Here is a 144,179-nt window from a genome sequence, read left to right as displayed (position 1 = left end):
GAACTAGAGGGCAACTAGAACTAGGTGAGAGGGGAAAGATATAAAAGAGACCTAAGATGCAACTTTTTCATGCAGAGAGTGGTACGTGTATGGAATGAGCTGCCAGAGGATGTGGTGGAGGCTGGTACAATTGCAACAGTTAAGAGGCATTTGGATGGGTATATGAATAGGAAAGGTTTGGAGGGATATGGGCAGGGTGCTGGCAGGCGGGACTAGATTGTGTTGGGATATCTGGTCGGCATGGACAGGTTGGAGTGAAGGGTCTGTTTCCATGCTGTACATCTCTATGACTCTATGACTCTATAATTTAACCAATTAAATTAGATGAAGAAATCAACAATGATGAAGACACAAAACAGAAGCCTTCTGTGAAGATGAAAGATGCAGACCAAAGAACATAGGTATTGAACATACAAGAACTAAAGTAGCCCTGTGTATTGTCCATGACTTTGAGATAGGGCTGAGCAGTCAATAAGAACATCTCTTACCCTTAGCAACATAGGACCAGGAATTGTTCTTGGGCAGGAGCTGTGGGATTAAGCCCCACTTCCAAGACTTGACCCCAGGGATTGAGGATGATTGCCCATTGCAGTACTGAAGGTGTGCTGTTTAGATCAGATTGATTAGATTCCCTACAGTGAGTTTTGAGAAGATTTGTAGCTCAGGTTGAGGTTTTGGACGTAGGTTTGCTCACTGAGCTGGAAGGTTCATTTCCAGACGTTTCGTTACCTTACTAGGTAACATCTTCAGTGGACTTCATGCGAAGCAATCCTGAAAATTCCTGCTTTCTATTTATATGTTTGGGTTTCTTTGGGTTGGTGATGTCATTTCCTGTGGTGATGTTATTTCCTGTTCCCTACAGTGTGGAAACAGGCCCATCGGCCCCACAAGTCCACACCGACCTCTGAAGAGTAACCCACCCAGACCCATTCCCCTCTAACTAATAGGCAATTTAGCATGGCCAATTCACCTGACCTGCACATCTTTGGACTGTGGGAGGAAACCAGAGCACCCAGAGGAAACCCACGCAGACACTGGGAGAATGTGCAAACTCCACACAGAGAATCGCCCAAGCTGGAATCAAACCTGGGTCCCTGGTGCTATGAGGCAGCAGTGCTTACCACTGAGCCACCGTGCTGCCCATTCTATCAGAGCTACTACTGTAAGAATAAACGGTAGACTTAATCTTGCCTTTGCAGATTGACATGCAAGATTTCATGGCACTATGCAAAGAAGACGTGTGAAGTTCTGTCCAGAGTCCTGGCGTAAAGCAGGTTATCTGGTCATTGTCATATTGCTGCTTGTGGAAGCTTGCTGTGTCAAAGTTAACTGCCTCAAAATGCCACAGTGATTTACCTTCAAAGGTACCTCATTGGATGTGATGTTTGAATGTCCTGAGGATGTAGAAAGTTCCAAGTCAATGTGACTTTTTAAAAATTTCTGATATTTATATCAACTCCTTTAAGAGTCTTTACTCCACACCCTTTGCACAGAACCTGGCCAAATCTTTCTGAAAATCTACATAAAACAATAACCATGGAAACAGCCCTATTCATGAGGGATATTGAAACCTTCAGTTATATTTATCGGCATGTTTTTTTCCCATCAATAAACCATACTGGCATATTTTAATCAGCCCACCATTGTCCAAATGCTCAATTACTATCATTAGTCCCAGTGAGTTCCCTACTAGTGAAGTTTAACCAATATATCTGAAGTTTCTCCTTCCCTGCTTTTTTAAATGAGCAATTTGCAATTCTTGAATCTGGAGAGATTTGGAAAATTCTGACTAATGCATTTGCAATTTCAAATATCTATTTCTTTTAATATCCTTCGGGGAGGGGAAGAAGGCAATTAACTAGCTCTGGAGGTTTATCTATGTTAAACTCCTTTAATTTATGAATAACTTGAGTGAAATTGTTGTGTTCCTCCTCCTGGTAGATTGTACCATTGAACTTTCCTCTTCTGTGATATAAAGCATTCATTTAGCAAAGTTAGTGTTTCATTATTGGTCATTATCGTCTTGCCTGGACCCACATTCTACTTTATAACAATTTTCCCCTTTGAAGGCATATTCCAGTTTCCAGCGTCTCTCCACCTTATCATTTTGTTGCTTTTTGTATTTCCCCCAGTCTTGAACTTGAATTTGAATGATTTATTGTCACTTGCATTTTACAGTGAACAAACAGCAAAGTACAGTGAAAAGCTTCAACCGTTGCCACAATCTGACACTATTTTGAATAGTTTAAGAATAAAAAGCTACCACTGAAAGAGAGACGAAAGCGGGGATTGCAGATGCTGCAGATCAGAGTCAAGATTAGAGTGCTGCTGGTCAGGCAGCATCCTGATGAAGGGCTTTTGCCCAAAACATCAATTTTCCTGCTCCTCGGAAGCTGCCTGACCTGTTGTGCTTTTCCAGCACCACTCTAACTTTATCACTGAAAGAGAGTCTATCTTCCCTTCGCTGGCTCCACCATGAATCCTGAGCCAGTTCACCAGTGATATCTGTCCCTTCACTTTCCTTCACCACCTCGCTGCCTGCGCTGGATCTACCAACTCTTTAGACACCATCTCTTCTCTGCTGGGCCCACCTCATTGAATCCCATGCTGGGCATGCACTCATCCCTCAAGCAGGAATCCCTGACTCTGCTGCTCCTGCTCCCTCACCAATAACCAAGACTCACTGCTTTAGCTGCCCCAACTCCTTGGATACTGAAGGAGTATGCACTTCTATTCAGCAAGAACTGGACAGCATCCAAGCTCAGCCCAATAAGTGGAAACAACATTCATGCCACACAAATCCAAGGAAATGACCTTTTCCAATAAGAGAGAATCTGAAAGTCACATTGGCTTCTCTCACTGAATAGGGTTAAGGTTGAGAGTGTTTAACCTAAGGATCACCCTCTGTAGAGTGAAGATGTGAAGACAGCGACCTCAGCCATACAGAAATTGAACCCACACTACAGTGTCAATTTCAAATCAATCTACTTCGCAAGCCAGCCAACCAGCCAACTGCATACAATGGCATTCACTATATTCTGTGAGTTACCATTTAACCAAAAACTCAACTGGACCAACCACATAAATACTAAGGCTAGTCAGAGGCTAACAATTCTGTGGTGAGTATCCCACTCTTTCTCATCAAAGTCTGTCTGCCATCTTCAATGTACAAGTCAGGAATATATAACCTCTACTTACCTGTTTGAGTGCAGCACCAATAACACTCAAGAAGCTTAATATTATCCAGGACAAAGCAACCCATTTGTCAAGCACTCACTCACCAGCATCATTATCAACATTCATTTTCTTCACCAAAATATAACAATGAACTGCATATGCTGGAAATCTGAAACAAAAACAGAAATTGCTGAAGATTTCTGGCAGCATCTGTAGAGAGAAAGCAGATTTAACATTTCCAGTCTAGTGACCCTTCTTCAGAAGGATGCACTGCAGAAATTCACCTTGGTGAATAGTTTCAATAGAACTAACCAAACTTGTGCTTCTTGCATCTTGTCAGGAGCCCCTCAAGGCCACACACAATCCTAACTTGAAATTAAATCAATATTCCTTCACTGTGGCCAGGTCAAAGCCCCGAAACTCCCTCCCTCACGGCACTGTGTGAATGCCCCTGCACATCAAAGACTACAGCAGCTCAAGAGTTCATTCTCAACTTCTCCAAGGCAATTGGAAATCTACACAGTAAAATCTGCATAGCCAGCGATGCATACAACCTACGAATGACTGAGAAAAACATCAGAATTACAAAGAAATGTGGTAATATTGATTTTCCACCAGTTGGCAGCTTATTCATTAACAGTTCCACTCCAGTCAGTTTATTTCTTATCCATTCATAATTACCTCAATTAATTGTAAACCATGTTTCTGTTGAACCCAGTAGCAAACAATATCACTTGATAGTTGTATTTGGACCGTGTTCCCTTAACTGTGGTTTGTTACTCATCACAGCTTGTTTTGCCTGATGCCTCGTTAATTCTTACAGTGTTTGAGGCAATATTGGTTTGTATTTTTAGCACTCATTAGGTAATACCGAGACAAGAGGGTTCAGTTCTGTAAGCCTGTAACAAGGATGAGCATTTGCATATAAATGAATGACATTATCTAGTATTTCCAATCAATTTATTTACCTTCCTGCATGATTGAAATACTGAAAATAACAAAGATCATCACTGTTGCTGTTTGACAGAATGTGGCAGAATACATTACATTCATACAGAGACTCCTTTTCAAAAAAAAAGATAGACAGGCTGGTATTTAAATACAGATCTGGATAATTACCTTGAAGAGCAGACACTGCTGTTATGTAAGCAAATGATACTGTCATTTTTGTACACACCAATATGCTACAAATAGTGATGAGATGGAAAATACGTTGAAGGAGAAACGTTTGGCCAGAAATTAAGGGGAAGCAGGTTCCACTGTAACCTGTGGCTGGAATTGAGGTTTTCTGCCAATCACCCTGCCCTCACTAGAGCAAGGCAAGGGGCAATTTCATGCTGCAATCTCATCAGTCTAACTTGAGAGAACAGAACTCAAAGGCGGGTGGTTGGTGAGTGGGAGATGTATGTCAAACAGAAGGAAGCTTTCACCGGAGAGGCATTTAACTCAGTGTCCAGGGAAATCGTGGCATTAGAGGTGGCCTTCACAACTGGGGAGGAATTGAGTTGAGAGACAGGGAAGACCTTATCTTTACAAGAGAAGCAAGCGAAAATAAAAGTCAATAAGGCGTATGTATTTGGGGATAACCCCTGCCTCTTCTTGACTAGTTGTTGACTGAAAGTCTCGCTGGCCCTCCATCCTACAGCTGTACGGCTAAAATAGCCATTGGGCCATGATTCCATGATATTTGGTTGAGTTTTTGAGAAGGAGTTTTTTAAGGCAAAAGGCAGGGGGTTGACTTTTACTTAAGAAGTTCTTCCAAGAGGTTAAAATCCGCGCTGGGTCTTTGGAACTACTCTGGCGAAGTTAAAAATCCCACAACACCAGGTTATAGATCAACAGGTTTAACTGGAAGCACACTCGCATTCAGAGCGTCATTCCTTCATCAGGTGAAGGAAGCGAAGGTTGGGTGCTGGCCGTGGTGCTGAATTCGGCAGTTTATGGATTTTACACGCGATCCCGGAGCATTGCGGACATTATAAGGAAGAAAATGTGGTACTCAACTTGCCCCGCCAAACTGGCTCCCGCAGCTAGCACAAGGAATATGGAAAATGTGGGATTTTGGACCTAGGGCTGGAGGGAAGTGATTATAAACGCAACATATTGAAAACTAAAAAGTTGGCGACTTACTAGAATCATAGAATCCCTACAGTGTGGAAACAGGCCATTTAGCTCAACAAGTCCACACTGACCCTCCTAAGAGTAACCCACCCCAGACCCACTTCTCTATGCTATTACTCTACATTTGCCCCTGATTAATGCACCTAAACAGTCCAAACACTATGGAGAATCTACGATGGGCAATACACCTGACCTGCACATCTTTGGATTGTGAGAGGAAACCAGAGCACCCAGAGGAAACTCACCCAGACACATGGAGAATGTGCAAGCTCCACATAGACAGCGACCCAGGGCTGGAATTGAACCCAGGTCCCTGGTGCTGTGGGGCAGCAGTGCTAACCACTGAGCCATCATGCAGGATCCATATATCAACAATTACTTGGAACATACAGCATTCACAGTCTGATTACATCAAAAAATAGCACAGCAATTACAGTGTTTGAATGGTGTTAGATAGGGAAAGGGGGAAGTGCAATGAGACTTGAATACCAGTGGCTGAAAGCAAGCATGTGGGGGCAAATGGCAGTGAAGAAAGTAAATGGCATTTTGACCTAGAATTGACCAAAACAAAACATAGAAAATAAGAGCAGGAGCAGGCTATTTGGCCCATCCAATTTGCTGTGTCAAATATTATGATCACAGTTGATTATTCCCACTCAATCGTCTGCTTCTACTTTTCCCCATATCCTCTGATGTCTTCAGCCCCCGTTGCTATATCTAACTACTTCTTGAAGTCACACAATGTCTTGGCCTCGATTGTGTTTTGAAGTACTGCTCTCCATAACTTCACTACTCTCTGGCTGAAAAGATTTCTCCTCATCTCAGTCCTAAATGGTTCACTTTGTATCATTAGAATGTGATGCCCGCTTCTGAATATCCCCCACCTTCAGGAACATCCTTCCTGTATCTACTCTGCCTTGTCCTGACTGAATTTTATTGGTTGCCATTAGATCCTGCCACTCCCCTGATATTCTTTTGAACTCGAGCAAATGTAACTTGAACTGATCAACCTCTCTTCATACATCAGTCCTGCCATCCCAGGAACCAGTCTGGCAAATCTTCACTGCACTCCCTCCATAACCAGAACATCTTTCTTCAGATAAGGAGACCAAAACTGCACGCATATTCCAGGGATGATCACAACAAAGCCCTGCATAATTGCAGTAAGATATCCCTGCTGCTGTCCTCAAACATAGCTCTTAAAAAGAAGAAAGAAAATTACAGAATGGGAATTCTGTTTAAGAGCAAGAGGTTCCACTTTTAAGATAGAGATGAGGAGAATATTTTACTATCACAGGGTCGTTAAAGCATGGAAGTTTCTTCTCAGCAACAGTCAAGGCTGGATCATTGAGTTTATTTGGGGATACGTTGGAAGGATTTTCAATTGACAAGCGAATCAAAGCTTATGGATGAGGTAGACAGGAAATTGAGATGAGGCCACATCCAAATCAGGCATGATCTTATTGAATAGCAGCACAGGCTTGAAGGGACTTAATGGACTGTACTGCTCCTAGGTCCTACCTCCTGCTCTTATGTTGCAATATCACCTCATGAACTCTGGACAATCCAAGGCCCTTTACAGCCAGTAAAGACGTTTCACGTTAAAATCAATGCAATAAATGGATCCCAGAGAGACATGTCATTCCAGCTTTTTTCAGATAGATTCTGCCAAAACATTTAACACTTTTGAGAAGTAGCCAATGTTGCAACATCATAAATAATGACCTCTGTTAATGGGTCCTGACAATTACTTAGCATGTGCACCAGATGGTGCTCTTTGAGAAATCCATTGATACCTATACATTGGCTGCTGCAGAACTGGAATTAATCTTATTATGTCGAATAGTTGCTCAGGTTTATGAACCGTAGCACAAGAGGAGTGGAGGGAGAGGCGAAAAGGAATTTTCAGGTTCATTTTATGACGATCTAATCCAAATCTCACAGTATGCAGCATTGAGCTCAGTCCAGTCTTTTTCACATTTGGGTAAACTTGAATTTTGTGAAGAAGATGGTTGTAATTCAATCAGCCAGGAGAAGAGGTGAGGAAATTAGAACTCTAATTATACTGCTTTTATACATCTCTTTGATGTTAAGCACATATGTACAGTGAACAAGCATTATCCCAACAACTCCGCCATCATTACTCAGGAGGATACTTTGAATTAAGCTCTACAGGCATGGCCATATTGTGTGGAGATGCAGTAGTCATGCTGAATCAGCAGAGACCAGACTGATTAAATCACAAAGTAACATTCCTCATTCCAATTTGGACATCTGTGTTCATAGCATTTCACACAAAAGAGAAAATGTGGACCAAAAGCAAAATTTGTTAGAAGATGTAGTGACCCTTCCTCAGATCCGAGGAAATCTGATTTTTCCTGTCAGGTACATTGCATTTAACGAACAATCAAAGGCAGCTTACAGGAAATTTACTTTCTTTCCAACTTTGTTCCAGAATTGGAAAGTATGAGCAGAGTGATATTGATTCCATATCTCTAATTATGCTGTTTGTCATGACTTGGTCAGTTTGCAAGATGTTGGAAGTCAAACTCACAAAGTGCTGGACTAGAGTTACCTGCAGACTGGATTGGAGAGGATGTAGAAGGAGAAATCACTTTTATGGCTCAAAGTCAGTGGATGGATCTGAACTTGAAAGTCTCCTTTTACCTGAGGGGTTCCTCAAGGCATGAGGGAAACCTGATATGCATTTAAATGAAGACTGTTAAAGACTTGCCATGATCTTTTTAAAAAATCAACAATTGAGCCATCACTTCATTGCAAATCCATCACCAGCCTTTCCTCCTATTTCTGGTAAATCCAAAAAATGGGTGACCTCAATGTAGAGTGAGTTCCTGTCTCAAATTTTTAACATTTTAATCTCTGTGAAACAATCCAAATCCAGGTTTTAGAGGTTAAACACATCACTCATTGAGTTTAATTAGCAAGTTAGATATTAGCTCCAAATCTTAAGGTTGCTGTCCTATTTTCATAATTATTAGATGTTTATATTTGCTTTAGTTTGGAAAAGTAATCACTTATGTTAGGAATCATCTTTCCTTTTTTTCCCTTCAATGTTGTTTTGATAAGTACCCTTACTTTATAATTGCAAATATATGGAAAGGACTTCCGAATACTCCCTGAAGCACTGAACTTTAGGTGAGGAGGATGGAGAACCTGACACTTTTCTGGCCATCCTGCCTTATCCTGTATTGTTATAGCAAAGGGAACTTAGCACAATTGGGTCCTTCCAAAATGGGACCGACACCCAGCGGAAAAAAAGGCTTAATTTCAAATTCCTTCCTCATCTCAAATCATTCTAATCCACAAAGGACTTTGAGATTTATTTCTTTGCACTCACTATAATTTCAATTCATGAGCAATGCCACAGAAGAAGTGATAGAGAGAAACAAGTTTCAAGTCATCAACCCTGGCTGAAATAACACATAGCCTGTCCTTACACAGGCATGATTTGGAGATGCCGGTATTGGACTGGGGTGTATGAAGTTAAAAATCGTACAACACCAGGTTGTAGTCCAGCAGGTTTGATTGGAAGCACTAGCTTTCGGAGTGACGCTCCTTCATCTGGTGGTTGTCCTGCTGGACTATAACCTGGTGTTGTGTGATTTTAACCTTACACAGGCTTTTGTCTCCTTTTTCCTCATACCATTGTCCCATCTTCTCAGAATGCTTAATCAAACACACAAATTAGAATAAATCCGTGTCCAAAGTATTCTAAGTGAGCCCTTACTAACAAGCACAAATGATCATGTAGAAGTACACGAGAAAACTTAATTGTAACATCAGAATAATTCTGAATCGAAATCACCATTATTCTTGAAACTGACAAAATAAATCACGTCAGATTATAACAGAATAACGTAAACCTCCACAGTGTGTTGGCTGAAATTACCTGGTATATAATCATTGTGGGCGGAGAGAGACTTGTGCATCAATCTGCCACAAATTCACCTGCACCTCCACAAACATCATTTACTGCATCCGCTGCACCTGATGTGGCCTCCTCTATATTGGGGAGGCAGGCCGCCTACTTGGGGAACACCTGTGGGACACCCGGACTAACCAACCCAACCACCTCGTGGCTCAACACTTCAACTCCCCTTCCCACTCCACCAAGAACATGCAGGTCCTTGGACTCCTCCATCGCCAGACCATAGCAACATGACGGCTGGAGGAAGATCGCCTCATCTTCTGCCTAGGAACCCTCCAACCACAAGGGATGAAATCAGATTTCTCCAGTTTCCTCATTTCCCCTCCCCATACTTTGTCCTAGTGCCAACCCTCGAACTCAGCACCACCTTCCTAACTTGCAATCTTCTTCCTGATCTCTCCACCCCCACCCCCACTCCGGCCTATCACCCTCACCTTGACCTCCTTCCACCTATCGCATTTCCAACACCCCTCCCCCAAGTCCCTCCTCCCTACCGTTTATCTTAGCCTGCTTGGCACACTTTCCTCATTCCTGAAGAAGGGCTCATGCCCGAAACGTCGATTCTCCTGCTCCTTGGATGCTGCCTGACCTGCTGCGCTTTTCCAGCAACACATTTTCAGCATCAATGCTGGGACCAAGCTCAGATGTTTGTATGAATCAGATCTCTGCTTCCAGCTGACCCCAAACTGTATAGGAGAGAGACGTCTGTGCCAGTAGAAGCTGCTCTTATATAAAACGGTCCTGATTGTCCAGACGTTTTCATTTCAGCTGAGGCTATTGTGCCTGAGCAGAGATCCAGACTAAATGGAGTAGCAGGAATTGTGGGCCATCTGCCCCAGTTAAAGGGTTGTGCTTCCTTAAAGGTGAATGAGCATATATCAGCTGTAAAGTCATTTGTATCTACTAATGATCCTCACATACAAATATATAGAATTGAGGCAGAGGCTTGTAGATGGAGAGGAAAGGGAAGTGCCTAGCAGCGATTAAAGGATTACAATACACGATGGCAATCAATGTTTGAACTGTCCACAAGATGCATAGAGTAGTTGAATGCTGCTTCCTTGCTGGATTCCGTTATGTGATATCTTTTTGTTCCTTTGTTCTCAAATTTCAGTAAGTTGTATTGAGCTGGTTTACCACCTGCTATCAGGAATGGTGTCTGGAGTCGTCTAATGTGTCAGCACTATCTATATATTTGTATGTGATTACACTTCAACAGCAGTTAAATGAGTGCTATCATTGTGCATTAATGGTTAACGGAGTGAAAGTTGAAGGTGGTTGATGAAATGCCAATTAAGCAAGTTGCTTTACCCTCAATGATGTTGAAGCTCTTGAGCGTTACTAGAGTTGTACTCATCCAGGCAAGTGGAGAGTATTCCATCACATGCCTGACTTGTACCTTGTAGCTGATGTTTAAAAGAAAATGATTAATCATTGTCACATATACCTAGGTACAGTGAAAAGTTTTGTTTTCTGTGTAGAACAGGCAGATCACACCATACAAAGTGCATTAGGGTGCTTGAACAGAGAGGAATACAATGTTACAGCTGCAGAGAAGGTGCACAAAAAGCAAGAACAACATTACATTTGAAATTTGAAAGGTCCATTCAGAAATCGATTAACAGCAGGGCAGAAGCTGTTCTTGAATCTGTTGGTATGTGTGTTTAAACTTTCATATCTTCTGCCTAATGTAAGAGATCGGAAGAGATTACAATAGGGTGGGAGGGGTCTTTGATGATGTAGGCTGCCTTTACAAGGCAGCAGGAAGTATAGACGGAGTCAATAAATGGAAGGCTGGTTTGTGTGATGGGCTAGGCTGTGTAGTTTATTTAACAGTCCTGCGCAGAGCAGTTGCTGTACTAAGTTGCAATTCATTCAGAGTTCCATGGGGTATCTATAAAAGTTAGCAAGAATCCTTGCAGATATGTTGAACTTTCTTAGCCCTACTGAGGAAGTAGAGGTTTGGTTGTGCCTTCTTGACCATTGCATCAATGTAGGTGATCCAGGACAGATTGTTGGTGATCATCATCCTAGGACCATCATCTTGACCATCTCCACCTCAGCTCCATTGACGGAGACAGGAGCATGCCCTCCACCTTATGTCCTGAAGTCAATGATGGATGGATGATGGACAGACTCCTTATCTGGGGTGACCTACAGCTGATCCAGACCCCTAGCAATGTGTTTGACTCTTACTGCCACCTGAGCAATTAGAGATGGGGAATAAATACTGGTCCATCCCATAAACAAATGAAAAAAAGGTGAGTTACTCATTACAAAATTCTCAGCCTCTGACCTGCTGTTGGAGGCATAATATTAATATGGCTGGTCCAGTCAGCGTTTGGTCAATGGTAGTCCCCCTTGAGATATCTCACAGTGCATAAATGTAAATCTTTACATTGTGCAGAAAACAAAATTGATCTTTCTGTCATAAGGTTTCACTTGGTAATAGAGACTGTACACAAGTCCAGGTTCCATCTTGTTCTGGCACCATCATGACATCACAGTAAATACACGTCCTTAATTATCTCACATACATCTTCTTAAACATCTGGCACACCAACCTCTCTCCTCCAGGGGTGGTTAAATAGACATGTACATACTCAATGAAGATTAACCACTTGACACATTAGACACCATTCCTGATAGCAGGTGGTAAACCAGCTCAATAATACTTTCAGAATCTTGAGAACAAATGAACAAAAAGATATCACACAACGGAATACAGCAAGGAAGCAGCATTCAACTACTCTATGCATCTTGTGGACAGTTCAAACATTGATTGCCATCATGTGCCTTCAAACAGCATTGCAGTTCTGGAATCCATGTTATAAGAGGGATGTAATGGAGAGGGTGCAGAGCAGATTTACCAGGATGTTTCCTGGGTTGGAGAGTTTTAGTTACGAAGAGAGATTGGACAGACAGAGGCCGTTTTCCTGAGAGCAGAGGAGATTATGAGGGGACATGATTGAGATGTATAAAATTATGAGGAGATAGACAGACAGGAGGGAACGTTTCCCCTTGATGGAGGGATCAATGACTTGGGGCGGGGGGGTGGTGGTTGTGGGGTGGGGGAGGGGGTGTAGATTTAAGACAAGGGACAGAAGGTTGAGAGGAGATGTGAGGAAAACGTTTTCACCCAGAGGGTGGTGGGAATGTGGAATTCACTGCCTATGAGAGTGGGTGAGGGGGAAACCCTCATCAAATTTCAGAAGTATTTAGATGTGCATTTGTGATGCATATAAGGCTATGAACCAAGTGCTGGAAAATGGGATTAGAATGGCTAGTGATTTTTTTTCTTGATTGACACAGACACAATGAATCAATGGGCCTTTTCCTGTGCAGTCGATCTTTTGGAGTGTTTGACTCTATAATTCATTTATTGTATTTCCTACACATCCTTAAGATGCAATTTAGAATTGACAGCATTGGTCCAAGCACATTGTTCACAGGACTAATGCCAAAAATCAATCTTGTCACTTTGTACAAAGACACTCAATGACACCAGGTTAGCATGCATACTAATCGTAAGCTTATCACAGTCTAACTCCTAACCTTATAAGATGATTTTTATTTCTGCTCAGTGAACCAGGTGCCACCATAAGGGCTGCAGAGTGGTGTCCCTCACCAAGTCTGTTACGATGTGCCTACCACATCCATTTTGGTCTACAGATAACTTTAAATGGTGAATCGTGTATCTGTGATTTTGCCTCAAGTGCAAGTAGAGCATTCCTGGGCAGAAACCTCTGGAAATCTTTCATGTCTTCCAATGCTCAGAAGAAAACATAAATGTGAAAAGAATGCCCAATCTACTCACAGGATTCTCTTGGCCTTTTTGTGACATGTTCAAAAAAATCAGGTTTTAGTATTTCAATGCACCACTCTCCATAATCCTTTCACATGAATACACAAAAATATTAATAATGAAGCGTCTTCATAGCAATGGCAATGTGCTCAATATACTGCCTCTTCCCTGCGATGCTTAAGTAGTTGCTTTATATTTCCAGCATTTCTTTTAATACATCAAATCTGTTGTGTATTCCAGTCTGCTAGAGTACTGGAATACAATCTAATTAATACAATCCATACTATAACATGACAATGCACGATCAGATAGAAAGTAATATGAAGGCAGGCTGACATGGTCACATTCAATGTTCAACTTTACTTCAGGTTAAAATATTTCGCTTTTGAAGAGTTTGCTTATTTCTGACAAGCAGGAAGACAGCACATAGGAGGCCGTAATCAAAGTGAAAGGAATCCTTGATATCAGCAAGGAACACGTGTGAAAGGGTCATGCTGAGAGGCTAAAGCTTTTGACAGCAATAGCTCCGAGGCTGGGAAATGACGTAGCAGCACCAACCTATGCTTATAGAGTGCCTTTAATAATACCTCCCAGGGCATTTCAAAGGGACATATTAAACAAAGTACATAAGGAGCTCTGTGCCTGGCTGATCAAAAGCTCGATCAGAACAGGAAGCATCGTAAATGAAGGAAAAGAGGCAATTGGGTTGGGATAGACTTGCCACGCAGAGTTCTCAGTAGCTGAGTGCTCAGCCATTGATGGTGAAGCAATTAACATTGAGAATGTACAAGAGATTAGAGGAGGAATTTAATGTTCGTGTTGGGGGTGGGGGGGGGGCGCAATCAGCCAGCTGGAAAACCACTTTCAATAGCACCATAGCTATTTCCATGTTTTAGTCCGAATTGATTGCTTACTGTCCCACTATCAGGCTTCCCAGCACCTGTAAAGAGAATCTCCCCTCCTCCCCCCCACAATTGAAATGGCTAGCAAACAACTTGGTTCAGGGAGCAATCAGTGATCAGCTATAAATGTGGGCCTTGCAAGTAATACTTACATCTCATGAAAGAATAAAGCAAAATTAAAATCACTCACGTAAACATTTCCAACCTTCTTTTAGCTACCAACCAGATGGGAGGTAGTAGCCGAGTGGTATTATTTTTCGGCTACTAATCCAGCGATTCAGGTTCAAATCCTGCTACGGCAGAGAGCCTAATAATGACCGGGCAACCATTGTTGGTTGTTCAAAAAACCCATCTGATTCACTAATGCCCTACAGGAAGGAAATAGAGTCATAGAGGTGTACAGCATGCCGACCAGATATCCCAACACAATCTAGTCCCACCTGCCAGCACCTGGCCCATAACCCTCCAAACCCTTCCTATTCATATACCCATCCAAATGCCTCTTAAATGTTGCAATTGTACCAGCCTCCACCACATCCTCTGGCAGCTCATTCCATACATGTACCACCCTCTGTGTGAAAAAGTTGCCCCTTAGGTCCCTTTTATATCTCTCCCCTTTCACCCTAAACCTATGCCCTCTAGTTCTGGACTCCCCGACCCCAGGGAAAAGACTTTGTCTATTTATCCTATCCATGCCACTCATAATTTTGTAAACCTCTATAAGGTCACCCCTCAGCCTCCAACACTCCAGGGAAAACAGCCCCAGCCTGTTCAGCCTCTTCCTGTAGCTCAGATCCTCCAACCCTGGCAACATCCTTGTAAATCTTTTCTGAACCCTTTCATGTTTAACAACATCTCTCCTCTAGGAAGAAGACCAGAATTGCACACAATATTCCAGCAGTGGCCTAACCAATGTCCTGTACAGCCGCAATATGACCTCCCAACTCCTGTACTCAATACTCTGACCAATAAAGGAAATCTATCCTATCTACCTGCGACTCCACTTTCAAGGAGCTATGAACCTGCACTCCAAGGTTTCTTTGTTCAGCACTACTCCCTAGGACCTTACCATTAAGTGTATAAATCCTGCTAAGATTTGCTTTCCCAAAATGCAGCACCTCGCATTATCTGAATTAAACTCCATCTGCCACTTCTCAGCCCATTGGCCCATCTGGTCCAGATCCTGTTGTAATCTGAGGTAACCCTCTTCGCTGTCCACTACACCTCCAATTTTGCTGTCATCTGCAAACTTACTAACTGTACCTCTTATGCTCACATCCAAATCATTTATGTAAATGACAAAAAGTAGAGGACCCAGCACCGATCCTTGTGGCACTCCACTGGTCACAGACCTCCAGTCTGAAAAACAACCCTCCACCACCACCTTCTGTCTTCTACCATCCTTACCTACTCTGGCCTATTTGTGACTCCAGATCCACAGCAATATGGCTAACTTTTAACTTCCCTCTGGACAATAAAGGATAAGCAAGCCATGCTGGCCTAGAAATGAAGCCTATGTCCCGTGAATGAATAAAATAAATTGGTACTCTAGGAGGAAAAGTGCAGAACAAATCCATGCTAGTAGTTTTAAATGTGACTTTTGGTCTAAATGATCCAGGACATGAGAGACCATGTCTGCCAATTTGACATCAAACATTCCCAGTTTGTACTTAGCTTCCTGTGAACTGATTGAGGCACATTGGTTTACATTCTCTCATCTGAATCAAAGGTTCTCTTGCTATTATTACGAGCAGCAGTCTGTTCCAAATCATCTCTTGCCCAACTTACATCCATGAAATATTCATTCCACTGTCACTTTCAGAGTGCTCTTCCACTTGCTGAACTTGTGTTTCAATCCTTTGTTTTTCAGGGAGAACAGTTTAGGTTTTGCTTTGTATAATCTTAGAAGTGTTTCAGCTTTTGCACACAGATTTAACCACATGCTCGCAATTTGCTGCTTGTGTGAGTTCCCAGAGGTATCAAAATCTGTGACTTTTTTTTGTTAACCAGATTAATCACAAGCAATTGAAAATGCTCATCTGTCTCTGTAGAACCCCTAATATCCAGTGCCTCAAACTGTTTCTGGATGTCACATGGAATGAATTAAACTGGCATTGTTAGTACAGATCTGTGTACAGGTATTGCTGAAAAACAGTTGCTGTAAACTGTGATTTTTAATTCATAAGTTGAAGACCATTCTAAGTGTGAACCAGTCACTCTGCACCTCCAGTTTGAAAAATGTGGTGCTGGAAAAACACAGCAGGCCAGGCAGCATCCGAGGAGCAGGAGAATCGATGTTTCGGGCATAAGCCCTTCTTCAGGAATGAGGCTGGTGTGCCAAGCGGGCTGAGATAAAGGGTAGGGGGGAGGGAATTTGGGGGAGGGGCGCTGGGAATATGATAGGTGGAAGGAGGTGAGGGTGAGGGTGATAGACCAGAGAGGGGGTTCGAACACCTCTGGGACACCCGCGCCAACCAACCCAACCGCCCCGTGGCTGAACACTTTAGCTCCCCCTCTCACTCTGCCAATGACGTGCAGGTCCTTCGCCTCCTCCATCACCAGACCCTGGCCACACGACGCCTGGAGGAAGAGCGCCTCATCTTCCGCCTAGGAACCCTCCAACCACACGGGATGAATGTAGATTTCTCCAGCTTCCTCATTTCCCCTCCCCCCACCTTATCTCAGTCCCAACCCTCGGATTCAGCACCGCCCTCTTGACCTGCAATCTTCTTCCCGACCTCTCCGCCCCCACCCCCTCTCTGGCCTATCACCCTCACCCTCACCTCCTTCCACCTATCATATTCTCAGTTCCCTTCTCCCAAATTCCCTCCCCCCTACCCTTTATCTCAGCCCGCTTGGCACACCAGCCTCATTCCTGAAGAAGGGCTTATGCTCACAACGTCGATTCTTCTGCTCCTCGGATGCTGCCTAGCCTGCTGTGTTTTTCCAGCACCACATTTTTCAACTCTGGTACTCTAGCATCTGCAGTCCTCACTTTCTCCTACTCTTTCCACTCTGCACCTCCTGCAAACAAATTAAAGTACCTGGAGAAGGAAGGTTAAGGAGGAGCACATCCTGACAAAACATAGGTTCATCTCAGCAAATCCTGTGAGCAGGGAAGACTATACTGCTTTCCTAGTCTTTTATTCAAGTCGCAGTGTGTGTGTGTGTGTGTGTCTGTGTATCTGTATATATATGGGGATTTATGAAGGCATTCGTGTATTAACTAGTAGAGTATTATGCTAACGGCTTATAACTATCCATCTGTACTTAGAATCTATTTATTTGTAGTGATTTGTCTTTTTTTTAAAAGGATAATACGCTGGTCCATGCTTTTTGCCAATCTGGGTCTAAAAGGCAAGAAAGTTAGGGAATACTTATAAAAAAGCTTTAATTTCTGTGATGATGACTGAAATCATAGGGCTTGATTTCCAGTGAACTACCTCAGTGAGGCATAACACTGGGATGTGGTGAATTGTTTATTCTGAACGGTCCATTGTTTCATTGATTGTCCACTGGTGAAGAAAGTCAGTGAAATGCAATGTTCAGAACAAATTGGATTACTTGTTTATATTTGCTGCACAGGAACATAGGAATTAAGAGCGGGAGTAGGCAGTTCGGCTACTTAACATGATCATGAGCCCAACTCCACTCTCCTGCCTGCTCCCCTTTATCCCACTCTTCACCAGAAACGTATCTATTTCTGTCTTGAATCTGTTGATTGATCGTGTCTCTGCCGCACTCTGGGGCAGTGAGTTCTACAGATTCACAACCCTCTGAGAAAGACAGTTTCTCCTCATCTCAATTTTGAACCTACCTCCTCTCACTCTATGGCCTCTTGACCGCAAAGGGGAGCAACAATCCACGCAGAATCAATTATTTATTTATTACTGATTCAGTTACAGGGTACAGAGCCAAGCTTTAGCCTTGTTAGTAACTAGATGGAATTTGAAAGCAATGTGTAATAGAAGCAAGGGTAAAGTAAAATAAAAATGTTTCACACAGCAAGTCGTTAGTGTAATGGAAATATTCCCTGGAAATGTGGTGGAGGCAGATTCAATTGAGGTATTCAAGGCATAGGATGATTATGTCAATAGAAATAGTGTGCAATGGTATGGGGGAGAAAGCAAGAGATTGCACTGGGTAATGATGCTGGATTGAAGAGCCAGTGCAGGCATGATTGTCGGAACGACCTTTTATTTTGCAATGTAACACTGAATGATTCTGAATTCTTTAAGTATACCCCTATTCACAAAATAACTCGACCTTTGGCCTGTGCTACAGCTGAACCCTGAATGGTCTTTGCAACCCCAATGATGGTTAGAAAGATTTTCATAGAGTCATAGAGGTTTACAACATGGAAACAGGCCCTTTGGTCTAACTTGTCTATGTTGCCCAGTTTTCACAAATAAACTAAGCCCATTTGTCTGCATTTGATCCTTATCCTTCCATACCTATCCCATCCATGTATCTGTCTAAATGTTTCTTAAATGACAAAATTGTACGCATCTCCACCACATCTCTGGCAGTCCATTCCAGACACTCACTACCCTCTCAGTGAAAAAAATTGCCCCTCTGGACCCTTTTGTACCTTCCCCTTGCACGCTAAACCGATATCTTCTCATTTCAGACTCCCCTATCATAGGGAAAAGCTGTTGCCTATCTACATTATCTATGCCTCTCATGATTTTATATACCTCAAAAGGACATCTCTCAGTTTCTACACTCCAGGGAAAAAAATCCTCAGCCTATCCAGCCTCTCCTTATAACTCAAAACCTCCAGTCCAGGTAGCAGCCTAGTAATTTTTTTCTGCATACTTTCAAGTTTAATAATATATTTTTTTATAATAGGGAGACCAGAACTGCACGCAGACATTCCAACTCCAATACGCGGTGGTCTAACTGATGAAAGCAAGCAAGCCTTCTTCACCACCCTGTCTACCTGCGACTCCACTTTCAAGGAGTTATGAACCTGTACCTTTAGATTTCTTTGTTCGAAAACATTCCCCAGGGCACTATCATTGACTGTGGAAGTCCTCCCCTGGTTTGACCTGCCAAAATGCAACACTTAGCATTTATCTAAATTAAACTACATCTGCCATTCCTCAGCCTGGTTTTAATTCATTCATGATATCTGGGCCAACATTCATTGCCCATTCTTAATTGTCCTTGAATGGTGTGGCTGTTGGGCCATTTCAGAAGGCAGATTTTTCCCATTGTGTGAGTCTGGAGTCACATATAGGTCAGGATGGCAAATTTCCTTCCCTGAAAGGCTTTAGTGAACAAAATCGGTTTTTACAAAACTTGACAGTAGTTACAATTTGCCATCAGACTGACTTTTAATGCTAGATTTTGGTTTTAATGAACTTGAATTTCATCAGCTGCAGTGGAGAGATACAAGCCGATCTTCCTACAACACTGGCCTGGCTCTGGATTGCTAGTCGTATGACTTTACCACTTCACCATTGCCTCCTGCTGGTCAGAAGCCTTAGCCAGTCCAGAAATAGTTTAAAAGCATTCACTCTCATCATGGAAGCTGAAAGCTGGGTGTATGGACAAGTAATAGAGTCTTTGTTGAGAGGGCTGAGGCATAGAGATAGCGTCCCAGCTTAGCAATTCAGGGTTCTTAATGTTCTGGGGATGTGGGTTCAAAACACACAATGGCAGGCGATGAAATTTGGATTCAATTTTTTTTTAAAAACTAGCTTAATGCTAATCACATGACCATTGACAATTGTCACAAAAATCCATCTGGTTCACTAATGTCCGTTAAGGAAGGAAATCTATCGTCCTTACCTGGTCTGGCCTACATGTGACTCCAGACCCATAGCAATGTGGTTGACTATTTTTCCACACACTGAAATGGCCTGAAAAGCCACTCTTTGAAGGGATGAAAAATAAGTGCTGGCCTTGTCAGAGACACCCACATCCCACGAACAAATAAATAAAAAAGTGATGAGGTGAGGAAATTTCCATCAGTATATTGGAGAAGGCGGGACTATTCTCCTTGGAGAAGCAAAGATTAAGACAAAATTTGACATAAAAAATTCAAAATCCTAAAGATCTGGACAGAGAAGATACTGGTCCTATTGCTGTAAGTATTGAGAAGAGGGCACAGATTTAAAGTAACTGACAAAAGAAGCAATGGAAATATGAGCAAAAACACAGCAGATGGTTTGGGTCTATAATGCACTGCCTAAAAGAGTCTTGGAGAAAGGTTTAATTGAGGCATTCAAGAGAGAATTAGTTGGTTATCTAAAAAAGTTAAATGTCAGGGCCCCACAGGGAGAATGGCAGTGAATTTCTCCTTCAGAGAGCCAGACAAACATAACAGACTAAATTATCACTTTCTATATTATACCCATTGCGTGATTCTATTTTTAAAAAAGCATAACATTAAAAAAGATATTCATAAGAATACAAAATAGAGCCTTTGCAGGCAATTTGAAAGCACTAGCCAATTTGTCACAATTCCCTACTCTGTTCCAATATCGCTTCCTAGATTAAATTGCATTAGATTCCCTACAATATGGAATTAGGCCCTTTGGCCCAACAAGTCCACATCTCCAAAGACTAACCCAATCAGACCCATTACCCTACCCTATATTTACCTCTGACTAATGCACCTAACATTTAAGGACAGATTACTAAATAGGATTGAACATATTAATGTTTCAATACAGATTTTAATATTAGCAATTTTGAGAAGATTTGTAGCTCAGGATGATGATAAGTATGCAGGTTAGCTTTTTAATATTTTAAATTTTTAAATATTTTCTTGAATGATCATACATCAGGTTCTTCACAGGTGCAAGATTTATTAAGAATGCTTATTTTAGCCGATGAATTTGTTTTCAGCTGCTTTAATGAAAAGGTTTACCATTTTACAATATTCCATAATTAACGAGAAATGAAGGAAACAACCACATTTGAATATATTGCAGAGCTGCTCTGATTCATAGGACGTGGCAGTGCCAATGAATTTTGGAGTGAACTTGAAATCTAAACTAACAGGCACATTAAAACCCTTAAGGGAATGAAATCTGTCTTTACCAGGTCTGGTCTATATGTGACTCCAGACCCATAGCAATGTGGTTGACCCTTAACTAGCCAATCAGAGCTGCTCAGAAAATGGTGGTCGAGCTAGTGACGCTACATCCCAAGAACAATTTATTTTAAATTGAATGCAGTATTCTGAGTGAGGCCGATGTGGGAATTCTATCTCTGAACCTTGTACCACAGTCTGCACCTCCTATTTATCTCCCTTGCTCACTTTTCTGAACTCTGCATTGCTGTACTGATGCAAGGCTGCAATGCTGCTTGGTCTGTGGAGCACTGGGTTGCATGGGAGCTTTTATTTTGTTCTTCCTCAATTGTTAAAGGAAAGATTGTGAAGTGTTAGTGCCCAGATCGATAGAGGCACAATCTCAATCACATCCCACATGGCTAGAGTAAGCATGTCAGTGGGATCTCATACAGCTATATTGTTGACCTTAGAATAATAAACAAGGGATTTCAATATCTCTGTGCTTATCCATTTATCGAGCGATTGCAAATCCCTAAAATCATGCAATCACCTCCTCATTTGCTGAGTTTGGGGGGAATGGCCTGCCACTCAGTCTGTGGACCAGGCATTGTCTGCAGTAGCCTCTATTTTCAGCATCTCCATTCTCTTTGACTGATGTTCTTTTTAATATATATTCAGTGCTTCTTTTGTAACATCCACCTTCAGCACATACAAAGAGTCATACATCATGGAAACAGACCCTTCAGTCTAACCAGTCCATACCGACCATAATCCCAAACTGAAGTAGTCACACCTGCCTGTGCTTGGCCTATATCCTTCCAAACCTTTCCTACTTATGTACATTCTCACTCCCCCTCTCATACAGTATCCAGAGCTCAGGGACTAGTCACTTTAACTAGTGGTTCTGTGCCACGAACATACTCCACTTGCTCTTTTGCTATAAATTCTGTGTCTAATGATCCTGCTCCACAACCACCTGATGAAAGCAGCTGAAAGCTAGTGCTTCCAAATAGACCTGTTGGACTATAACCTAGTGTTGTGTGATTTTTAACTTTGTCCATCCCAGTCCAATGCCAGCACCTTCATTTTATACCCCATTGTAAGCCTTACTTCATAGTCAGCTAATTCTCGCTTGAAGAAAGATGCCTGTTCTGAGTCATGAGTTTCTGTTCAACTTCTCTATAAGAGAAAGGAATAGAAACTTTGACTGATAGAGTGAGATGAAGAGGTTTGGATGAAGGTCTTATGGAGCAGAGACATCAGTAGTGGTCAGTTGGGTCAAATGATCCATCTCTGCCTGTCGGTTCTACCCAAGTTACCGTTTCAGGATCATTCACCTCGATCCATGTGGATGTATGAAAGGTTTCCCCCGTTAAGGAAGGATCAAAGCAAACAGAGAACTCGTGTGGCTTTCCAACACTGTTTCTCAGCCTTGTTTCGATGACCTCAGTATACAGGGCCGCACACTCCATCTCTTCCAACATTTTGTGCCCAAAATCAAGAAATGTTTCAATGAATAAAGCAGGAGAAGTGTTGGTCTCCAAAGGGCACAAATTTAAGGTCACTGCCAAAAGAGGCAGCATGAGGAAGTGTTGCTTTTCACTGCACCTTATGGTGATCTGGAAGGGATCAAACAAGAGTTTAAGCATCAAACAGCAACAGTCAAAAGGAAGTTGCACAAGCAATCAGAGGGAAAGGTACAAGGAATGTGATCCTTACATTCCTTCATACACTGGGAGTTGTGAATATGGTATTCACTTACATCTTGCAACAGGATAAATGATGGGCTGCAGGGAGACAGAGGGGACCGGCAGGGGCAATAGTTTTGGAGTGCTCTCGAAAAGAGCAAGAGCAGAGCGGAAGAACCATATGCTCTGCTAAAAAAAAGTCTGATGCCAAAGCACACTCTGCAAATGAATAACGTTTCTCAAGGTAACCATTTTCCAGAAGTATTAATGAGCATTCGAACTCATTTAGGCCACCATTTCAGATTGTATGGCTGTACAAAAGTAGGCTATTCCGCTCCTTAAGGTAAAAACAATGACTGCAGATGCTGGAAACCAGATTCTGGATCAGTGGTGCTGGAAGAGCACAGCAGGTCAGGCAGCATCCGAGGAGCAGGAAAATCAACGTTTCGGGCAAAAGCCCTTATGTATTCCTGATTTTACTGCTCCTCGGATGCTGCCTGAACTGCTGTGCTCTTCCAGCACCACTCTAATCCAGAATTCAGCTCCTTAAGCCTGTTCCAGCCACAGCTGTGACCTAATCCAGGTTCAATCGTCATGGTTAATCCAAATTTTTTGATAAACCTACCTTTCATTCACAGGATGTATTTCCGTCACCACTGAAGGGCCTTGTGAGCTACAAATAAAAATGAAAGAACTGCAGTTGCTGTAAATCAAAAACAAAGAACAGAAACTGCTGGAAAAGCTCAGCAGGTCTGGCAACATCTAAGGAAAGAAATCAGAGTTAATGTTTCGGGTCGAGTCATCCTTCCTCAGAACCATAGTTTTGGCACCATTATTTTTCCTGATATATACTAATACAAGAGCGAAGAGATTATGTTGAATTTGGACAAGACATTGTATTTACCTCGGCTGGAGCACTGCAACCAGTTCTGGATAACACTCTTTAGGAAGGATGTGAAGGCATTGGAGACAGTTCAGAAAAAAAGTTGTCAAAAATGGTTCCAGGGATGACAAGTTTCTGAGGAAAGGTCACTGAACCTGAAACTCTGATTTCTCTTCACAGGTGCTGCCAGACCTACTGAGCTTTTCCAGCAATTTCTGTTTTATTTTCTTGTTAGCGATAAGTTTATTTGTTACTCCTGAAGAGTGCCACCCTTAACAGAACTCAGTATGCCAGAATGGCTCTGTGTATTTTATTCGAGTCCATCTGAGAGAAAAGCTACAAACAATATACCATTATTGCTGAGTCTTTAATCAGTGCATTAATGCCCACTTAAGATGCTGCATAAAGTTATGTTTTGCCTTATAAGAACAGTTTTATTGTGCAGATACCAGCATACCTGGCAGAATTAAGCCAGGCTAGGTCCTTAACAGTGCTTCTAAACAATTCATAAGGAATTATTAATTCAATTTTGTGCATCAAAGTGCTTTGAAACTAATTCTCAGTTACCATTAATTGCTAATTAAAATCAAGAAGAGGAATTTCACTTCCCAGGTGTGTTGAGAGCATTAATATAACACTAATCTCACAGCCACAATTCACTGCTATGTCATTATGCTCCCTGGTAATTGCCTCCAAATTGTCTGGAAACAGTCAAAGTGAAATGGTGTCACTTTTCCAAAGAGATTACGAACTGTACGTTCTACTTTGGCGGCATCACCATAGATACACACACACTTGGAGGTTGAGAATTTCCTTCCAACGTAGACAAGTGGACAGGCTGGGATATGATACACTCCTTCATGAGCCAAGAGGCAAACTCATCACCTAATTATTACTGCAGCACAGCCTAAATGAAGCAAGGATTGAGAAGAGGTCCTTGTGAAGACTAAATGTCGGCAGAAACCAGTTGACTTGAAAGGCCTGTTTTGAAATGTTAATGCAGTTCGAAGTAATCCATTTGGCAGCATTAGAGGCCAATGCCACTGCCAGGTAGGTCACCATGTGTGAGTATGTCAAATTGTATAATGCTTTTAAACACACATCCTGGAAAACTCTTGCAGTCCAGTGATAGTGTCTCTATCTCTAGCCCAGAAGACCTGGGTTCAAGCCAATGAAACGGAGAGCAGGAGTAGGCCATTCGGCCCTTCAAGTCTGTTCCACCATTCAATATGATTATGGCTGGTCATCCAATCCTGTTCCCACTTTCACCCAACACCCTTTGATCACTTTAGGCCTAAGTTCTGTATCTAACACTTCCCTGACAACAAGCAATCCCACCTGCTACAGAGGTATTTCATGACACGACTACACAGATTGATTAAAAACAACCACACATGCAGCAGCAAACAAATCACCTCACCTTTTGTGCGATGCACTAATAACCACAAAACCATCCACTGTTGCAGAGGGATGGGTCAATGTGAATAGGCTGATGGGATCTGTAACAAACAAAATTCTGATGGGAGAAGTAACAGGGAGCTGCCAAATGCCTTGGGCAAACAACTGAAAGAAACTAATATTTGCAGATCCAAATATGTTTCCACTATCGGTCTATACACCACTTATCATGCTATGTTCCGTTTAAAGCAGCCACAGTTACGATCTATTATTAGATACAAGAAATGCTGGGTGCAACTGCATATTTGAAGGAATTTTTAATAGTGGCAAGTTATCTCCTGCTTTGGGAATTTATTTACACTCCGTCATTTATACACAGCACACATCAGAAACAGTATCAATAATGTTTCAGTATTACCTCTAGCTTTGAACATGGCACCTCAATGGGATTGCAGGAACACAGAACCCGTCCCTCTGTTTACAGAAATGTTTGTTCTGTGATTGGTGTCTCACCAAGCTGACCTCATCTGTATTTTACTCTTTATTCCTACGGTTTTAAGTCAGCACATTAACAAAGCAGAGAGAGCATCTAGAATACACGGAACTTCCATTTGCGCTGAGGGAATCCAAACAGTGCAGTACACTTCCAATAGGAAAAAAAGAGTTGGGAATCAGGCACCATGCCAAGTTGTTGAAAACAAGTGAAGAAAATGGCTGGGAGAGGTATTAAGTTCTCTTCTCTGGGATCCTAGGAATGATTAACAGCTGCAAATTGGAATTCTTTTGCTGCCTTTAATACAGAAAAAACACCCCAAAGATGCTTCAGAATCTCATCAAATGAGGCACAGAGGTTTGGGTGGGGAAAGTGGGGGAATGGCAGTCCCAGAGCTATAGGCCTGACCACGAGAAAGCATTACACTCAATGATGAAGCAGTAAAGGTCAGGGGTGTATGAGGGTTTTTCAGTGGAGGCATTGTAGGCTCAGTTTATTTCTGCCATTTCAATTGTATGCAAGGAAATGTAAGTGGAAAACATTTCCATCAACCTTGTGTAGTCACAAATTTCCATCCAGTTGGCAGTATGAAACATCCTGTTACGTCAACATCAATAATATTAGCGAATTCTGTCTTCTGTTTGGATTTAGGAAGTCTGATAAAATCTTCTCCCAACTGTCCCCTGACTGGTTGTTAATAAGTGTTTGTTCCTCGACCACTTGTTCACTGACTGATTTGTCCTTAGTCAGACTTGACACAACTTTGCCTCTCTTGCTCTGTTCTCTGTTCACTTCACATGTCGAATTCCTTCTGTTACTTCTTGAGGGCAAGACACATTATGTATGACAAGGAGTGGGGTTTCTTGATTATGAATTACGCACATATTCTTAACTTACTTTTTGTGTTACAGTTTTGTTTGAAGTATACCTTTAGTAGTGAGAGCTATCTCACCCTGACCCTGTAGTTCCAATCTGTAGGTAGTAATTTCTGTTTCAGTAAACCCTTTCAGATACTAACTGTCTTATGCAACATAAAATGCAGCTAAATCAAATTCAAATCCTCACAGCTGATCAATATGTATGTCCTGTGATGTCAGTTGTCAAGAGTGTGGTGCTGGAAAAGCATAGTAGGTCAGGCAGCATCCAAAGAGCAGGTTCCTGATGAAGGGATTATGCCCTAAACGTCAATTCTCCTGCTCCTCGGATGCTGCCTAACCTGCTGTGCTTTTCCAGCACCCCACTCTTGACTCTGATCTCCAGCATATGCAGTCCTCACTTTCTCCCTGTTCTGCGATGTCAGCCATGATGGGTGGATTTTGGGGTCGTTGATTACTACCATCCGTTTTCTGTAACTGGTTTTAAAGGATGACTTGGCCTATAGTGGAGTGGAAAACCAATGGTGAGTCTCAGGTCTTCAAAATACTTCAAGCTTCAAGATCATCTGGTCCAGAAAACTCGGACACTGCAAAAGAAATCATACTTATTTCAGCAGAGGAACTATTGCTCGCCATTTCAATAAACCCTCTTGCTCCTGTGATAATGTCTCCATCCTTGGCATGCTAGTGTTTCGATGAAACTCAACTCAATCTGTAGGAACAACACCTCATTTCCCACTGAGGCATTTTAAACCAAAAACATTCAATATGACATTCACTACTTCAGAGCATTTCTCCATTTTTATTACACCCCTCCACTCTTACACACCAGACCCTCTGCCATGTCTCGTTTGTACCTTGTTGACCAACTTTCACCATTTTTACACCTATCATTTATATCCATTTTACATCTCTATCACTCCTTTACGACCATGAGCACTCCCTTGCCCTCTGCACTGGGCATTCTCACCATTTATTCCACCTCTCCACCTATCAACAGCAAAAAAATTCCCTTTCTCCAGTCCCTTTCAGTTCTGAAGAAGAGTCACATCAGACTCAAAACATTAACTCTTCTCCACAGATGCTGTCATGCCGGCTGAGTTTCTCCAGCATTTTCTGTTTTTATTTCAGATTTCGAACATCCACAGTTTTTTTTGGTTTCATTGTCAGGAAATTCATAAGATTACAAATCCCCTGGATTAAGTTATTGGCCATTACTTGATTTAGCAGGGAAAATTGCCCCTGTAAAACTAAAAAAATTAAGGAGATAAGGATCTTCCAGATAAAATAAAGACTCACTATCTGGTTTAACAGGAATCTATTGTCACTTGTCAGAAAATCCCATCCTGTTCACTTATGTCCTTTAGGGAAGGAAACGGCCATCCTTATGTGGTCTGGCCTATATGTGACTCCAGATCCAAAGCAATGTGGTTGACTCTTAACTGGTCTCTGGGCAATTAGGAATGGGGGAAGTAACTACTGCAGATGCTGGAGATCAGAGTCGAGAGTGGGGTATTAGAAAAGCAAAGCAGATCAGGCAGGAAAATTGATGTTTTGGGCATAAGACCTTCATCAGGAATGAAGCTTGTGGGCCAGGGCTGAGAGATAAATGGGTGGGTGGTGGGGTTTGGGGACAGGTAGCTGGGAAAGCGATAGGTGGATGAAGGTGAGGGAGAAGGTGATAACTCAGAGGGGAGCAGTGATAGACAGGTCCGGAGGGCAGTGCTGAGTTGGAGTCTTGGGACTGGGATAATGTAGGGGAGGGGAGATGAGGATGCCGTTGAAATCCACATTTTTCCTGTGTGGTTGCAAGGTCCCAACGTGGAATGTAAAGTTTGTTCTTTCTCCAGGCATCAGGTGGTAACAGTTTGGCAGTGGAGGACCTGCATGTCCTTGATAGAGTGGGAGGGGGAATTGAAGTGTTCAGCCATGAGGCTGTGGGTACTGGTGTCCCAGGGATGTTCTCTGAAACGATCCGAAAATGTAGAGGAGACCATACCGGGTGCAATGGATGCGGTAGATGACATTGGTAGAGCTACAGGTAAATTTCTGACGGATGTGGAAGATCACTTGGGGCCTTGGACGGAGATGAGGGGAGTGGTGTGAGTGCAGTATCAGGGTGTGGTGTATATCAGGGTGTGGGGTGTATCTGCGTGTGGTGTATGTCATGGTGTGGGGTTTATCAGGATGTGGGATGTATCAGGGTGTGGGATGTATCAGTGTGGGGGGTAAATCAGGGTGTGGGGTGTATCAGGGTGTGGAGCATATCAGGGTGTGGAGCATATCAGGGTGTGGGGCATATCAGAGTGTGGGGCGTATCAGAGTGTGGGGTGTATCAGAGTGTGGGGTGTATCAGGGTGTGGGGTAGATCAGGTTGTGGGGTATATCAGGATGTGGAGTATATCAGGGTGTGGGGTGTATCAGGATGTGGGGTGTATCAGGGTGTGGTGTATACCAGGGTGTGCGGTATATCAGGGTGTGGCATGTATCAGGGTGTGGGGAGCTTCGGGGTGTGGGGTATATGGCTTTGCACTTCCTGCAGGGAAAGGTGTCAGGAGTGGGTTGTAGGCTGGTGGGGGGCGTGGACCTGACGAGCGAGTCGCGAAGAGAATGGACTCTCCGGAACACTGATAGAGGTGGGGAGGGAAATATATCTTTGGTGGTGGGGTCCGTTGGAGGTGGTGGAAGTGGCGGAGGATGAAGTGATGTATGCAAAGGTTGGTGGGGTGGAAGGTGAGGACCGGGGGGGTTCTGTCCTTGTTGCATTTGGATAGGTGTGGTTCAAGGACAGTGGTGCGGGAAGTGGAGGAGATAGGCAATAAATGCTGCCTAGCCAGTGGCACCTTCATCCCTAAATGAATTTGGAAAATATCACTTGCCTCCAATTGCTATCATGCAATAAAGTACATGTTGTTTCAGATATAAACCTCTTCTTGTTGAGACATGCTAATGGATTTTTTTTTTCCCACTGCAAACCAAGTAGGTTCTTAGACCCAGTAAAAAAAGGAAGATGGTGGCTGCAATGGTAGTGGTTGGTATTGTAGCCCATGCAACAATGTTCACTTCCATCTGAATAACATTTTCACATGCTGCCCTCATCTCTACCGAAAGCATTCCATTACAATGTCAAATAGAGGATCAAGAATTCAATTACTTTATAAAGTTCCTGACAACACAAGTTGCGACAGAGCCCTAACACAGTTAATTAAGTGCCAAATATCACTGTGGTTTTTGAGCTGTGAGCTAGTTCTAAACACAGACAGCTGTCTTTAACCAGATGATGGGCATAGCAGCATAGATTGGTTAATTGTATTCGTGCCCAGTTTCAAGAGTTGTCAAGTTTAACCATCAACATGTTCAGGTCCTTGCTTTTATTCTACAACCTCATCAGTCCTTCTCTATCTGAAATGAATAAAGTGGATAATCGTATTGTATCTGACTCAGACATTACTCATTTAAGGAATTATACAGAAATGTAAAATGGTAAGGCATGTTTGCACTGAAGATGTATCAATGTAAACCTTAATTATAGGTTAATGCTGTCCTCCAGGCATTTTGGTTGCTCTCTCTCTATATATATATATAGTTTCATGTCGCGGAAGGGATTAAGCACACAGAGGCAGTCAGACAGGATATAATAGGATGTGACTGAACTGCAGTCATTTGCCACATGAAAGAGCACGTTCTTTCTACAGAAACACTCTGCACCATGTGAACGTCCAGGCGGTTAGCTCCAAGCTTCACTAATCCAGGCAGAAAAATGTGGAAGGCTATTTTCAAAGTATTTTCACATTCTTGTTACAAAGGAGACATGCTTCTACAGTGGATCTCTGTGCTTTCAACCCTCTCTCCGCAGACGCATCTGATGATGTGGAATGGATTCCCACCCCATTAGCTCCATTAACTTGGTCAATTCACTGACCTCTCCCCTATCCTGTAGGGCTTATATTCATCCTGCAGTAAATATAAATCTCCAGGCTCCCAATGAAGAGAGGCACTCAGATATGCTTTTTTTACCTTATGAACAGAAAAATGTGGTGAAATCAGTCATATTCTCGCATCCCTCTCACAAACCACTGAATGCAGCAAGACCATAATTAGCTCTTGCACAGAGAGGTTGCAAACTCCATGAGTGGTGAGCTTTGTCATGCTGTACCTTTGCAAGGTCTTAACAGCAGAGGGAGGGAAGTCTTCAAACCCCAGTGCCATTTCACATACAAACTTCAACTTAGGAATGTTACTTGCCACTTGTCAGCGTAAGCCTGGATATTGTCCAGGTCATTGTTGCATTTGAATATGAACTGCTTCAGTACCTGAAGAGTTGTGAATGGTGCTGAACATTGTTGAACACCTCCACTTCTGATCTTATAATGGAGGGAATTCATTGATGAAGCAGCTGAAGATGATTGAGCCAAGGACACTATCCTGGTGAAAAGAGTTCATAGACTCTTGACCATCATGATCCTCTGAGAGTAAATCATTCAGAGTGAGAATCATAGTCAATTAGCAAGTAAACAGACCCTTGAGTCCAACTCATCCATGCTGACCAGATTTCATGAACACATTTGCCTGTGTTTGGACCATATTCCTCTAAACCTTTCCTATCTATGTATTATTTCCTAATGCCTTTTCAGTGTTGTAATTGTGCCCATCTCTCTCACTTCCTTTGGCAGCACATTCCATACATGCACCACCCTTTGTGTGAAAATCTGCTTTAAAACTTTCCCTTCTTGCCTTAAACCTAGGCTGTCTAGTTTTGGACTTCTCTACCCTGGGGAAAAGCCCTTGACTATTCACCCTTTTTATGCCCTTCATGATTTATAAACCTCTATAAAGTCACCCATGAACCTTCTGGGGAATATAGCCCCAGACTATTCAGCGTCTCCATATGACTTAAACTCTCCAGTCCCACAGCATCCTTGTAAATCTTTTCTGTACCCTTTCATGTTTAACAACATCCTTCCAGTAGAAGGTTGACCCAGAATTGGACACAGTACTCAAAAAGTGGCCAAACCAATGACTTGTACAGCTGCAACATGACCTCTCAACTCTTATATTCAATGCTCTGACCAATGAAAGTAAGAGTGCCAAACACATTCTGTTTTTAAACTGTGTCCCCAAGCCCTAGTCTCTCCCAAAGGGGAAATATTTTCTCCTCATTCAACACATTAAGTTCCTTAGGATTGTATTTGTTTCAATAAGATTGCCTTCCATTCTTCTAAAGTCCAGTGGATGTAGACCCAACCTGTGCAGCCATAAACCCCTCCTCACCTCTGAAAGGTAGAGGGGAAAGTCAAGGTTGAATCAGCCTTCCCCAGCAAGAGCGGTGAAGGCAGAAGGTTGTTGACCAAATCATATAATGGAATGGAATGGAATTGAATTGAATTTATTGTCACGTGTACCAGGAACAGTGAAAAGCTTTGTCTTGTGAGCAATACAGGCAAATCACAGAGTTAAGTAGCATAGATAGTAAATAATATGTACACAGCGGCAAAAACAAAAACAAAAACACAGGTACAGGCGAATGTTAAGAGTTTGTGAGTCCATTCAGTATTCTAACAACAGTAGGGTACAAACTGTTTCGAAACCGGTTGGTGTGTGTGTTCAGGCTTCTGTACCTTCTCCCCGATGGTAGAGATTGTAGAAAAACATTGCCAGGGTGAGAGGGATCTTTAAGGCTGCTGGTGGCCTTTCCTTGACAGTGGGCCTGGTAGGTGGATTCTATAGATGGGAGAGAAGCAAATTACCACAGATGCTGGAATCTGAAACCAAAAGAGAAAATGCTGGAAAATCTCAACAGGTCTGGCAGCATCTGTAAGAAGAGAAAAGAGCTGGCGTTTCGAGTCTAACTTGTCAAAGGGTCAGTTAGACTCGAAATGTCAGCTCTTTTCTCTCCTTACAGATGCTGCCAGACCTGCTGAGGTTTTCCAGCATTTTCTCTTTTGGTCTATAGATGGGAGGTTGGCCTTTGTGATTGTCCGGACTGAGTTCACCACTCTCTGTAACCGTCTCCGATCTTGAATGGTACAGTTGCCATACCAGGTACTGATACATCCAGACAGAATACTCTCGATGACACATGTATAAAAGTTGGCAAGGGTATTCACCATCATGCCAAATTTCCTCAGCTGCCTGAGGAAGAAGAGATATTGTTGGCCCTTTGTAACCAATGCATCCACATGAAGAGTCCAAGAAAGCTTGTTGTGATGACCACTCCCAGGAGCTTACACTCTCCACTCGTTCCATCTCTGTGCTGTTAGTGTGTAGGGGGGCATGAGTAACATCCCCCCTAAAATCAATAATGAATTCCTTGGTTTAACCGGCATTGAGAGTTGGGCTCTTCTCAGTGCACCAGTTTTCCAGGTCTTCCCCCACCCATCTGTAATCTGTTTCGTCACCATCTGAGATTCAACTGACTATGGTGGTGTCATCAGTGAACTTGTAAATGGCATTCGTCTGGTATTTGGTAACACAGTCATGAGTATACAGTGAGTGCAATAGGGGGCTAAGTATGCACCCATGGGGGGCTCCAGTGTTGAGTTAGTGAGGATGAAATAGTGATCTGGACGTAATTTTTACCAAACGCAGCCTTATTGTCAGGCCATTTAGACTGTGAATGCAGAATCAGTCAATCATCTAAAATCTAAGATCAATAAATTTTTGTGAAGCAAACATATGAAGGAATATGGGTGAAAGGCCTTGGAATTCGGCCATGACCAGCCATGATCTCATTGATTGGTTGTAAAGGCTGAGGGGTAGGGAAAACTGAATGGCCTACTCCTGCTCCTATGTTCCTAGCGACTGCAGGACAGGAGATTTAGAAGGTACCTGCTCTAAGCATATAGCCATGAGGATTTTGTCATTAGAGACCCAATGAGGGGCCTACGGAGTTTGGGCCAATGGGAGATTAATATCCCCCCCTTCTACCCCCCTCCAGCTGCCAAACCCCCAACCTGCCACCAGCTGAATGGAGGTGGTGACCCTGCTGTACTCTACAGTCTGTGACGGCTAAGGTTCCATACAACATGGAAGACAGTGCTTCCAAACACCATGCACCAGGAGGGATTTCCCAACCACTTCTCAGCCCCTTAAACTTTAGTCTATTTTGTTTACTCACTCTTTTTTTTTAATTTGAGGAGCTCCTGACCTCCAACATAACTGCAATGACCATCCACCTCTCTCGTAGTTACTGGCCCTGAATTTGGATCATAGGTTGGACACATTATGTTATGGCATGGTGGTTCAGCAATTAGCACTGCTGACCCACAGTACCAGGGACCCGGGTTCGATTCTAGCCTCGCACAAGAGTGTCTGTGTGGAGTTTGCACATTCACCCCGTGTCTGCATGGGTTTCCTCTGGGTGTCCTGGTTTCCTCCCACAGTCCAAGGATGAGCAGGTCAGGTGGATTGGCCATGCTAAATTGCTCATAGTATCTAGGGATGTGCAGATAGGTCGGTTAGCCATGGGAAATGCAGGGTTACAGGGATAGGGTAGGAGTGTCAGTCTGAGTGGGATGCTCTTCAGAGTGGACTCAGTGGGCTGAATGGCCTGCTTCCACGCTGTCAGGATTTTATCCTGAGCAAGCTTGATCTGGTTGAACACAATCGGCAGACTGCTGCTGTAACTGGTCCACAGGATATGGTCAGCAGGTATATGATATATAAATTTCTGTGTGGGCCTGATGGCAAACACATTAGCTGTATAATGTAGACAGTTTGGATGAGGTTGCATGGCAATAGCAATATTTGGCTTTTGCAGATTATGTTGTCCATGCAACTGGCTTACTTGCACTCATTTCTCCCAGGTTTCAGTGAGACATAGCAGTTTCATAACAGCTCTTCTAAGCTACATGGTGTCTCGAAGCTGATCAGGCAACCTTATCTTAGACCCGGGTAGGCATATATGTGATGAAACTGCTCCCTTAACAAGGTTAGGTTGTCCTGTTTTTTTTTTCCAGAGAGGTCCTAAAAGACACAGACTCTAAGAAGTCTGGGGTTGAAGGGTTTCAGGGCCAATTTGATTATAGCTAACAGATGCTGTCGCAGGAAGAAGGCTTTCAAGTTTTAGCAATGATGTGAGGTGCCGATGTTGGACTGGGGTGGACAAAGTTAAAAATCACCCAGGTAATAGTCTGATGGGTTTATTTAGAAGTAGAAACTTTTGGAGCGTTGCTCCTTCATCAGGTAACGAGTGGAGTGGGACACAGAATGTACAGCAAAAGACCATAGTGTCATACGCTGATGCAATATATTGAACAAATCTAGATTGCTGTTACCTAGATAGCAGGCGAGCTGACGTTTTGGGCATAAGTCCTTCCCCAAGCATTGACTCTCCTGCTCCTTGGAAGCTGCCTGACCAGCTTTGTTTTTCAAGTGCCACACTTTTCATCTCTGACTCTCCAGCATCTGCAGTCCCCGCTTTCTCTCAGTTCATGTAAGGCAAGACAAGGCAACGAGAGCTTTAGCTTGATTTATTTCCATAATACTTGAACTAAGAGCTGATGTGGATGCTGGATGGAAAAAAGTGGATAAAAGCTCCACTCTGTTTTCTCGCTCTGAAAACAATGAAAATCTTAGGATTTTTCCTGTCAAACTCACCACGATAGCTGACTGAGTGCTATTAATTTCATATATCAGCACCAATTTACTGAATTCTATGCAATGAACAAAAAAAAAACCTCCTTAAAACAAGAATCCTTTGGTTTGGAACACATTCAACAAGTGAATGTTGAAGATTCAATCGAAGAGCAGGGTTCTTTCTCAGTGTCTTGGCCAAAGCTCCACCCTCAACCAACATCACACACAAGAAATGCTCTGGTCCATCACGTCTCTGATATTGTTTGGCTGCATACAAAATCACTAGGCAACAATGGAAATGAAATTGAGAAGTGTAGCTGGCAACTGAATCAATAGTATCCAGAGTCATAATTATCTCCAGCGTCACTGCACTTCAAATCAATTTATTGTATGTACAGCATTTTGACATTTTATTCTGTTAATTAATTCAAATCATCATTCAGTCACTGTATAGACTAGTGGTATTAGGACAGCAAATTTCTGCAGGGCGTAATTTTGTTTTAGGGTTATATATCTTTCGCAATGAGTATGAATAAGTATCATGCTTTAGATTGTGGGTAAGGGCAAATTTATTCCTGGATTAATTACAGCTGGTAACAGATGCAGTACCTCACACAATCAATATTTATGTTTTGTGGCTTCTGTTGGTATCCATGCTTTTCACTTACCTTGATTATTCCAAATATGTTCTGTTTTATTTTTCAGAGAGCTTTCATGTGAACCTTCTCTTCAGATGCATCCATCCTCTTGCTATTCAGAATATCTAGCTCATGGCTCATGTGTTTAGTATATAAAGTTTAGTTTTAGGATATAAAGTTTAACTTTATAAAATGGGATTAAAGTACCCTGAGGTCTGTTATAATTAACAGACTGGTGTTAAGAGGTTAAGAGCTAGAAATGTTGCATCATAAAACAATAAAAGGGCTTGTTGAGCTGAAAAGCTGGGGTCATATTGTCTACACTGCATACAAGGAACTGCAGTGCAGAGTTTTGTTTGAGATTTAGACCTAACTTATATCAAAAGCATTCACTGAACTCTGACATTTTGTTCATTGTATTTATGTTTACTTCACAGGATCAAAGAAGTTGCAACAAAGTGATTTTAACTCTAAATGTTGGATGGAAGATGTATGCTGCATCATTACGGAGATGTTTGCAGGAAGAATTACGTTGCAGTTTGGATCTGGAAGAGTGCTAAAGCAGAGAAGTTGATTGAAGAAGCATAGGCACTGCTGTTAGGAGATACCAGGCACTCAGGATAGGAGAAGTTCCTGGAAGTCACTGATGGTTCAGCACATTTCAGTATATGCTGACAAAAGCCCAATAAAAACATTTTCTTGATGTAGCTAAGAAAGATTGGAATTTAGGGAAATTCATCAGTGAAGCTAATTGCTTAACAGAAGTTGATATGTGCACTAGTAATTGGACACTGATGGAGTAGTGTGTGGAGTCCTGAATAACTCAATCCTGGAAGAGATTAAACTATCATGATATTGGTAGAAGTTCCAAGACCAGATCTTTCAAAGATGACAGAGTTTTAAAAGTATTTGGTGACATAGTGATTGACGGTGTTATAGAAGTCTGGGTGGGATCTGTCTTGATTGCACTGTCATTTAAAGTATAATCTGTGCTGTGTTTGACCATAGGTTGATGTTAGTCCATACTTACCTTATGTTAATTGATTGTTAGACTTTAAGTTATATTAATAATAGATTGTCTTTCTTTTAAAGCCTCCCTGATGAAGGGCTTTTGCCCAAAATGTTGATTTTCCTGCTCCTCGGATGCTGCCTGACCTGCTCTGCTTTTCTAGTACCATTCTAATCTTGACTCTATTCTCCAACAACTGCAGTACCCACTTTTACCTGTCTTCCTTTTATAACCTTGTACATTAAGATATAGCCTGTTTGTTCATAACCTTGGAATCTTCTGACTTTATACTTTTGGTAAGAACCTGGAATTTTAAACGTGATGTCCACCATGATAACTTGCAGCACCCTTACATGTCCAGGATACATTATTGTCATTCATCGGCACAGGCCATTCATACATAAGCCAATGTGAGCCACTGGCAATGATCCCTCAGAGCTGCTGGTTCCATTCGGGTCTGCACCAGATACACTATCCATTCAGACTGCACCAGCTCAGACACTCACTCTTTGGTGGGGCCAGGGAGGCAGCTAGTTATTTTCATTTTGACTGGTTTCTCACACTATACAGACAGTGGACACTGACAGTGTAGCAGACAGTCGGTATCAGAGGTTGCAGCCATCTCCAAGAATCAGCTCCGCTAAGCATCATCATCATCTACCATGAAAAGTAGAGTAATTGAAAATCTGGAATTAAGAGTCTAATGACATTCATGAAACTGTTGTCAATTACTGGAAAAACCCATCTAGTTCACGAAAGCCCTTTAGATAAGGGAACTGCTGTCCTTACCTAGTCTGGCCTACATATGATGTCACCAAGGTGTTTGACTCTAAACAAAGTTAAAAATCACACAGCACCAGGTTAGAGTCCAACAGGTTTATTTGGAAACACTAGCTTTCAACACGCTGCCTCTTCATCAGGTGACACCTCGAAAGCTAATGCTTCCAAATAAACCTGTTGGACTATAACCTGGTGCTATGTGATTTTTAATTTTGTTCATCCCAGGCCAACACCAGCACCTCCAAGTCATAACTCTAAACAGTTAGGGATGGTCAATAAATGCCAGTGATGGCCACATCCTATAAACGAATAAATAACGTGCAACGCACTGTCAAGCCTGCAAAATACACTGACAATTAATGCCAACATGAATGGGTAGATGTATCAGATGGTGGTGCTGATTCCCTGAAATGCACAGAGTGGCCAGTTCTGTGTAAGGGTTCATTCCTTCTGCTTTCTATGTGGTGTAACCTCAGTGAATCGTGCATTAATAAGGAAGCAATCTAAGCAACTGGTGACACATTGTCCTTATCAATTTCTTCCTCTCCAGCTTCCTCCTGTTTCATAGCACTATGCAAAGTGGTTTTGTGATAGTCACCTTTGTAACAAGTCCGGCTCCCGACTCATTTGTTATGCTTTACCACTACCTTTTGTTTGTACCCAGCGCAGACGCACACAATGTCTTTAAGCCTTCCAATCCACATCGACCCATGTCTCAGTTAAAAAAGAAACCTTTTTTAGTTAAGAGAACTTTTATAGTCTCACAAACCCCTGTCATTGATGATTAATTATGGCTTGGCAAGTGTTACTGTGGCATGATAAGTACTTTTGTGAAAAAGGCCTCCAGAAAGAATGTGTTTCCCTCGAAACAACAGATGCCAACTGCCTTCACCCTGCCGCTTTGCTTCACTTCTTATCTCTAAATTGCCTCAGCCAACTGTTTCCTCATGGGGCCGCGATGATAAGCCAAAAGATAGGAATGTTGCATCCTGTAACTTCAGCAAACAGCACCAACTAAATTGTACCCTGACACATTCAAGCCGAAAGCATTTGGAGAATGAATAGCATTGAATTCTTTCAAGCTGCAGGAAAAATCAACAAACATCCCAATAAAAAGAAATACGAACTTTAATCATGTGAGATTAAATTGAATATTAATCCTACATCTATTTCTATCGGTGAATAGGGTATCTGACATATTTGCATAGTGCTATGAGGCTGCTGAGCAAGGTGAGGGCCCATGGTGTTCGAGGTGAGTTACTGGTATAGATTGAGGATTGGCTGTCTGACAGAAGGCAGAGAGTTGGGATAAAAGATTCCTTTTCGGTGTTGGGGCCGCAGCTGTTCACGTTATATATTAATGATCTGGATGAAGGGACTGGGGGCATTGACACTGACATATTTTACAAACCCACCGATTCCCACAGCTACCTGGATTACACCACTTCCCACCCTACCTCTTGCAAAAATGCCATCCCATATTCCCAATTCTTCCGCCTCCGCCGTATCTGTTCCCAGGCGGACCAGTTCCACCACAGAACACACCAGATGGCCTCCTTCTTTAGAGACCGCAGTTTCCCTTCCCACATGGTTAAAGATGCCCTCCAACGCATCTCGTCCACATCCCGCACCTCCGCCCTCAGACCCCACCCCTCCAACCGTAACAAGGACACTACGTCCCTGGTGCTCACCTTCCACCCTACAAACCTTCGCATAAACCAAATCATTTGCCGACATTTCCGCCAACTCCAAACGGACCCCACCACCACGGATATATTTCCCTCCCCACCCCTCTCCGCCTTCCGCAAAGACCGTTCCCTCCGTGACTACCTGGTCAGGTCCATGCCCCCCTACAAACCACCCTCCCATCCTGGCACCTTCCCCTGCCACCGCAGGAACTGCAAAACCTGCGCCCACACCTCCTCCCTCACCTCCATCCAAGGCCCTAAAGGAGCCTTCCACATCCATCAAAGATTTACCTGCACATCCACTAATATCATTTATTGTATCCGTTGTTCCCGATGCGGTCTCCTCTACATTGAGAAGAGGGGACGCCTCCTAGCAGAGCGCTTTAGGGAACACCTCCGGGACACCCACACCAATCAACCACACCGCCCTGTGGCCCAACATTTCAACTCCCCCTCCCACTCTGCCGAGGACATGGAGGTCCTGGGCCTCCTTCACCGTCACTCCCTCACCACCAGACGCCTGGAGGAAGAACGCCTCATCTTCGCCTCGGAACACTTCAACCCCAGGGCATCAATGTGGACTTCAACAGTTTCCTCATTTCCCCTCCCCCCACCTCACCCTAGTTCCAAACTTCCAGCTCAGCACCATCCTCATGACTTATCTGACCTGCCTATCTTCTTTTCCACCTATCCACTCCTCCCTCCTCTCTGACCTATCACCTTCATCCCCTCCCCCACTCACCCATTGTTCTCTATGTTACTTTCTCCCCACCCCCACCCTCCTCTATCTTATCTCTCCACGCTTCAGGCTCTCTGCCTTTATTCCTGATGAAGGGTTTTTGCCCGAAACATCGATTTTACTGGTCCTCAGATGCTGCCTGAACTACTGTGCTCTTCCAGCACCACTAATCCAGAATCTGACATATCGGAAGTTTAAGGCTTGTGAAATGTGATTCAATCAGAACTTCTGGTTGGGGTGATGTTAAAATTATATATGTATATGACTGACTCAGCTTTAGCTGGATTATTGTATCCCTTTCTGAGCACCACACTTTGGGATGGATATGAGTGTCGGATATGGTGCAGGAATATTCACTGGAAGGATCCCAGGGATGAGGAACTTCAGTTTTGCAGATTGATTGGAGAGGTTGGCACTGTTGACCGATTTAATCAAAATGTTCGCAATCATGAGGGGTTTGAATGCAGTATCAAGGTAGTATTGATGGAGAGATGGAAAACCAGAAGACACAGGTTTAAAATACTTTTGAAGTAACTGGAGAAAAGTAATGGTGACATGAGGTCAGACTTTTTCACACCAAGGGGTGGTTAGTATCTGGAATGCAATGTCTGAGAGTGCGATGGAGGCAGGTTCAGTCAATGTATTCAAGAGAGAAACTGGATCATTATCTGAATAGGAAGAATGTGCCTGACACGGGGAGAAGGAAGCACAAGATTATTTGGTCCTTCAGCGTCATCGGGTGATAGAGATGTACAGCACAGAAACAGACCCTTCGGTCCAACTCGTCCATGTTGACCAGATATCCCAACCTACTCTAGTCTAATTTGCCAGCACTTGGCCCATATCCATCTAAAACCTTCCTATTCATATACCCATCCAGATGCCTTTTAAATAGTGTAATTGTACCATCCTCCACGGGGAGGTGCTGCATTTTCAGAAAGCAAATCTTAGCAGGACTTATACACTTAATGGTAAGGTCCTCGAGAGACCTTGGAGTGCAGGTTCATAGCTCCTTGAAAGTGGAGTCACAGGTAGATAGAATAGTTAAGAAGGCGTTTGGTATGCTTTCCTTTATTGGTCAGAGTATTGAGTGCAGGAGTAGAGAGGTCATGTTGTATCTGTACAGGACATTGGTTAGGCCACTGTTGGAATATTGCATACAATTCTGGTCTCCTTCCTATTGGAAAGCTATTGTGAAACTTGAAAGGGGTCAGAAAAGATTTACAAGGGTGTTGCCAATGTTGGAGGATTTGAGCAATAGGGAGAGGTTGAATAGGCTAGGGCTGTTTTCCCTGGAGCATCAGAGGCTGAGGGATGACCTTATAGAGGTTTATAAAATCATGAGGGACGTGGATAGGATAAATAGACAAGGTATTTTCCCTGGGGTGGGGGATTCCAGAACTGGAGGGCATAGATTTAGGGTGAGAGGGGAAAGATATAAAAGGGATCTAAGGGGCAACTTTTTCATGCAGAGGGTGGGAAGTGTATGGAATGAGATGCCAGAGGAAGTGGTGGACGCTAGTAAAATTGCAACATTTAAAAGGCATCTGGATGGCTAAGTGAATAGGAAGGGTTTGGAGGGGATATGGGCCAGGTCCTGGCAGATGGGACTAGATTGGGTTGGGATATCTGGTCGGCATGGACAAGTTGGTCCGAAGGGTCAGTTTCCATGCTGTACACCTCTATGACTCTATGACTCTATTTCGTTCCTGTAGGGCATTAGTGAATCTATGACTCTTTTACTTCCTCTGGCAGCCTATTCCATACATACACTACCCTCTACGTGAAAATGTTGCGCCTTAAGTCTCTTTTAAATCTTTCCCCTCACAGTATAAACCTATGCCCTCTAGTTCTGAACTCCCCCAGGCAAGGGAAAAGACCTTGACTATTTAATTTATCTATGTCCCTCATGATTTTATAAACCTCTATAAGGTCACATTGCAGCCTCCCACCCTCCCGGGAAAATAGCCCCAGCCTATTTAGCCTCTCCCTATAGCTCAAATCCTCCAACCCTGGAAACATCATTGTAAATGCTTTCTGAACCCTTTCAAGTTTCACAACATCCTTCTTATATTTGAGGCACCAGAATTTCACACAATATTCCAAACGTAACCTAACCAATGCCCTGTACAGCCGCAACATGACCTCCCAACTCCTGTACTCAATACCCTGACCAACAAAGTGAGTCAATACATTGGACTACCAAGTAGTCTGTAGGCATCTGTGATTCCTATAGTATTACTCCTAGTTCATAGGTGTTATGACAGAAAGGGGGCTTTCAAATAGTGACAGAAGTGGGGAATGCTGTTTTAAAATTAGTGATCACCCTTTCGGGACAGAAATTAATGGAAATGTTTTTTCTCAAAGGGTTGTGCAATCTTGGAACTCTCTGCCTCAGAAGGCAGTGAAATCAAGGTCATTGTATATGTCTAAGGTGGAGGTAAATGGATTCTTGTTAGACAGGTGAACTAGAGATTAACAGTTATGATTCGGAGATGCCGGTGTTGGACTGGAGTGTACAAAGTTAAAAATCACACAACACCAGGTTATAGTCCAACAGGTTTAATTGGAAGCAGACCAGCTTGAGATTAACAGGAAAGAGAGGAAAGTTGAATTCCAAAACCGAAGCAGGTTGGCCATGGTCTTTTTTGCATGGTAGAGCACCAAATGGCTCAAACCTCTCCTCCCAATCCATGTGTGCATACAGTTGCAGCATTTTTGTGGATCACAGATAATGTGTAGGCAAAATGGTAATTGATTCAGTTGGTGATGATCAAACAAACAGCTCCATCATTGATTTTTTTCAGCTCTGACAACCATGTTCTTTGTGTAGCTCCTCCTTGTCATTATCAGATCCTTTGCAATACTTCAGAATGTATTTAAGTGGGACCCGCCAATCATTTTAATAGGCATCCATCTTGAAATGATTCTTTTGGCCCTGAATAATATCCATCCTCAATCTGGGTTTGACATTATTTTTTAATTGTTTCCAAATACGTTGCTTGCAAGCATTGACCTTATTTCAGAGAGCACACTCTTAACTCTAAGTCAGAAGATGGTGCATTTAAGCTTCAACCTGTATAAGCTAGCCTGATACGTCAATGCAGCAGATTGGGATGTGTCAGAATTTGGATGAAATGGTCAGTGAGAGTCTGTCTGTTCAGATATGTGCAAAAGTTTGAAGACGATCACAAATTATTCTTCCAATCTTTTAGCCAATGCTCATCCCTCAATCAACACCACCTAAAAATAAATAGTATGATTGGTTATTCAGTCCCTTATAACTGGTGGTATATTGTCATGTTATAAGCTAGCTGTTCCTTTTACAACAGTAGTTACACTACCAAAGTCATTCGTAGGATATAAAATGTTTTCTAGAATCTTGAAATCATAAAAGGTGCTATTATATCAGTGTGAGATATTCTGTAATTAGCTAACAGATTTGTATATATACTTATTTATTTTTCTTTATCTCCTGCTACGAATATCTGAAATGTTTTATGAAATCCCATCAGCATGTGTCTTCATTCCTCATAGAACACAGATCGCTCTTTTATAAAGCTAGAACAGGCAAGATGGGCTAAATATCCTCCTTGTATGCTCCTACTATGATGCTATTCCTATCTAGAAACATTTATCAGTTTTATTAGCCTGGTACATAAACAAATGTTAGGTTATCTGCCACCAGCAGACTTTTCTCTTCTGTTTCCTTATCTATTGAGATGGTGGAAAAAGCTTGTATACTGTGAGACAATTCATCAATTTTATTGAAGTAGTGTACCAATAGTTTATTATTCATGTAATTAAGGAAATATATTTGCAGTGGACCTTCTCATGTGTCTAATTATATCACACCAAGTGTCAGTCTTTGCTCGGATTTAAGAGCAATATTCGAACATTTTTCTTTTTTGTTCGTTACTGTTTGAGTTTAGTTAAAAATAATGCTGCACTCAATAGGATTGCTTTAGCAGAATAGCTCACATTTTATGTGAAGTCCATCTGGATTTCTGCTCGAGGGTTATGTGATTGCAACACGGTGATAGAATGATGTTTGTTGCTCCGTGCTCCTTATCCAAGATTTCGTTTTGCACTGGAGACCCCTCAAAGAACTGAAGTCATGCTCATCCGTACAGGAGGCGTTAAAGATCCCGAGATACCGTCGGAACAGGAGCTGGGGTCGTGAGGCTCTCCCAATGTCCGGGTCATTTGTACTTCATCCAAGGTCAATGTGCAGCTCTTGCACGGCTGGACCAGAATGTGAGCTCTACTCCAGTCACAGAATGGTAACATCACTCACAGCAGATATTCAGAGGCAACAGCCCAGATGTAGGGATGATTGTCAATCAGGACATGAAGCAAGACCCAAGGGAGATTACCAAGTAATAGAATTAGATCTCTCATAAATAGTGGCTGGCTATATCCCAGCAAAATGGTTTAATGACATGAAGAAGATTGCCACGGATTATGATTATGTTTAATGAGGCTGAAGAATCCACTGAAGCACAATAACTCAACTTTGAAGGAATTGGCACCCCCTCTGCAGATTTGATGCTAATTGGCGACTTCTCGATGCTGCCAGTTTGCACAGTGAAATGGTTTGCTCTGCTTTTCTGAAAGTGCTATTTTGAAATTTAAGTGCTCTCTCTCTCTCTCTCTCTCCACAACAAGACTTTGAATAAAGATTGAAACAAAAATACCCCTTATACACAGCAACATAACAATGGTATGCTTCCCCTCACCAGTCTGCAGTTAAGTGTAGGCACCATCTTAGTCCTGGGAGAAAATGAGGACTGCAGATGCTGGAGATCAGAGTCGAAGAGTGAGGTGCTGGAAAAGCACAGCGGGCAGATAGCATCCAAGAAGCAGGAGAGTCAACATAAGCTCCTGATGAAGAACTTATGCTCGAAACGTCAACTCTCCTGCTCCTCAGACACTGTCTGACCGGCTGTGTTTTTTCAGCACCACATTATTCGGTTATCTTAGTCCTGTCATGCCTTTACATATTTAAGTTAGACTAGTCAACTCAGGAGGTAGCCTCTGAAATAACTAGACAGAGGCCAATATCCCATCACCAAATCACTGTAGGGAAGTCCTTAACACTGATCCAACTCCCTCAGAGTCAGCTCTCAAAGTGAACTCTGACACTCCTGTTTATGTCTGTCAGCAAGGTCTCCCAGATTGGGCCAGGTTAACAGCCCCAACCAGAGAACTCATATTCTAGGGAAATCCACCTGATTGATCTTGTTACACCCCTCTCCCTTCAAGTCTGAGGACATAGGCCAAGTTTCATTTTTGTAGCTGCTCCTTTTGTAATGCACAGTAGCTTATCTCTTGCACCAGAAGTATCTCAGAAGAAATTCTTTCTCTTCTTCAGGTGGCAAAAGTATCAAAGTAGTGATATCTGTGGTGTCCATCTCAGATTCCATAGCTTCTTCCATTCTTGATGGAGCGGGAGAACCAATGGGGCTCTGGAAGAGTAAGAAAGGTTGCAAGCTTGATGCTTTCATATTGTCCACGTGTTTGTTCAGGACCATCGCACCTATCCGAACTTTATAGGTCACTGGACCTGACCTCATGTTGACCATGCCTCTTACCCTTGCAGGGCCACTCCCATGGCTCCTACATCAAACTTGACTCATAGAACATATAGAACATAGAAGAATACAGCGCAGTACAGGCCCTTGGGCCCTCGATGTTGCGCCGATCCAAGCCCACCTAAACTACACTAACCCACTATCCTCCATATACCTATCCAATGCCCTCTTAAATGCCCATAAAGAGGGAGAGTCCACCACTGTTACTGGCAGGGCATTCCATGAACTAACGACTCGCTGAGTGAAGAACCTACCCCTAACATCAGTCCTATATCTACCCCCCCTTAATTTAAAGCTATGCCCCCTTGTAATACCCGACTCAATACGCGGGAAAAGGTTCATACTGTCGACCCTATCTAACCCCCTAATCATCTTGTACACCTCAATCAAGTCACCCCTAAACCTTCTTTTCTCTAGTGAAAACAGCCCCAAGTGCCTCAGTCTTTCCTCATACGATTTTCCTTCCATACCAGGCAACATCCTGGTAAACCTCCTCTGCACCCGTTCCAATGCCTCCACATCCTTCCTATAGTATGGCGACCAAAACTGCACACAATATTCCAGATGCGGCCGTACCAGAGTCTTATACAACTGCATCATGACCTCAGGACTCCGGAACTCAATTCCTCTACCAATAAAAGCCAGTACGCCATATGCCTTCCTCACCGCACTATTTACCTGGGTGGCAACTTTCAGAGATCTGTGTACATGGACACCAAGATCCCTCTGCTCATCCACACTACCAAGTATCCGACCATTAGCCCAGTACCCCATCAGTACCCCATCTCACTTGGCAATGTCTTGTGTCCAGCAATGGCGTTCCTGAGGCCATTTCACCCTCCCCACTCATGTCTGGGAAAATCAGATTTAACCTAGTGCGGAATCTTCTCCCTGTGAGCAATTCTGTTGGAGCTATCCCTGTAGTTGCATGAAGAGTAGACTATAATCAAAACAGAACTGCAACAGTCTGGTATCTATTGAAGCTGTAGGCTGTTTCTTTAAGCCTATCTGCAAATGTTGCATTGGTTTTCCTGCTAGACCATTAGATGATGGATGGTATGGAGCTATCCCTATAGGTCAAATACCATTTGAATTTAGGAACTACTCAAATTCCTTGCTGGAAAAGGATGGCCCGTTATGTCTGACCAACACTTCCAGGAGTCTTGCATTGCAAAAGATCAGTGCAGTTGTTCTATCATCTTCCCCATGTTTGATGAATGAACTCTAAGAACATTCAATCACTTTGAGTGGACACCCACAATGACTAGGAGCATTGAGCCCATGAAAGGACCTGCATAATCAATGTGTAACCGAGTCCAGGTTTACCCGGCAATTCCCATGAATGTGAAGGAGCTTCTTGCGGTAATTTTTGTCCTTGTTGGCACTCTGGGCACTGCCCTTCCAAGGTGGATATGTCTGTATCCGATCCTGGTTAGAATTAACTTCTCACCAACATCATTTTGAGATGACCCTGGTGGAGTTGAGCCAATATCTGGCTGTGAGCTTTGCTCAGGACAATCACTTTTGCGCTTCATAATAATATGCCGTCCTCTACTGTGATCTGGTCTCTCCAGGTCCAAAAGGATTTAGTTTCTCGTTGTGACAGCCCTTTGGTTTCCCCCATCACTACCAGCTGTTTTAATTTTGCCAGGACTGGATCTTTCTGCATCCAAAGTCTGAGATTGTCAGCTGTGACTGGAAGTGTGTCCATAAAATTTTAAACCATTACAGATTCTTCCAATGGCTGTACCACCAGTGGTGTATCTGCCAGAAGGAGGTGGCTCAGTGCATCTGCATTTAGTACTTGGCCTCCCCGATGGTGTTCCAACTTAAAATTATATGCACTTAAAATTAGAGTCCATCAATGAATTCGGCCTGAAGCTAAGGGCAGCACTGCCTCATCCTTTTTAAGTAGATCTTGTAGGAGCTTGTGATCCATTATTAATACAAATTTATGTCCGGAAAGATATTGGTGGAACTTCTTGACTCCAATTCTGACCACCAAACCTTCCTTCTCTACCTGGGCATATTTACACTTTGTATTATCCCCAGTCCTAGATACATATGCTATTGGGTGTTCCTCTCCATTGGGCCACCAATTAGCTCATACTCCCCTGACGCCATATGGGGAAGCATCACATGTCAATACAAGATCGCGCTTGGGACTCTTGTGGGCCAACACCCTAGAGGATGATAGCTGTTTCTTCACTCCCCTGAAAGCTATCGCTTGGCCATGCAACCATTTCCAAGGCTGACCCCTTTATTAAGAGTTGATGCAAAGGTGCCAGGATGGAGACCAGGTTATGCATCTACATTCCATAATAACTCACCAACCGATGGAAAGACTGAAGCTCTGGTACAGACATGGGAGTCGGGGCACTTTTGATCATCCTCATTTTATCTTCCAATGAGTGCAACCTGATCTTGTCAACTCTGTAGCCCATCTATCTCTCTTGGGGTTCCTGGAAAACACAGTTTTTTCCCTTCTAAGGCGTTTGCCCACTTGGGATAAACACCTAAGGACCATGTCCAAGTTCTCTAAGTGCTCCTGTTGGTCTTCTCTGTTATTAGCATATCATCTAGATCAATGAGAACCTGGGGAGACCTTGTAAAGTGTTCTCTAACATCCGCTGAAAAATTACACAGGCTGAAAATACCCCAAATGGCAGTCTCCATACGGGTACAAACCCTGATGGAAACTAAACATAACACACTTCTGGGAATCCTCATCTGGTGCACATGGCTTATGTCGTAAAGAACAGCGTTCGCTTCCAACTCCCCCCCCCCCCCCCCACCACGCCTCACCTCCCCCCAAAACCCCACCACTGTCCCCCACCTGCCCCCCACCACGCCTCTCTCATGGAATTGCCTCCGGTCAATGTGCAAGGTGGCCTTGATTCCTTCGATAGTCCCTAGCCCTTCCGGAAAAAATTCCAAGTATTCAAGTAAAACTTCAATCAGGCAGCCATTTTCTAATCAAAACATGTTGAGCAAATCTAGGTGAGTCTTTTTCAACTAATTTTGCCCCAGCAGGCTTGGCCTTTTACCATAATCAAACCAGCTGCTCCTCATAACAGACTGGAATCAAAGTTGTATTTGATTTGATTTGATTTGATTTATTGTCATGTGTACCTAAGTACAGTGAAGAGGTTTGTTTATGAGCAGTACAGGCAGATCATTGTAAGCAAGGCCATACAGATCATAGCAGTGAAAAAAATACTTAGAGGTATACAGGTTATATCACACATAGCACATGCTCGGCAAGATCAACATTAGCACGATCAGGATTGTTTGAAGTTAGAGGGTCTATTCATAAGTCTAATAGCCACCAAGAAGAAGCTGTTCCTGAATCTGCTGGTGCATAAGATCTATAAGGATTTCCTGGTATAGGTTCTCAGTCTAGCTGAGGTCTTGTATAAACTTAAGGGTTGGAGTCCAGAGTGAATTTTATTAAAGACTGGGTCTGCAATCACTGAAATGGCTGTGCCAGTATCAACCTTCACTGGAACTGGGTCACCATTTAACTTGGATGCTGCCTGACCTGTTGCGCTTTTCTAGCAACACATTTTCAGCTCTGATCTCCAGCATCTGCAGTCCTCACTTTCTCCCACCATTTAACTAGGTGTTTATTTTGATAGGGTCTGATTTGGATGTTGCTAAGCAATTTGACTGTTCCGATCCAGACTCACCTGGATACTGGCCTATGAGTTCTCTTAGGCGAAAGTGGGTACATGACCAAAAGTGGGCACTACAGATGCTGGAGATCAGAGTCTAGATTAGAGTGGTGCTGGAAAAGGCACAGCAGGTCAGGCAGCATCCGAGGAGCAGGAAAATCATGTTTCTGGCAGAAGCCTTTCATCAGGAATGAGAAAGTGGGTACATTCCTGATGAAGGGCTTTTGTGCAAAACATTGATTTTCCTGCTCCTCGGATGCTGCCTGACCTGCTGTGCCTTTTCCAGCACCTCTCTAATCTAGACTCTGATCTCCAGCATCTGTAGTGCCCACTTTTGCCTATGAGTTCAAAAGAGAAAATGCTGGAAAATCTCAGCAGGTCTGGCAGCGTCTGTAAAGAGATAAAAGAGCTGACGTTACAAGTCTAACTGACCCTTTGTCAAAGCAGAACAGGCCCTTCAGCCCATGATGTTGTGCCGACCACTGATCCTCATGTATGCACCCTTAAATTTCTGTGACCATATGCATGTCCAGGAGTCTCTTAAATGTCCCCAATGACCCTGCCTCCACACTGCTGCTGGCAACGCATTCCATGCTTTCACAACTCTCTGTGTAAAGAACCCGTCTCTGACATCCCCTCTATACTTTCCTCCAACCAGCTTAAAACTATGACCCCTCGTGTTAGTCATTTCTGCCCTGGGAAATAGTCTCTGGCTATTGACTCTATCTATGCCTCTCATTACCTTGTATACCTCAATTAGGTCCCTTCTTCTCCTTTTCTCCAATGAAAAAAGTCCGAGCTCAGTCAACCTCTCCTTATAAGATAAGCCCTCCACTCTAGGCAGCATCCTGGTAAACCTCCTCTGAACCCTCTCCAAAGCATCCACATCTTTCTTATAATAGGGCGACCAGAACTGGACGCAGTATTCCAAGTGCGGTCTAACCAAAGTTTTATAGAGCTGCAACAAGATCTCACAACTCTTAAACTCAATACCCCTGTTAATAAAAGCCAATACGCCATATGCTTTCTTAACAACCCTGTCCACTTGGGTGGCCATTTTAAGGGATCTATGTACCTGCACCCCAAGATCCCTCTGTTCCTCCACACTGCCAAGAATCCTATCTTTAATCCTGTACTCAGCTTTCAAATTCGACCTTCCAAAATGCATCACCTCGCATTTATCCAGGTTGAACTCCATCTGCCACCTCTCAGTCCATCTCTGCATCCAGTCAATGTCCCGCTGCAGTCTACAACAGCCCTCTATACTGTCAACGACACCTTCAACCTTTGTGTCGTCTGCAAACTTGCTGACCCATCCTTCAATCCCCTCATCCAAGTCATTAATAAAAATTACAAACAATACAGGCACAAGGACAGAGCCCTGTGGAACACCACTCACCACAGACTTCCAGGCAGAATATTTTCCTTCTACTACCACTCGCTGTCTTCTGTTGGCCAGCCAATTCTGTATCCAGACAGCTATGTTCCCCGTATCCCATTCCTCCTGACCTTCTGAATGAGCCTACCATGGAGAACCTTATCAAATGCCTTGCTAAAGTCCAGATACACCACATCCACAGCTCGACCCTCATCAACTTTTCTAGTCACATCCTCAAAGAACTCGATAAGGTTTGTGAGGCATGACCTGCCCCTCACAAAGCCATGTTGACTGCATTTAATCAAGCCATGCTCTTCCAGATAGTCATAAATCCTATCCCTCAGAATCCTTTCTAACACCTTGCAGACGACAGACGTGAGACTTACAGACTCTCCTTACAGAAGCTGCCAGACCTGCTGAGATTTTCCAACATTTTCTCTTTTGGTTTCAGATTCCAGCATCCGCAGTAATTTGCTTTTATCCACTTTTTTGCCTGAGTTCTCTTACTCAGTGTAGGTCTAGTGGGACTCTTTTGCCGTCACAAATCTACATGCTATGAGCAACTATAATAGCTTGCTGGCCCGGATTCTACTGACTTTTTCCAGAAATTTCTGTTTTTGTTTCTGATTTCCAGAATCCTCAGTTCTTTCAGATTATTTTTCATGAAAAGAAAGGCTTGTCTTTCACAACTATCATATTTCCCAAATAATGAAGTACTTTTGGAGCATAGTTAGCATTGTAAAGTATGTAATAAGGCAATTTACTTGCAAAACTGCAACCACCTACAAGGAGAAATGTGATAATGAGCAGTTAATCTATCTTTTTGATTTTAATTGAGAGAATGAGGGGGATGGTCATTATTATTCTTGAGAGAATATGCTTCTCTAAAGCACATTCAGTGCCTCAACCTATTTGAGCAGTTAAGGTGATTTAAATTGAGGAGTAAACTTTTGTCAGCCTCCGCAACATTTCCAAAGACAATTACATAAAATATGCAGGAAACATACCATTCGGTCCAAATCCTGTGCATTGATGTTTAAAATCTATATAAACCTCTCCCAATTATTTTCCTTCCATTCCGTCAACATGAAAAAATTTCTTTAGCCCATTCATTGGAAGTGATGGCCTAGTGGTATTATCACTAGACTATTAATCCGGAGACCCAGGGAATGCCCTGGGGATACGGGTTCAAATTGTGCCACAGCAGATGTTGGAATTTGAATTCAATGAAAATCTGGATAATAAGAGTCTTATGATGACCATGCATCTATTGTTAGCTGTTGGTAAAACCTATCTGGTTCACTCATACCTTCAGGGGAAGAATTCTGTCATCCTCACCTGGTCTGGCCTACATGTGACTCCAGATCCATAGAGTTGTGGTAGACTCTTAACTACTGAATGGGCAATAAAAATGCTGCCGAGCCAGGAATGTCCTCATCCCGTGAATGAATAAAGAGAAATAAAATACGAGCAATGTGGATATTCTCCGTCCCAAATTGCAGCGGTTCAAGAAGGCAGCTCATCACCATCTTCTCAAGGGCAACTAGGGATAAATGCTGACCGACGCCAACAACACCCACATCCCATGAACAGAACTGAAAACAAAATTCCTGTCTCAAGTACTCTATCAAGTGGGCGGCACGGTGGCACAGTGGTTAGCACTGCTGCCTCACAGCGCCAGAGACCCGGGTTCAATTCCCAACTCAGGCGACTGACTGTGTGGAGTTTGCACATTCTCCCCGTGTCTGCGTGGGTTTCCTCTGGGTGCTCCAGTTTCCTCCCACGGTCCAAAGATGTGCAGGTCAGGTGAATTGGCCATGCTAAATTGCCCGTAGTGTTAGGTAAAGGGGTAAATGTAGGGGAATGGGTGGGTTACGCTTCGGCGGGTCGGTGTGGACTTGTTGGGCCGAAGGGCCTGTTTCCACACTGTAAATAATCTAATCATCAGTTTTTTCAGGCCTACAGAACCAAGAGATGGAAAGAGACTGACTCACCTTTCACTATTGGCAATGTAAGCATTCCACCATGGTTACAGGATAGCAGGGAGAATCCTGAGTAGCTAATGCATCACACTCTGGGGTTTTCATAGGGGATTTCCCTGTCAGTTTGTTTTAGTCATGCAGCCCATCCTGTTTATTGTTAAGCTGCCAGGGGAGCTCCTTGGCAACACTTCTATCTCGAGCACAAGGTAAGTTGTGAAGGAAGTAAACGAATCAGCTGAATTTCTGCACCAAAAAGAAGAATTAAATGCTTCCCAGCATGAAACACCGCCCAGTTATCTTATTTTTCTTACAACCCCCAACGCAGTTGATCTCCTGTAGGACTTCATTGAAAGACAGCAGCATTTTATAATATCATTGATGGCAGAAAATGGGATATGGGCATTACTGGCTGGCAAGCATTTATTGCCTGGCCCCCGTTTCCCTTGTGAATTTGTTGAGCTGCCTTTTTGAACCACTGCAGACCATATACTGTAGATAGACCCACAACATCATTAAAGAAGGAATTCTCAGGATTTTGGTTTAGAGGAGCCGGTATTGGAGTAGGGTGGACAAGGTCAGAAATCATACGACACCAGGTAATAGTCCAACAGGTTTATTTGAAATCACAAGCTTTCGGACCACTGCTCCCTCATCAGGTGATGAAAGCTTGTGATTTCAAATAAACCTATTGGACTATATCCTGCTGTCATGTGACTTTAGGATTTTGGCTCATCAACACTGAAGAAACAGCACATATTGTCAAATCAGGATGGTGAATGGCTTGAGAGGGAAATTGTAGTAGTGATGGTTGCATTTATATGCTATCCTTAGTTTCTAACTGGTAGCATTTTTGGGTTTGAAATGCGCTGTTGAAAGAATCCTGCTGAATCTCTGCAGTGCGTCATGTAAATGGTACACATTGCCTCTACAGAGCATTGGTGGTGGAGGGAGTGGATGCATGTGGATGTGATGCCAATCATGTTGGGGGCGAGGCTGCTTTGTCCTGGATGATGTAAAAGTTCTTGAGTGTTGTTGGAACTGCACCCTACCGGCAAATGGGGAGTATTCCTTCACACTCCTGACTTATGTCTTGCAGATGGTGACCAGGTTTTGGGAATTAGGAGGTGAGTTACTCACCGTAGTATGGGCAAAAGTGAGGACTGCAGATGCTGGAGGTCAGAGTCAAGATTAGAGTGGTGCTGCAAAAGCACAGCAGGTCAGGCAGCATCCGAGGAGCATGAAAATCGATGTTTCGGGCAAAAGCCCTTTATCAGCCCTTCCTGATGAAGGGCCTTTGCCTGAAACATCAATTTTCCTGCTCCTCGGATGCTGCCTGATCTGCTCTGCTTTTCCAGCAGCACTCTAATCTTGACTCACCGTAGTATTCCTAGTCTCTGACCTGCTCTTGTAGCCACTGTGTTTATGTGTTGAGTCCAGTTGAATTTCTGGTCAATGTTAACCCCCAGGATGTTAATAGTGGAGTTTCAGTGAATGCCCAAGGAAAATATTTAGATTTTCTCTTGCTGAGAGATTGTGATTGCCTGGCACTTGTGTGGTTCATAGAATCATAGAATCCCTACAGTGTTGAAACAGACCATTAGGCCCAACAAAGTCCACAATGACCCTCCAAAGAGTAACCCACCCAGACCCATTCCTATACTCTATTACTCTGTATTTACCCCTGACTATTGCACCTAACCTACACATCCATGGACATTATGGACAATTTAGCATGGCCAATCACCTAGCTGCACATCATTTGACTATGGGAGGAAACCAGACACCCAGAAGAAACCCATGCAGACACAGCATTGCAAATGTTACTTGCCACACATCAGCCCAGGAAGTTGTCCTGATCTTGTTGCATTTTGACAAGGACTGCTTTAGTACGTGGAAATGGTGCTGAACATTGTACAATCATTGGTGACGTCCCTACTTCTGACCATATGGTGGAGTGAAGGTCTTGATGAAGCAGCTGAAGATGGTTGGCCCTAGGACACTTCCCTGTGGGACGCCTGCAGAGATGTGGTGGAGCGAGATAACTAACCTCCAACAACCGCAATCATCTTCCTTTGTGCCAGGTGTACTGTAACCATCAGAGAGATTTCCTCCTGATTCCAGTTTTCCAAGGGTTCTTTAATGGCACATTCAGTCAAACACCACCTGATATCAAGGGCTGTCCCTCTCATCTCACCTCCAGAGTTCAGCTCTTTTGTCCATGTTTGAACAAAGACTGTAATGATTTGATAGGATTGGATTTATTATTGTCACATGTACTGAGACACAGTGAAATGTTGTGTTTTGTGTGCTATCCAGGCAAATTACACCCTACATAAGTATATCACAATATAATACAGAATATAGTGTTACAGCTACAGAGAAGATGCAGAGAAAGATCAATTCTAGTATATGAGAGGTCTGTTCAAAAATCTGATAACTCCGGGGAAGAAGCTGTTCTTAAACCTGTTGACACGTGTTTTCAAACTTTTATATCTTCTGATGGATGGAAGAGGGTGGACAAGAGTATAACTGGGGGTGGGAGGGGTCCTTGATTATATTGGCCGCCTTCCTGAGGCAGCGAGACACGTATACGGAGTCAATGGTTTGAAGGCTAGTGATGGACTGGGCTGCATTCACAACTCTCTGCAATTTCTTGCAGTCTCGGGCAGAGCAGTTTCCTAACAAACTGTAATGTATCTGGATAGGATGCTTTCTATGGTGCATCTATAAAAATTGGTAAGACTCATTGTGGACACACCCAATTTCCTTAGCCCTCTGAGGCGGTAGAGGCATTGGTGTGCTTTCTTAACTGCAGCATTGACATGGATGGACAAGGATAAATTGTTGAGGCCAGGAGCTGAGTGGCCCTGGAGGAACCCAAACTGAGCACTGAGGTTATTGCTGATCTGGTGCTGCTTGATAGCCCTACTGATGACACCTTCCATCACTTTACTGATGATGGAGAGTAGACGGATGGAGCAGTTATTAGCTGTGTTGGGTCTGTCCTGCATTTATGTGTTCAGGATATACCTGGGTAGTTTTTCATTTTATTGGTTAGCTGTCAGTATTGTAGCTGTATTGAAAGAGCTCGGCGAGGGGAGCAGCAAGTTCTGGAATACAAGTCTTCAGTTCTCATGCCAGAAAACTGTCGTAGCAGTATCTAGTGTCACCAACTGTTTCTTGATGTTGCATACCTTGAGCTCAAGGCTTCATGATAAGTTGTTCTGGGAACCGCATAAAATGAGACATTTAAAAAAAAATTAATTCACATTAAAGGTAGCATTTATCACCCATTCCTAATTGCCCAGAGGGCAGTAAAGATTCTACTACATTGCTGCGAGCCTTGAATCACATGTAGGGCAGACCAGGTAAGGAGTGCCGATGTCCTTCCCTACAGCACATTGGTGAACCAGATGAGTTTCTCCTGATAATAAAAAATGGTTTGATGTTCATATCAGAATCTTAGTTCCAGATTTTTTTTTTAACTGATTCAAGTTCCAGCAGCTTCCACACCAGGATTCAAATCCAGATCCCCAAACCGCCAACCACTGGATCAACAGTCTGATGATAATACCACTGAACCATCATCCCCCTGCCATAACTGGACAGGAGGGAGGGGTGGGGGAAAGTAACTAATGAAGTGAGTTTGATACAAAGCAAGATCTCATTGGTCGCCATGGTAAAAGCCACTCCAAACATTTCAACACAGCAGACACTTACCCAAGAAAATCTGAGACAAGTTATGAGCAGCTAGGGGTTCTGCATTAATCCTTATGTTACCCCACAGGTCATATTCTGCCAACCCTGAATGACTATCTCTATCCTTTTCTTTCTGCCTGTTAATCAATACTCATTCTATTCCCATAATCTAATGCGACTAATTTTGTTTACTAACCTCTTCTATGACACTTTATCAAAAGCCCATTGGAATTCCAAATACGTCACATCTATTGGGTCCCCTTATCGATTCTGCTGGTAATATCATCATAAAGCTCTATCAGGTTTACCAATATGATTTCCCTTTCATAAACACAATTATGACATTTAAAAGGCATCTGAATGGGTACATGAATAGGAAGGGTTTAGAGAGAAAAGGGGCCAAATTAGAGAGAAAACGGGACTAGATTAATTTAGGGTATCTGGCTGGCATGGATGAGGTGGACCAAATAGCCTGGACCATGCTGCACAACACTATGGCTCTAAATTCAAGTTGACTCTGCCCAATCAAGCAATTATTTCTAAATATCTAGTATTCACATTCATGAAAATAAATTCTAGCATTTTGCCTACTACTAAGAAAAAGGCTGTGATGGCCTAATGATATTATCACTAGACTAGTACTCCAGAAACTCAGCTAATGTTCTGGGGTTTAATCTCTACCCTGACAGATAGTGGAATTTGAATTCAATTTTTTTTCTTAAAAATACCTGGAATTAAGATTCTACTATTGACCATGAAACCATTACCAATTGTCAGAAAAACCTATCTGGCTCACTAAAGCCTTTTTGACAGAGAAATCTGCTATCCTCACCTAGTCTAGCTCAGCTACTACTCCAGACCCACAGCAATGTAGTTGACTTTCCACTGCTCTCTGAAATGGCCAAGCAAGCCATTCAGTTCCAGGGCAGGTAAGGACAGGCAATAAATGCTGGCCAACCAGAGACAGGCATATTCAACAAGTGAACAAAACAAATTAGGCTAACAGGTCTCTACTTCCCTAATCTCTCTGTCACTTTTTTTTTTAATCTGCAACCTTCCAATCTGCACATACCATTGCAGAATAAATAGAATGTCAAAGATGATCATCAATGCGGTTACCATCTCTGCAGCCATCTCTTTCATTGTTCCAGAACAAAGGTCAGGACATCAGGTCCGAGGGAATTGTTACCTTTCAGCCCCACTAATTTCTCCAAACAATTAATTTCTCCAATAATACTTGCTTTTATTAATATTAATTTCTTTCAGTTCTATGATCTCACTAGATCCTTCAATCTTAATTACTTTAGGGAGACCTTTTTGAGTTATCCTCTATGAAAGCAAATGCAAAATATTTATTTTATCTCTGTCAATTCGCCATTAAGATTATAAATCCTCCTCCTCGCTCTGCCTGTAACAAATATTTTTGCATAGCTATAAAAGATTTTGCAATCCATTTTTGTGCTTCTTTCTAATTTATGGTCATATTCTACTCTTTCTTTCCTTGTTAAGTTGTTGGGCCACCTTTACTGAAATATATAATTCTCTCAGTCCTCAGGTTTATGGCTTTTTTTGCAACTTTATATACCTCTCCTTTGTTCTAATACTACCATTAACTTTCTTGTTAGCCATGGCTCTCTCATTTTTCCTTTTCTATATTTTTGTGCTTATAAAATATATGGTTTTTGAAAACCAAGGATTAATTCTTTAAATTCTAACTTTTACCTATCTACTGTCAAAGCTTTTAAAGTATTGTACCAATCCACCACAGCCAATTCCCTTTTCATACCTTTATACTTCCTTAGTTTAGATTTAAGATCTATGTTTCAGACTGAAATCCATCCTTTTTAAGATTTGATGCAAAATTCCATCATGCTGTTGGCACTGTTAAAGGTTATTTTACAACACTATTAATTAGCCTTTGATCATTGCATAACAGTAGATAGATAGATATTTGAGTTGTTTCCTCATCAGAAACTATCTCAATCACGTTCTAGGAACTCTCTGTCAGTGAGGTATTGGAAAAGGTGATCAAACCTGCTTTTAAACAGTCATTATTCAGCAATAATCTGCTCATCCACACTGAGTTTGGGCTCTTCCAGGACCACTCAAGTCCCAGCCTCATTACAGCCTTGGTTCAAAAGTGCACAAAAGACCTGAACTCCAGATGTGGGGTGAGTCACAGCTCTTGACAGCATGACAGCATTGACTAAATGAGGCATCAAGGATTCTACCAAAACTAGAATCAATGGGAATTAGGGGAAACTCTCCACTGGTTGGAGTTATACTTTTTACAAAGGAAGGTGACGCAGTTGTTGTCATCAGTCATCTGTGTCAGTCATCTGAGATCTAAACCATCCCTACAGGAGTTCCTCCAGGTAGTGTCCAAGTAAATAGAAATACCAAGATAGTGAACTAGCAGCACTGAGAGAATTGGGGGAGAGGAGACAGTAAGACAATACCGTTAGCATCAACTAGAGGAGAAGGCAAGGAAAAGACTTCAAGATGAGTAGGAGACAGTCCAAGACGGACTTCAGGATAGGCAGCAATGCAAAGTGGCCGAGCAGAGGCTGATATCCAAGATCACTACTCATGGGGATGGCCTCAACCAGGACCTTGGGTTCATGTCACACTACAGGTGACCATACTACACTATACACTCTGTCACACACACGAGCACAAGTACACACACACTCTTACATACTCACACACTCGCGTAGACTCTTTCTCATACACATGCTCTCTCTCGTACACACATATGCACACCCCATACTCAACCCACGCAAATACTCTCTATCACATCTACACACATACTTTACCAAACTTTCACACACGCAAACACACATTATCTCATGTTCATTCACACTTATATGCGCACACTCACATGCATACACTTTCTCTCTCTCTCTCATGCATCTGCACACGCATATAAGTCTATGGGGTGAACTTGCATTTGCAGAATTATATTTGCAGACGCATTCTATTTTGCTCAAAAAACACACAATCTGCAGGCAGTTAATGCAGGCAGTCAATCCATGTAATATTTTGTAAATTCCACTTTGGAAATAGAACCACTCTGACTCAGGATTGGGATACAGATAGACTCTAACCTAACCCTTTTAATGCATTGGCTGAGCTGAGCTGAGTAGTTACTTTTTGTTATAAAACCTTAAGTTTTCTTGAGAATGTGACTTAAAAGAAGTTCTGGGATTTACATATTAATGAACTGAAACCTGCAACCTATTCTAAAAGATGAAAGAACAGCAATTTAGCTTTGTTCAATATATCATGTCAGTTGCATGACACTGTGATCTTTTCCTATAAATTCTGTGTCTAATGATCCTGCTCCACAAGCACCCGATGATGGAGCAGCACTCTGAAATCTAGTGCTTCCAAATAAACCTTTTGGACTATAACCTGGTGTTGTGTGATTTTTAACTTAGGGGACAATAGGTGTAAGGTGAAAGGAGGTAAGTTTAGAGGAGGGTGGTAAGTGACTGGAATGCATTGCCAGACGAGGTGGTGGAGGCAGATACGATAGCAATGTGTAAGATGCAACTTGACAGATACTTGAATAGGTAGGTAATAGAGGGATACATACAACATAGAGGCAAAAGGTTTTTAGGTTAGAAAGGTGTCACATGTCAGCACAATCTTGGTGGGCCAAATAGGATGTTCCTGTGCTATATTCTTCTTTGTTCTTTGTTCTAACAAATAGAACCTATTTCCACTAATTTAGGAGTCTAACACTGAAGGGTGAAAACTATAATAATAATGACATTGGACTAGTAACACAGAGGCCAAAACTAATGTTCTAGGGACATGCTTCAAACCTCTGCATGGCAGGTGGCAAAATTTGAATTCAACAAAATCTAGAATTAAATGCTAATGGTGACCATGTAACCAAAGTCAATTGTTGTAAAACCCCATCAAGCTCACTGATGCCCTTTAGGAAAGAAAATCTGCCATCCTTACCTGTTCTGGCCTACATGCGACTCCACACACTCAACATGGTTGACTCTTCACTGCCCTCTGAAATGGCCTAGCAAGGCCTTCAGTTCAAGGGCAATTAGGGACGGGTAATAAATGGTGACCTTGCCAGCAGCACCAGTGTCCCATGAAAGAATAAAAAAAAATCCAAACCTGTCAGGAGTCATGTTCAGAAAGACCTCCACATGCAAAGGGTATTGTAGAGTTGCAATTTTCTTCCATGAATGGAAATTGATGATAGATCAATAAGTTTTCAAACTCAGTCAAACAAAGGCAATAAAAGATAAGTTACCACAGGCTAGTGTAAGGGATTCGATCACAAGTGAACTGTGAACTGAAGAAAAATGTCCTCGACTGTTCTCTATATTTCTCAATGCTCTAAATGGTGCTCCAACCTATTTTCTCTCCAAATTTAAAATGTACTGGAGGTACTTAGGTTCTCTGAGTCTAATCCCAAGTATCTACAGTCTTCCATCAACTGGAAGTGCTGGTGTCAAGATTGTGAGCTGTAATGCAGCTACAATGCATTCAATTTCCAGGTGTCTTATTGACAGCTCCTAATAAAGATGGGCTTTATAGATGACCATCCCACAGAGTGGTCAAAGTGCCAAAGTGCTGCGTCACAACACTATGTATCAAAACAGCAAATGCCTCAATATTTATTCGGCTTGTCTGGTTAATTCCCCGTGCTAAATGATACAGCTAATTCTTTAGAGATTGAGTCTGTTGCATCTGCAGAAGAGTGAATAACCTCACTGCATCACTACAAACTCTCTGTCATGTTCTACATCTGCCTACATCCTCTGAATGAACTTTACAAATCAACTCTCCACGGCTGCTACTGCAATAATATGAACAGATACCTCAGAACACTCAACCATGGGTTTCACAACTGGATTATTAAGTCCACTGAAGTGGAAACAGAGGAAGCAATAAAGAAATATCTTGGGCAAGTTTGTTTTTTTGAGTTGTTAAAACATTGAAGGGTTGTATTTTCAAAAATGGGATTCAGCTTTGCTTTGATTGACTTCCAGCCGGAGGTGAAGGGCTTTTGCCCGAAACATCGATGCCGCTGCTCCTTGGATGCTGCCTGAACTGCTGTGCTCTTCCAGCACCAGTAATCCAGAATTCCAGCCGGACCAGAGTCACTGAGGCGGACATTCACCTTTACCTGCCCACACATGAAAGTCTTCTGGGTTTCCTGATGCATTCACCTCTCCAGCCTCAGCAACTATCAGGTGAGGCTTTCAACATGATATTCCAAATAATCAAGAGACTGTTTACATACAAAAAAGCAGGGCACCTACACACGATATTGAGAGGCTTAGATCACAGCTTCCCTGGGAGCACTGAAGCCTAACTCAAGAAATAAATCATTTCGGTCTCTCCTGTCATTCCAACAGACCTTATCTGCTAGATATGTATGTGATGATTGGCCAATTATTGTTACAACTAAGCCAATGGCATTTGATGTCACCTGAGGCCTAGCCTGAATGGGCACAATAGTCATGGAGCCATACAGCCCTTTGGTCCAACCAGTCCATGAAGACCATGTTCCCAAACTAAACTAGTCCCACCTGCCTGCTCCTGGCCCATATCCCTCCAAACCTTACCTTTTCATGTACTTATCCAATTGTCTTTTAAATATTGTAACTGTACCCACATCCATCACTTTCTCAGGAAGTTCATTCCACACGCAAACCACTCTCTGTGTAAAAGGTTTTGACTCTCATGTCTTTTTTAAAACTCTCTTCTCTCACCTTAAAGATGTGAACCCTAATCTTGAAATCCCCTATCTTAGGGAAAAGACAACTACCATTAGCTCTCTCTATACCTCTCATTGTTTTATAACCTCTATAAGGCCACCTCTCAACCTTCTACACTCCAGTGAAAAAAATCCCAGCCTATCCAGCCTTTCTTTATAACTCAAACTCTCCATGCTTGGTGAACCTCTAGCTGGGCATCACTGATACACTTGCTGTTCTATCTATTTAATGCCCAGCACAAATATTTCCTCCCACTGTAATGAAAGAGAGACAGTCTTAGGGAGACAAAAGCTTCAGCTGAACCACTGAACAGCAAGGGGTTCTGTTCAAGATTCTCTTCATGGTTTTATTGAGAAATGAATTGTACAAGTTTTTACAATAGTGGAACACAACATCAACCTGTCTTACAGGGATTCTGGAACCAAGGTCAGCTGTTCAATGCATGTTTTACTATTGCTCAGCTAGTAAGATGCAGCTAGTGGGTAGTACAGTTGCATCCAATTCAGAAGGTTGGTTACTTAAAGCCCTAACTCAATGGCTGGAGCACTCCAGTGCATTACTGAGGGAGTGCCACACTATAAGAGATTACATCTTTCAGATGGCCCAATAAACCGATAGGCTGGCTGGCTGGCTTCTCAGGTGCACATGAAAGATCTCAAGGTCAATCAATTCTGGCAAAACACAGGACTGATCTCAAGTCCTGTCCAATATTGCTCCCTCAACCAGCATTACTATAATGAAAATAAACATGTGGCCTTTATAATGTTTACACAGCAATTTGGCTGCCACACTTCTGCATTACAACACTGTCTCCACTTTAAAATAAAAAGTACATGACGGGCAGTAAAGCATGTTGGGACATCCTGAAGTTATGAAAGGTACTATGTGAATGTTCATCTTTCCCGTCCAATGGACAGTGTCAATTAGTTTCTAATCCTACGCTCATGCAATGTTTCCTAAAGCCTTGTGATGTATTAACAGCGGCCAAAGCTTTAGCAAGGATCTGACAGCACAGTGTATGCTCTTATGGCATCCAACACTTCTGTGTCCAAACATTAAAAAAGCGCAACAAAGTATACATTGTCTTGACATACTGGTCATCATTTTGTGACTGTGAATAGCAAAACAAAAGTAGATGCTAGCATCAGTTTGTTCAATAGCAAATATTCAATGGCATCCCAGTCCAAGACCCTAACACCTTTGAAGACAATGAATTTGTCCATAAGGCTATACTCTAACTTCTGTGGTTTTGATCACTTTTCATAAATAAATCTATGTTTATTTAATACAAGGCATCCTGGTTTTGTATTTTAGAACATTACAAAGTCCCCAAAAAGAAAACTATCAGCTTAGTTCAGCAGTCAGATCTTCGTGTTGCTCTCCTGATTTCAGTTGCTTTCTAAGCCATTTTCCTCTATCGTCTTTCTCTATCATTCAGTCTCACATTCTTTAAAAGTCAACAATCATGATAATTTGTTAGCAGTTCAGAACGATTCCATTTTTTTGCACGATGTTCTAAACAATTGGCTGATTCACTCGGTCGCTGGTTTTGAGCTCCACATTTTCAGACCCTCGCCTTAGAATCCTGGTGGCATTTCCCCTCCCCCAATCCTCAGATGCCGTCTTGATGCAATTACGCTTTCTTGTCTGCCGCTCAGTTCCACTCACTTGGCCAGATTTTTGACGCGAAAAGATTTGCCTCGGCTCTCTCGAAGCCTGGCATTGCTTGGAGGACTAACAGCAATGAACACAGTTTCATTCTGCACGTGTCTGCCTCAATAGGGGAATCAAATATTTTGTAATGTCTCCCGGAGGGATACCTGGTCCTGATTTTGCTCTCAAGCATGCTCCTTCTTGGGCTGGCTACTATTTTCCTACAGTGCAATGGTTGGGGTTGAAGTTACAATATGCAATCATGTCTCTCAGTGGCCTTGAGTGCCTCATGCATGCTCGCAGCTGAAAGCCTCCTGTTGATGTTTCTGTACTTGCAACGCAGCAGGCTCCAGAAAGTAGTCCTCAGGTCTCGGTTGAAAAAGGCGTAGATGAGTGGGTTGATGAGGGAGTTGGTGTATCCCAACCACAGCAACGTTCTCTCCAACCTCAGCGGCATGCAACTGCATTCGATCCCGCAAATGAAGGGCCGGGCGGCAGAGAGCAGGAAAAAAGGCAGCCAGCAGAAGGTGAAGGCTCCAACAATGATCCCCAGGGTCCGGGCAGCCTTCTGCTCCCTCTTGAAGATAGAAATGTTCTTGCGATCATGCCTGAGGAGCTTAGATAAGGTGGCACACTCCTCTGCAGCCTTGAACCTCTTGGTGGCATGGTGGGCTCGAATGTCCTCCTCCATGTTGTAGACTCCATCCTGCTCGTATTGACGGGGAATACTCATGAACTTGTGCTTTTCCGCACTTACTTTAGCAGCTTTGTATATCCGGTAATACATAATCAGCATGACCGTCATGGGAATATAAAAAGCTACTCCCGTGGAGTAGACAGTGTACCCAAAGTCTTGGCTGATGAGACACATCCGGTCCACCGTGACATTTTTAGCCCAACCAAACAATGGCGGGAGGGTTATGGATGCTGAAAGGAGCCAAACGGTGATCACCATCTTGGCCATTGATCTTCCGTTCTGTCTCACTGGGTATGTCAAAGGGCGTGTTATTCCCAAGTATCTGAAACACACAATCAGAGAAACTGATTATCAATTCTAACTGCTCTTTAATGTAAAACAGAAGCTGCTGCTTATTTCACATTGTCACTCTTTAAGTCACGAACCGATCACTTTTTTATCGATACTATTCTCTTACGTATCTTGTCATTAAACAATGGAATTTGATTAATGCAACAAGCTCTGAGCCTCAGAGTTCATTGAAGGATGGCATGGTGGCTCAGTGGTTAGCACTGCTGCCTGCCTTACAGTGCCAGGGACCTGGGTTCGATTCCAGTCTCGTGCAACTGTGTGTGTGGAGTTTGCACAATCTCCCTGTGTCTGTGCGGGTTTCCTCCGGGTGCTCCAGTTACCTCCCACAATCAAAAGATGTGCAGATTACGTGAATTGGCCATGCTAAATTGCTTGTAGTGTTCAGGGATATGTAGGTTAGGTGCCTGAATCAGTGGTTAAATAATGTTAAAAATCACACAACACCAGGTTATAGTCCAACAGGTTTAACTGGAAGCACACTAGCTTTCGGAGCGACGCTCCTTCATCAGGTGATTGTGATAATCACCTGATGAAGGAGCGTCGCTCCGAAAGCTAGTGTGCTTCCAATTAAACCTGTTGGACTATAACCTGGTGTTGTGTGATTTTTTAACTTTGTACACCCCAGTCCAACACCGGCATCTCCGAATCATCGTTAAATAATGTGGCTGGGTAGATTACTCTTCGGAGGGTCAGTATGGACTTGTTGGGTCGAAGGGCCTGTTTCCACACTGTAGGGATTCTACGATTCTAACTGTTTGCTTCCATGTTGTTCACAGAAGTTCTGAACTAGATTACTGCTTTTCATCTTGCACTCATCAGGACATCTTTCAAGAATACAAATTCAAGGGGAAAATCAAGATTCAAGTAGAGTTGAGCGGACACTGATTGGTAGAGATCTTACTATCCATGAAAGCTGATTGATAGCTAATAAACAGCCTTTGTTAAACTTTCATCCAGACAGGTTGACTCTGATTGGACAGGGCATTCCCTTAGAAATGATGGTACCTATTTTGTTGGAAAAGACATTGATTGGCAGAATATGGAAAGTGGGGTGCTATAAGAGTCAATGCTGTTCCCTGAATGTTTTACATTTTATATCAATGACTTAAATAAAGGAATCAAAGGAATGGTAGTTAAATTCACAGATGTCACCAAGAAAGATAGGAAAGCATGTACAAAAGGGCATAAGGAGGCTGCAAGCACACACACACACACACACACACACACATACACACACACACACACAGGCACAAACACACACACACACATTTAGGTTGAGTGAGGGGGTTAAAATCAATCACATCGAGTATCATTTTTGGAAAACGTGAGTTTTATTTTACATTAGCCAGAAGAACAAATGAATAGCGTATTGTTTAAATGAAGAATAGCTGCAGAATGCAGATACACAAAGGGGCAGAGGTGTTCTGATGCATGAGTCACAAGACATTGGTATGTGCAGCATATAATCAAGAAGTTGGTGGCACGCTATCCTTTATTACAAGAATTGAACGTACAAACAGGATGTTCTGCTTCAATAATGTATGACACTGGTGAGACCACATCTTGAATAGTCTGGTCACCTTAGACTAGATTGCCTACAGTGTGGAAACAGGCCGTTCGGCCCAACAAGTCCACACCGACCCATTTCCCTCTGAATAATGCACCTAATATGATGGGCAATTTGGCATGGCCAATTCACCTGACCTGCATATTTTTGGATTGTGGGAGTATTCCAGAGCTAGATTAAAGTGGTGCTAGAAAAGCACAGCAGTTCAGGCAGCATCTGAGGAGTAGGGAAATCGACGTTTCGGGCAAAAGTCCTTCAAAGCACCCGGAGGAAACCCACACAGATAGTCACCCGAGGCTGGAATCACACCTGGGTTGCTGGCACTGTAAGGCAGCAATGCTAATCACTGAGCCACCGTGATCACCTTTCAGAAAGGAGAGGTATATAAGAATACAAAAATGAGAAGCAGGAGTAAGCCATTCAGCCCCTCAAACCTGCTCCATCATTCAATACAATCATAACTGACTGCATCTCAGCCCCAATTCCACTTTCCTGCCTGCTCTCCATAACTCATTAATCCATTAATAAATCTATCTCTTTCTTAAACTCACTCACTGACCCTGAGTCCACCACACTTTGGGGTAATGAATTTCACAGATTCTCAACCCTTTGAAGGAAGTCATAGAGTCATAACATGTATGGCATGGAAACATATCCTTCTGTCCAACTTGTCCATGCCAACCAGATATCCTAAATTAATCTAGTCGCATTTGCCAGCATTTGGCCCATATTCCTCTAAACCTTCCTACTCAAATATCCATCCAAATGCCTTTTAAATGTTGTAATTGTACCAGCCTCCACCACTTCCTCTGGCAGCTCATTCCATACACACACCAACCTCTGCGTAAAAAGGTTGTCCTTAGATCCCTTTTATATCTTTCCACTCTCATCCTAAACCTATGCCCTCTAATTCTGGACACCCCCATGCCAGGGAAAAGACATTTTCTATTTATCCTATCCATGCCCCTCATGATTTTATAAGGTCACTCCTCAGCCTCTAACACCCCAGCATATTTAGCCTGAAATTGTCCAACATCCTTGTAAATCTTTTCTGAACCCTTTCAAGTTTCACAACATCCTTCCAATAGGAAGGAGACCAGAATTGCACGCAATATTCCAAAAGCGGCTTAACCAGTGTCCTGAACAGCTGCAACTTGACCTCCCAACTCCTGCACTCAATGCTCTGACCAATAAAGGAAAGCATAACAAACACCTTCTTCACTATCCTATCTACCTGCAACTCTACTTTCAAGGAACTATGAGCCAGCACTCCAAGGTCTCTTTGTTCAGCTACATTCCCTAGGACCTTACCATTAAATGTATAAATCCTGCTCTGACTTGCTTTTCCAAAATGCAGCACCTCGCATTTATCTAAATTAAACTCCATCTGCCACTCCTTAGCCCATTGGACCACCTGATCAAGATCCCATTGTAATCTGAGGTAACCTTCTTCACTGTCCACTACACCTCCAATTTTGGTGTAATCTGCAAACTTACTAACTATACCTCCTATGTTCATGATTAGATTAGATTAGATTACTTACAGTGTGGAAACAGGCCCTTCGGCCCAACAAGTCCACACCGACCCGCCGAAGCGTAACCCACCCATACCCCTACATTTACCCCTTAACCCAACACTACGGGCAATTTAGCATGGCCAATTCACCTGACTTGCACATCTTTGGAGTGTGGGAGGAAACCGGAGCACCCGGAGGAAACCCACGCAGACACGGGGAGAACGTGCAAACTCCACACAGTCAGTAGCCTGAGGCGGGAATTGAACCTGGGTCTCTGGCGCTGCGAGGCAGCAGTGCTAACCACTGTGCCACCGTGCTGCCCACAAATCTAAATCATTAACATAAGATTAGATTAGATTATTTACAGTGTGGAAACAGGCCCTTCGGCCCAACAAGTCCACACCGCCCCGCCGAAGCACAACCCACCCATATCCCTACATTTACCCCTTACCTAACACTACGGACAATTTAGCATAGCCAATTCACCTGACCTGCACATCTTTGGACTGTGGGAGGAAACTGGAGCACCCGGGGGAAACCAGCGTAGACACGGGGAGAACGTGCAAACTCCACACAGTCAGTCACCTGAGGCGGGAACTGAACCCAGGTCTCTGGCGCTGTGAGGCAGCAGTGCTAACCACTGTACCACCGTGCCGCCCACGGTGACAAAATGTAATGGATCCAGTACTGATTCATCCTTCTCATCTCCAGATGGCTCCACAAGGTATTACAAGGGAATGGTTTGGTCACCCAGACCAACATCTATGATGATGTAAACTAGTTGACATTGATCATTGGATGTCATGTAGGACTCTTCCATCATTGTGGCAGAAGCAAATCCTGACTGGTGTGTTTATAAATATGGAACTCCAGGAAGGATTAGAGAGTTTTATTAGAGTTTATTATTAGATTATTAGAGTTTCCTGAAGAAGGGCTTATGCCCGAAACATCAATTCTCCTGCTCCTCGGATGCTGCATGTCCTGTGTTTTTCCAGCACCACATTTTTCAACTGTGTTACTCCAGCATCTGCAGTCCTCACTTTCTCCTAGGATTAGAGAGTTGCCAACACATGCAAGGGGCTTGGGTAAGAAAGGCAGCTCTGTATTCTCTCAAATAGTCACCATTTTGATTTTATTGTTACGACACGGGGTAAACCCCTCTGATAATTTTAAACTAGCAATACAGAAAAGATTCAATTCATGCTGTAATCTGTTAAATTTTGAGAGGGAAGAACTATCCCAGAGGTCACTACTTAAAGCAAAAATTAACACTTCTATTCTTTAAGTCCAACAAAGAATATTAAAACTAACAAAAATTTAGAACTCCTTTCTCTTAAACCTATCTTTTACCTCCCACTCAACGATACTGGTCCAATAAAAATCCCGATTAAGATTTTTTTAAAAATCACATTCCAAAAACCAGTCAGTTTTGTTAATTTTCTTTTGTAAATTTTCTTTAGGTCAATTTCAATGTTCTGGTGCACAAACTTATGGATTTGTACCTCTCAGAGTGCTGTTCAGCTGACAGTCTGCACTTGTTGGTGGCTTGGCAGTTCTCCCATTAAATGTTCAAAATGTCCTGCTTTATACCTCAAAACATCGGAGCACTTCATTGGTTTTAATATTATCAAAATACTAAATTCAAATTTGATTGGATTTTGGTATCTTGGGGTATAATTTAAACTGATTGGCCAAATTTGAATTTGTTTTTGTTTCATGGCAACCCAGATGCTGCTATTTGTTTTGACCAAATGTTACATTGTTACCGTGTTCAGGACTCTATGTGCTTTGTCAGTCCTTGCTAGCTTTTCAACTCTTTTAAAAGTACAGTACACCTCTACACCTTCATAAAATTGTAGAACAACTTTGAAAACAGTAGTGGAATGAAAAAGCATGTTCACCTGCCTTCATGGTCTGATAGGTGTAGAGTCAATACCCAAACTAAGCCCAAACTGGGCCTTCACTAAGATCCCAGTTTTGATTGCTGTTTTGAGTTAGGTCACACCATGTTCTGTGAGCAGATGGGAAGCTACCATTCACCTCAACTAAGCTGGTTAAACATTTATGAGTCAAACGTCACCCTACAAACATTTGAGGTCTCTGCAGGTACAGTGATAGTATCTCTACCTGTCAACCAGGAGGTCCAAGTTTAAGTCCCACCTGCTTCTTTGAACAGATTAATTAGACAATATCCACAAATATTTACAATTGAGTAATTATTGATGTGGCTTTGTAAATATAAAAAGTTCAATGTAGTCCATGGCATCAGGAAATCTATGGTATTGTCACTAACCTGAATTGAGTGTCACTATCTGGTCTGGATTTCATGAAAACTAGATTATGATTAACTTGCGCTAGATTATTACCAACAGAACTCGACTGTCACTAACTGAGAAAGAGTAGTCACTACCCTAGTCATGCTGTTATTATATTGACCTGACTGTGACTAACCAGGATTGGATTCTCATTAACCTGGTCTATATCGATGCTGCAAAAAAGAAATTGCTATAGAAACTCAGCAAGTCTGGCAGTATCTGTGGAGAGAGAAATAGAGGTAACACTTTGGGTCCAGTGACCCTTCTTCAGACCTGGAATGTTCTGAGGAAGTGGTGAAGGCTGTTACAATTATAATGTTTAAAAGGCATCAGGATAGGTACATGAATAGGAAGGGTTTAGATTAGATTGTCTACAGTATGGAAACAGGCTCTTCAGCCCAACAAGTCCACATGGACCCTCTGAAGAGCAAGCCACCTCACCCCAACCCCATATTTACCCCTGACTAATGCAACTAACACTGTGGGCAATTTAGCATGACCAATTCACCTGACCTGGACATCTTTGGACCATGGGAGGAAACTCACGTAGACACGGGGAGAATGTGCAAACTCCACACAGACAGTCACCCAAGGCGGGGATCGAACCCAGATCCCTGGTGCTGTAAAGCAGTCGTGCTAACTACTGAGCCAGCCTGCCACCCAAGGGGCATGGGCAAAGTGCTGGTAAGTGGAACTAGATTAATTTAGGATACCTAGTCAGCATGGATGCATTGAATCAAAGGGTCTGTTTCCATATTGTACATCCCTATGACACTATGACTGTAGTCAGGATTTTCATTAACATGATCCAGATTGTCAATAATCCCATGGAGGCCAATATTTTATTTGAATTCTCAGTGATCAATTGAAATGAATTTCCATGATGAAATTTCATCTTTTAAGCTAATTACTGTAACAAGCAAACTAAATACTACATGAACTGAAAATGATTTACTAGGTAGACTATAAACTGCGGAAAAGATACTTCTGATTTAACATTTTTAAATAACTGAAAACCCCAAGCTACAAATATATTCCAGTGCCTGCTATCAGCAGTTTTTACAGGAAATCCGTCCAACATTACCCTCAGTAAAAGGCTTTTGTTTTATTCGTTAATGGGATGTAAATGTCACCAGCTAATGGCACTGATGAGGCAATCACAAGGTTGCAGGGTAATTTCTTATACATACAATCTTAATCTGTTCATTCATAGAATCCCTACATTGTGGAAACAGGTCATTTGGCCCATTGGCCCTATAAATATAAAAAGTTCAATATAGTCCATGGCATCAGGAAATCTATGGTATTGTCACTAACCTGAATTGAGTGTCACTATCTGGTCTGGATTCCATTCTGCCCCTCTGAAGACCATCCCAACCAGACCCATGCTCCTCCCATATCCCTGTAATCCAGCATTTCCCATGGCTACTCCATCTAAACTACCCATCCCTGGACACAATGAGCAATACAGCATGGCCAATCCACCCTAACCTGCACATCTTTGGACTATGGGGGGAAACCAGATACCTGGAGGAAACCCACACAGACACGGGGAGAATCTGTAAAATCCCAAGGGTGGAATTGAACCCTATTGGTGTGACAAAGCAGTGCTGACCATTGAGTCACCATGCTGCCCAAGGTCAATTGATCAAGGTTCTGGACCTGTAGCTATGTGGTGCTGCCTTCTTACATCTTTAATACTTCAGAACAATTTTTATTTAGGTCCATTCTAACGAAGCGGACCACAGGTTTGGCAGGCCACGAAAAGTGCAGGCAAATCTATTACTAGCATCTATCTTATTTCTTTAAGATTTCTAGGGCAGATATCATCTGCCAAATCAAAAATTTCTCATTTTATCTGAGACACTATTCTAATCTAATGATAACAATTTTAATGGCAACCTCATCTCTTCATGCTGCCATTGACAATCAGTTTCAAGATGGATGCAATGCACTTGCTTAGTATTTGAGACTTGATATTCATTTCATCTGTCCTCAAACACTTTGCAAAGATTCAATGTGGGCTTTGATAGTCCTGTCTCTTAATACAGCAGATAAAAGCTTTTCATATTACTCCCAGGCACACCATCCTTTTTTCCATTAACCTTTTAGCTGCTCTAATAGCAGCCTTGGTTTTCTTTGACTGATTTGCATTTCTTTTTTTATTTTCCTCACTGTCATTTGCTTTCATTCCACATAAACATTTTTCTTTTCATCCTTATTTGTCATAATGCATGACCTCTCAGTCACCTTGGCTTATTTTCGGCATGATTCCTTCAGTTGTCATTTGTATTATACACTTCAATATGAGAAATCAAAACTCAGTTTTTCTAATCTGGGATCCTGAGAACGTAACTATGAAACTTTAACTATCAAATATCAGCGTCCACATTGTCCGTCCACTAGCCTTTCAAAAGCATATCTTATTAAACTGGCGACATTTCAAAAGCTATTTACCAGGACGCTACCAGGAATGGAAGATTTGAGGTCTAAGTACAGGCTGGAGAGGCTGGGGTTTTTTTTCATTGGAGAGTAGGAGGTTGAAGGGTGACTTTATAAAGGTTTATAAAATCATGAGGAGTGTAGATAAGATGAATGGCAGGTGTCTTTACCTGAGGGTAGTGGATTTCAAGCCGAGGGGACATATTTTTGAGGTGAGAGGAGAAAGATTTTAAAAAGACATGAGGGCCAAATATTTTAAACAGAGGGTGGTTCTTGTGTGGAGCGAACTCCCAGAGGTAGTGGTGGATGCGGGTATAGTTAAAGCATTGAAAAGATATTTGAAAACTAGATGAATAAGAAACGCTTGGAGTGAAATGGGCCAAGCACAGGCAGGTGGGAGTAGTTTAATTTGGGATTATGGTCAGTATGGACTGGTTGGATCGACGGGTCTGTTTCCATGCTGTATGACTCTTTATCACAAGCTAACAAGCAGGATACACACAGGAATATCTCTTTTGCTACATTTTAGATTATGTTAAGAACTTCTAAATAATTTTAAACTTTGAGGGCTGTTCCCTCAGTATAGGATTGAATTCACCTTTAAATATAATCAGAGCCACAGCTTTTTAAATAAAAAAATGTTCATGGGATGTGGCATTGTTCGTTTCATAGAATCAGAGGATCCCTACAGTGGGGAAGCAGGCCATTCAGCCCATCGAGTCCACACCGCTCCTCCAAAGAACATCCCACCCAGACCCATCCCCGACACGCTCCCTGTAACCCTGCACTCTCCCATGGCTAATCCCACACTCTCCCTGTAACCCTGCACTCTCCCATGGCTAATCCACCTAATTTACACACCTCTGCACACTGTGGGCAATTTAGCATGACCAATCCACCTAAACTGCACATTTTTGAACATAAAAGGTCAATTATTAGATTAGATTACATTACGGAAACAGGCTCTTCGGCCCAACAAGTCCTCACCGCCCCGCCGAAGCGCAACCCACCCATACACCTACATTTACCCCTTACCTAACACTACGGGCAATTTAGCATGGCCAATTCACCTGACCTGCACATCTTTGCGACTTGTGGGAGGAAACCGGAGCACCCGGAGGAAACCCACACAGACACGGGGAGAATGTGCAAACTCCACACAGTCAGTCGCCTGAGGCGGGAATTGAACCCGGGTCTCTGGCGCTGTGAGGCAGCAGTGCTAACCACTGTGCCACCGTGCCGCACGAATTATGTTCTGGAGTTGCACGAATAATGCAGATTTCCTTCTCTAAGGGGCATTCGTGAACCAGATAGGTTTTTACATCCAGGGAAGTTATTTGGGTGGAACTGAGGAATAAGAAAGGGAAGATCACCTTATTGGGATTGTATTATACACCCCCTAATAGTCAGAGGGAAATTGAGAAACAAATTTGTAAGGAGATCTCAGCTATCTTTAAGAATAATAGGATGGTTATGGTAGGGGATTTTAACTTTCCAAACATAGACTGGGACTGCCATAGTGTTAAGGGTTTAGATGGAGAGGAATTTGTTAAGTGTGTACAAGACAATTTTCTGATTCAGTATGTGGATGTACCTACTAGAGAAGGTGCAAACCTTAACCTATTCTTGGGAAATAAGGCAGGGCAGGTGACTGAGGTGTCAGTGGGGGAGCACTTTGGGGACAGCAACCATAATTCTATTAGATTTAAAATAGTGATGGAAAATGATAGACCAGATCTAAAAGTTGAAGTTCTAAACTGGAGAAAGGCCAATTTTGATGGTATTAGGCAAGAACTTTCAAAAGCTGATTGGGGGCAGATGTTCGTAAGTAAAGGGATGGCTGGAAAATGGGAAACCTTCAAAAATGAGATAATGAGAATTCAGAGAAAGTATATTCCTGTGAGGGTGAAAGGAAAGGCTGGTAGGTATAGGGAATGCTGGATGACTAAAGAAATTGAGGATTTGGTTAAGAAAAAGAAGCAAGCATATGTAAGGTATAAACAGGATAGATCGAGTGAATCCTTAGAAGAGTATAAAGGCAATAGGAGTATACTTAAGAGAGAAATCAGGAGGGCAAAAAGGGGACATGAGATAGCATTGGCAAATAGAATTAATGAGAATCCAAAGGGTTTTTACAAATACATGAAGGACAAAAGGGTAATGAGGGAGAGAATAGGGCCCCTCAAAAAACAACAAGGCGGCCTTTGTGTGGAGCCACAGAAAATGGAGGAGATGTTAAACAAGTATTTTGCATCAGTATTTACTGTGGAACAGGATATGGAAGATACAGAATTTAGGGAAATACATGGTGACATCTTGCAAAATGTCCATATTACAGAGGAGGAAGTGCTGGATGTCTTGAAACAGTTAAAGGTGGATAAATCCCCAGAACCTGATCAGGTGTACCCTAGACATCTGTGGGAAGCTAGAGTAGTGATTGCTGGGCTCTTGCTGAGATATTTGTATCATCGATAGTCACAGGTGAGGTGCCAGAAGACTGGAGGTTGGCTAATATGGTGCCACTGTTTAAGAAGGGTGGTATGTTCAAGAGCTTAAAAATGCGTTGCTGGAAAAGCGCAGCAAGTCAGGCAGCATCAAAGGAGCAGGAGAATCGACGTTTCGGGCATACGCCCTTCTTCAGGACAAGCCAAGGAACTACAGACCAGTGAGCCTGACCTCAGTGGTGAGCAAGTTGTTGGAGGGAATCCTGAGGGGCAGGATTTACACTTATTTGGAAAGGCAAGGACTGATTAGGGATAGTGTGTGGGCAATCATGTCTCACAAACTTGATTGAGTTTTTTGAAGAAGTAACAAAGAGGATTGATGAGGGCAGAGCAGTAGATGTGATCTATATGGACTTCAGTAAGGCATTCGACAGGGTTCCCTACAGGACACTGGTTAGCAAGGTTAGATCTCAGAGAAGACAGGGAGAACAAGCCACTTGGATACAGAATTGGCTCAAAGCTAGAAGACAGTGGGTGATGGTGGAGGGTTGTTTTTCAGGCTGGAGGCCTGTGACCAGTGGAGTGCCACAAGGATCAGTTCTGGGTCCTCTATGTTTTGTCATTTACATAAATGATTTGGATGCAAGCATAAGAGATACAGTTAGTAAGTTTGCAGATGACACCAAAATTGGAGGTGTAGTGGACAGCAAAGAGGGTTACCTCAGATTACAGCAGGATCTTGATCAGATGGGCCAATGGGCTGAGAAGTGGCAGATGGAATTTAATTCAGATAAATGTGCGGTGCTACATTTTGGGAAAGCAAATCTTAGCAGAACTTATACACTTAATGATAAGGTCATAGGGCGTGTTGCTGAACCATGGAGTGCAGATTCATAGCTCCTTGAAAGTGGAGTTGCAGGTAGCTAGGATAGTGAAGAAGGCATTTGGTATGCTTTCGTTGAGTTGGGAATTCATGTTGCGGCTGTATGGGACATTGGTTAGGCCACTTTGGAATACCGTGTGCAAATCTGGTCTCCTTTCTATTGGAAAGATGTTGTGAAACTTGAAAAGATTCAGAAAAGATTTACAAGTATGTTGCCAGGGTTGGAGGATTTGAGCTATAGGGAGAGGCTGAACAGGCTGGGGCTGTTTTCCCTGGAGTGTTGGAGGCTGAGGGGTGACCTTATAGAGGTTTACAAAATTATGAGAGGCATGGATAAGATAAATAGACAAAGTCCAGAACTAGAGGCCATAACTTTAGGGTGAGAGGGGAAAGATATAAAAGAGACCTCAGGGGCAACGTTTTCACACAGAGGGTGGTATGTGTATGGAATGAGCTGCCAGAGGATGTGGTAGAGGCTGATACAATAGCAATATTTAAAAGGCATTTGGATGGGTATATGAATAGGAAGGGTTTGGAGAGATATGGGCCGGGTGCTGGCAGGTGGGACTAGATTGGGTGGGATATCTGGTCGGCATGGACGGGTTGGACTGAAGGGTCTGTTTCCATGCTGTACATCTCTAAGACCCTTTGACTCTAGAACAATTTACAGTGGCTACATGGCCTCCATTCAGCTAACTATTTATTCCAGATTTTTGAATTGACTGAATACAAATATCACCATCTATCATGGTGGGAATTAAACATATGTCCTTGGAACATTATTCCAGGGTCCAAAGCCTGCCTTGGAAAGGTATGAACCCTTTATTTTCTTAAGCATAAAGTCACGTCAACTGGGGTGCTTCTGCACTTCATGTAATCATTGTATTCTGTATCAACACCAATGTGTCAAAAAGTGTTATTCTCGGTCTAACAGTTTCAAAGGCCTTTTTCAACAGTTTGATTAAAATTTTAAAAGTGATGGGTTAGGTGGATTGGCCACGCAAGATTGCACCATAGTGTTGAGGGGGGTGTAGCTTAGCCATGGGAAATGCAGGGCAACAGGGATAAGCTAGGGGTGTGAGTCTGGGTGGAACGCTCTTCGGAGGGTCGGTGTAGACTTGTTGGGCCAAATGGCCTGCTTCCACAATATAGGGATTCTATTCTAGGGGATTCTGCTTGGATTGCATGTGGAGGAGGATGTATCATTAGGACAGGCCACCTTTCCAATAAGGTGAGAGGGGATTTTGAGGAGGGGTTGGGGGGATATGCTGGGCCCTGAGTTGGAATTTGGGGAGGTTGGTGAGGGCAACAGGATGATTGACATGGGTCAATTGCCCCCTTCTGATATCTCCATCAGAGGAATCAGTTTTCTCAATTCTCAATGCATCCTAAGCACCTCAGATAGATCACCCCTAATCTGTCACACTCGACTAAACACAAGCACTTTCTACCGTTCTCAGAATTTTCTCAGTCCCATTCATGGAATCATAGAACATCACAGCGGGAGAGCAATAATGCTTGTGATGACAAGGTGTCAAATGGAACTGTCAGGAAGACCTGTCAAAAGCACTTCTTATGGAGGTGTCAAACTGTCAATGCATTTAACAGTCTAAAGCTTCATAATCACTGAAAAATGCCAAGACCCTTAAGCAAAGTGATTGATTGATATTTCATGGTCTGACACAGACCTGAGGGTTTGCACTACTGAATTATTGCTGCACAACCAAGTTCACAGCTATCTATCATTACAGTTGGATGCCTGCAATTTCTCAATTTGATTGACAGCTGTAATTGGACATAGGCTCTTTCATGTGGGACCATGACTGCTCATTGGTACAGAGGTGAAGAAAAGGGCAGGTTTTAGGGGTGTAAAAGTTGAATGGGAGCAGGAAACACTGGGTACAAAAGTCGATGAAAAATGGAAGACTTCCAAAAGAGAGGTGGATGGGATAAGCAAGGTACATTGAGAAATAAATACAGGGTATCCAAAGCTAGACTACCTGAGATTGCCGATTATGATTATGGCCTGATTGACTAAGGACACTGATGAGAAAATGAGGAAGAAAAGGGAAAGGCATACGATGCAAAACAAAATCATAATAGCAATACGAAACAGGAAGAGTGTCTCAATGGCTAGGAATGAGCATTCTCAGATTGTAGACAGATTAAAAATGATATTCCTAAGGGATCAATGTTGGGACTCTTCCTTTTTCTGATTTATATAAACAATGTGAAGATGGATGTTGAGGGCAAAATCTCTAAATTTGCAATGATACTAAGTTAGGGGGAATAGTGACTTGTGAAGATGATGCTCAGAGAGACATTGCAAGTTGGCCAAATGGGCAGACATATTAGCAGATGAATCTCAATACAGAGAAATGTGAGGCAATGCATTTTGGTAGAAATGATAGTGGAAGATAGTAGATGATGACACGTTTCTCCCAGACCGTCTCAACACCTTCTATGCTCGCATCGAGCAGAATTTTGACGGAGAGGCAACACTTATTCCAATAAGTCCTAATGAACCTATTCCAACAGTCACTGCATCAGAGGTCAGATCAGTTTTCCTTCATGTGAATCCAAGGAAAACGATGGGACCAGATGGAGTACCAGGCCATACACTCAGAGCATGCGTAGATCAACTGGTAGAGGCCTTTCTGGACATCTTCAACCTCTCCCTGCAGCAGGCCATTGTGCCTGCCTGTTCCAAGAGGGCCAACATCATCTCTGTGCCTAAGAAGGCTCATGCACCATGTCTCAATGACTACCGGCCAGTGGCCCTAACTTCAGTGGTCATGAAGTGCTTTGAAAGGCTGGTCATGGCATAAATCAACTTCATTTCCTCATTCCTGAAGAAGGGCTCATGCCTGAAACGTCGATTCTCCTGCTCCTTTGATGCTGCCTGACCTGCTGTGCTTTTCCAGCAACACATTTTCAGCATTAATCAACTTCAGCCTCCCTACTATTCTTGACCCACTCCAATTTGCCTATCGGACCACAGATCCATGTCAGATGCCCTATCACTTGCCCGTCACACCTCCCTAGAACATCTTGACACCAAGAACAGCTATGTAAGAATCCTACGCATTGACGACGTTCAGCCTTCAACACTATTATCCCCTCGAGACTGATTACTAAACTTAGTGATCTCACTAAGCCCACTCTCTGCAATTGAATCCTCAGTGTCCTGACCCACAGGCCACAATCAGTGAAGATTAGGGACAATATTTCATCCTCACTAACACTCAACACTGGAGACCCCTAATGTACTCATTGTATATACATGACTGGATTGCCAAATACCAGACTAATGCCATTTACAAGTTCGCTGGTGACACCACCATAGTCGGTCGAATCTCAGATGGTGATGAAACAGACTACAGATGGGAGGTGGAAGATCTGGAAATTTGGTGCACTGAGAACAGCCTAGCTCTCAATGCTGGCAAAACCAATGAATTCATTATTGACTTTCGGCGGGATGTTACTCATGCCCCCCCACACATTAACAGCCCAGAAGTGGAGCGAGTGGAGAGTGTCAAGCTCCTGGGATTGGTCATCTATAGCAAGCTTTATTGGACTCTTCATGTGGACGCACTAGCTACAAAGGCCCAACAGTGTCTCTTCTTCCTCAGTTAGCTGAGGAAATTTGGCATGATGGCAAATACCCTTGCCAACTTTTATAGGTTCACCATCAAGAGCATTCTGTCTGGCTGTATCACCAGCTGGCATGGCAGCTGTACCATTCAAAACCGGAGATGGTTACAGAGAGTGGTGAACTTGGCCCGGACAATCACAAAGTCCAACCTCCCATCTATAGAATCCATCTACCAGGCCCGATGTCAAGGAAAGGCCGCCAACATTCTCAAAGATCCATCCCCCCCGGCAATGTTTTTCTACAACCTCTACCACCAGGGAGAAGATACAGAAGCCTGAACACACTCACCAGCCGGTTTCGAAACAGTTTCTACCCTACTGCTGTTAGAATACTGAATGGACTCACAAACTCTTAACATTCGCCCGTACCTGTGTTTTTGTTTTTGCCGCTGTTTACCTATTATTTACTTATCTATGCTGCTTAACTCTGTGATCTGCCTGTATTGCTCGCTAGACAAAGCTTCTCACTGTACCTCAGTACACGTGACAATAAATTCAATTCAATTCAATTCAGAAGAAACCTGGAGAGACAATACAGGCCTCAATGGTACAACTTTGAGGGGAGAACGGGGCAGAGGGACCTTTTGCATAATTTTCTAAAGGGTTCACGTGTGTAATTCTCTGAAGGTGGCCAAGCACATTATTAAGAAGGCTTATAGCATCTTGGGATTATAAATACTCGCATAGAGTATAAAATTAAGAAAACGTGCAAGAGAGCATGTCAAGAGCAATGGCAGGCAAACCTACAGAGAAGAAATGAGGTGCCAGCCTGGTGGCAGAACTACTCACATGCCAAACAGAATACGCAGCAACTGGGAGACAGATCTAAGCAATCCCACAACCAATGGATCAGCTCTAAACTCTGCCACATCCAATGTGAATAGTGGTGAGCAATTAAAACAACTCACATTAGGCCCACATTGGGGTTAGGCCATAGATCAGTCATGATCTCATTGAATAGTGGAACAAGCTGAAGGGGTGAATGGCCTATTCCTGTTCCTATGTTACAATGTAGAGGAGTGGTGTTGGACTGGGGTGGACAAAGTTAAACATCACACAACAACATGACCCCTTTCAGTTGCATGACCCTGTAATCTTTTGCTATACATTCTGTATCTTATGATCCTGCTCCACAGCTACCTTATGAAGGAGCTCCCAAATAAACCTGTTGGACTATAACCTGGTGTTGTGTGATTTTTAACTTTGTTCCTATGTTGCTACTTGAGATGGAAACTCCACAAATATCTCCATCCTTGATGATGGAAGAGCCCAACATATCAGTGCAAAAGATAAGACTGAAGCATTTGCAATAATCTTCAGCCACAAGTGTCAAGTAGATGATCCATACTGGCCTCCTCTAAGTGGTCCCCAGCATCACAGATACCAGTCTTCAGCCAATTTGATTCACTCCACGTGATATCAAGGAACATTTGGAAGAACTGGATACCGCAAAGGTTATGGGCCCTGACAATATTCCAGCAATAGTACTGAAGACTAGCTCGCCAAAATGTACTGCTCCCTAGACAAGCTCTTCCAGTGCAACTACAAGGATCATCCAATTACAGAAGAATAATTGTGATGCAGTGGTTGTGTCCCTGCCTCCTAGCTAGGTGGCCTAGGTTCAAGTCCCATCTGTTACAAAGGTTGATAATGACAGCTCTGAGCAGACATCGGGAACATGCCGATAAGAAATAATTGGGTGCCACGGGTAATTAATGGGGAGGGATGGTTTGTCCTTTTGCAGCAACTATTTGCTGTCTGATGGCTTCATGGAGGAAGAAGAATTAAAAGTCAAATTAGATAACTGTCTGGCTGGATTATAGAGTCGGAGTGATAAATATTGATGAGAACAGCCCAAAGTTAAATGTGACCTCACATTGCTTGCTATGGTTAATTTCTTTGTAATCACCATTGCAGAGTCAGATTGTGTTCAATTGATTGCAATGGCATTTGCAAAAAAATTAACCATGAACGCACTACAAGGTCATTTTTAATATTGGGCTGTTCTTATTCAGAATGACCAACTCTCGGAAGCAATCGGACAGCAGGTAGTTACTGCCAAGGACAACCCCTCCCAACTAGTTATCTGGGAAATTACATCTACTGATGACACGAAGATTGGTGGAGTAGCAGAAAACACAAGGGACTGTCAGAGAATACAGGAGGATATAGATAGACTGGAGAGTTGGGCAGAAAAGTGGCAGATGAGTTTCAATCTAGACAAATGTGAAATGATGCATTTAGGCAAGTCTAATTCTAGAGCGAATTATACAATGAACGGAAGAGCCTTGGGAAAAGTTGATGGGCAGAGAGATCTGGGAGTGCAGGTCCATTGTACCCTGAAGGTTGCTGCACAGGTGGATAGAGTGGTCAAGAAGGCATATAGTATGCTTGTCTTCATTGGACAGGGTATTGAGTATAAGAGCTGGCAAGTCATGTTAAAATTGTATAGGACATTGGTTCGGCCACATTTAGAATACTGTGTACAGTTCTGGTTGCCACATTAACAAAAGGATGTGGACGCTTTGGAGAGGGTGCAGAGAAGGTTTACGAGGATGTTGCCTGGTATGGAAGGTGCTAACTATGAAGAGAGATTGAGTAGGTTAGGTTTATTTTCATTAGAAAAAAGGAGATTATGGGGGGACCTGATTGAGGTTTACAAAATCATGAAGGGTATAGACAGGGTGGAAAGAGACAAACTTTTTCCCAGGGTGAAGGATTTAATAACGAGAGGTCACTATTTCAAGGTGAGAGGTGGAAAGTTTAAGGGGGATACACGCGGCAAGTACTTCACACAGAGGGTGGTGGGTGTTTGGAACGCGTTGCCAGCAGAGGTGGTAGAGGCAGGCACGGTAGATTCATTTTAGAGGTGTCTGGACAGATGCATGTGTAGGTGGGGAGCAGAGGGATACAGATGCTTAGGAATTGGGTGACAGGTTGAGAGTGTTAATTTGGATCGGCTCAGGCTTGGAGAGCTGAAGGGCCTGTTCCTGGGCTGTAAACTTTCTTTGTTCTTTGTTTTATAACTTGGTGTCTTACATCAGGATATCACTGAGATTTCATAATGTCAATGAATTAGATCGCTGTCAATTAAGCCTTGCGGCTAAAATGTCTACTGGGTCACTAACTGGGGCAAAAGACAGGGCAAAATTTGTACAGACACCCATCTGTCTGCTCAGATGGATAGTATTTTGAATGAGAGTTCTGCTTGGTCGTCTGGTCAAAATTTCTCCCTCAAGCGATGTCAAAGTAAACAGAAGATCTAGTCACTATCAGATTGCTGTTGATAGGAGTACGCTGGGCACAAATTTGCTGCCGTATTTACTGAAGTATAAAGTGCTACACTTCAAACGTATTTCCATGAAATTCCTTGAGACATACAGTGGTCAAGAATAGCATTATATAAATGCAAATCTGTTTCTTTTTTTCTATCTGCACAAATACTACCCAATCTAGCAAGAGTTTGCAGATTTTCTTTAATACCAGCATCATCCTCAAAGTAGTGCCTTATGAATCTTTACTTCCACATGTAAAAGAACAGAAAGTGAGTTTGCCGGCACCTCAGTCACCCTTTCAGTCCTGTACTGGACTGTCGCTCTTGTGTTTCCTGTGCTCAGGTACTGGAGTAGGATTTGAGCCCACAACCTTCTGACGCAAAAGCAAGAGGGTTACCAGCTGAGCCGCAGCTGACACCAGATGGACAGTGGAGCTCCGAGTGAGAGTCAGTGCCTTCTCAGGGGAACAGATTGAGAAGAGAGAAAGCAGACAAGCATTTACCGAAAACACTTAGGCAAGTGTAATCAGCGGAGTACCCAAAAAAGAGTCCAGGTTCAATATGTCCACCAATGACTACATAGTAAGTTGTTTCAATGTATTTTATTACTTGGGAGTATGCATTTTAAGCACTAATGTGCTATAGATGTGACTGAACCCAATTGTGTTGTCTATTCCAATAATCATCTCAGTCACAATCTAAAACTGCAGGAGTTCCTCACTTTATGTCCTAGGCTCCACTATCTGCAGTTGCTGGCCTCCTCCACCGCCAAATCCAAGCCACCTGACGCCTGGAGGATAAACGCTTCATCTACCACCTGGGGATCCTCCAACCACACGACATCAATGTCAATTTCACCAGTTTCCTCATCTCCCCTCTCCCACCTTATCCCAGATCCAACCCTCCAACTCAGCACCGCCCTCTTGAACTGTCTGGCCTGTTCATCTTCCTTCCCACCTATCCACTCCACCGTCCTCTCTGACCTATCACCTTTTCCCTCACCTCGATCTACCTATCGCATTCCCAGCTACCTTTCCCCCAGCCCCACCCCTCCCCACACCCCCATTTATCTCTCAGCCTCCTTGGGCCTTCCCCTACATTCCTGATGAACAGCTAATGCCCGAAACGTTGGCTCTCCTGCTCCTCGGATGCTGCCTGACCGGCTATGCTTTACCAGCACCACACGTTTTGATCCTGCTTCATGTACGATCTTAATAAAGACATAACAGCCCGGGTTGACTATTCGGTTACATTCGTTATGATCATTGCTGATCTGACTGTAGCCTCAACTTCACTGTCTCCCCACATTCTTTGAGTTCTATTGCAATAAACATCTCTCAAACCCAGCCTCCAATTAATTTAAATGACACAGCCTCACTGGAAAAAAAAATTTCAAACACCAATGATCCTCTGACAGGAGATATGCAAGGGGTGGTGTTCCCAAGTATCTGCTGCTCTTGTCCTTCTAGATGGAGGTGGTCATGGGTTTGGAAGATGATGTTTAAGATCTTTGATTAATTTCTGTTAGAGCTGCATCCATCCAGGCAAGTGGGGAGCATTCTATCACACTCCTGACTTGTGCCTTGCAGATGGTGGACAGGCTTTGGGGGATTAGGAGGTGAGTTGCTGGCTGCAATATTCCCAGCCTCTGACCTACTTTTGTAGCCACTGTGTTTATGTGGCGAGTCCAGTTGGGTTTTTTGATCGATGGTAATCCCCAAGATGTTGACAGTGGGAGATTCAGTAATGGTAATGCCATTGACTGTCAAGGGGTGGTGGACAGATTATCTCTTATTGGAGATGGTCATTGTCTAGCATTTGTGTGGTGCGAATGTTACTTGCCACTTGTCAGCCCAAGCCTGGATATTATCCAGATCCTGTTACATTTGAAAATGGACTATTTCCTTCCTTGAAAAGGTAACAAACAAATTAGAAGAGCTAGTGGACATGATATATTTGGATTTCCAGAAGGTCTTTGACAAGGTGCTGCACAGGAGGCGACTAAATAAAGTTAGACCATGGCATTAGGGGCAAGGTACTGGCATGGATAGAAGATTGACTGACTGACAGAGAGTAAGGATAAAGGGGTCTTTTTCAGGATAGCAGCCTGTGACTAGTGGAGTTCCGCTGGAGCCCGTGTCGGAACCACAATTATTCACACTTTACATTAACGTTCTGGATGAAGGAATTGTTGCTAAATTTGCAGATGACAGAGAGATAGGTGGAGGAACAGATACTGTTGGGAAAGTGGGGAGGCTGCACAGGGACGTGGATAGGCTGGGAGAGTGGGCAAAGAAGTAGTAGATGGAATACAATGTGGGGAAGTGTGAGGTCATGCACTTTGGTAGAAAGAATAGAGGCGTAGATTAGTTTCTAAATGGGGAAAGGCTTCAGAAATCCGAAGCATAAAGGGACTTGGAAATCCTCGTTCAGGATTGTCTTAAGGTTAATATTCAGGTTCAGATGGCAGCTAGGAAAGCAAATGAAATGTTTGCATTCATTTCAAAAGGGCCAGACTACAAAAGCAGAGATGTACTACTGAGGATGTGTGAGGCTCTTGTCACACCACATTTGGAATATTGTAAGCAGTTTTGGGCCCAGTACCGAACGAAGGATGTGGTGCATTGAAGGAGTTCCAAAGCAGGTTTACAAGAATGAAGGACTTGTCCTATGATGAGCAGTTGAGGACTCTGGGTCTGTATTTGATGGAGTTTACAAGGATGAGAGGGGATCTGATTGAAACTTACAGAATACTGAGAAACCTGGATAGAGTGGACATGCAAAAGATGTTTCCACAAATAGCAGAGAGTAGGACCTTTGGGAAAAACCTCAAAGTGAAGGGATAAGATCATAAGACATAGAAGCAGAAATGAGGCCATTCAGCCCATCAAGTTTGCTCTGCTATTCAAGCATGGCTGATAAGTCTCTCTTTCCAATTCTGACGCTTTCTCCCCCTAACCTTTGATCCCGTTGACAATCAAGAACCTATCTATCCCAGTCTTAAATACCTATAGGTTCACCACTCTCTGGCTGAAGAAGTTTCTCCTTATATCCATTCTAAAAGGTATTCCCTTTACTTTAAGGCTGTGCCCTCAGGGCCTTGTCTCGCCTACAAATGGAAACATCTTCCCAACATCCACACTGTCCAAGCCATTCAGTGTGCTGCATGTGTCAATTAGATTCCCCTCTCATCCTTCTCAACTCCATACAGTATAGATTCAGAGTCCTCCAATGTTCCTCACATGTTAAGCTTTTCATTCCTGGGACAATTCTCATGAACCTCCTCTGATCACGCTCCAGGGCCAGTACATCCCTCCTGAGATATGGGGCCTTTACATATGGACATGGGTGACCCTTCACAATGGAGATGAGGAGGAATTTCTTCAGCCAGAGGATGGTAAATCTATGGAAGTCATTGTCACAGAAGGCAGTTGAAGACAGGTCATTGAGAATTTGTGGTTCCACTGTCTTTTTGGGGGATTGGACGGCAAAATATAGCAGATCTTACAAAGAAAGTATTCTGCTTCACCACACAGCTTTTCACAAATTCAAGGCCTTTTTTCCAAATAAGGTGTGATGTTTATATTAGTTCCATATCTTGAGTTTTGGGTTAAAATCCCTGAAGTCCACCCACTCAATTTTTATTTCCATTTGTTCACAGGCCATTGACAAGCTCAACATTGATCACCCATCGCTCACTGTCCAGCAGACATTGCTGTGGATCTGGAGTCACATGGAGACCAGACCAAGTAAGGATGGCTGATTTCCTTCCCTAGAAGGGATTAGCAAACAAGATATTAGGCCAAGTCTGTAATGAATTCAAATTCCACTAATGAATTCTGCAAAAAAGCCCCAGAGCTTCCAGCTGCCCGCCACTTTAACACACGAACCTGTTCCCTGACCAATACCTCTGTCTCGGGTTTGCTGCAGTTCTCCAGCAAAGCTCAGAGCAAGCACCTCATTTTCCACTTGGGAACCCTGTAGCGTCCTGGACTCAATATCGGGTTCAATAATTTTAGGGCCTGAGGTCCCTTCTCCCATGTCCTTAGTCCAACCCCAAAATTCCAGGCGTTGTCATCACATTGACTGCTACCACACACAAGTCCCAATTAGCAGTGATCCATTTCCTCAGGTTAACCTTTACCCAGTCCTTTGTCCATCCAACAGTTCTTGTCTGTCTTTGGACTCTATCTCCACCTATTGTTTACTCTCTCTCCCCCCCCACCTCCCTCTACCCCCACCTCCCTCTACCCCTTCTTCTGCATAAGTACCAACCCAATCCGAGCTACAATCAGTCCTGAAGAAGAGTCACTGGACCCGAAACGTTAACACTGCTTCCTCCCCACAGATGCTGCCAGACCTGCTGAGCTTTTGCAGCAATTTCTGTTTTTGTTTCTGATTTCCAGTATCCACAGTTCTTCCAGTTTATTGTTTTTCATCTGTCTGATTGCTTGCTCCAGCTCTCTCTTCAATGGTATTTTGGAACCATAGAATGCTTAATTTGCAGATAGAGGACATTCAGCCTATTGAATCCGCACCGACCTTCTGAAGCGCATCCCAGCCAAACTCACTGCGCCACCTTACCCTCATAACCCACCATTTACCATGGCTAATCTAACTAACCTGCAGAGCTCTGGGGGGAGACCACCGCACCCAATGGAAACCCACGCAGTCACAGGGAGAATATGCAAACTCCATGCAGACAGTTGTGCAAGACTGGAATTCCCTGCATAACAGCATCATGTGTGAATCCGCACTACATGAGCTGCACTGGCTTAATCAGTCTATTCACCACCACCTTCTCAAGGGCAATTAGGGACGGGCCCGTTTGGGTGAATGAATCTGTCTAAAGAGCGCAAGGAGATCGAACTACTGCTATGTTTATGTATGAGAGAGTACAATGCAAGCAGAGAAATTCATTCAATGCCGAAAGGGGTTAATTCCACAGGAAGGAAACCAACAGCTGAAATAAGTTGTGAAGTTCCTCAAATGTGAGCCCATTATGCTAAGGAATATGCTGCCACCTAGAGCACTCAGTGCTGATATGACTGAAGAAACTGACATTTTTCCAAGAGAAGGAAACAATGGGATAGAGATCCAAATGATAAGTGACACTCGGTGGTAATAGGTCCTTTTTGTCTCTGCAGCTAAATGCTTAGCCCAGCCAGATTGATTGAATATAATTCATCTATTTCTAACAGGTTCAAAAGAAAAACTCAATAATACAGGACTAATTGACACAGAAATAACAGCCCTGCAAAGCCTTGGTAAATTAATGTTTTCATAGTGCAAATGTCAGACTGGTGCATGAAGGGTTATTCCATTGATGCTGTGATTAGAAGCATTACTGTGACACAGAAGGACCTTTTCCATTCAATGTATCTCATGTACCTACGTGGGAGTAGTTGATGCTGGGACCAGCTTCTTAAAGTGCTCCAATAATTAATCAACAATTGCATTCCTAACCTTGACAAGAATGAGCAATGACATAATTTGTGTTATTATCTGAAAATTAAAAAAAACACAAAATGGGCATAATCTTAACATAACAGCCTGAAGTCTGTCAGTGAGGCAATGAATGAAGCCAGTCCCTGCTGATGGTTCAATTATTCAAGGCACAGTCATGTAACGAACTGTAGGATAAAGAACTTCACCTGAAGGTCACGCTATTCAAGAAGTACTCTTGAAAACAATGGTACGATTCTATATTGAGCATCAGTGTTCCTGTTGTAATTGGAGGTGGTGGATGGTGAATGCATTGAAAAGGCTCCCAGTTACCAAGGTAAAGACACTGTGGATGCAGGAGATCTGATATTTTCATTTCTGCTTTATCTCATTTACAATTCCTTGTTTGTGTTGTCAATCACTGATTCACGCTAAACAGTACATCTAAGTGAGTGTTGCGTCAAGACCGAATCCGACTGAGCAATGAGGTCCTCTATTCTCAACAGAAGATTCCATAGCAGATAGCACCTCAAGCTTGTTCTATTTTTCTGAATGAAACTAACAAAGTAATGCAGCTGAAGGTGAGGGCTAAGATTGTAAAGGAGCACAAGCTGATAGACCTGGGGGTACACATTAAGGCAGATTAATAAAGCATTTTATCATGAGAAGGTGAGATTTCAAAAGCATGGAGGTTATGATAAACCTTCATAAACACTAAGTCAGCATTAAATGGAGTTTACATCCAATTGCTAAGAGTGTTGAGTACAAGAGTTGGGAGGTCATGTTGCAGCTCTCCAGGATTTTTAGGCCACTGTTGGAATATTGCGTGCAATTCTGGTCTCCTTCCTATCAGAAAGATGTTGTGAAACTTGAATGGGTTCAGAAAAGATTTACAAGGATGTTGCCAGGGTTGGAGGGTTTGAGCTGTAGGAAGAGGTTGAATAGGCTGGGGCTGTTTTCCCTGGAGCATCGGAGGCTGGGAGTGACCTTATTGCTGTGTATAAAATCATGAGGGGCATGGATAGGATAATAGATAAGGTCTTTTCCATGGGGTGGGGGAATCCAGAATTAGAGGGCATAGGTTTAGGGTGAGAAGGGAAAGATATAAAAGAGACCTAAGGGGTAACGTTTTCACTCAGAGGGTAGTCCGTGTATGAAGTGAGCTACCAGAGGAAATGGTGGAGGCCGATACAATTGCAACATTTAAAAGGAATCTGGATGGGTATATGAATGGGAAGGGTTTGGAGGGATATGGGCCGGGTGCTGGCAGGTTGGACTAGATTGGTTTGGGATACTTGTTTGGCATGAACAAGTTGGACCAAAGGGTCTGTTTTCCATGCTGTACATCCCTATGACTCTATGTTTGGAACTTTCTTGCACAAATAGCAGTAGATAATGGACCAGTTATTAACTTTAAACCTGAGGTAGATAAATATTTGTTAAGCAACAATATTAGGGATATGGGGTCAAAAGCCATATGGAATTAGGCCACAGATCAGCCATGATCTCCCTAACTGGTGGAACAGAATCGAGGGGCCAAATGGCCTACTCCTGCTCCAGTTTCCCTATGGTCCAGGCACCATATTCTGAAGAAGACATTGGAGTGAGGGCATAAAAGATTTACGGGAATGATTCCAGGGATAAGGAACGTCAATCACATCGATAAACTGAACAATGTTCAGCAAGAGGTGTTCAGTGGATGATTCATCTCAACCTCTTCCAGTGGTCCCAGCATTACACATACCAGTCTTCAGCCAATTTGATTCACTCCATGTGATATCAAGGAACAGTTGGAGGCATTTGATACTGCAAAGGCTACAGGCCCTGACAACATTCCAAGAATAATACTGCAGACTTGTGTTCCAGAATTTGCCACTGCCTGGGAAAGCTTTTCCAGTGCAGTATCAACACTGGCATCTACCCAACAATGCGAAAAATTGCCCAGGTATGTCCCGTACATAAAAAGCAGGACAAATCCAACCCAGCCAATCCCATCAGTCTACTCTTGACCATCAGTAAAGTGATGGAAGGTGTCATCAACAGTGCCATCAAGCAGTACCTGCTCAGCATTAACCTGCTCAGTGATGCCCAGTTTGGGTTCTGCCAGGGCCACTCAGTTCCTGACTTCATTACAGCCTTAGTTCAACCATGGACAAAAGAGCTGGATTCCAGAGGGAGAGTGACAGCACTTGACATCAAGGCTGCATTTGACCAAGTGCGGCATCAAGGAGCCCTGGCAAAATTGGAATCAATGGGTATTGGGGCAAACTCTCTGTTGGTTAGAGTCACACTGGCACAAAGGAAGATGGTTGTGGATGTTGGAGGTCAGTCATCTCAGCTCCACGACAGCTCTGGAGGAGTTCCTCAGGATAGTGTCCTACGTCCAACCATATTCAGCTGCTTCATCAATGACCTTCCTCCATCATATGGTCAGAAGCGGGGATGTTTGTTGATGATTGTACAATGTTCAGCAACATGGGGCGGCACAATGGCTCAGTGGTTAGCACTGCTGCCTCACAGCGCCAGGGACCCGGGTTCGATTTCAGCATCAGGAATGTGTGGAGTTTGCACATTCTCACTGTGTTTGCGTGGGTTTCCTCCCACAATCCAAAGATGTGCAAGCCAGGTGAATTAGCTATGCCAAACTGCCCATAGTGTTGCGTTCATTAGTCAGAGGGAAATGGGTCTGGGTGGGTGACTCTTCAGAGGGTCGGTGTGGACTTGTTGGGCCAAATGACCTGTTTCTACATTGTAGGGAATCTAATCTAAATAAGCATTCGTGACTCGTCAGATCCTGAAATAGTCCATGTTCAAATGCACAATCTCCAGAGTTTGGTTGAGAAGAGGCAAGTAATATTCATGCCACACAATGCCAGGCTATGGCCATCATCAATGAGACAATCTAACCACCGCCCCGTGCATTCAATTGTGTTACCATCATTGAATCCCTCACTATCAACCTCTTGAGGGTTACTATTGACCAGAACGTCTCACCATGTAAACCACAGCAGCTACAACAACAGGTCAGAGGCTATGAATATTGCGGGCACATAACTCACCTCCTGACACCCCAAAGCCTGTCCACCATCTACAAGGCACAAGTCAGGAGTACGATGGAAGACTCCATACTTGCCTGAATGGGAGCAGCTCCAATAACACTCAAGAAGCTTGACACCATCCAGGACAAAGCAACCTGCTTGATTGGGACCACATCTACAAACATCCACTCTCTTCACCACCCAAGCTGAGTGTGTCCTATCTACAAGATGCACTGCAGAAATTCACCAAAGATCCTCAGACAGCAACTTCCAAATTCACGACCATCTAGAACAGCAAGGGCGGCAGATACATGGAAACACTACCATCTCAAGTTCCCCTCCAAGCCACTCACCATTCTAACCTGGAAAAATGTTGCCATTCCTTCACTCTCACTGCGTCAAAATCCTGGAATTCCCTGCCTAACAGCATTGTGGGTCGATCTGTAGTGCATGAACTGCTGCAGTTCAAGAAGGCAGCTGACCACCACCTTCTCAAGGGCAACTAGGGATGGACAATAATTTGTGGCCAGCCAGCGATGCCCACATCTATGAATGATTTTTTTTTAAAAACTCAGGAAATGTTTACTTAGAGAAGAAAAGATGAAGAAGGGATTTGAAAGAGTTGTTTCAATTCTGAGGGTTTTGGACAGAGCAGACAGAGAGAAACTATTCCCAAGGGAATAAGGATTGAGAACAATAGGACACTGATTTGAGGTGAAGAGGGTGGTGCATGTATTGAATGAGCTGCCAGACAAAGTGGTGGAGGCTGGTACAATTACAATGTTTATAAAGCATCTGGATGGACAGATGAATGGGCCAAATGTTGACGAATGGGAAACATAGAAAACATTCATAGGGCCACAGGGAGGAAGGCAGGGTGATTGAGACTGGGTTAGGTATTCTTGCAGAGAGCCAACACAGGGCTGAATGGCTTCCTTCAGTGCTGTAACTGTTCCATCACTCAGTGAGATTGTGGCTGACTACCATATCTCCAACTTCTTGCCATATCCCCATGCCCATTGATTCCCTATCAAACTCAGCCTTGGATGCACTTATTGACTAAGCATTTGCCGCACCTTGGGGCAAAGGATTCCAATGATTGACAACTGCCTGGGTGAAGAAATTCCTCCTCATCTCAGTCAAGAACAAAAAAATGAAGAAAATTACAGCACAGGAACGGGCCCTTCAGCCCTCCTAGCCCACACTAATCCAGATCCTCTACCTAAACCTGTCACCTATTTTCTAAGGGCCTGCATCCCTCTGCCCCCTGCCATTCATGTATCTGTCTGGACACATCTTAAATGACGCTACTGTGCCCACCTCTACCACCTCCACTGGCAACATGTTCCAGGCACCCATCACCCTCTGCGTAAAGAACTTTCCACACATATCTCCCTTAAACTTTTCCGCTCTCCCCTTGAATTCGTGACCCCTAGTAATTGAGTCCCCAACTCTGGGAAAAAGCTTCTTGCTATCCATCCTGTCTATACCTCTCACAATTTTATAGACCTCAATCAGGCCCCGCCCTCAACCTCCGCCTTTCTAATGAAAATAATCCTAATCCAGTTAACCTCTTCATAGCCAGTTCCCTCCGTACGAGGCAGCATCCTGGTGAACCTCCTCTGCGCCTCTCCAAAGCATCCACATCCTTTTGGTCTCATGCAGCCTATCTCTTATCACGAGATTGAATCCCCTGATTCTGACATATGCAGCCGAGTTTTCTCCTTTTTCAGTCAGTCCAAACCCATAAAGAATTATCAATTCAGTAAAACGCACCAAAGAGCCATCATGGAGAAACATACCCACTTACAGAGTCAAGGAGGAAACAAGTAGAAAGTTTGGTGGAGAATGCAGATCGCAGTTTTGAATTGTAAGCTCAAACTTAATCCTCTCTCAGCCTTTAATCATCCTGTTTTCATGGATTTTGCATAATTTTCTTTCTTTTCAAACTGACTAAAAAAGACGCACTACCACCATCATTAAATTTAGGCAACATCAAATCGCCTGAACAAAACTTCACCGCTCCTGACATCTCATGAACTCCTCAACTCAATACCAGTCTTCTTATTGACTCTCAGCCATTTTAGCTCTTGCTTTTGCTATCAGGCAATGCTGCAAGGAAACACATAACTCACTTAAGTTAATTTATTGATAGTGTGAGTCAACTTACATCCAAAATAAGAAACAAATGATCATCACAGGGCTGAAACCAACCAGTCATTTCCACGTCAGATTGTTCCTGAGCAATTCCAATTGCTGATGGAACAGAACCATTTGAAGGGAAGATACAAAAATGCCAGAGCAGAGGGTAAAAGACAGGAGCTTCCACTAAGAATGCTAAAGTACTCGATATAGTAACTGTTTGCCTGCTAGTACTGCTGAAGGGTAATTCCTTCTCTGCTTCTCAAATTGATTTTTACAATCAATTTACAAATGGCGATCAGCCACCAAAACACTTCAGAATCGATCGGGATAGATGCCATCTTTGGAAATGAAAGATTCAAGCATAATTATTGTGTGGGTGGAGAATCACTGGTCAGGTTGCAGAGTGTAGCATTGAAAACGTACCCTCAGTTGGACTGCATAGATCACAGTACTGCTTATATCAGAGAAGTTCTGCTCTGGCTGTCTGATTTAAACTTTAACATTTGATTTGGGCTTCTTTTCCCACTATCTCCAGAAAGAAGGAAATTGCTACAAATGCAGGGAATGTGTCAGCAGTATCCTAGCCACATACGTGGAAGGAGAAATAGAGCTAACTTTCCAAGTTGGACATGATTCTTCTTCAGAAGGAGATGAGTAACTTTATTAAACATCCTCTTCAGCAAGGACGCGGATTTATATTAGAATCATAGACTCATAGAATCCCTATAGAGCAGATGGAGGCCATTCAACCTATTGAGCCTGCACTGACCCTCCAAAGAGCATCCCAACCAGCAGACACCCCAACCAACCACCCGATCGCCGTAACCCTACACTTACCATGGTTAATCGACCTAGCCTACACAACTCCAGATGCTGTGGGACAATTTAGCATGGCCAATCCACCTAACCTACACATTTTTTTTATTGTTCTACATACATTAGATAGTATGGTGGCTCAGTGGTTAGCATTACTGCCTCACAGTGACAGGGATCCGGGTTTGATTCCAGCCTCAGGTGACTGTTTGTGTGGAGTTTACAGGTTCTCCTTGTGTCTGCGTGGGTCTCCTCTAACTGCTCTGGTTTCCTCCCACAGATCAAAGATGCACAGGTTAGGTGGGTTAGCCATGTTAACTTGTCCTTAGTGCCCTGGGATGTGCAGGCTAGGTGGATTAGCCATGGGGAAATACAGGGATACAGTAGGGAGTTGGGTTTGATTTGGATGGTCTTTGGAAGGCCAGTATGGGCTGAAAGGCCTGTTTTCACCACCGCAAGGATTCTAGGGCTTTATCGAATATGGCCACTGCTGGCTGAGCCAGCATGAATTGCCCAGAGAGCAGTTAAGAGTCAAACATATTGCTGTGAGTCTGGAATCACGTATAGACCAGATAAGAATGGCAGATTTCTTTCTCCAAAGGACATCAGGCGTGTCTTTACAACAACGATTACATGGTTACCATTAGGCCAGCTTTATCTTTCTTTCTAGATTTTAATTTTTAAAACGGAATTCAATTTCACAATCTGCAATGACTCCCAAAGTTCTGAATTACTAATTTACTAGCACACCATTGTCTTCTGCCAGTGCTTTCACTGTGGTAAAACCCTATGGGTGGGTAACCCAATAACTTGGCATTGCTATTAGGACAAGTAGCCAAAAGATTAGTCAAAGAGCCAGATTTCAAGGGCTGTTTTAAAAGAAATAAACTTCAATTGTTATTGAGTTGCATTTTTATTTGCTTTCAGTCCAAGTTTTCCTGATTTGTTCCCCCTGCTGATGTTTTGTGATAAGGAGGTTGTGAGAGGTGGTAACTGGGGAGGGAGAATGAGGAGGGTCACTCCACTCATCCTGCCATATCTCAGGCAATTGAGCATCTGCAAACCAGGAAGGTGGGCAAACCCTGTTACCATAACGGAGAGGGATTTGTGTTTACACTGCAGCCTTCCTGACCACTGAACATCTCAAAGAGTTTTGCAGCGAATGGAGCACAGCTGAAGTGTGAGAATCTAGGAAGCAGTCAATATGAGCACAGAGAGACCCCAAAGGCAACAATAGTTGCCCAAAGGCAAAGACTAAATAATTTGTTTCTTGTGATGTCGATTGAGAGATAAACGTTGGCCAGGACACCACGGAACAACTCCACCACTCTTTAAAATAACAGCACAAAACTTTTACAGCCACTAAGAGAGCTTTCTCTGTGGAACTCATTGCCACAGAGGGCTGTGCAGACCAAGTCACTGAGTGTATTTAAGACAGAGATTGATAGGCTCTTGATTAGTAAGGGGATCAAGGGTGACATGGACAAGGCAGGAGAATGGGATTGAGATACCATGATCAAATGTTGGAGCAGATACAATGGGCTGAATGGCCTAATTCTGCTACTATATTTTGGTCTGATGGGCTAACACAAAGCTTCAGTTTAACACTTTATTCAACAGACAGTTCAGTACAGCCTTTTTGTTATTCACTCCTGGGATATGGACCTCGCGAGATGATCAACATTTATTAGGTGAAAATGGGTACTGCAGATGCTGGAGATTAGATGCCCTGATGAAGAGCTTTGGCCCGAACCATCAATTTTCCTGCTCCTCAGATGCTGCCTGACCTGCTGTGCTTTTCCAGCACTACTCTAATCTTGACCAATATTTATTGCCTGTCCTTGGTTATCCTTGAGAAGGTGCCAGTGACTCAGTGATAGTAAAGGAACAGCGATGTATTCCATGTCAGGATGATGAGTGGCTTGGAGGGAAACCTGCAGCTGGTGGTGTTTCCATGTATTTGCTGTCGTTGTCCTGGTTGTGGGCTTGGAAGGTGCTATCTGAGGATCTTTGGTGAATTTCTGAAGTGTATCTTGTAGATAGTATATACTGCTGCTACCAAGCCTTGATGTTTGTGCTGTTGGGTCCTGGAGTCAGGAAAGCACCAGCCTAGTGATAATTATCACTGGGCTATTAATCCAGAGAGCAATAGGAGAGTGGAGGTGGGGCTGGGAGGAAGGTAGCTGAGGAAGATTGCCTTCGCAGCCCCACCCCCACCCTCCTATGTATCTCTCAGCTCCCTCCCTGCTCCCTCTCCCCTACATTCTTGATGAAGGGCTTATGCCCGAAACGTCGACGGTCCTGCTCCTCGGATGCTGCCTGACATGCTGTGCTTTTCCAGCACCACACTTTATAACTCTGATCTCCAGCAGCTGCAGTCCTCACTTTCTCCTATTAATTCAGAGACCCAGGTAATGTTCTAGGGACCTGAGTTTGAATCCTGCCATGGCAGATGGTGGAATTTGAATTCAATAAAAACAAATCTAGAATTCAGAGTCTAATGATAACCATGAATCCATTGTCAATTGTCAGGAAAATCCAGTTCACTAATGACCTGTAGGGAAGGAAACAGCCATCCTTACGCAGTCTGGCCTACACATGACTCCAGACCCATAGCAATGTGGTTGATGCTTAACTGCCCTTAGGGCAATTAGGGATGGACAATAAATGCTGACCCACATTCCATGAATAGATTTTAAAAGAAGTCTGGAATAGGGGTTTGAACCCAGTCCACTTCACTTCAGAAGTGAGAGTGTTAGCAATGCAACTGACATAGATGGGCTCAGAATTAAAGTCCAGCTTAGTCACCAGGTGGCACGGTGGCTCAGAGGTTAACACTGCTGCCTCACAGCACAAGGGTCCCAGGTTTGATTCCAGCCTCAGGTGACTGTGTGGAGTTTATGCATTTTTCCCCATGTCTACTCTGATTCCTTATTTAGACACATAGTTGATAAAGTTTATGGATAACAAAATTACACAAGCCACATAATCTCCTAGAGGCTGCTGAATCATAGAATCCCTACAGCGTGGAAGCAGACCATTTGGCCCATCGAGTTCACAAAGCAACCCTTCGAAGAGCATCCTATCCAGACGCATCCCCCTACTCTATCCCTGCAACCTTGCATTTCCCACGGGCTAATCCACCTCACCTGTATAACCATGGATGCTATGGACAATTTAGCATGGTTAATCCACTTAACTTGCACATCTTTGGACTGCAGGAGCATTTCAGTGACTAAAGATTACATGGTAGATTAGATTCCCAACAGTGTGGAAACAGGCCCTTTGGCCCAACCCATCCACACCAACCCTCCAAAGAGCAACCCACCCAGACCCATTTCCCTCTGACTAATGCACCTAACACTATGGGCAATTTAGCACGGCCAATTCACCTGACCTGCACATCTTTGGACTGTGGGAGGAAATCGGAGCATCCGGAGGAAATCCACACAGACACGGGGAGAATGTGCAAACTCCACACAGACAGTCACCCGAGGCTGGAATCGAACCTGGGAATGTTGGCGCTGCGAGGCAGCAATGCTAATCCCTGAGCCACTGTGCCACCCAGATAGTGTCATCAGCACTTTATCTATTGCCTTTCTCTTTAAATGTGGGCAACACTAATAAGACATCAGATTATACCCATCACAAGATGCCCCGAGACTATTAAGAGTCAACCACTAAGAATAGGACTGGAGTCACGTGTAAGCTGGACCTCGTAATGGCAAGCAGCTTTGGCTTTGACAGACAATATGAATGAATTTGGTTTTCATTACAATTCACAATGTTTATACTTATTAAAACAAGCAGATCCACCTGTACATTTACAATCAATGGAATTGTGAACTTAATATCTCTGTGTTGACATCCAAGTATCCAAAGTAGTCAAGTACCACAGCCATAAATGTTTCAAGCTTGTTTTCTTATTAAACAAAAAGATTTCAATAAATAATGGAAAAGAATTAAAAACCAAAAGAACTGCAGAGACAAAAACAGAAATTGCTGGAAAAGCTCAGCAGGTCTGGCAGCATCCGGCGAGAGAAATCAGAGTTAACGTTTTGGGTCGAGTGACCCTTCCTCAGAATGCTGAGTAGTTTTGAAGAAGGATCACGGGACCCAAAACATTAACTCTGATTTCTCTGATTTTGAAAATAATTTGACTTTCAGTTGTGTGCCAATTGTTCAGCATTCCCTTTCAAGAGACATTGCTGCATCCAAGTTTGACAAAAGAGATACCAGGATGAGAGGTTTGTGAAGATGAGAGCAGCAAGCAGTTTTCTGCTTAGAGCAGCAAAGGTTAAGAGGAGATGTTCAAAATCAAGAGGGATTTATTATAAGAGCAGAGAGCACAAGAACTACTCAGCATGTCTGGCAGTATCTGTGAAGAGAGAAGCAGAATTAGCATTTAAGAGAAGGATCACATCTGACTTGAATCATTAACGGAGTTACTCTCTCTACGGACCCTGAGAGACTCACTGATCGTGACCGGCCATTTCTGTTTTAATTTCAGATTTCTAGCATGTAACAGTATTTCACTTTTCATTTGAGGATTTTAATTGTCTTCACTTGCAAGAAGGGGCAGTAACCATAGGACAAAGATTTAAGATAATTGACAAAGAAACTGTAGGGGAAATGAGAATTCGTTTTTATGCAGCGAGCTGGAACATGCTGCCTTAAAGGGTGGTGGAAGGAGATTCATTAGTAACTTTCAAAAGGGAATTAAATATAATCGTGGAAAGGAAAAGGCTTGCCATGAAATGTGGAAAGAGCTGAGCAGAGGCATTAATTGGATAGCTCCTTCAAACGGTCTACCATTGTGCTGGGTAATTCTGTGATTAGATGGCATGACTTAAAATACAAACCTTTCCTTTTTATTGTGGGAGTGCTTAATAACGCAAGTCACATCATAAAAATTATTTCCTTCACCACCAACTCCCCTCTCCCCCACCCTACCCACCATCCTAACACCCACTCCCCCCCATCGACTGCCAAAACAGATCTGTTGGTGATTGCATAGTCTGCTGCGTCTCTGTTCTGGAAGATGTTAAACACTGTAAACTTCCTTTGAGAAAGAGCAGGGGAGTTTTCCCCAGTCTCCTGGTAAATATTTATCCAGCAATCAACATTAGAAGAACAAAATTATCTGGTCATTATCACATTACTCCTGTAAGAGATTACTGTGTACAAGACTGAATGCCTGTATTATAATTGGGATCAAATTTCAAATAAAGCATTTCATTGGCTGTAAAGTGATTTGAGACATCCAAGTAGTACAATAAGTTCTAAATAAATGCATGTCCTTTCTCTATTTCTTTTTGAAGAAGTTTATCTGCTTCCACATCTAAATGATCTGGTCGTAACTCTCAGACTATGCCACCCACCTTCCCCCTCCCACCTCTCCCCCCCCCGCCCGAAACTTTTACATACGTGGTGAGTCAGAAAGTATATGGATTTATAACATGAGAGATGTGATATTATCAGTCACATAAACATCATCAATTCAATTAAAAGACTCAATAAAAAGTGACAAAATAGAATAGGACAAATTTACTCTGAATAAAAAGTAAGAAACATCCTAATCTCACAATGAGTTCTTTGCTTTTGTTATTCTTTATATGGGAATGTGAGCATTGCCAACTAAGCTGGCAATCTGTTACCCATTTCTAGTTGTCCTTAAATTGATTGGCTCTCTTGGTCATTTCAGAGGATAGTCAAGAGTCAACCGCATTGCCATGAATATGGAATCCCATGTAAACCAGACTGGGAAAGATAACAAGCTATTTCCTTCTCTAAGGGATTTAAGTGAACCAGATGACTTTAATTTGAAAGTGAACAATCACCATTTGACCAGCCTCGTTGTAATTCCAGGTTTTACCAAATTCTCTTTTACCTTCTACAGTGGTGAGTTACAAACCCACGTCTCCAGGAGAGTAGCTGAGGCTCTGGATCACTCATCCAGTGAAACTGACAGTGTTATCCTCTGAACCTATACCCCATGGAATACTGTAGTTCAAGACTGCATCTCACCACCAGCTTTTCAAGGGCTTTGAGGGATAGGCAATAAAACACTAGCCCAGCCAACAGCACCAACAGCCCAGAACAAGGCTTGCAACTATGAGTCAAAATTAGAGTGGTGCTGGAAAAACACAGCAGGTCAGGCAGAATCCGAGGAGCAGGAAAATCGACATTTCAGGCAAAAGCCCTTCATCAGGAAGGACTTCTTGACTCTAATCTCCGGCACCTGCAGTACCCACTTCCACCTTGGATCTATGAGTCAGCTAAGACCCAATGGGCAGCCCTCACACCCCTGTGTTGGAAAGTTGTACAAGTCTCAATACAGCGGCCCCAGCACAAAAATCAAGGCTAACACTCCACTGCAGTGCTGAGCAAGTGCTGCATGTCAGAGACTCTGGTGTTTATGTGAAACATTAAAGTGAGATATGTCTGCTCTTTTAGATGGATGTGAAAAATTCTCAGGATGCTGTTTCAAAGAAGAGAAGACCACAAAATGTATCCAGCTCACTGAGGCTGCTCCATCATTCAAGGAGGTCATGGCAGATCTGATTATCTTCACCCACATATTCCCCATATCCCTCGATTCTCTTACTGATTAACTACCTCAGCCTTGAATATTCACAATGATCCTGCCTTGACAGCACTTTGCAGTAAAGAATGCCAAAAATTCACGGGAAGAAGAAATTCCTCTTCATTTCTGGGAGACCACTTGCTTTGAGATTATGTCCTCTGGTCCTCCGGTCTCCCAGAAGGGAAACAACCTTTCAACTCTTACCCCATCCAGTCCTCTTATTCTTCTAAACTCCAGTGGGTGCAAGCCCAAACTACTCAACGTCACCTCATAAGAAAATCCCTCCCTCTCTGGGATCAAACTAACGGACATTCTCTGACTGCCTTCAATTCCAAGTCTATCCTTCCTTAGGTAAGGGGACCAAAACTGTTGACAATATTCTATGTATGGACTTACAGTTTTGTATAGTTTTAGCAAAAGCTCCCTATCTTACACTCCATTCCCTTTGAAATAAAGACCAAGGAAGATTTATTCCTGGTGATATTTATCCCTGAATCAACATCAAATACATGGTCATTCTCAAAATTTGCAGAGGTTGAATTTACTGTCATGGGTTCTACATTATAATAGTGACGACACTTTAAAAATACTTAATTGACTGCAAAGTGTTTCATGACAGACTGAGGTAGTGGAAGGCACTATATAAATGCATTATTTTCCTTTGTAGAATGTATTTTTTCTAAGGCAGGACATGCCAAGATCCTTTTGAATTGTAAACAGTGCTGTAATAAAGAAACATGCAGCAGCCAATTTGTAGACAGCAATGAAATGATGAGTAGATAACATATCTTGAGTGGTGTTGGTTCAAGGATATGTATGCTGCAAACCATTGGGGAAAACTGTAACAGAGAGGGCAAGGAGAACTATAGCTTAATATCTTATATAAAAGTTGGCACCTCAGACAGTGCAGCATCCTCTCAGTACCGTGTTATAATGTCAGCCTGGATTATCTGCTCAAGTCTCCAGAACAGGTCTTGACCCCACCACCTTCTGATTCAGAAGTGAGAGTGTTACCAACTGAGTCATGGCTGACACCTCAAAAAAAAACCAGATTTGAAACCAAAAGTGTGACATTTAAAGGAACTGAATGTTTTCATTAAATGGTGTTTACTGTCATAGCAACAGAGTGCAGCATGCAGCAGCAACTATGAGACACCATAAGTTTCGGCTGATGGTTCAACTCACAGGAAGACTTAGAAAAACCGTACTAGAGAGCAAGGAGCAAATCCCTAATCCAGTTTGTATTCCAGAAATCATCTCAGCTTTATCTCCAAGATTCCCTGTGCTTTACTTGGACTTTACAACTGGAAGTGAAACATTCAGTCACTCCATTCAATTGATCAGATTCCTTTCTGTTTACAGTCACTGTAGTCACTCTCAATTGTCAAAACTAACAATATACAGAATATACATAGAATTTGTCATAAAAATCAGTTCTATTTCCTTTCCCTAGTCCTCTAAAATTGGTACGGTGGACAATGAAGAAGGTTATCTAAGGGTACAAAGAGATCTTGATCAATTGGGTCAATGGGCTGAGAAATGGCAGATGGAGTTTAATTTGGATAAACGTGAGGTGGTGCTTTTTGATAAAACAAACAAGGGCAGGAATTATGTAATTAATTATAGGGCCCGGGTAGTGTTGTAGAACAGAAAGACCGAGGGGTTCAAGTACATAATTCTTTGAAATTTGGGTCACATGTCGACACGGTGGTTAAGAGGCATTTAGCACACTTGTCTTTTTTGCTCAGACCTTTATGTTGGGACGTCATTTTGAAGTTGTACAGAATGTTGGTGAGGTCTCTTTTGGAATACTGTGTACAGTTCTGGTTGCCCCGCAATAGGAAGGATATTATTAAATTGGAGAGAATTCAGAGAAGAACCAGGCTGTTGCTGGGAATGGACAGTTTGGGTTATAAAGATAAGCTGGATAGTCTGGGTCATTTTCATTGGAGTGTAGGACTTTGAGGGGTGGCATTACAAAGGTTTATGAAATCATAAGGGACATAAATAAGATGAATAGCAAGGGTCTTTTCCCTAGGATCAGGGAGTTCAAAACTCGGGGGAATATTTTTAAGATGAGAGGAGAAAGATTTTAAAAGGATATGAAAGGCAACTTTTTTACACAGAGGGTGGTTCATTTATGGAATGAAATGCCAGAGGAAGTGCTGAATGAGGGTACATTAAAACATTTAAAAAACATTTGGTTAAGTACATGAATAGGAAAGCTTTGGGGGGATTTGGGTCAGTCACAGGCAAATGGGACTAATTTGCTTTGAGAACATAGTCAGTATGGACTAATTGGCCTGAAGGGTCTGTTTCCACACTGTATGACTCTGAATCTATGAGTAGCTAATGTAATGGTTCTGCAGTAGGAGAACAAGCTATGTCTTAGAAGAGCCAGGATGCTATGTAGTTGCACATAAAGAATAACACAGGTGCAGTAATTCTGTCACAGTAGGGAGTGGGAAGAACAAACCTGGGATAAGCGTTCTCCCACTCTCCCCTCACAGCAAATCACCCGAATTTTGAAACTCATAGAAACCAAACCCTTGACCACATCACTGGGCAGTAGTCCGTAATATTTCTGTTCCACCCAGCTCAGGACTGACTGAAATAGTTATAGGATCATCTGGTTGCTCGGATGGTATAAAATAAATACAATATATTCAGCATAGGCTGTGTGCTCCACTGAAAACTAACAGATGGTATACCTCTATGATTGACGAAGATCTTTGTAATGCATTTGTACAATTGTGTTTACGCGTAGGTATGCCTGAGTGTCAGTATATATGTTTTTGCATACGTGCGTGTATGCATGCATTTGTAGACATGTCTGTTTGCATCTGTGTGTTTGCATATGTGTGTGTTTGTGTCTGTGTTTTGGATGTCTGTGTTTCTACATGTTTATATATATGTGTCTGCTTGAGTTATGTGCTTATAACTACCTGCGTGCGCGTTTATATCTGTGTTTGTCATGCCTGTGCTTATTCCTGTGTCTATATGTATGTCTATGTGTGTACGTGTCCACATTTGTGTTTGTCTGTGTATCTATGTATTTATATCAGTGATGTATGTGTATATGATTGCATCTGTGCTTGAGTCTGTGTATGTGTTTATAATTGTGTCTGTGTGTGTATGTGTGTGTTCCTATATTTATGTCTGTGTCTGGGTGTTTAGCTGTGTGTTTATGTGTTTATATCTGCGTCTCTCTGTGTGTTTATGTGTTTAAATCTGTGTCTTTCTGTTTCTGTGTGTATTTATGTGTGTATATCTGTAACTGTGTGTGTTTATGTCTTTCTATCTGTGTTTGTCTGTGTATTCATGTGTGTATATCTGTGTCTCTGTGTGTTTATGTGTATATCTGTGTCTTGTGTGTATTTATGCGTGTATATCTGTGTCTGTGTGTGTATTTCTGCATGTATATCTGTGTCTGTGTGTGTTTATGTTTGCACATCTGTGTCTGTGTATGCCTATGTGTGTATATCTGTCTGTGTTTATGCGTGCATACCTGTGTCTGTGTGTATATCTGTCTGTCTGTGTTTATGTGTATATCTGTGTCTGTGTGTGTATTTATGTGTGTATGTCTATGTCTGTGAGTGTTTAATGTGTGCATATCTGTGTATGTGCTTGTGTTTATGTGTGTTTATCTGTGTCTCTTTGTGTTTATATGTACATCTGTGTCTCTGTGTATTTGTGTGTGCATGTCTGGGTCTGTATGTATTTATGTGTGCATATCTGTGCCTGTGTGTTTACGTATGCATATCTGTGTCTGTGTGTGTTCATGTGCATCTATCTGTGTCTATGTGTATTTATGTGTATATCTGTGTCTGTATGTGTTTACGTGTGCATATCTGTATCTGTGTGTATTTATGTGTATATCACTGTGTGTGTTTGTGTGTATATCTGTGTCTGTGTGTGCATTTATGTGTGTATATCTCTGTCTGTGTTGATATCTGCGCCTGTGTGTTCTTATCTGTGTGAGTATGTGTTTATATCTGTGTGTGTTTATAACTGCGTGCATTTATATCTGTGTGTGTTGTGTGTCAGTATTTGGAGATGTTGAAGATGAGGACTCACCTGTCCACACTGATCACACACAGGGTCATGATCGAAGCTGTGCAGCACATTACATCCATGGCGATGAAAACGTTGCAGAAAACTTTCCCAAAGAGCCACTCTCCGCCGACCAAGTCGGTGATGATCACGAACGGCATGACAGCCAAGGCGACCGAGAGGTCAGCGGCAGCCAGGGACACCACCAGGTAGTTGGAGGGCTGCCGCAGCTTCTTGACGATGCAGACCGAGATGATGACCAGCGAGTTACCGGCGATGGTCCACACGGTGATGATGGACAGCACGATGCCGATGATAACTTTCTCCACGTCGCCGTACAGCAGGATGTCCTCGCCGCAGTCGGTGGAGTTGGTGAGGTTGAGGAGCTCGGGGAAGGAGCCGAGGGACAGCTCCTGCCATTGGCCGCCGCTGTCCGGCTCTCCCAGGGAGCGGTGGCTGAGCAGGATGGGCTGGCTACGGAGCACCATCCCGGCTGGCTGTGGTAAGGGCCAGGCTGGTCCATGCAGCACAAAGTATCCGGAGGATCCAGGAGACTCAGGAGCTATCCCTCTGCCTCGCCATCCTTCAGCGGAGTCTCAATGCTCCCTAGCGCAGAGAGAGAGAGAGAGACACACACACACACCACTCCTCCAAACCACGGTATAATCCCCCCGCCCCAACCTCAGCAACAGCTTATGTGCTCCCTTTGCAAAGCCAGAAGCAATCAGGAGACTAAACCAAATCATTGCATTTCCTTGCTTGAATCTGCACTGAAGGTGAATTCATCCAATATTTTCAACACAAACTCCGGCTGTCTCGTTACATATAGAAATGAGAACAGGAGTTCCGAGCACAATTAAAACAAAAAAAACGCATCAACTAAAATACTAACTCCTAAAGCCTCCCCCCCCCCCCCCCGAAAAAAAACAAAGAAAAACTTGGCCGGCAGCTTTCAAACAATTTCCATTTGTTCCTGACTTTCTCCAACTCATTTCCCTCGATTTATTGAGGAGGAAATAAAAAAAAGACTGTCATAAAATGACAGACATAAAACGCTCATAAAATGAGGTTTGGGTATGTTGGGTCTAAATCATAACTCCCCCTCATCCCCAATATTTACTTCAAGCTGTCTCCTGGGGGAAAGGGTCTCACTCGGAATCTGCAACACCACCACATTTCGGTATTCCCCCCCACCACCACCCCGGGACGCATTGGAGGAATTTCATGGGCAGTCGTTACATTCAGCGGACGCACGGGAAACTTGGCGTTTCTTTAAAGATGTCAACACCCCTAATGTGAAAAGGTTCAGGGGGTGTTTATATTAAGGAAATGCGCCCCAGGACCAGCAATCTGTCAGTGTGCCTCACAGAGCTGTCCCAAACAAAAAAAAACCCAGAAATATTAACTCCCCTTTCCACCCCCACCCCCTCACACACAAACCGTGTAGGGCAGACAAAACATCTATTTTGTTATCAAATAATTTTCTTTCAACCAGTCTGGGTTGGTGGCAAAATAAATACAATTTCTGAACCGTTGTAAAACGCCTCACATTTGAACTGTCGATAAATGCAGGTGCAGGCAGACGAAGGAAAAACATTTTATTTTCTTTTATGACTGCCTATTTCAACTGTGCATGTTTCATCCACTCTGACCTAAATGTCAGAAGTGATCGGGTTTGCTTTTTTTTCCCCCCTAGCAGACTGATCGAATACCCAATCAGCTGCGACACTCGCTCGGGGCAGGGCTTTCCAAACGCCACCGCGACTTACTTTGGTGGGAACACCACCTCCTCACTGTTTATAAATCCCCTTTTGCTTCTTTTCTGCGTCTCCCACCGCCGGGAAATAATGTGGAGGCTTGCCCCTGGTTTTCAAGTGTCTTTGAGGGGTTCCAGAGGCAACCTGATGACTGTGGCTGTTGACTGATCCCACAGGAGGATTAGATTAGATTAGATTAGATTTAGATTAGATTACAGTGTGGAAACAGGACCTTCGGCCCAACAAGTCCACACCGACCCGCCGAAGCGAAACCCACCCATACCCCCACACTTACCCCCCACCTAACACTACGGGCAATTTAGCATGGCCAATTCACCTGACCCTGCACATCTTTGGACTGTGGGAGGAAACCGGAGCACCCGGAGGAAACCCACGCAGACACTGGGAGAAAGTGCAAACTCCACACAGTCAGTCGCCTGAGTCGGGAATTGAACCCGGGTCTCTGGCGCTGCGAGGCAGCAGTGCTAACCACTGTGCCACCGTGCCGCCCACAACTTAGTTGCACGCTCCCCACTTCAGATGTGGACTTATCCATTTTAAGACTTTAGCCCCACGGAGTTGCTGGTACTTCACTGCAAGAACTCGGTGCAGGCCCTTCGGCCCACAATGTCTGTGCTCACCATTCTAAGCTAATCTCATCTCCCTGCACATGGTCCAGATCCCTCTATCCCCTGCCTGTTTATGTGTCTGTCTAAATGCCTCTTAAATGTTGATGTTCGCCTGCTTCAATCACCTACACTTGGCAGCGTGTTCCAGGTACCTGCCACTCTATATACAAAAAACAACTTACCTCGTCCCTCTCCTTTAAATCATCGAATCCTGATAGTGTGAAAGCAGGCCATTCAGGCAATCGAGTCCACACCACCACTCGGAAGAGCTTCCCACCCAGACACAACCCATCTCTGTAACCCCACATTTCCCATAGTCAATCCACCTAATCTGCACACCCCTGAACACTATGGGGCAATTTAGCATGGCCAATCCACCTCACCCGCACATCTTTGGACTGTGGGTAGAAACCAGAGCATCCGGAGGAAACACAAGTGGACACAGGGAGAATATTGCAAGCTCCATGCAGCCAGTCACCCGAGGCTGGAATCAAACCTGGGTCCCTGGTGCTGTGAGGCAGCAGTGCTAACCACTGAGCCACCAAACCTTTCTCCTCTCCCCTTACACATAATACCCCTTAGTATTTGAAATTTCCATCCTGGGAAAAAGACTCCCAACTATCCATCCTGTCCTCTCATAAATTCAGACATTCATTTTATCCAAACTAGGGACAATGCCATCGAGGTAAAAGTAAGTAGCCACCATAGTCTCACTCTCTCATTAGAAAGTGGCTGGTCAGCTCAACCTCTGGCTCACCATACCTTAGGCAACAGACAAGGTTGAGAAAGCAAGACTGTCATGGAACCTCAGCTGGTTTAGCTGGTTGGTGTCACTCTGTATCAGAGACCAGCCGTCCATCCAACTGAGCTAACTGAGTGCCATCAAGGACAGTGATAAAAACAGATAATAGTTGACAATTACAACATGCAAAAAACATTTGGATAAGTACATGAATAGAAAATGTTTGGGGGGATATGGGCCAGGAGCAGGCAGGTGGGACTAATTTAGTTTGGGATTCTGTTCAGCGTGGACTGGTTAGACCGAAGGGTCTGTTTCCAGGCTGCATGACTCTATGACTCTACAACGCCTAGTTAAAAAAAAGTCAACCTATCTAATATGTTGTTTGTTGCTGTTTGGGTAACAGAAAGAATTTGGCTATACTTACCTGTATGCCTTCATGGGATATGGAGATCATTTGTTGTCTATCTCTAATTTCCCTTGAACTGCATGATTTCAGAGGACAGGTAAGAGTCAGTCACACATTATGGCTTTGGAGTCACACGGTATAGAAGCATAGAATCCCATTTGGCCCATCAGGTCTGCACTGACCCTCCAACTAAGTCCCTTACCCTATTCCATATTTACATTGGCTAATCCACTTAACGTACATACCCCTGGGCACTATGAGGGAAAAGTAGCATGGCCAATCCACCCTAACCTGCACATCTTTGGACTGTGGGAGGAAACCAGCAGAAACCCGTATAGGCACAGGGAGAATGTGTAAACTCCACACAGTCACCCAAGGCTAGTATTGAATCTGGGTCCCTTGTGCTATGAGGTTGCAATGTTAACCACTGAGCCATCACGCTGCTTCTTGGTGGGCCCGAGCAGCTAGAGACAGCAGAGTTCCTCCCTTAAGGGATATTAATGAGTCAGATGGATATTTTTACAACAACTAATTCAGTCATCATTACTGAAACAAACTTTGAATTCCAGATTTTTATTAATTGAACTTAAATTCCCCCACTGCCTGTAGGATTCAAACCCATGTCTTGCTGGCTAAATGATAATAAAACTGTCCCATTATATTTACAAATGCAATGTAAATAAAACTAGTGGCAGTGTTCATTCTTATGAAAACTTTTCTGTCATTGCAGATGTTAAGGACTTTTAATATTTCTATGGCTACTCTTTGATATTCAGCCTATTTTACTTCTGTATCAGTGCCAGTGAATGGGATTTCTATTTGTCCACAGAGAAAGTTACAATTATTTTTGCAATGCATGTTTACCTTTCCTCTTTAATCAATTTCTTTGTTCCGAGACACTTTCAGCCTGAGATATTGTCCCGGTGATCAATAATGAGAAGTAACCAGCTTTCTTGTTGCTGTCACCAGTGTCCTAACACCATTTGATACAAGAACCAATGCAGGCAATGTACGAGATTCTAATTACTGATAGAGCCAGAGTGTGAGCTTCTTTTTCTCTTCAGAAAATGCCTGCCATCTTTGTGGCATTGTATGTGGGAACCAAGAACAGTATAGCTGAGCTGGCACATCAAAGCTATGTTGTCCAGACCTGTCCATTGACCGGACAGCAGATGAGTGCTACAACAGCACTGCAGTGCAATGACAGAAATACCACCAAGCTTTCAATGTGATGAGAGCTTGTCAGTAAATATAGCCTTGCTGTCACCAAATGCGTACTGAGTACAAATGTTTTAAAATATGATTTAAGAAAGTGTTCAGGAATGCTGGTCACCATACTCACTTAGTTCAGATGAGGAAAGCCTGACACTTGGTTTTTAAAAGAGAACCTGGCTGTTGCTGGCATTTGAGTATCCCTAATTGCACTTGGATCGAGTGGCTTGCATCGTCATTTCAGAGGCCAGCTAAGAGTCACCAACATTGCATTGGTCTGGACTCAGGAGAGGTGATTGGCATTATCACTGGACTGTTAATCCAGTGATCCCAGGTAATCTCCCAGGGACCTGAGTTTGAAACCGGCCATGGTAAATGGTGGAATTTGAATTCAATAAACTTCTGGGATTAAGAGTCTAAAGATCTGGCCTACAATGTGACTCCAGACCCACAGTGATGTGGTTAGCTCTTTAACTGCACTCTAGGCAACTAGGTGATAATTAGCTGGCCGAGTTATGCCCTCATCCCTTTAATTAATTTTTTAAAAACACACATAAGTCAGACCAGGTAAGGATGGCAGATTTCCTTTCCTAAAAGACATGAGTGAATCAAATGGGTTTTTATGCCACACAGTTGCCATTAGACCAGTTCCCTTTTTCCTGAACTGAAATTTCACCATTTGTCACAGTGGGACTTGAACTCATGTCTCCAGAAGATGAGCCTGGGATTCTGGATGACTAGTCCAGTGATATTATCATTACACCAGCACCTCTTTTGGATTGGGTACTATGATAGAACCTGAATGCCAGTAAGGACAACATGTGGCTCTGGGTCCAGTTATTGCTCTCAAATTAAGATTTCACATTTCCATCATGCAATGGAATACGTGTTGCTGTAGAAATGAGACTGGCACTGCTCCTTATGAATTCCTGGTATGTATTATCCAGCAGTTAAATGCTCAACATACTTTGTCAGTGCACCGATGACCGACTCGTGACCATCCACCTTTCAGAGCAAACAGTAAGGAAGGAGAACAAGCCAGGAATATGGTGGGACGTTACTTGTCTGGATGAGCAACAGAGTGGGCCATCGACAAGATGGACTGCCTTCAGCTTCAAAATATGCAACCTCTACCATCAGAAGAATAAGAAACATATGGGAACACCAACGACGACAAATGCCACAACAAGTTATACATTTTAAAGATATCAAGGGGTTATGGAGATAATGTGGCATTGAGGTAGAGGATAAGCAATGATCTGATTGAAGGGTAGAACAGGTTAGAAGGGTTGAATGGCCTACTCCTGCTCCTAGTTTCTACGTTTCTATCCTGACTTGGAACGGTAAAGCCATTCCTTCAAAGATGCTGAATCAAAGCATTGAACTGCCTCACTACCGCACTGTTGGTGTACGAACACCATGAGAGTTACAGACGTTCAAAAAAAAAGGCACCTTCTTCAAGACAATTAAAGATGGACAATAAATGCTGGGGTTGTCAGCATCACTCACAATTTATAAAAGAATGATCAGATAAAATCATTCTGTGTCTCAGTAGCTCCACCTGGCAAGAAAACCTTCAAGTCAAAATCACTGGTTGATTCAGTAATCTCATACCTGGGTGAGAAATGACAGGACAATTTTCACTGTGATTTAACACCAGATGTAGGTGATGTTAGAGAGGTGACAATTACTGACCATGCCTGGCTCTCTGTAAGGTTGGCTGTGGCTCTTGCAGTTCTTCTGCACCTCCTTGAAGGTGCTTGGTAAGGATTGCCACAGCAGTGATCGAGCAACAATGAAGGACCAGAAGAACCAGTCCTTATTTTATCATATCATGGGATGTGAGCACCAAGTCCAACATTAGTTGTCCACTCCTCGCCCTTGAACTGAATGATTTGTTAGGCCATTTCAGGAGGCAGCTAAGAACATTATTATGGGTCTGGAGTCACCAGACCTGGTAAGAATGGCAGCTCTACTTCCATAAAAGACATCAGCGAACTATTTTCCACGGAGACTAATTTTATTCAAGAGAATTTAAATTTTACCAGGTGCCATATATCATAGAAACATAGAAAATAGGAGCAGGAATAAGTCATTCAGCCCTACAGTTTATCCAATTCAGTTCCCTGTTTAAACTCCCTACCCTTTGATCCTATAAATGTAAAGAATCTAGTGCTTCCTTAAACATATTCAATGTTTTGGCCTCAACTGCTCTCTATGGCAGAGAATTCCACAGGTTCACCACTCTCTAAGTGAAGGAATTTCTCCTTATTAGGTCACTGAGTCAATCAACATATAAACAGACCCTTCCATTCAATCAGTCCAGGCTGACCATCTTCCCGAACTAAACCAGACCCACTTGCCTCTGTTTGACCCATATCCCTCCAAACCTTTCCTATTCAAGTACTTATCCAAATGACTATTAAATATTGTAAATGTATCTGCCTCCAGCCCTTCCCCTGACAGTTCATTCCACTCTCTGTGGAAAAATATTGGCCCTCATCTCCTTTTTACAACTTTCTTGTCTCACCTTAAAAATATACCCCCCAGTTTTGCACTCCCCCCACCTGAGGGAAAAGACCTTTGCTATTCACCTTATCTGTACCCTTCATGATTTTATAACTCTCCTATGGTCCAATGAAAAAAAAGTCACAGCCGATCCAATTAGTTTTATAACTCAAACCTTCCATTCCAGGGAACATTTCAGTCATCCTTTTCTCAACTCTTTCCAATTTATTAATAACCATCCAACAGCAGGACAACCAGAACTGTACGTAGTACTCCAGAAGTGGCCTCGACAACATCCTGTACATCCTGTACGACCTCAACATGGTCCCAACTCCTATACTCAAAGGTTTGAGCAGAGAGAGCAAGGATGCTACACACCTTCCTAACCCTGTCTAACGTGTCATGCAAATTTCAAAGGATTATCTACCTGAACCCCTATGCCTCTCTGTTTTGCAATACTGCCCATTGCTATACCATTAAATGTATAAGTCCTGCCCTTGTTTGTTTTACCAAAATGCAATACCCCACGTTTATCCAAATTAAACTTCATCTGCCACGCCTCAGCCCATTGACCCAATTGATCAAGATCGCTTTGTAATCTTGTAATATCTCCCCTCATTCTTCTAAATGGAATCATAGAATTTTATGGTAAGAATGTTACCTTTCCAAATCAGTCCTGCCATCCCATTTGGCCTTTGTTGCACTCCCTCCGGGGCCAGAATATCCTTCATCAGATAAGGAGACCAAAACTGCACACAGTGCCTCAGATGTGGTCTCACTGAGGCCCTGTATTACTGCAGCAAGACATCCCTACTTCTGCACTTGAATCCTCTTGTACCATTTGCCATCTTCACCACCTGCTGCACCTACATGCTTATTTACAGTGACTTGTGTAAAAGGACACCCAGGTCTCATTACACCTTCCTCTTTCCCAATATGACTCTATTCAGATAATAACTGTCCATTCTGATTTTGCTACCAAAGTGGATAACATCACATTTAATACACTATATTTCGTCTGCTACTTTTTTCTCCACATTCAATTTGTCCAAATCACAATGAAGCACTTCTGCATCTTCCTCATAGCTCACCCTCCCACCCAGATTTGAGCAAGTTTTGAACTTGTGTCTCAGAGCATAAGCTTGGATTTCTGGATGAGTCCAGTAACAGCATTGCTAAACCTTTTCACCCATGACAGCACAATCCCTGGAGGGGAACCTGCAGTGAAGAAATCCCCGCAAAACTGAAGAGATTCACGTTGGAGGTGATGGAAAAGCTTATGGATTTGGGGTTGGGAGGAGCAGGGAGGTTCCTGAAGAAGGGCTTATGCCCGAAACGTCGATTCTCCTGTTCCCTGGATGCTGCCTGACCTGCTGCGCTTTTCCAGCAACACATTTTCAGCTCTGATCTCCAGCATCTGCAGACCTCACTTTCTCCTCCAGGAGCAGGGATGTTGGTTGTTGAAGAAGTTCAGTAAGTTATTACAATACCTCCAGTGTATAATGCAGCCACAACTTACCAGAATTGGAGGGAGTGGATGTTGAATTTAGCGGCAGGATGCTGAGCATCTGTGGTGTTGGTTTTGCAGTCATTACCTGGCAGTACACTAGTGTAAATGTTGCCTGGTACTTGAGAATCAGAGAGGGATTGCTATCCAAGTCCTGCATTTGGCAGCAACATGAGGTATCATTATCGAAGGAGTGATGAAGCAATCTCCACAATCAACAGCTAGGAACACCAGCGTGGAACGTTTGTTTGGGAAGAAGTCACTGCTGAAATAAATGAAGATCATTGAAATAAGGACACTACCTTGAACAACTTTGGTAATGTTATCTTAAGGCTGTGATGATCAACACAGTGATGCTAGACCATAAGAGATAGGAGCAGAAATAGACCATTCAGCCCACCAAGTCTGCTCTGCCATTCGATATATGTCAGATTGATGACAGCCACTGGAGTGCGCTGCTACTGATCTCAAAACCTTTTGCTCGGGTTTTGAAGTGATTGAGAAGCTGGTCTGAAAATCACCATTCTGTCCTTGTTTGTCAGACAATGGTCCAAAGTAATCCAATGAAAAATTTCACAGTAAGTCACCTTTCACAATTGCAGAACATTGGAAAAGATGGTTTGATGTTGTAAATCTTTCAGAATCCCAGTAAACAAAAATATAATTTTCTGAAGAAGGGTCACTGGATCTGGAACATTAACTCTGCTTTCTTTCCACAGATGTTGCCAGATTTGCTGAGTTTCTCCAGCAATTTCTGGTCTAGTTTCATATTTCTAGCATTCCCAGTTCTTTTTTCCTTTGTAATTTTTGACTGTTAACTGCAAGCATAACTTAAGTATAATTGTTCATTTTTATAATCTGCATTTAAAAAAAATTAATATATGGCTAGATATTCTCTCACAGACTTATCCGATCATTGGAGTGTATCAGATTCTTGTCAGTTTTCAGCTAATGGTACAAGCAAATCTGCCAGAACAACAGTCAGACATCCTCAGGAAATTATGACTCAGTCCCTTCCAGATAATGTATGCCAAAACTCAGCAGAAGAATTTCAGTTTATGAAGATTAGTAAAGATAGCTTCCCACTGCAGCTCGTAATACCATCACTCAGAACCAACAGTAATAGACAATCCATGTGTTGTCCATGGCTAGTGCTTTTCAGTTTCTCGTTTGGTTATGGACCTTAGGGGAAAGTTTCAAACAGGCCAGCATGAGGAAGAATGCAGGACTGTTTCAAGATGCTGAGGACTTTGGACCCAGCAATGTTTCTTCACTGCCAACAGTACAGCTACCTGGAAAGAAATGAAGAGACAATAAAAAAACTGCAGATGCTGGAATCCAAACGAGACAGGCAAGACAATGGAAGAACTCAGCAAGTCAGGCAGCATCATGAGGTGGGGAAGTTAATTTTCTCGGGTGTAACCCTTCTTCAGGACTGGGGGTGGGTCCAACCAACTTGTACCCTCTGCCTGTCTTCATCAATCCCCAGCTTCACCACCCTGCCCCGCCCCCTTTATCTGCAGCTCTGTTCACACCCACCTCAGTCCTGAAGAAGGGTTATACCTGAAACATTGACCTCCCCCCCCTCCTGATGCTGCCTGGCTTTCCTATTTCTTCCAGCCTCCTGCCTGTCTACTTTGGAAAGAAATGTCTTTCTGGGCTTCCAGCGATAACTGCTCATCATGGATAAGCTCCACTGGCTGCACGGGGAAATTGCACGTTGATTCTGAAGACAAAGCTTCTGTTTTATGAAGCCCGTATTGTCAGTGTGACTCTGAAGCTGTACAGACAACCTACAGTTGTGAAAAAGGAGGCACAACAATTTTTATCTTTGGTGCTTGTTCTTCTCATATGGTTTTCATCCATTGAATACATGTATGCTTCTCACTGCCTTGGGAAGGCAACCGATGTCATCAAAGATCCCTACCATCCCGGTTATAATCTCTTCCAACCTCTTCCATTAGGCAGAAGACACAAAAGCTTAAGCACATGTATCAACAGATTCAAGAACAGCTTCTTCCCCGCTGTTATTAGACTTCTGAATGGACCTCTCGAATTTTGAATTTAATGTTGATCTCATTGCTTGTGAACTTTCTCTGCAGCCGTAACATTGTATTCCTCACTCTGTTCTGTTACCCTAATGCACTTTGTATGGTATGATCTGCCTGCGCTGCACACAAAACAAAACTTTTCACTGTAATTAGGTTCATGTGACAATAATAAATCAAATTGTAGAAGGGCAAAATCATGAATGTGACAGTTCTGTCAAACTCAAGCCTCCTAACACACTGAACACTGGAGTCTTCACTGGCACAGCCATCTTCATAAGATGGAAAACAGATCTATTCCCAAGGATTCTTTGGATGGCAAACCAGCTGGAGCTGGAAGACCAGGAAGATGACCAAAGCCAGGCTCCAGTATTCAGTGCGACATGAAAGTCTAAACATTGATTTGGGAGACAATAGACAATGATATCAGGAACTGACAATATTATCTGTGAATTGGTGTGCACCTCATGGTAATTAATGACTATCATAGCTTTCTCGTAGGCTTCAGCACTGAAAAGAACAACCCATATCCACACCTGCTGACTGCCTTATTTGCAGGAATGCCTTATTCATGATGAAGGGCTTTTGCCCAAAATGTCGATTTTCCTGCTCCTCTGATGCTGCCTGACCTGCTGTGCTTTTCCAGTACCACTCTGATCTTGCCTTATTTGCAGCATTGTGTCAGAGCCTGCATCTCACTGACTGGTCTCTTCAGCCCCAACAAAAAATACGCACTAAGCAAAGCTATCCCATTCCCAATTGATCTTCTGCATGGTCATCATCTCACACATATCAGAGGGCACTGACACACATTTAATCAAATCTGTCTTTTCTCTCTGCCTCCAGAGAGCTGGTATCAACAGGGAGCATTCTTCCTATCATTGGATAAAGTTAAAAATCACACAATACCAGTGTCGGAGAAAGTCAACCCAATGAATCAAAGACCACAAATGAGGATGGTGGTGAAATGGACAAACAGTCTATTAAACAAAGCAATATCATGGCAGATAAATTGACCAGGCTGACCCTGAACTAATTCTCTGCGTAGATGGCCAGAATGTTCTTCCCAGAACAGAAGCTGCAGGCAGGCTTTATAGGGGCACAACACAAAGGGGATCATTGTAAAGCAGTTACACTACAATGGTGAAAATTGTAAAGCGATTAAAACAAGAATAAATTGAATGGAAGTTAATCAAGCGTCTGGCAGTAGCAATTCATTTGTAATTGGCACAGACGATTCCAGCCATCTCCATTAGTCCAGCCATGAGTAGGTAAGAATTTCTTCTAGAGGATTCTTCATTGTATTTCCCGCCTGCGCAAATATGTGTAAATGTCCCTTCTCCTGGCACTCAGGTATATACTTGTGTTCCTCCTGCAAGTGAAGTCTTCCAGGGTCTCTAGGCCTGCCTCTTTGTTTATGCGGTATCAGTTTCAATGGGAAATGAGCTCGCCCATAGGATTTTGGGACCACATTGTTAATCGGGGCTGGGAGCTTTACCGTGAAGGTTGTTTGGGAAGTGTACTCTCTGGTCTGGGAATAGCTTGGCCATGTATGATTTCTTTGTTAGTCTGTTTGGCCAAGACTGGGGCATTGTGGGTGTGTTCTGTAGGTGTTGGCAGATAAGAAGGTAGTCGTCAGTGTCTGAATCTAACAGAGCGGAGCTGTGTCAGGGGTGGGGATGTCACTCCAGCGGACTCGTACTAGCTGGGTGGTGAGGAGGGCAGGGGGGTAACCATACTGTACACAACTGGGAGCAGCACATACGGAGGGCCATGGTCATGACTACGATAACTGTAAGAGTGGCAATAAGAGACGTCAGACCCTCCAGCACGGCCATGCCCCATGAGCCAAGTAGGAGGTTATCCAGCTCCACAAGTCCCAGTGGGATTCCCGTCCATGTAGGACGGCATCAGCCTGTCGGATGTAGTGCATCAGGCCAGTTATATTTTTGCAGGGGTCAGGGATGTAGGTACAGCAGTCATCGCCAGTGAGGACACAAAATGCCCCCTTTTTCAGCAAGCAGGTAGCCCAGAGCCAATCTATTTTATAGGGCGACAGTGCGAATGGTGACAGCCTCTTCATTCAGCTGGGCAAGCGTTTCAGCCATGGCATTCTCTATCTCCTCTAGCGTGGTTTCCAGCTTCTGTGCCTCTATGTCCAGGCGCAGGGTTGGGGAGGTGAGCACAAATAGGGAGAGTACCTCATCTAGGGCAGTGAGGGTGCATTTGCTGCAGGTGGTAATCTTCGAGAAGGGAGAGGACTGGGTGTGGTATATAAGTGGTAACATGTACCCGATGAAACAGCTCCCAGTCCATGGAAATGGCAGCCAGGGATATGCCTTGTGGCTGCAGACAAAATAATTGCTGTTGTACGTTTGTGGGTTTGGGTTCCTGTCCAGAAGGTATTGGAAGTGGAATTGTGGGCAGACTTGCTGGGGGCAAGTAAATTGAGGATGTTGCCCTCTGCTGGGGACCGGTGCACTGCAGGAGTCAGGAGCAGGGAGTTGGTGCACCGTCTCCAGCAGCCTCCCACGTAGACAGCTGGCTTCTCGTCAGGCAGATGGTTCCTCTGGGCGGTCCCCATCCGATGGTGTCAGTGATGGTCAAGGCTGGGGGTTCGTGTGAGAGATTCTAGGCTGGGTAGAACCATCCTGTGAATTTGTCAAGGCGGTACCCTGCGGACTTCCAGTGGTCTGGCCTATTAGCTATGTGAATGGCCAGTCTGGTTGGCAGGCTGAGCGTTGTGATGTCAGGTGACCTGTCCAGGTCCAGCCACCATTCTGCCATCTCTGCGGTTTTAAAAGGGATTGCAGCTAAGGGAATATCCCCATGGGAATGTGCAGGGACGTGGGCACAGAGCCAGCAGCCGGTCTGGTTCACCCTCTGGGCATATCTATGGGTCATATGAAGGAAAGTGTTCACCCGCAGCTCACGGTGGATTAAGTGTGTGCCCTTTTACTGATTGCTGGGATGTGCAGGTCAGACCGAGGGTGATGGTTCTGATGGCTGCAGCTGGGTCCTTCTGCGGTGTCCGGAGCTGTATCCGGTTCTGATTGGTCATCCTTCTGTAGAGGTGGAACCCTCTTGCACTGGGACACAGACATCCATTCCGATCTCCCTTGAAGCTAGACAGCTGTCCTGGTCTAGAGCAAGACCAGGTATGGTCCTTTCCACCTTGGGGAGAGAGAATCTTTGGGCAGTGACCATGTCATTACTTAGTCCCCAGGTTTAAGTGGGTGAAGTGGTTCCTGCTGTGGTGTGATCAGCGCAGTTTTTACCAAATCATGGTTTAAAGTGATCGTTCTACTATGGGCTTGAAGGTAATTTAAGAGAGCCTCCTGTTTTAGGAGCAACGCTGTATCAGTGGATTGTGTTGGGGGTTTGGTGGCTGTGGGCATGGGCCGTCCCATTAGCATCTCAACGGGTTTAAGTCCCGTCGTTTGGTTTACCTGTCCTCGTGTTGTCTACAGCTCCAGTGGCAGGGCGTCTGGCCAACTCAGTCCTGTGTCCTGAGTGATTTCGGTCAGGGTGGTTTGGAGGGCTCATTCTTACCACCATTCCTGATGACTGGGGCTGGGAGAGGATGTGGTGTTTCCAGGATTTCCCTAGGGCTTTACTGACTGCAGTAATATAGTGTCGCGGTGATATGGGTCCCCCGTCTGTCTCTATGTTCCGCGGGACCCCAAATCTTGGAATAACATCTTGCAGGAGACACTTTACCACTGTCCAGGTGCATCTTTTTTGGTGGGGAATGCCTTTACTCATTTCAAAAACATGTCTACAATAACTCGGACATATTTGTATCCCTGTGTCTGAGACATGTGGGCAAAATCAATCTGGAGGTGGGTAAAGTGCCCCTCTGGAACTGGTAATTAGTCATATTTGGCAACAGGCGTCCCTGCATTGTTCTGTAGACAGATGAGGCACTGTGACAGCAGGGCTTGGGCAGCTGCAGCGAATCCCAGTGCATACCAGGAATGCCTGACAGCATATACCATGAGGTAAAAACAATGACTGCAGGTGCTGGAAACCAGATTCTGGATCAGTGGTGCTGGAAGAGCACAGCAATTCAGGCAGCATCCGAGGACAGGCAAAATCGACGTTTCGGGCAAAAGCCCTTCATCAGCATATACCATGACTCTCTTGCCTGTGTATCCGATTCCGTGTGCCGCCAGAGCCAGTAAGTGTAGGTGGGCTTTCAGACAGATGATGCGGCCATCAGGGTGGATAAGAACCTGTGGGGAGGGTGACTGTACGGTCCCAATGCGGGCCCATGTGGCCTTGCCTTCTGATGGGGTAGCTTGCTGAGCTGCTCCGACTGCTTCAAGAGGGTCAGGGGACTCTGGAGGTTTTGTCACCTTGGGGGTCTGCAGGACATAAGTGGCTGGGTGTAGTGCAGCTTCTCGGGCTGCTGCATCAGTTGAGGCATCTCCTTGGGTTTGGGATCAGTGACAGTGATGTGGGCGGCACATTTTGTAATCGCTACAGCGGACGGGAGCAGGACTGCTTCTAGCAGGTTAGCGATGAGTTCAGCATGTTGGAGTGGTCTCCCTGCCGAGGTGATGAACCCCCTCTGCTTCCATACTGTGCCAAAGTCGTGAATGACTCCAAAGGCATACCTGGAGTCTGTGTAGATGTTGGCTGTACTACCCTTTGCCAGGATGCAGGCTTGGTGAGAGCGAAGAGCTCTGCAGCCTGTGCAGATGTCCCGTCTGGTAATGCAGCTGATTCCAGGGTGGTGAAGGTAATGCAGATGGTATATCCTGCTAATGTGCATTGGTCTGATGGCCGGAAGGAAGAGCTATCAGTGAAAAGAATCAGGTCAGGGTTTTCTAGTGGTGTCTTGGACAGGTCAGGATATGGGGTAATGACCTGCTGAACCAGGTCTAAACAGTCATGGTCACCCGCAGCATCATGCTGGGTGAGCGGGAGTAGGGTGGCGGGGTTCAAGGCTGGGGCACGCTGTAGGGAGAGGTTTGCCTTTGATAGCAAAGTGACCTCGTAGCCAGTTCTCCGAGTTGCAGCAAAACGTTGGGTTGCTACTGAATTATGCAGCAGGGCAGCCAAATGGAGAACCATAACAGGACACGGGTGATCCAGCATCATGGGGGTGGCCTTTCCCACTGTTACCACGGCTGCAGCCACCGCGCGCAAACATGCCGGCATTCCCTTCACAACAGGTGGGAAACGTACAGAGTAAAAGGCAATAGGACCACAGAGATCCTCATGAAGCTGTGTTAAAATGTTGGATGCGAACCCTTCTGACTCAGTTACATAAAGACAGAAGGGCTGTAAGTAACTTGGGATTCCCAGAGCAGGAGCGGAGATTAGTTGTTGCTTCAGTTCAGTGAATGCCCGTTGCATATCAGGTGTCCCCTTCACTTTGGCTGGCTGTTTAGGCGAAGCTGCCTACCACAGGGGTGCATCTATGGCAGGGTGATCAAGGATCCAGTACCTGCAGTTGTTTACTGAAGCTTGCAGCGATGTCCTTGTGGCAGGCGGGGGACGTTGGATGATGGCAGCCACCCGTTCCTTGGATAATGCTCTGAGACCAAGTGAAAGGTCATACTCCAGGTACTGAACTTTGTGCTAACAGAGATGCATTTTTTCTGTAGACACACTGTGCCCAGCCTGTGCCAGACAGCAGAGCAAGGCCATCGCATTCTGCATGCAGCAGTGGCAAAGGTGGAAGCCAATAGCAGATCACCCACATACTAGAGGAGGGTGCTGTGACATGGGTAGGTGGAGAAGGGACAGGGTGCAATGTACTGCAGCGTCATAAACTGTGGCTGTCCGTACATCCTTGGGGAAGCCGGCTCCATGTATATTGGCTGCTGACAGTTGAATGGAGAAGGCTGAGCATAGAGAAGCAGGTGGTGGAGGCCGAGATACTGGTCAGGATAGCATTTGTGTCTGGGACTACTGGGGAGCAGGGAACAACAATGGCATTGGCACCCCTAAGATGTTGCACAAAGTGCCATTTTCCTGGTCACCTGGGCTTTGGGATACGTAAGTTGGGCATGTTGCACAGGCTGGCTGTAAGCACTAGGATTCCCTGTTGCAGAAGTGATAACTGGTTTGATCCCCCCTACTGCTGCGGGTGATAACGTATCGTTGTATTGATGGTAGGATGGCTCCCCCTATGTGGTGATGCTGACAAAACCTGGTCTGCATGGTTTGAGTGCTGTGCCCACAGGGAAAATGGGAGATCAGCTCATTATAGAATGGGGCAGTGCCTGGGCTCTGTTTTGTAAAAGTGGCTTAGATTAGATTAGATTACAATGTGGAAACAGGCCCTTTGGCCCAACAAGTCCACACCGACCCGCCGAAGCGCAACCCACCCAAAACCCTACATTTACCCCTTATCTAACACTACGGGCAATTTAGCATGGCCAATTCACCTGACCTGCACATCTTTGGACTGTGGGAGGAAACCGGAGCACCCGGAGGAAACCCACACAGACACGGGGAGAATGTGCAAACTCCACACAGTCAGTCGCCTGAGGCGGGAATTGAACCCGGGTCTCAGGCGCTGTGAGGCAGCAGTGCTAACCACTGTGCCACCGTGCCGCCCAGTAATGCGGGAGCGCAGCACACACAGAACTTGTCCTGTCCAACCTGTACAATCCCTACTAAGTGGTCTGTGTCTCGCTCAAAGGATGTGAAATGTAATGATGGCTGCACTAGCCGCGCTTTCGTGGTTGCTAGATCTTTGGGGAGCCACAGGGTTTTAGTAATAAGGGGAAGGTACAGGACCGCTGCTGGGGCATTGCAGGCCAATGCAGCCTGCTCTCCGCTGAGTTGCACTTCTGACGCAATATCCTGTGGTCCGACAAATGTACCTGCCAGTGATCGCTAGTGGGGAGGTGAGCTGGAGATGTGAGTCTGCGAGTGTTGTTCCCGGTTCCTGCCGGCCAGAAGCTGCACAGTGAAACTGACAGATAAAGCAGCCCATCAATAAGACTCACTGGAGGAAGGATAACATGGGGGATGCAGGGGCAATTGATAGCTGGGGGAGGAGAGGGTCAAGAAGAGCGCAGGTAGGTTCTGGCGGGCACAACCAAACGTAGCAAGAGTTTGCCTGGTCAGACAGCTCGGGACTGTGGGAGATGGCTTCCGGGATCTCAAGCATGAATGCTTTGGGAGGGGAAAGCAGTGGATGCTGGCATTTAACTTGCACAGCGTCTGGTGACCCAGGAGGGCTACTGGGCAAGAGGCAGAGATGATGGCCGTGTCTGGGACCGTGGCTGAACTGCACAGGATGGGAGAGCGGCTCCACCACGGGTATTGCTGAAGCCCTCACGGTTCGGACATTTTTCAAGCTTGAGGCGAATTCCACCGAGGGAGGCGCAGATAAATGAGTGGCCCCGGAGTCCACCAGGAAGTAAATGAGCCGTCCCCTAACCTCGGCATCCATCACGGGATTTTCGGGTGGGGAGTGGGAGAGGTGTATTGAGACGGCCTGCAGAGCTTCCCTCCTGCGGCTGCTCTGGTTGGGTTCCTGGCTATGGGAAAAGGGGTTTGTCATTGTGTCTGCAGCCTGTTGAGGCTGCCACTGGGAGGCAGTGGTCTGTTGCGGAGCTGGGGAGGTGTGGGAGGCGCCTGGGCAACCCTGCCGAGCTCCTACCCTACACTCCTGAACCCAATGTCCCGCTCTCCCACAGTTCCAGCATGGCCCTCTCAGGCTGTTGTGGTGGCCTGATGCTGTGTGCCCGGTGGTCCGGTTGGGCAATCCGAGGGAACATCCCTTTTCGGCTGCGAATGGGGAACAGCTGATTTCTGTCCAGGTTGTTCAATGTTGTTAATGTGTTGTTTGCCAGGTCAAGTTGTGTGGTTTATATATTTGGGCATAGGCTGGCAACATGCAGTTGGCAAGGGTCGGTACTGCAAATTGTTGGTCTTCTAACAACTGGATGTCTGCCGAACAATCCCAGACTTCTTTGAAACGGATCATGAAGTCTGGTAGGGATTCGTCTCCTTTTTGCAGACATCGGGTTACAGCATCAGAATCCATGTTCGTGCTGTCTGGCACTGGTCTTTGTGGCTTGTTTTGGCCAGCGCTCCTGGTCCAGTCCCAGGGTCGGGGAGGGAATTATATCACAGAATGAACAGTTCCCCAGCGGGATCCATATGCGAGTTGCAGCAGGGTCTGTATGTCATGGGGCAGACAATTGGCTGAAATTTGCAGTAGATTAGATTAGATTAGATTAGATTAGATTAGATTACTTACAGTGTGGAAACAGGCCCTTCGGCCCAACAAGTCCACACCAACCCGCTGAAGCGTAACCCACCCAGACCCATTCTCCTACATTTACCCCTTCACCTAACACGACAGGCAATTTAGCATGGTCAATTGTGGAATGGCATCGGCCTTTTGAAGGGATCTGGGGTGTCCTGCAGCATGGTCCAGACCTCCGGATGGGCCCAGGCCTTGTCCATCTGAGCGGAGACCACCATGATGCAAGGGAGTTGATGGTTTGTGCCCTGTTGTTTTTGGGTAGCAGCAGTGGCAGCTCCGCTGCGGGTAACCATGATGTTTCTGGTGGTGCCCGGTGGTGGTGTTGAATCCAGCCACCCTGTGGGCCCTGTGTCCTGCTACGAGCCCTCCAGGGGCTGACCAATGCAGCCACCTCCTCTAGCAGCAGGTCTGCTTCTGGAGGTGGTGGGGGAAGTTTGGGGCATACGGCTGCGGGACTGTGACTGAGGGTTGTTGGGGTCCATTTTAGGTGGGGCTCTGGAGGTGATCTATCACTTTAGGGGGCTGGTGCAACTTTGCAACTTCCCTGAAAATTCCCAGACACTGCACCATGTAGGTAGTGTCCCAGGAGGGGACCCCATTCCCTCCTGCAATGACCGTGGTCCAATAGTCAACTTTGTCAACTTTGAAGGACACCCCACCATATGGCCAATTTCCTTGGGACCAGGTATGCAGGTCCACAGGGAAGGGGATGTTGACTGTCCCCTGTTTCCTGGTGTTTGCCAGGGACCGGTGTTACAAGCGGATCTCTTGCCTTTGTCTAGAAGGTAACATACTTCGCGTGCCTCTTAATCGCCTTTTTGTCTGTGATTGGTGGCTGTAACCCGTTGCCCTCACGTAGCTGGGCATTGATGTGCCCACAGGTGGCACATCCTGGCAGAGGGTAGATGTTCAGTGAAACGGTTTCCGAGTTGAGCTTGCAGGCTTTGTACGCAGCTTTCGAGGAATTCAGCAAATGCACCTGCCTCCAGACAGCTCAGCTGTCAGTCACATTGGAGGTGTAGTGGACAGCGAAGAGGGTTACCTCAGAATACAACAGGATCTGTACCAGATGGGCCAATGGCTGAGAAGTGGCAGATGGAGTTTAATTCAGAGAAATGCGAGGTGCTGCGTTTTGGGAAAGCAAATCTTAGCAGGACTTATACACTTAATGGCAAGGTCCTAGGGAATGTTGCTGAACAAAGAGAACTTGGAGTGCAGGTTCATAGCTCCTTGAAAGTGGAGTCGCAGGTAGATAGGATAGTGAAGAAGGCGTTTAGTATCCTTGCCTTTATTGGTCAGAGTATTGAGTACAGGTATTGGGAGGTCATGTTGCGGTTGTACAGGACATTCGTTAGGCCACTGTTGGAATATTGTGTGCAATTCTGGTCTCCTTCCTATTGGAAAGATGTTGTGAAACTTCAAAGGGTTCAGAAAATATTTACAAGGATGTTGCTGGGTTGGAGGATCTGAGCTACAGGGAGAGGCTGAACAGGCTGGGGCTGTTTTCCCTGGACCGTCGGAGGCTGAGGGGTGACCTTATAGTGGTTTACAAAATTATGAGGGGCATGGATAGGATAAATAGACAAAGTCTTTTCCCTAGGGTCGGGGAGTCCAGAACTAGAGGGCATAGGTTTAGGGTGAGAGGGGAAAGATATAAAAGAGACCTAAGGGGCAACGTTTTCACACAGAGGGTGGTACGTATAAGGAATGAGCTGCCAGAGGATGTGGTGGAGGCTGGTACAATTGCAACATTTAAGAGGCATTTGGATGTGTATATGAATAGGAAGGGTTTGGAGAGATATGGGACGGCTGGTGGCAGGTGGGACTAGATTGGGTTGGGATATCTGGTCGGCATGGAGGGGTTGGACCGAAGGGTCTGTTTCCATGCTGTACATCTCTATGACTCTATGACACCTCCTGTTGATAGAAATGGCTTGCCAACGCCAAACTATCGGAGAAATTCAGCCCAATGGATCAGAGACCACAAACGAGGATTGCGGTGAAATTGACAAACTATTTATTAAACAAAGCGATATCATGGAAGTGACCAGGCTGACACAGAACTGATTCTCTTCGCAGATGGCCAGAATGTTCTCTCAGAACAGAAGCTGCAGGCAGGCTTTATAGGGGCACAACACAAAGGTGACCATTGTAAAGCAGTTACACTACAATGGTGAAAATTGTGAAGGGATTAAAACAAGAATAAACTGAATGGAAGTTAATCAAGTGTCTGGAAGTAGCAATTCATTTGTAATTGACACAGACGATTCCAGCCATCTCCATGAGTAGGTAAGAACTTCTTCAATGTATTTCCCGTCCAAGCGAATATGTGTAAATGTCCCTTCTCCTGGCACTCAGGTTTATCCTTCTGTTCCTCCTGCGAGCGAAGTCTTCCGGGGTCTCTTGGTGTGCCTCTGTTATGTGGTATCGGTTTCAATGGGAAATTAGCCTGCCCTTAGGGTATTGGGACTGCATTGCTAATCGGGGCTGGGAGCTTTACTGTGAAGGTTGTTTGAGAAGTGTACTCTCTGGTCTGGGAATAGCTTGGTCATGTCTTGATTTGGAGATGCCGGTGTTGGACTGGGGTGTACAAAGTTAAAAATCACACAACACCAGGTTATAGTCCAACAGGTTTAATTGGAAGCACACTAGCTTTCGGAGCGACGCTCCTTCATCAGGTGATTGTGGAGGACTCGATCGTAACACAGAATTTATAGCAAACATTTGCAGTGTGATGTAACTGAAATTATACATTGAAAAATTGATTATCTGTTAAGCCTTTCATCTGTTAGAACACAGTGATAGTTTCACTTCTTTCATGTGTAAATCACAAAACCCTTTTTTCAAAAAGTTGCATTCTCGGGTTAGCTGTTAACAATGGTGATAGCTAGACAATATGTTGAAGGCGTTAGCCCCCTGTGTTCTCTGTCTATGACCTGATGTTTTGATTGATTCTAATCTAAAAAGTGAGATAACAGAGTTTTACATAAATTCATGCAGTTTTTGAGCTCAGAGTTCTACATGAATGCATGCAGTTTTTGAGCAAAGTGCAATGGAACTCTGCAAGTACAAATTCACCACAAGTTCGGTATCCATAGGGAGCGCCTCAACCGGGACCTTGGGTTCATGTCACATTACAGGTGATCACCATTGCACTACACACACACACACACACACACAGATATTCCTACACACACACACTCTCACATACACACGGACACAGGTACACACAGACGCACACACAGACACCCACACATACCCTTATAGACACACACACTCCCACACATGCACCCCCTCACAGACTTAAGACACTCTGCACTCACTACACACACACACACACACATACTTTCTCACACTCACAACCCCCACCCCAGACAGACACAGACAGACAAAGACCCACATGCACACATATATTTTGTGTGGTGAATTTGTACTTGCAGAGTTACATTGCACTTTGCTCAAAAACTGCATACATTCATGTAGAACTCTGAGCTCAAAAACTGCATGAATTTATGTAAAACTCTGTTATCTCACTTTTTAGATTAGAATCAATCAAAACATCAGGTCATAGACACAGAACACAGGGGGCTAACACCTTCAACATATTGTCTAGCTATCACCATTGTTACAGCTAACCCGAGAATGCAACTTTTTGAAAAAAGGGTTTTGTGATTTACACATGAAAGAAGTCTAACAGATGAAAGGCTTAACAGACAATCAATTTTTCAATATATAATTTCAGTTACATCACACTGCAAATGTTTGCTATAAATTCTGTGTTACGATCGAGTCCTCCACAATCACCTGATGAAGGAGCGTCGCTCCGAAAGCTAGTGTGCTTCCAATTAAACCTGTTGGACTATAACCTGGTGTTGTGTGATTTTTTAACCTTGGTCATGTCTGGTTTCTTTATTCGTCTGTTTGGCCAAGACTGGGGCATTGTGGGTGTGTTCTGTATGTGTTGGCAGGCTTGGTTTCTGTGTTTTACAGGCCAGGGGAGAATGTGAAAACTGCACACTAAACAGTGCCCGAGGCTGGAATCAAACCTGGGTCCCTGGTGCTGTGAGGCTGCAAAGCTGACGACTGAGTCACCGTGCTGATATCCACCGTGCTGAAAACCTGTATACCTATTCTAAGTGACAAAAGACTTAACAGCAATCTAGGTTTGTTGAATACATTGCATCAGTTGTATGACACTTTGACCTTTTACTATAAATTCTGTGTCCTATGATCCTGCCCCACTAACTACCTGACAAAGGAGCAGCGCACCAAAAGTTTGCATTTCCAAACAAACCTGTTGGACTATAACCTGGTGTTGTGTGATTTTTAACTTTGTCCACCCAATTCAGCACCTCCACATCATATCTGTGGATATTTCCAGAAAGTTCTAAGAAATTCACATACTTCTAATTCTGCCCTCTTGACCTTCCTTTGATTTTCTTTGCGACATTATTCAAAACAATATCTTCAACTGGTCAAGCCCTAGGCTCTCTAATGTGTTTCTTTCTCCTGTTAAAGACACCCTTTAAAACCTACTTCTTTGATTCAGGCTTTTCTCTTACCTCTGCTCTTTATTCATTTGTTTGTATCTTATTACACTGCCACGAAGTGTTTTGATCTGTTTCACTCCCTTGACGCATAATATAAATCTGAGTTTGTTACATATTATTGACGTAAAGTTGCATTTACATCCAACATAACAAACAGTGAATCAGCCTCGATCCAGCTGTAGTTCTTAAGACCTTCTGTACAGTTCCATAAAGTGCCTTGAGTTATTGCTTGCCAGGGTTTGCTATTGAGTTCCCAGTGCTGATGGGAAGGCAATTTGTTAATATAACTCCGAGTATATTTTCCAATTTTAGCATCACAGGGAAGTGAAAACTGTTTCACATTGATGCTAAAACATAGCTTAAAAGTGTCACATTTCACAGAAAATTACAGGATCAAGAAAACCTCTGCAGCCCGTCAGGTCAATCCCAAGGAGGTAACATTCCTCGGCTTGTCTGTCTGCTATTTGTCGGTTTGTCACCTCTCTCTCAATCTCAGATACAGAGACACACACATTTTATTTTCTCTATCTTTTTAAAAAAAAAAATTCTTATGCTTGCTGCCTCCAATGGGTTTCTTGGGCTTCCAACCCCTCTTGTCAAAAAACAGTTAAACCGTAAGAAGAAAGAAATAGGAAGACCATTCGGCCCCTTAAGCTATTCAATAGGATTGTGACTGATTTCTAACTTTCTCACGGCCACACTTAAACTTCCCTCTTCTCATCTTGATGCAGTCTTCAGATTGTATAATGTCACGTTAGTTTATTTATGGCCTCATGTTTTAATATCTTGAGTGTACCCTCTCCTCTCTAGAATAAATAATGTTAGCTCTTTGAGAAATAGTGGAAACAGCTCAAATCAATTCTTCGGCTGCACAATGTTTTTGAGATACTGCATGAACACAAATTGTTTCTCTTCAATGTACTTATTGAAATGCTTGACATTTACTTAAAGATTTGTGCCTGATCCTGGTCTAAATTTCTGTTTTCGTTCTCCAAACCAGTTTGTATACTGACTTGTTTTACCATGCCCCAGAGCTCATTGAGCTACCCATAGTTTTATACTTAAACAGCCAACTCTTTTTGCTCATTTTTAGATCAGATTAGATTCCCTACAGTGTGGAAACAGGCCCTTCAGCCCAACAAGTCCACACCGACCCTCCGAAGAGTAAGCCACCCAGACCCATTTCCCTCTGACTAACGCACCTAACACTACGGGAAATTTAGAATTCACCTGACCTGCACATCTTTGGACTGTGGGAGGAAACCCACGCAGACACAGGGAGAATGTGCAAACTCCACGCAGACAGTCACCCGAGGCTGGAATTGAACCTGGGACCCTGGTTAAGTGAGGCAGCAGTGCTAACCATTGAGCGATTTTCCCAAATTATTTTCATTTCAATGGTCATCAGACAATATTAAAAAATCAAAAGCACTGCAGGTTGCTGGACAGCAGGCACAAAAAACAGAAAGTGTCAGAGAAACTCAGCAGGTCTGGCAGCATCTGTGGAGAGAAAGCAGAATTAATGTTTCTGGTCCAGTGATCTTTCTGCACCCACGAGCCTCAGACTGCACCTTCCAAACCCACAACCACTTCCATCTAGAAGGACAAGGGCAGCAGATACCTGGGGCCACCACCACCTGCAAGTTCCCCTCTAAGCCAATTACCATCATGACTTGGAAATTTATTTAGATTTAGATTTCCTACAGTGTGGAAACAGGCCCTTTGGCCCAACCACTCCACACCGACCCTCTGAAAAGTAACCCACCCCAACCCATCTCCCTCTGACTAATGCACCTAACACTATGGGCAATTTAGCTCATCCAATTCACTTGAATTGCACATCTTTGGATTGTGGGAGGAAACCGGAGCACCCAGACATAAGGAGAACATGCAAACTCCACACAGACAGTCACCCAAGGCTGGAACTGAACCTGGGACCCTGGTGCTGTGAGGCAACAGTGCTAACCACTGAGCCACCACGCCACCTCAAACCATTGTCCCTTTGCTGTTGCCGGTCAAAACCCTGGAATTCCCTACCCAGCAACATTGTGGGTCAACCTATAGCAGGTGGACTGCAGCAATTCAAGAAGGTGGCTCGCCACTACATTCTCAAGGGCAATTAGAGATGGGCAATAAACGCTGACCAGCCAGTGACACCCACATCTTACAAATGAATTAAAAAAAATAACTTTTTGATTTTCTCTTTTGTCCTTATTTTGTATTCAGAAGTGCTATACACAAAACTGAATGCATTTTTCTCCATCACCAGATCACTGTGACTTGTTTTTTGTTTGGAACTATTCACCACCAAAAGTAACTTACCCGTACAGCCAATCACATTTTTACATGCAAAGTCAGTTAAGGGCAATGGAGCTGTGAGAAGGTATGGGGAGGTAGGGAGAGGGGAAAGGGACTAAGTTAATTGGAATTGGAAAGGTAGGTATCCCCTTCAGTGTCCGCCTCTTTCTAAAGGCATCGACAATTTTGGTGGACACCATATTCTGCTCAAAGTTTGTGCGAAGATTTGTAGCTCGGGTGCTCGTTGTTGTGGTTCTGTTCGCCGAGCTGGAAATTTTTGTTGCAAACGTTTTGTCCCCTGTCTAGGTGACATCCTCAGTGCTTGGGAGCCTCCTGTGAAGCGCTTCTGTGGTGTTTCCTCCGGCATTTATAGTGGCCTGTCCCTGCCGCTTCCGGTTGTCAGTTTCAGCTGTCCGCTGTAGTGGCCGGTATATTGGGTCCAGGTCGATGTGTTTGTTGATGGAGTTTGTGGATGAGTGCCATGCTTCTAGGAATTCCCTGGCTGTTCTTTGTTTGGCTTGCCCTATAATGGTATTGTTGTCCCAGTCGAATTCATGTTGCTTGTCGTCTGCGTGTGTGGCTACTAAGGATAGCTGGTCGAGGCGTTTCGTGGCTAGTTGATGTACATGGATGCGGATCGTTAGCTGTCTTCCTGTTTGTTCTATATAGTGTTTTGTGCAGTCCTTGCATGGGATTTTGTACACTACACTAGCCACACTACCATACATCAGGAGCATTTCAGAACTGACAGCCAGACTACTGCGACCACTAGGACTTATAACAGCACACAAACCAACAGCCACCCTCAGACAACAACTCACCAGAATGAAGGACCCGATACCCAGCATGAGCAAAACTAATGTAGTGTACAAAATCCCATGCAAGGACTGCACAAAACACTATATAGGACAAACAGGAAGACAGCTAACGATCCGCATCCATGTACATCAACTAGCCACGAAACGCCACAACCAGCTATCCTTAGTAGCAACACACGCAGACGACAAGCAACATGAATTCGACTGGGACAACACTACCATTATAGGGCAAGCCAAACAAAGAACAACCAGGGAATTCCTAGAAGCATGGCACTCATCCACAAACTCCATCGACAAACACATCGACCTGGACCCAATATACCGGCCACTACAGCGGACAACCGGAAGCGGCAGGGACAGGCCACTATAAATGCCGGAGGAAACACCACAGAAGCGCTTCACAGGAAGCTCCCAAGCACTGAGGATGTCACCTAGACAGGGAACGAAACGTTTGCAACAAAAATTTCCAGCTCGGCGAACAGAACCACAACACCATACTCTGCTTCTCCAAAGGCACCCAAGCACAAATATATGGGGAAGGATATGTCAGCAACTATCACCCCCTCTACAGCACGCTACCTGATCACTACAGTGTGGAAGCAAGCCATTTGGCCTATCATTCCGCACCAACCTTGCAAAGAGCATTCCACTCGAACCCCCTTACAGCAGGCAGACGACAGCGATTCAAGAAGGCAGCTCACCACTCCCTTCTCAAGGGAAATTAGGGACAGGCAATGAATGCTGGATTGTAACCTTGTATTCCCCATGGCTAACCCAAGTAGCCTGCACACCCCTGGATACAGTGCATGTCCACTCCACACCTTTGGACTGTGGGACAAAACCAGAGCACCTGGAGGAAACTCATTCATACACAGGGTGGGGGGGGGGGGAACGTGTAAACTCCATACAGACAGTCATCCAATCATAGAATTGAACCTGTGTCCCTGGAGCTGTGAGGCAGCAGTGCTGACCATTGAGTCACTGTTCCAGCTTAATAACCAACTTAGTGAGGTCCAAGAGCAGACCCACGAGGAGGTTTTCTGACTTGCCCACAGCCCTCAGCACTAGTGTCCCAAAGATCAGGAGCGTGGGGCTGAAGTGCAACCAAAAGCACAATGAAGGAATTTTCAAATAACTGAAAAGGGAGTGCAATCACTCACAACCAATATATACATCATCCACACACTCCACAGCGCCGCAAACTAAACACTTGGTGTGAGAGGCTGTGAACCACTGCAACCTGTGGTTATAAGGGATTGCTTCGTGCAACACCCTCCACTCCAGGTCCAAGAAGGAAAACAGGAGGACTTGCACGTCGAGAGCCTTCCACTGGCAATCCCCACCCCCAGACAGCAAATACGCACGCCAAGGTGTGTCTGGGCGGTGGACAATAGAGTCAAGGTGGATGGTGTGTAGCAGCAAGATGTACAAACCACACCTTCTCAGGAGGCGGCAGATGTCCACAGAGTCAGGTTCAGGTTATACAGACACCTCTGGGACGTTCAGGAATGTAACGGTCAACATGAAATCCCATCTGAGTGCGGGGGGGGGGGGGGGGCTGCTGGGTATGCACAAACGGGATAGGATAGCCAGCATCTTTTCAAAGGAGGAACAATGTGAATTTAACACTGTACTTTTAAAAAGGCACAGTGCAAGATAACAACACGTTCAGGTTCACGTGGGCAAACCTTTAAAGGTGGCAGCTCAAGTTGAGAAGGCTGCTAAACTCTGCCCACTGGCTTCATGAAGAGAGGGATAGAGTACAAAGGCAAGGATGCATTCTTTAATATTCTCAAACATTTGTTCAGCCTCGGCTGAAGTATTGAGCAAAATATTGACTCACTCAAGACTCATCCAGTCAGTCAAGAATTAAAATTAGGCCAATTAATTAATTCTGGACACCACACTTTAGTGAGAATGGTAAAAACAAGGACTGCAGATGCTGGAAACCAGAGTATAGATTAGAGTGGTGCTGGAAAAGCACAGCAGGTCAGGCAGTATCCAAGGAGCAGGAAAATCGACGTTTCGGGCAAAAGCCCTTCATCAGGAATAGAGGATGTCCCAGCCCTACATGGAGTATGAAGGAGATTTTTGGAATGGCATGATTCTAGTTAACTAGAGACCTGAGAGTAGAGAAGATTGTTTTCATTTGAAAGGATGATGATTATGATGATTTAATAGACTAACTTAGAGCAAACTGTTCTGAGGAAGGGTCATTAGACCCAGAAGGTTAATTCTAATTTATGTGACAGATGCTGCCAGACCTGCTGAGCTTTTCCAGCATTTTCTGTTTTTGTTTCTGATTTACAGCATCCACAATTCTTTCAGTTTTTATTAGAGCAAACTCTATCCACTGGTGGAGAGCCAGCAGTTAGAGAACAGAAGTTTTCAATCATTAGCAAGTGAATCAGAGCAGAAATGAGTTTTTTGCCTTTTGCACACTGCATTGCTCTGAATTACAATGTGCAGCCTGATGGTGTGGTGGAAACGTTTCAATGGTGACTTTGGAAAAAGAATTGGAATTTGCTGGGATATGGAGAAAAGGGTTGGGAGTGAGACTAATTGGATAGTTCTTGCAACGAACTGGACAAATGCAGGATTCTATGAGTCTGTGACCAAAATCAATTAAAATTGTACTTTGGTCTCAAACTAACTACTCCCTTCACTGAATGAAAACAGAACAGTAATAAATTCTGTTTAAAAATAAAACAATCAATCACACAATGCCATATGTCTTATTGCTCCAGAAGTAACTTTGACAAACTGGACTGGAATACAAGGAGATGTGGATTGAGACATATGCACTTTCCACTGATAGTGCACAATTCATATCACAGTGGACTCTATTCCATGTCTTCCCTTCCCTGTTACCACAGCTAAATGAACTCTAGAATGACTTATATAACATCTGCTATTTCACATTTTTCCTTATTGACGTGACATTCCCATGGTCATAGCAAGTCAGGTCAGACCATATTCCCCAATGAGTCTCATCATCTCATTCAGCAATACATCCTCAAAGCAACTTTTCATTTTAATCTCTGTCTAAGGTAAAACAACTTGCATTTATAGACTGTCTTTCCCATAGCGAAGTGTCCAAAGATTCCTCACTGGAGCATTTATTAAACAAGATTTGACCAAGTGTCACTTCAGGAGATAGACTGAAGTTTGGTATCTAGAGGATCAGGCAGTCAGTGCAAGATAGCAGATGATGACATATCCCAGATCATCTCAATGCCTTCTGTGCTCGCTTTGAGCAGAATTTCAGCGGAGAGGTAACACCTATTCCAACAAGTCCTGATGAACCTATTCAACAGTCATTGCATCAGAGGTCAGATCGGTTTTCCTTCATGTGAATCCAAGGAAAGTGATGGGACCAGAAGGAGTACCAGGCCGTGCACTCAGAGCATGCGCAGATCAACTGGCAGAGGTCGTCTCGGACACCCTCACTCTCTCCCTGCAGCAGGTCAATGTCCCTGCCTGTTTCAAGAGGGCCAACATCATCTATGTGCCTAAGAAGGCTCATGCAGCATGTCTCAATGACTACCGCCCAGTGGCCCTAACTTCGGTGGTCATGAAGTACTTTGAAAGGCTGGTCATGGCATTAATCAACTCCTGCCTCCCCACTACTCTTGACCCACTCCAATTTGCCTATCAGACCAACAGATCCACATCAGATGCCATATCATTTGCCCTTCATGCCTCCCAAGAACATCTTGACACCAAGAACAGCTACCTAAGAATCCTACTCATTGACTACAGTTCAGCCTTCAACAATATTATCCCATGAGACTGATTAGTAAACTTAGTGATCTCGGACTAAGCCCCGAGACTCTCTGCAACTGGATCCTCAGTGTCCTGACCCACAGGCCAGTCAGTGAAGATTGGGGACAATATTTCATCCTCACTAACACTCAACACTGGAGCCCCCCACGGGTGTGTACTCAGTCCCCTACTGTGCTCACTGTATACCCATGACTGCGTCGCCAAATACCAGATGAATGCCATTTACAAGTTCACTGATGACACCACCATAGTTGGTTGAATCTCAGATGGCGACAAAACGGACTACAGATGGGAGGTGGAAGACCTGGTAAAATGGGGCACTGAGAACCACCTAAGTCTCAATGCTGGCAAAACCAAGGAACTCATTATTGACTTTCGGCAGGATGTTACTCATGCCCATCCCCTTCCTTTCTCCCTGATACACATTAACAGCACAGAGGTGGAGCGAGTGGTGAGTGTCAAGCTCCTGGGAGTGGTCATCCACAACAAGCTTTCTTGGACTCTCCGTGTGGATGCATGGTTACAAAGGCCCAACAACATCTCTTCTTCCTCAGGCAGCTGAGGCAATTTGGCATGACGGTGAATACCCTTTTTTCAACTTTTATAGGTGCACCATCAAGAGTATTCTGTCTGGATGTATCACTATCTGGTATGGCAACTGTACCGTTCAAGTGGTGAACTCGGCCCAGACAATCACAAAGGCCAACCTCCCATCTATAGAATCCATCTACCAGGCCTGCTGTCAAGGAAAGGCCGCCAGCATTGTCAAAGATCCATCCCACCCCGGCAATGCTTTTCTACAACCTCTACCATCGGGGAGAAGGTACAGAAGCCTGAACACACGCACCAGCCGGTTTCGAAACAGTTTCTATCCTACTGCTGTTAGAATACTGAATGGACTCACAAACTCTTAACATTCGCCTGTACCTGTGTTTTGTTTTTGCTGCTGTTTACCTATTATTTACTATCTACGCTACTTAACTCTGTGATCTGCCTGAATTGCTCACAAGACAAAGCTTTTCATTGTGCCTCGGTACACGCGACAATAAATAAATTCAATTCAATTCACATAATTCTTTGAAGTTTGCATCATATAAAAAGGGATTTAGCACACTCGCCTTCATTGCTCAGTCCTTACAGTATAGGAGTTGTACGTCATGTTAAGGTTGTACAGGACATTGGTGAGGCCTCTTCTGGAATACTGTGTCCAGTTCTGGTTGCTCTGCTAAAGTAAGGATATAATTAAGCTGGAGAGGGTTCGGAAGAGATTTACCAGGATGTTGTTGGGTATGGAAAGTTTGAGTTATAAAGAAAAACTGGATAGGCTGGGACTTTTTTCACAGGAGTGTAGGAGATTGAGAGGCCACCTTAAAGCTGTTTATAAAATAATGATTTGGAGATGCCGATGTTGGACTGGGGTGTACAAAGTTAAAAATCACACAACACCAGGTTATAGTCCAACAGGTTTAGTTGGAAGCACACTAGCTTTCGGAGCAACGCTGATGAAGGAGCGTCGCTCCGAAAGCTAGTGTGCTTCCAATTAAACCTGTTGGACTATAACCTGGAGTTGTGTGATTTTTAACTTTATAAAATAATGTGAAGTAATGACAGAATTAACGGTACTTGTCTCTTTGTTAGGATGGGGGGACTTTCAAACTAGGGGGCACATTTGAGAGGAGAGAGATTTTAAAAAGACATGGTTTGCGTGTGGAATGAATTTCTTGAGGAAGTGGCGGATGTGGGTAAAATTACAATGTTTAAAAGACATTTGGATAAGTACATGATCAGGAAGGATTTGGAGGGATTTGGACCAGGATGAAGCAGGTGGGACTAGTTTAGTTTGGGATTATGTTCAGCATGGACTGGTTGGACCGAAGAGTCTGCTTCTGTGCTGTCTGACTCAATGACCAAGTATCTTAATGCGCAAAAGAGAGGTAGAAAGGTGAAGGAGTTGAGGGAAGGAACGGCTGAGAGCTTCAACACCTGAATATAATAATGGGGTGAAGAACGTTGAAGAATACAACGTAAGAGGCAGAAACTTCCCTAGTCTCTTTCCATCACATTTCATGCACTCTCCCAGTATCCTCTCATTCAAGGACTCACCAGGTGTTCTCTTGAACTTATTCCTACTAACTTACTGACCACCTAAGTCCCCTTCTAGGCCCCTAAGCTAACTGATATTATGGATGATCCCTTCAGATGCTATTCTTTGCTTCTTTTAATATGCCTCATCAACCCTTGAAAAAAACCTAGCTATTGGCCTCTCCAACCTTGCACTGCTACCGTAACTCAATCTACATTTTCTCATCAACATCCCTGATTCCCAAATCCATCTTTGCTGAAATTCCATGTTTCTAATCTTCCAATCAGTTTCCCAATCATACCCAAAGCACTGAAGGAACAGTGATGTATTTCAAAGTCAAGATGGTAAGCGCAGGGGGATGTGAAGGGTTGGTGTCCCATATATCTGCTGCTCTTGTCCTTCCAGATAGTAATGGTCACAGGTTTGGTTCTAAGCATAATCCGTACACAGTGAAAGCAGGCCATTCAGCCCATCAGGTCCACACCAACCATCCAAAGAGCATCTCACCAAGACCCACCCCATCCCTATATTTCCCATGGCTAATCAATCAAGCCTGCACACCACTGGACACTATGGACAAATTAGCATGGCCAATCCACCGAACCTGCACATCTGAACTGTAGGAGGATGCCAGAGCACTCAGGAAGACAGAGGGAGAATGTGCAAATGCCACAGTGAAATTCCGCCAAGGCTGGAATCAAACCTAGGTCCCTCGTGCTGTGAGGCAGCAATGCTAACCACTGAGCCATCATGCCACCCAGAAGCTGAAAGGTGGAGAGTCACCTAGCGAGGCAAAGATTATTAATTTTTCATTTTAATAATTGACTGAAAGGGATGGTTTAAAGTGGGGTAGGTCATGTAAGGTGGCAAGGCAGGAATAGGTTTAGCACAGATACAATGTACTCAGAAAAGAGTTGCAGAATGATAACAGCCTGTAAACAACAGGGAACAGAAACCCACTTTCTGTTCCCTTCCTTGCTGAATTGTTGATGTTGAAATGCAATATTTCAAAAGGCATTGTTTCACAGACAATGTGTTTTGTCCTCAAATGTAAAATGCTCATTGAGCTGTTGACTCCAGTAATTCTTGAAAGATGACAAAACAGAAATCCAAATTATTATGCAGTCTATTGAATACTGCAGCAATTCCTCCCCAATGCCTCATCTTCCGACATGACTGCTCGAGATTATAAAAAAATAAATTACTGCCAAGTGGGTAATTTCCTTCGCAAACATTTTCTGTTAGCTGTCAGAAGTTAAATCCCCAAACCATCACGCAGCCTAATTGGAGGGGTAATTCTGACTTAATAAATTGTTTCCAAACGGTGCAGTGTTATGTCTTTTTAATCTTTTGGCTCCAGCTTACGGGCTGATGTGTCTCTTATCCGGGAGTCGCTTGATGGAAGTTCACACCACAGACTTCTGAGCAAAATTATAACTCATGGCATGAAGCAGACAACAGCAAACACATCTATGACATTGGCTACATGACAGGAGGTAAAACGTATTAGTGAATGGTTGCTTTTCAAGTTTGAGGAACTTGTATAGTGGATCTCCCCAGGGCTTGGTGTTAGAATTCCTGATATATATTAATGATTTAGACCTTGGTGTATAGGACACCATTTGAAAATCTGACAATGACACGAAACTTGAAAGATTTGTGAACCATGAGAGGGACAGTGTAAATCTTCAAAAGCACATCCTTTAGTGGAATGACAGTAAATTCAACTCAGAGAAGTGTGAGATGATTAATTTTGATGGAGAGAGAGACCATACCACACAAAAAAAACCACAATTCTAAAGGAGGCGCAGGAGCAGAGAGACTGAATGGATAGGTACATAATTTATTAAAGGGGGGAGAACAGGTTGACTGTGTGGTCAATGAAGCAAACAGCATTCTGACCTTGATCACCTTGGGTGTAGAGCACAAACTTAAGGGTGTTCCTCACATGTTAGCCTCAGTCTGGGTCAGCAGCAATCCCACTATGAAGAACAACACAGCAGAGCCAAACCTATCCTCAGCTGAAGTCCAGACAAATGCAAAGTCAAAGCATAGCATTTCACAGTCGAATCTTAATGCTTATGCCTCTCCTTCCCTCAATCAGTGTATTGGACTGCAAATTTGGCATCCCAGTCAATCTGTATTGTGTCAAAAGCAAATTTAAACAAATGTTGGAAATCTGAAACAAGCACACAGAATGTTGAGGGTGCTCATAAGATCTGGCAGCATCGGTGGAGACAGAAACAGAGTAAGTATTTCGAGTCTGATATGACTATCCTTCAGAACTTCTGAATAAGAAGAAGACTCATACTGGACTCAAAATGTTAACTTTCATTCTTTTAAACAACAAGTTTGAAAGCACTGATCCTTGCAGAACACCATAGACTCAAGGACTCTTACCAATTTTTATAGATGCCCCATACAAAGCATCCTATCTGGATGTATCACTGTGTGGTATGGAAACTGCTCTTCCTAAGGCCAGAAGGAACTACAAAGAATCACAAACACAGCCCAGTCCATCACGCAAACCAGTCTTCCATCCATTGACTCCATCTATACTTCCCACTGCCTCGGAAAAGGAGCCAACATAATCAAAGACCACCTCACCCCTTCCACCCTCTTCTATCAGGCAGAAGATATAAAAGTTTGAAGACACTTATGAATAGATTCAAGAACAGCTTCCACCATGCTGTGAGCAGACTTTTGAATGGATCCAGTATGATCTCTTTCTGCGGCTGTAACACTATATTCTGCACTCTGTTCTGCTAACCTAATGCACTTTGCATGGTACGATCTGCCTGGACAGCACAGAAAACAACAACCTTTCACTGTACTTCAGTACACGTGACAATAATAAATCAATCATCTAATCACACATCGCCAATCAAAACAAACTCTACACTTCGCCTTCTATGACTGATCTAGTTTTGTAGCATGTCCTCAGCTCACCATGGATACCATTAAAAAATCACACAACACCAGATTATAGTCCAACAGGTTTATTTGGAAGCAATTGTTTTCGGAGTGCTGCTCCTTCATCAGGTGATGAAGGAGCGGCGCTCCAAAAGCTAGTGCTTCCAAATAAACCTGTCAGACTATAACCTGGCATTGTGTGATTTTTTACTTTGTCCATCCCAGTCCAACACCAGCATCTCCAAGTCATGGTCACCATGGAAATCATGTGACTTCAGCTTTTGTATCAGCCTGCAATGAGGGACCTTGTCAATTGCTTTACTGAAGTCCTTGTAGACAACATCTACTGCCCTGCCTTTATCAATCACCTTTGTTACTCCCTGTGTATATTTCAACTGATAAATGTCTAAGATTGCCAAGGGCTTTCAATTTGTCTAACTGCAAACTTAGCTTACAAAGCTCACTGTCAGACACTCCCAAGCAATGAGCTGAAAATAAACTCAAGCTGCTAAACTGAATAGGGAGTGGCTTGCTGCTGGAATAACTGAATGGAATGGATCATTTACAAACAGGCAAATACAATTAACTTGGATATGACCTTGAAATTTGATAATGTGTATCAAATGAATAAGTTTTAACTGGAACCAAAGATTCAAAGGAATATGGCCCCCACCCTCTCTCCCTGGATGCTGCAACACGTGCTGAGTTTCACCAGCAATTTCTGTTTTTGATCCAAAGTATTAATTCTCCCAGCACTTCATAGAATCAGAGAATTGGTGAGGTGATGGCCTAGTGGTATTATTGCAAAGTTATTAATCCAGAAAAAAAAGTAATGCTCTGGGGATCTGAGTTCAAATCCTGCCATGGCAAATAGTAGAATTTGAATTCAATAAAAATATGAAATTAAGAGTCTAATGATGACCATGAAAACTGCTGATTGTCTGGCAAGACCCATTTAGTTCACTCATTCTCTTTAGGGATGGAAATATACCATTCTTAGCTGATCTGGCCTAAAATGTAACTCCAGATCCACAGCAAAGGATTTGCCCTTTGGCCAATTCAAGATGGGTAATAAATGCCCTTCGACAGACTCCAGCATCAAAGGCCAAATGACTTTATTGTGGGATTTGTCTCATCAAAGGTTACAGACCAAAAGGACAGAAGTGAGGTTTCAGTTCAACAGCTAGTCATTTTAGTTTTCCTGACACTAGTTTATTCCTCTTTTCAGATTTTTGAAATTGAATGTCAATTTGCAAACTCCTGTGGTGGATCAATGACATTGTATCTTCTAGATAATAAATCATGGCCTTTGGATGACTGATTCAGTAACATGTCTAAACCCTCCCCTCACATAAGATGTGGTGACCATCAGGTGAAACCACCACTATTGGTTTCTCTCTAACAGAGAGAACTATAGTTTGCTAAAATGAAGGTGACTCTACTTTTTATCAGCTTACTGCAACCCATTCTCTTGCTAAATTATTTAGATCTAGCTCAAATATGAACTACTGAATTTGGAACAGCTTTCACATATCAGTGGGACCCAATCTGGAAAGGAAACTCACATCATGGGTGAGACAAATGATTATTTCGACAGTCATTGAATGTTTTTAAGGCTGAGTGAGATTGATTTTTGATTCACAAATGAGTTAAAGGGTAAGCAGAGAGGTTGAGTTCAGGCCATGATTAGATCAACTATTATCTTGTCAAATTGCAGAGTAGGCTGCAGGGGATGAGTGGTCTATTCCTTCTACTGATTTGCATCTTTGTGTTAGCTGCAGCAGGAGGCTGCAAACAGAGACCTGAAACGTTGCTGGAGGCATCAAATCTGTCACTTCTTTATGAAGGATCATATGGATAAAAATATCAGGAACTCCGATGGTAAAATGACCAATTTCAGTCCGAGATCGCAAGTTTGTTTGTCTCTGAAGGGTGCCTCATTCTTTCTCATGGTTTTCTATTTCCTATTTATCAAAAACACTTAATGGTTATGGTTGAAATGTGAAGAGGATGTCTATTGTAATGACCAGTACGCAGTTAGTTGCCAGTTTTTTTAACATTCATTCATGAGATGAGGTCGTCAGGCCAGCATTAATTGCTCATCCCTAATTTTACTGCAGACTCGATGGGCTGAAGGGCATTTTCTGTGCTGTATGAACCTATGAACTGTATTATTTAATTACCTTTACTGTAGAAGACAAACTGAAGGAGCTTTTTAATAATTTTTATTATTCATTCACATGTTGAGGATGTCACTGGCTGGGCCAGCATTCAGTTACCATCCAAAGCTGCCCTTATGACAGTGGTGATGAGCTGCCTCCATGTATCACTGCTGTTCATGTGTAGAGTGGCTGAGGATAAACAGCTCAGATCCACTTTGGGAGAAGATAGGTAAATACTTGAAGGGGAAACACAGAGTCTTGGAGATGTACAGCATGAAAACAGACCCTTTGGTCCAACTCATCCATGTTGACCAGCTATCCTAAATTTATCTCGCACCATTTGCCAGCACTTGGCCCACATCCCTCTAAACCCTTGCTATTCATATATCCATCCAGAGGCCTTTTAAATGTTGTAACTGTATCAGCCTCCACCACTTCCTCTGGCAGCTCGTGCCATTCATGCACCACCCTCTGCGTGGAAAAAGTTGCCCCTTAGGTCCCTTTTAAATCTGTCCCCTCTCCCCCTAAACCTATGCTCTCTGGTTTTGGATTCTCCCGCCCCAGGGAAAAGACCTTGTCTATTTATCTGATCCATGCCCCTCATAATTTTCTAAACCTCTATAAGGTCACCCCTCAGCCTCCGACACTCCAGGGAAAACAGCCCCAGCCTGTTCAGCCTCTCCCTATAGCTCAGATCCTCCAACCCTGGCAACATCCTTGTAAATCTTTTCTGAACCCTTTCAAGTTTCACAACATCTTTTCTATAGCAGAACTGCATGCAGTATTTCAAAAGTGGCCTAACCAATGTCCTGTACAGCCGCAACATGACCTCCCAACTCCCACAGTCAATGCACTGCCAGTAAGTAAGACAGAAAGAGGTTTGGATGGAGCACTAGCAGAGACCAGTTGGGCTAAATGGCCTGTTCCTTTGCTGCAAGTTCTATATAATTTTATGAAAACAAACCATGGTGTTTGTTGAAAATATTGTGCTACAGGGGAAGTGAGAGGATAAGATCATCAAACAATCGACTATAAACACACCACAGTATTTCAATTACAGTAATTCCTCACTATCGCACTCCCAAAGCATGAAATACAAACACAATGTAACAGCAAATGCAAAGGTGGCAATCTGCATCTGATCAAGCAGTAACTATATAAATAATAGACATTCATTATAACAGACATGATTTGTTTATGCCTTGGATTAGGGCATTGATTTTGTTTGCTGAAGCAGGGCACAAGGCCACACATTGGGGAACTCTCCAGGACCAGCAACAACTACATTCTACTGAGCAATGGACAGCAATCGCTCAGTTCAAAAGTAAATAAATACTTGTGGACACTCAGCTGCATCCTGGCAAGAAAAAGCCCAGAGGTTACAATCTCTGGATAGCTGCAAGTCCCAGTGCACTCACTATTTGTAATTGTCCAGGATGCGTAAATCTCCAACAGCAATTAACAGTCTAGAGTCTTGCAAAAGTCAGAAATTTCAAAGGGTTCCAACTGCTTTGGCCACCGTCAAATTGTTGGAGAAACCCATCTGATTCTCTAACATCCTTTGGGGAAGGAAATCTTCCATTTTGACTCAGGCTGGCCTACATATGAGTGCAGACCCACAAAAATGTGGCTGACTCTGAACTACCTTGCAATTAGGGACATAGATAATGACTACTGGATTTGCCAATGGTGCCCATTCCTACAATAAAGAATGGTGAAAATAACATTATTTTACACTGTCAGCCCTTATGTATATCGGACACCATTCAATTTGCCCCTTGCTACCCTGCTCCAGACCCCACCTGACATCTCACC

The 144,179-nt window shown here is 43.6% G+C and overlaps 1 protein-coding gene across 1 annotated transcript; it reads right to left on the bottom strand.

Moving 5' to 3' along the window:
* Positions 1–62,115: 62,115 nt before the first annotated feature.
* On the bottom strand, positions 62,116–105,545 carry LOC122555203 (5-hydroxytryptamine receptor 7-like). The gene is made up of 2 exons (XM_043700963.2): positions 104,731–105,545; positions 62,116–64,501 (listed from the first exon to the last, which is right to left on the bottom strand). Exons 1-2 carry the CDS (start codon positions 105,192–105,194, stop codon positions 63,730–63,732), a joined length of 1,236 nt encoding a protein of 411 aa, XP_043556898.1. The 5' UTR covers positions 105,195–105,545; the 3' UTR covers positions 62,116–63,729.
* Between the last annotated feature and the right edge of the window lie 38,634 nt (positions 105,546–144,179).

This window comes from Chiloscyllium plagiosum, unplaced genomic scaffold (assembly GCF_037043375.1).
Source record: "Chiloscyllium plagiosum isolate Xiang-an unplaced genomic scaffold, Cpla_swu_hap1 HiC_scaffold_1, whole genome shotgun sequence".
In the NCBI taxonomy this organism is placed as follows: domain Eukaryota; kingdom Metazoa; phylum Chordata; class Chondrichthyes; order Orectolobiformes; family Hemiscylliidae; genus Chiloscyllium; species Chiloscyllium plagiosum.
This window is presented reverse-complemented; position numbering and strand designations above follow the sequence as displayed.

Excerpts from the sequence above, each read along its gene's own strand:
- LOC122555203 (XM_043700963.2), bottom strand. The coding sequence starts at position 105,194 with ATGGTGCTCCGTAGCCAGCCCATCCTGCTCAGCCACCGCTCCCTGGGA. Across the intron at positions 64,502-104,730 it reads TGTGTGATCAGTGTGGACAG|ATACTTGGGAATAACACGCC; the intron begins GTGAGTCCTCAT and ends TGTGTGTTTCAG.